We start from the raw sequence: 130,306 nt of genomic DNA on the forward strand, positions 1-130,306 counted from the left end.
GACTGTGGAAAAACTAAAATCTTCATGCATTGCTAATGGGAATGTAAATACAAACGATATAACCATTTTGGAAAACAGTTTGGAAGTTTCTTAAAAAGTTAAATCTAAATTTATCATATGGTTTTGCAATTCTGTTCTTAAGAATCCACCAAAGGAAAATTAGAACATATGCCCCACAGAGTTTTGTATGACAAAGCTCATAGATGCATTATTCATAATAACCAATAACTTTAAAAGAATCCAAATGTCCACTAACTGGGAAATGAACAAACAAAATGTGCTGTACCCATACAATGGAATACTATTCAGCAATAAAAAGGGAAAGAAATACTGACACATGCTACAACATGGTTGAACCTCAAGAACATTAGAAGCCAGTTGCAAAAGACTACACATTGTATGATTCCATTTATATGAAATACCAAGAAAGAGAAATTTACAGAAAAAAGCAGATCACTGATTGCCTGGAGCTGGTGGAGTATAAGTAGAGATTTATAACAAGCTTAAGATAAATTCAGGAGGTGGGGAAAACTAAAACTGTATTGAGGTGGTAGTTTTACACTCTATAAATTCATTAAAAATCACTGAATTATATACTAACAGTGGGTGAACTTTATGGTATATTTCAATAAAGCCATTAAAAAATACTAAATGAGCAAGGTTCTTCAACCTTGGTCTCACATTTGAATCACTTGGATAGTTTTAAGATATACTCATGTCTGGGGCCCATTGTCTGATATTCTGGTTTAATATTCTTAGGATCAGGGCATCAGGAATTTTTTAAAGCTTTTCAGGTAATTCAAATGTCCAGTCAATAGTTGAGAACTCCTACAATAAAGTTTGTTCTTCCTTGAAGCCTTAATATATGGTATTCCAACTCTCTATCAATTTATTTAACAATTTATTGAACATTCATTACATCCCAGGCACAGTGTTTGACACTGAGGAGACAGAAAATAAAGAAGACCTCATCTCTGTCTCCATGGACTAATGTACAAGAAAGAGGTACAATCCAATCATTATAACAGTATGATAAATTTTATAACAAAGGTAAGTACAATGTTAGTGGAAGTGCAAAGAAAAGAATAATCAATTCTGAACAATGAAAGAAAAGGTGAAATGAAAGAAAAGCTTAAGAGATAATGGTTCTTAATCCTGGAAGATTAAAAGGAAAGAAAATGGCAGGCAAAAATATACAAAGCATAGAGTATTGAAGGAAAAGCTGAAAAATTGGGGAAAGAAAAAAAAAACACTGAGAGAACCTATAAAGGAGGGCAAAGTGAAATTACAGAGCATATCATAAGCCATACAGTGGGAAGCCACTGAATGAAAGGCCTTTAGAAAGAGCACTCTACCAGCATAATAAATAATGAATTAGAAGATTTCCACTTCTGGTCAAGATGGAGCAACAAGAACCAAATACACACACGCATACACACACACACACCTGTAAAAAACAAAAACTGTACAAAATATATAAAACCATAGTTTTCAGGACAACAGAGATCAGGCAACAAAAGACAGGTATCCCTGAGAGAAGGGAAACAAATGAGATGAGCTCAATTATTGCAACAGCTACTGCCTTGAGAAGGTTCTAGTTCTTAGTGTAGGAACGAGTAACCCAGGTAGAGTCCAGCAGACTTCTGAGCTGAGGAGACGATGCCACGAGTCTGAGGAGAACAATGTGGATCAAGTTTACAGGCAAGAGTACTAGAGAGAAGAAACCTGCACAGAGAGAGAACTCGAAATCTACAGAGTGTCCTCTTAGGATTCCTGCTAAGTACTGACCAGTACATGCATATAGGAGACTAACTAAAGCTGGGAAGAAATCACCAGGAAGGATGAGAAAAAGGAATATTCAGTGCTCTCATATGGCTGGGAATATTGCCTATTCCCACCAGGTAGACTGGAAAAACTCTTGGGGAATTAGGTAGAGTACACAGGAGGTATCTTAGTAGTGGGGAATAATTAGCCTTAGACTAAACGCTGCTCTGACCTCACAAGAAAGACCCAAACAGATCAAACTGCTTTCCATAATATTAACTGTGTCATACAGCAGTGTTCAAGAATATATATAGGCATACAAAAATAGACAATACCCAACAAGGTAAAATTTACATTGTCTGGAATCCAATAAAAATCACCAGGCATTCAAAGAATTATGCAAATATGACCCATTCTGAGAAGATAAATCAGTTGATCAAAACTGACCAAGAACTGACACAACCATTATTGCAGACAAGGACATTTAAAACAGTTATAACTGTATTCTATATATTCAGAAAATTAAGATATAAAAAAAGACTCAAATTGAACTACTAGAGATGAAAACTACAATGTCTGAGATGAAGATACACTGGATGAGAGTAACACTGAATTAGAGATTTCAGGAGAAAAGATTAGTGAGCTTGCAGACATAGCAATGGAAACTCTCCAAAATGAAACACACAGAGAAAAAAATGATTTTAAAAACTGAAAATTGCATCGGTGAACTGTGGGGCCACTTCTAGTGACCTAGTATAACTGGAGTTTCCAAAAGGATGAAGGACAAAGAAAGAAAGATTTTAAAACTTTCACTTTTTATGAATTCCAAGAAAGAATTTTCCAAGAAAATTTTCCAAATTGTTAAATTTTCCAAGAAGTAAAACAAAAATGAAGCACAATAAATATAAATCATATTATACCAAGACACATCATAATCAAACTCCTCAAAACCTGTGACAATGACAAATCTTAAAAGCAACCAGAAAAAAAAAAGATACTTTACATATACACACAGAGAAACAGAGAAAAAGATTTTTTGTAAAAAACAAAGCAAGTGAGAAGATAGTAGAGCAACATTTTTAAGTACAGGAAAAAAGTATATGGTCAAAAAAACAGGAGAAAGGATAATCTTTTCAAAATTTGGGTACTCAAATGCAAAAAAATGAACTTTGATACATACTTCAAAATTAACTCAAAATGATCATAGATCTAAATGTAAAACCTAAAACTATAAAATGTGTAAAATCAGAAGATAAAATCTTTACATTCTTGTATAAGGAAAGATTTCTTAGAAATACCGAAAGCATGATCCATAAAAGAAAATATTGATAAAGTGGACTTCATCAAAATTAAAAAGTTCTGATCTTTAAAAGACAGCTTTAAGAGAATAAAAAGACAAGCCACAGACCAAGGGAAATTATTTACAAATTGTGTATTCAATAAAGAACATATATCCAGAATATATATTAAAAAAGTAAAACCTCATTGTTCAATAAGAAGATGACATACAACCAAATTTATAAAAGCCTTTAACAGATATTTCACCAAATGGCAAATAAGCACATGGAAAGATGCTCAATATCATTAGTCATTAGGGAAATGCAAATTAAAACAACAATAAGATACTACTACATACATATTATGCTACCTAAAATAAAAAGACTATTCCAAGTGTTTTCAAGGATGTGACAGAACTGGTAATCTTATGCAGATCTGGTTGGAATGCAAAATGGCACAACCACTTTGGAAAACAGTATGGCAGGTTTTTAAAAAATTTAAACATATATCTCCCATATGATTCAGCCATTCTACACCTAGATGTTCCCCCAGGAGAAATGAAAGCTTATGTCTATACAAAGACTTGTGCATGGACGCCCATAGCAGCTTTATTTGTAATGGCCAGAACTGAAACAAACTAAGTGAATACCACCAGGTGAATGAACAAAGTGTGGTACATCCATGAAGTAGAATACTACTCAGCAATAAAAAAGAACTATTTATAAACATAGCAACACAAAGAAGCCAGACAAGAAGAATGTGCATTGTGTGATCTCATTTACATAAAACCCTAGAAAATATAATGCCATAAAGCAGATCAGTAGCTGCCTGGAGATGGGGAAGAGATAACTGGAAGGAATAGAAGGTAAGAAAGGGTCATAAAAGGGCATGAGGAAATTTTTGAGGTGGTGGATGTTGCTCATTATCTTGATTATGGTGATGGTTTCACAAGAGTGAAAAAACTTGTCAAATTATACAGTATAAATATATGTAGTTTGTTGTATGGTAATTATACCTCTATAAAGCTGTTTTATAAAAGAATAATTAAGTAGAGAAGGCATCCAGAGTAGAGGCAGAGGACCATTTAAGAGGCTATTGCAATAGTCCAAGAAATGACTAGGCTGAAGAAGTTGAACAAAAGAGTTGCCTTGGGTGGGAAAAAGAGAGAACTTCATTATTTTGGAATAAACCAGTTTGATGCAGTGGACAGAAAAGTCCAGTCCCTGTGGCTTGGGAAACTGAATAGCCATTAACAAAAATGTGAAATACAGAATGGGAGGGCATTGACTGAGGTGAGGGTTGGAATATGAGTCCAATTTTGGGTGTGAATTCTGTGGATTTAATATCCCTGAGTATTTTTAGCCATACTTCCATACAGTTATCTAATTAGTTTTTCATTTGCCCTGAGTAATTTAGTATGCTTTTTTCCCATGATCTTCTCCTCCCTTTGTCTATCCTCCCTATCCATTTGAATTTAGATCTCAGAAAAGCAGAATAAAGAAATACAAAATGTATTGAAGCTTCAGATCCTTAATTAAGAACACTTACATCTTTATCTGTATTTAATAACTCATTTAAAAAATATCTATTGATTATGTACTTTGTGTCAGGTACTTATGAAACAATGAAGGAAAGATAGACTTGGTCCCTGTCCTGAGCGAACTTAGAATCTGGTGAAAAAAAAGAGATGTTAAAAGTTAGAGTGTCAAGTGTTATGATAAAGGAAGTACACAGGGTGCTCGCTGAGCATATAGCAAGGTTTTATAACCTGAAAGAAAATTTAGGAAAGGACTTCTTGTAAAACTAACATTTAATTTTAGTCCCAAGTGATGATCAGGAGTTGGCCCAGCTAAGAGAATGCATGAAGATGTTGCAGGAAACAGGAAGCATAAGTGCAAATGCCCTGGAGAAAAAAAGAGAATCTTGAAGAACTAAAAAAGTTTCACACAGAATACAATAGGGCAAGTGTGCTGGAAAGAGATGATTCTAAAACTTGAGGTCTCGAGGAGGGGGAAGGGTAAGCTGGGACGAAGTGAGAGAGTGGCATGGACATATATACACTACCAAATGTAAAATAGATAGCTAGTGGGACGCAGCTGCATAGCACAGGGAGATCAGTTCAGTGCTTTGTGACCACCTAGAGGGGTGAGATAGGGAGGGTGGGAGGGAGACGCAAGAGGGAGGGGTTATGGGGATATATGTGTATGTATAGCTGATTCACTTTATTATAAAGCAGAAACTAACACACCATTGTAAATCAATTAAACTCTAATAAATATGTTAAAAAAATAAAATAAAAAATAAAAAAAGTCAGACACCAGACTTTGTTAATAACTTTGAAATTCTTGAACAGTACATACTTGTTTCATTGATTAACTAGTTGTCCATTTTCAATTCCCTATTACATTTTTTAAAAAGCTAATATTTTAATTCATTGCATGTATTGATGAGAACTTTCCACCTTTCACACTTCTAAATGTTACAAAAGTCTATTGGGAAAAAGGCACAATTATAAATTCAAAGATATTAGCGTATAATGGCTTTCTTCTAGTCAGGTGTTAATCCAGGTTAAAATCAAGATGTGTTCCATTTCCTGGCTATTGTTAGCCAAATATACTTCCTTTTATCTAGGCCTTTAAAACCACTTTATAAATAACTGCATAATCCAGCTGAGAGGCCAGTCAGAGAAAATACAGAACAGTAAGCTACTCAAAGTTACTCAACAGAGAGAATTGTGTCTTGATGAGACACCAAGAGAGAGCAACCTGGCAATGTCTAAACCTGTAGCAAGCTGCTGATAGGTAGTACTCCAACAGGGAAATATTGATGAAGGAAAAAGGCAAATTTCCCAGAAAAAGAAGAATAACATAAGCAAAGACTCACTGCAAATATGCAGGTGTGTGTGTGTGTGTCTGGAAAGTTGAATATTATGGGAATGGTGTTGGAAATAAGGCTGAAAATATATTGTATAGGTCATAGGTCTCTGGATTCTAGGCTGAGATTTAAATTCTATTCTTCATGTAATTGGGTAACCACTGAAATTTTTGAAGGGAATTAACAAACTTCAAGTTTAATATACCATTGATTTAAGGTACATGATTATCATGTATCAACTTGCCAATTGTAGAACACTAATTGTAAGATATGTCACAATATCAGAGATTGTAAAATATGAAAAAAATGAAGTTTAGGACTGATTAAAATTGTTATCAACTGAAGAAGCCTGATAACTTTAGATATCTACTCTAAAGAAAAAAACTTGGTAAAATCTGCCTTTCATGTTTTAGATCCCTTTCTCTTAATAAATCAAAAGATTCTATGTCTTTGAAAAAATGAAAATACAGTTAATGTAAATAAAAATATTTGTAGCAGTATTTACTGGTGTTTGTAACTCAGGAGGTTAGAAGATGGGTTCAGTGAGGCCAAGGACTTCAGAATATGGGTTCAGTGAGGCCAAGGACTTCAGAATTATCTTAAGTAGGTCAGTTAGTCACCAAGAAAATCATTTTTGCTCAAGGCCACAGTCTATACTCCTCACTAGAAATCTATTTTGCAAATGAACACTACCTATCGCAAAAACACCAGACCAAGCAGAGTCACAAAATTATAGAATTGAAGAGTTAGGAAGGACCACAGAAGTTAAAAAGTTAAAATGCCCCCTGTGCATGTATCCCTTCTCACAGCCTGCCATTCAACTTCTACATTCTTTCCTGCTAAACTGTAACCCCCATGAGGACAGAGACTCTCTTTTCCACCATTATAGCCCCCTGAATGCTGTGGTCAGTAAATATTTTTGAGCAAGTGAATGGGTGTTCTTGGGGGGAAATTGTGTCACCTATATCCAGTAGTGCCCATTTTGTAGAAGAGATCAAATTGATAGATGTTCCTTTAAACTGCACTAAATTCACCTCTGGCACCTTCTGATAAATTCTGCCCCATCTTCCATATGTAAGCTTTGCAAATATTTGCAGGCAGCAACTTCTTCACCAAGCCACACTTCACCATTCCAACATTTGCCACATGTCATTGTTTCCAAGACTTTACTGTCCTCTATGTGAGCAACATTTGGTCATTTCTTTTTCTAAAACTTGTGACACTCAGAATGAAATATAATTCCTTCCAATTGTTGCCTAGCCAGCCCAGAATTCTCTGTGACTATATCTATGCAAGTTTTTCAATCTTTGGGAAAATAATATCAGATGACAAGATGATGCTGATGAGGTATCTTGCAGAGAACACAAGTAGGTAAAACAGTGAACTCCTCCCAGAAGGCTTAATTCATCTATTAAGGACACTTCTAGGGAATTCCCTGACTGTCCAGTGGTTAGGACTCTGAGCTTCCATTGCAGGGGGCACGGGTTCCATCCCTGGTCAGGAACTAAGATCCCACATGCTGCGACATGGCCAAAAAAAAGGACATCTCTATGAGGAGCTATGATGCTAAGAGATAGTGATTTATTATATTCCACAAGCGATTGCCCATAGTGAAAGATTTCTGGGAGTTTTCTTTTCTGAATAGACATTAAGTAAGCATTCATTAAACCTGGGAGGTTCAGTCTTCCAATTTGCATAGTGAATTGGAACCACAGTAGCCTTAATATGAATGGAGATATGGTAATTCAGTACCATGAAATGGGAAATGCATTTTAATTACCTCAGGGAATTTTTTTTTTTTTTTTTGGCAAACAAATTGCTTCTATTTTTATGACAATATTGGATCATGAACCCATTCACCTTAATGTTGAGTAATGAGGCCTATAAAGCAGGTCATAAAAATGCCTTGTTTGCAATGCTGTTTTTAGAAACTCCAATCTTATGGAAAAATCACTCTCATTATTAAAACTTGTGTAGTTCTTCAAGAATCCTAGAAATGAAAGGATTCCCATGAACTTAAGAAGATCCTTCTCACCTTAATTAAGGAATCAAAGGATTTGAAGACAATAGTAAGAATTATTTCTAAATTTACTTCAAATCTATATAAAACATACACTTCTTTGCTGGTAGCATAGAGTAGAATTTAATCTAGAAATGGCTGAAAATATTCTGAAAAGAGACATTGTAGGTACAATTAGGTAACAGTCTGAGACAATAGACCAATAATACTTTCAAGGAAAAATATTTTCTGTTGACTGATATTTCTGCTATTATATATATATATATATATATATATGATGATGAAAATCTCACCTTAGAAAATCAAAAGGTAACTTTTAAGAATAGTGAATGCAAATTAAGAGAAGACTAATAACATATTTTTACCCATTAGATTAGCACAAAATTTAAAGGCATAGCTAATGAGGATAAGTCATCCTCATGCTTTGTATGAGTTGCTACAAATTGGGGAAAATAGTCTGGAAACGTATATTAAAATTTAAAGTATGCATAATTCTGAACTAGCAATACTACTTTTGGGGACTCTGTCCTATTGTAATTAAAAATACACGTATTGGGAATTCCCTGGCCGTCCAGTGGTTAGGACTCAGCGCTTTCACTGCGGTGGCCTGGGTTCAATATCTGGTCGCCTGGTTGGGGAACTAAGATCCCTCAAGCCAAGGGCCAAAAAACAAACAAACAAACAAAGAACAAAACACACTTCTATCTAAGATAAATGGATAAAGGTGTATGTTGCACTGTTGCAACATTGTCTGTCAGTAAATGAAGAAAAAATTAAAAATAAAAATTTGAAAAAGCTAGAAATAACTTGAATGTCTATAATTACAGTTAATCAATAAAATATTATTTGACTATAAAAATTATGAATTAGATGTTGATGTTAATATTGGAGGGATGCCTTTGATTTAATAATAAGAAGTTACAGAGTAATATAAAGAATATAGTCTCTTTTCTGTGAAACCAATTTAAAAAAAAACATATTTCTGTGTTTGTAAAAGCATGGAGATTTTAATATTGATTGCTCAAGGTAGTGGCAGTACTAAGAGATGATTTAAAAGGGGGCTTTAGATCTCCATAATCTACATTAGTTCCCTCAAAAGCCATTCTACATAAAAATAAAAAGAAGTAAAAAGAGTGTGCTTGCTATTTGCACACAGCTCCAAGAAAATCACCTATTCCTTTCCCACCCTAAGCAAATCACCACACGTAAAAAATGTTATGTGGAAATTCTGAAGTCTTCTTAACTTCAGCAAGTAAAATGGAAAGGAGCTGGTTTTTTCATATACATCTTTAAAATTTTTTTTCAAGTTGTCATGTAATATATTTTTTTAACATCTTTATTGGAGTATAATTGCTTTACAATGTTGTATTAGTTTCTGCTGTATAACAAAGTGAATTAGCTATATGTATACATATATCCCCATATCTCCTCCCTCTTACATCTCTCTCTCACTGTCATGTAATATTTTTGAAACTTAAAACAATACTCTAAAAAAAGTTATGGTGGAACTATTTAGGAATTTATACCACTGTATGTTGGGTGGGAGGAGAGTGTCAGGGGGTGTTCAGGAAGAAAATTAGTTGTAATTACCAAAAGTAATAGAAGTGTTAGCTGTCTTTTCATTGGTTTGTTCAATTCATGTTCCTTCATTTTTTTCCCAGTATTTTTCCTTCTCTCCAAACTGTACCCAAAGTCTAGACATTGTTAGCTGTTAGGACTAGAAAGGGTCAGAGTGCTTCCTCAAATTATTCTATAGTCAATTCTTTCTCACCCTGTCTTTGAAGTGATAGCATTTGCTTCCAAGTTCACATACTATACTTTTTCAAACAAAGTTCCTGCTGCTAATATAGTGGCAAACTGGATTTAGGATTAGTCTTCCAGAATTTATGAGCTTGCACAAGCTATTGGTCTTTCATTCCCATGACCATTTCTCCTTATAACCAAAAGTGCCCACCATGGAACAAAGTTTTCTCTGTGCTTGTTACCTAAGAAAAGTTAGATAATTTAAGCTTCAACTCTCACACATGCAGAAAAATTAGGAGGTTTATACATACATAGTAGTTTGTGCATACCTCCATCATATCTATTATGTCATGTGTGTGCATGTGACTATATCCCCATAAATCTAAACTTCAATAAGGCAGGCACCATGTTTTTTATTTCATTATTTTCCAGTGTTTAGCAGAGTGCTTGACATAATAAGTACTAATAAATGTTTATTGGATAAATAAAAGTATAAACAAATGAATATTTAATGAATGCCTATTTAGTCCAAGAATACAGTTATTTACCTTTTGTGTAAAATATTAGTAGTAGTATTGCTCTGCATAACAGCCTTAGAAACTAAATGTGAGAATCATATAAGGTAACTAAAGTGAAAATAATTTGTATACAGCAAAGTATTATGGAAGTGAGAACTCCATTGAGAAGATTATTGAAATAGGCCACAAATCTACTACTAGGTAGACTTACAGTCTCAGAAACATAAAATTGAGGGTTCTCATTCTCAATTACACAGGTTAAAAAATAGAGTTTGGTGAATTCACTTTAATTCACTTTAAGTCTATATTGGCTGTATTCAAATTTTCTCTTGTTCCTTCATTTTGCTTTTGTACCATTCTAATCAGACACTTAAGATACATCTTCAGGGCTTCCCTGGTGGCGCAGTGGTTGAGAATCTGCCTGCTAATGCAGGGGACACGGGTTCGAGCCCTGGTCTGGGAAGATACCACATGCTGCGGAGCAACTAGGCCCTTGAGCCACAGCTACTGAGCCTGCGCGTCTGGAGCCTGTGATCCGCAACAAGAGAGGCCACGATAGTGAGAGGCCCATGCACCGCGATGAAGAGTGGCCCTCGCTTGCCGCAACTAGAGAAAGCCCTCGCACAGAAACGAAGATCCAATACAGTCAAAAATAAATACAAATAAATAAATTAATTTAAAAAAAAAGAAAAACTCATAGCTAACATCTTAAAAAAAAAAAAAAAAAGATACATATTCAATGGACCTCGAGGTTTCAAAATATTCAAAACCAAATATTTTAGAAGTATTTAAGTAGATAATAAATCATCTAAATATATTATTTATTATATTAAAATACATAAAGTGTTCAGTTAGTTTTTTTTCCCCCCAACTCTGATGGTAACTTCCCGTTTCTGAAAAATTATTTAACAGGACTTGCTTGGCATAGCAAAAAGGAAAGATATGTGTGTTCCAGCCACTGAGCAGGGCCTTGGCTGAGTCATTAACTCACCTAGGTGTGAACTTGGACCAGATCCTTCGTTTATCTTTTTTTAGTTTGCTCACTCTTTCTAAACCCAAAGGAGATAAACCATAGTATCCCTAAAGATTACTTTCTTCTCCTAACTTTTTATGATTTTATAGTTTAATTCTGTCACTTTCCAATTACAATTCTACTTCAGGTTGAAAAAAAAAAAAAAACCATAATCCTGCTTTCTCATGTTGGCAAGGCTTGTTTACATAAACCATCTTAAGAAACATTCATGTGATGGTCCTCACAAGCACAAAATAGAGTAGTTATTGATATCAATATATTCTTTGCATACATTAATCAAATTAATCTAATATTTGCCAAACTTTCACCTGACTTTGTTCAAACAAATACTAAAACACCTTGGAGAAATCATGCACATACACACACAATATAAGTATCATTTATGTGGTTCTACCCATCATTAGCTTTCCTCTTCCATCTGAAATCAAAACCTCTTTATGTACGTTGTTTTACTATAATATTCAGGAGTAAGATACCTTTTGGACATAAGAATGTGAGGGAAATTAGTCTGTTTTCAGCATCCAGTCTCTGAGCTAAGGATTTCCCACCACCCGCTGCTTTCTACACTTCAAAACTACTGCTCCAACTAGCTTTCCTGGGAGGAGAGGAGAAAACTGGAAGGGAGGGGAAGAAGGTTGGTGCGAGCAAGAGGCGGGATTGAGGAATGGGAGGCAAGAGGAGGCGTGGCCCAGCTCGACTGTCAAGATAAATACTGAGAACTGGGTGCTGGCTGTGGAGAGAGAACTCCGGAGGAAAGCCAGAGCTGAGCAGCACCGAGGACAGCGCCTGGCAGCGCCTGCGCCCTGCTCTTCTTCCTCCAGCAGCCCAGGATTTCTTCTTTACACGCACACACACACACCCTGAGGTTCTCACCCCACTTTCGCCCTGACATACTCACACACACATATTGCAGGCAGACACGCTCAGCTATACAATGGCAGAATCCCACCTGCAATCATCCCTGATCACAGCCTCACAGTTTTTCGAGATCTGGCTTCATTTCGACGCTGACGGTGATTACCTTCTCTCTTTTGAAGAACCTTGTCCATGCCCTTTCCCTCCCTTTCCCCTTCCTTGAAGCTCCTGATCTGATTATCCCTCATTTCTTTTCTTTACTTCTTCCCCCACCCCCTTAATCTTATCTCTCCATTTGGCGGCCAACCATTAACTTTAAAGTTTATGTATTGTTTCTATGTTATCCCAAAACCGTAAACTTTTATTCTCCAAGAATGGTACTCATAAAAAAGGGGGGGGGGATTGAGGGACCCTGCCCCCAAAGTTTCTACGGCTACACTCAGCATCCCAACCATCCTCCTTTGCCCTTAGTGGGTCTAAATGTTGACGCGCCGGGAGGGGAGCACTGCTGCGTCTGTATCCTTTGCGGGTTAATGAATATCGAGGCAAGAGAGAACCTCTCCGGTGGCCAGAAAGATAGCTGTTGTGGAAATTGAATGGGGAAGAAACTCAGAATGAGATGTCTGACACCTGGGTGCCTCTTTGTCTTTACAGGAAGTGGTTACCTGGAAGGAAAAGAGCTTCAGAACTTGATTCAGGAGCTCCAGCAGGCGCGGAAGAAGGCTGGATTGGTAGGTTGAAGTTTGCAAAGGAGTAAAAGGACCTTCGCCCTTAAATAAATAGATATTCTAGCATTCTCATAAAGAGCCAGAGAAATCAAACGGTTTCCAGGAATGTAAACATTTATTTACTGAGAAGGGGAGAAAGAGAGCCTTTCCAAATCGTGTAGGGAGAGGGAGAGACAGAGGGAGAGGGAGAGGGAGAGGGAGAAGGGGAGGGGGAAGGGGAGGGGGAAGGGGAAGGGGGAGAGGGGGAGAGAAAGGAGAGAGAGAGAGAAATTCCTTAAAGGGAAAAAACCTTACAGTATGAAATCAGAGCTTTTAAAATATGGATTCTATACTTGTACTCTCTTTAATAGTGTTTAAAAGGAAAGTGTGGGTGAGATCTTTTAGCAGATCACCACCTCTTCGATTGAGTTCAGTTAGGTAATTTTTAACTTCTCTTTAACAGCCTGTATGGGGGTAGAAATACATTTCTGCCCCTTGGTGGTCAGGAAACAAATCTGCAGATTATGGATCTCTTATTCTATTGCCAATTATTATTCTTGTAATGTTGATGTGGTTGGAGTGATGAAAAAATGTCCTGTCTTGACCTTCCTCTCTGGGGGAAAGTTGTACAACTTTGCAACATAACAATGAGCAAGAAATTTAGCAAAAAGGGGATTCATTTCTGTTGAGAAGGAGAAAACCAAAAGTTAGAGATGTAAAAAGTAATTTTAAGAACTTCACATATTTTAAACAAGCAAAGTGATACTCTAATGAGAAGCAATTAGTGGTGTTTTGAAAATAAGCTGTATTTGTAATTTAAGCCATTAGTTAGTTAAACAAATGACAATTTTTACTAATTATGAATGACTTCCTTTAGGCATAAATTAACCTGTTAAGAAGAGATATTGTCAGCATAAAAATAAAATATGCCCAGCTTTAAAACATAGATGAGATGATTACATAGAGGGAAATAGGTTAAGAATCTTAGTAATCTATTGGGGTTTATGTAAGACTGCATTTCAGAAGGCAGTGTTGGATTTGGGCTAGAGAGAAGTTACCAATCTTTGGTCTTTTTGACTATCGTTAGAGATTTTACATTATAGACTATACATATGTATATCTTTAGAGGAAAATATAGTTGTGTGTGAATCTTTTAGCAGATCACCACGTCTAGCATTGAGTTATATATATAATAGTATACATATATTATATATATATCTGTCCATACAATTTACTAATAGTTACCTTTTTGTTCTATCTAAATTGAAAATTGTGTGATACACATCTCTGTACAACATATTCAAAAGAATCCCAGAGAACACTAAAATGTATTATGATGCATTAAAAAACTATCAATTGCTAAAATCCAATGATTGAAATCAAATTGATTTAAAACCAAATAACACTCTGGGAATTGTTTTACCCAGATTTAATATTACATAAATTTGAAAGTATAATAGGATGAGATCAAATAAAATTGAAAATGTTTTATAAACTTTCTCCACTCCCTTCCCCCACCTTATACATTACCATGTAAATAAATTCATGCAATACTATCATTATAGCTCTATGTATCTTTGACTAATAAAACATTTTCTTCCACATTTAAAAATATAAATATTTAAAAATCTGGTTGGAAAATCTTACCTGCCATAAAATTTCTCATTAAAACCTTGAAAGATGCTTCCAGTAGCTAAATGATTATATTTTAATTGTTCTGGAAGTAATTTATTTTCATTTAGAAATTCAGATATTTAGAAACTCTATACATGTTTTCAGATACTTCTTTTCCTCTTCCCATTTTAATATTTATACTTTTTGTAAACAGTGACTTCATGTTAGAGTTTTAAAGATTTTAGATCTTAATTATTTTTTTCTACTGTCAATGTTCCGATTTTAGAATATTGGAAGCTGTAATTATTAGATTATTATCCAATAATACCAAATTTGAGCACAGGTACAGGACTATATCAAGTTGCTTAATACCTTGATTATTGAATACTTTGTGAATTATGTAATATAGGCTTTGAATAGTTAAAATCTAAATCCAGATATGGATTGAGAGGTTCATGTAGTAGACAAATATTTCACTACTGACCCCATTGTACTAAATCTACTTTTATATTTTTTCTTCTCTTTTTTTAGAACTTAAAGGTTGACCTTATAAACCCAGCTTCTTTGCATTTCTAGCAATAGGATAACAGATTTTGCTGTATTAATGGAAACATTGTTTGGCTTATCATATTAATAATGTGAAATTTCAAAAATTTCAATAATATTAACTATAAGTGAATATAACATTAATGAAATATAACAACACAGTCTACTTTCAGAGTTACCATTTTTCACTAAACATAGTTTTTAAGTTTGCATTTCTTTTTTATAAAGCTTTAATTTGTTATTATTATCATTATCATTATGTTTTACACTGTTTAAAACAAATTTGGACTAGAGGTATACACTGTTTTAAGTTTACTTTATACTTTTTTGTTACTTTAAGGAATGTGTAAAGAACATAACAGCTGATAGTCACACTATTGCCACTTTTACTTTCTTACAATTGTTGCTGTAATAAAATAAATAAACTTTAATAAATACAAGTTGAAATAATCCATATTGGAAGAGTTTTTTAAGTCTATATTAAATTGCTTAATTACTATTTGTTACCTCAGTTCTACTAAAGATATTTACTTTTAACCAAAGTAGGATTTTGTAACACTAGCAATAATAATATTCAGCCTCAATATAGCCATCAAATTATATCCCTAGAGCAAATGTGTGTGATAGATAATATCACTATCTTGTTAGTTATGATAAAAACTGAGACCTTAATTTACTTTTCCAAGGACACAGAATAGGACACTCATAAAGGCTGACCTATTTTACATAGGCTTCAGTTAATGTAAGAGGGCTATTTTAAATGGGCTATGTTGAAGACCCAAGGGTATAAATCCAACTTCCTGAATACTAGTTCTATGTTCAGGTTACTAGTTTACAGTTCAGAGCTCTCTAATCTGGCAATATGTGGAGAGATTATGTAAGCAATAGAATACATTGAAAGATACAAGTCAAATGAGATGAAAGCATTCACTTTTTCACTCTTAAACATGTCTTATGTACATAACTAAATGGGAGAGAGAACATCGTCTTGGAAAAAAAAATGGAAACAAGGAAACACTGGAAAACTGCTCCCTAAATTACTCTTGGAGTCAAAAATCTTAAGCATATACAGTCAGTGACCAAAATAAGGTCATCAGTATTGTCTGTCTCTAATGAAAGTGCAAATTGGTCAAGTTATTTTTTTTTAATCTGACACATATTTTTCTGATTTTTAATTTGTAAGCAAAGAATGTTTCTGACTACTTCCATGCTGGAAACATTCTTTGCTTACAATTGAGTTGCTCTTGAACATTCACATTATTTGCTTGTCTGAAAACACATATTTTTAACTTCCATGCATAAAACATGTTATAATAAGGAAAATATTATAGGGCAATTAGTGCAGCAATATAAAATAATCTTTCCTGAAGCAAGCAATGTTAAAGTACTTTCACAGTGATCATTATATTTAAATTCACTAAATGTTATGAACTGAATGATTCTGACTACATTCTCAAAGGATAACATATTCTGAAAACTAATAATAGAAGATAAATCATAGTGATTGATTCAGAAATAATAATAATAAGTCATTTGAAACCAGTAAAAACTGTGTATCACTTGTATCTTAATTTTCATGAAAATAGTTAATCAGTATGCATAATTCTGAATGGTTCTAATTCCAGTTTTTCTCTGCAACAAGGTATTAACACTATCACAAGCATACTGTTTGTTTGGGTTTTTTTAAAAAAAAAAAAACTTCTTACCTGCTTTTTTATAATTTTAGGAGTTATCACCTGAGATGAAAACTTTTGTGGATCAGTATGGGCAAAAAGATGATGGAAAAATAGGAATTGTAGAGGTAAGGAACTTATGCATTGTTCTCATATAGTTTTAATAAATGAGCTTTTTGGAGTTTTATTCAACTCAAACATGATATGGCAAGACCTGTTCCAAGAGGTTTATTTTACTTAAGTAACATATTATATTTTATTAAAAAATATAAAATCAAAAACTGCTCAGAAATGAAAGAAACCTAAGAATTTGCCTAATCCAAAGCTGAAATTTAATACATTAAGAAACTAAGACCTGGAGAAGTGAAATGATTTGCCTTTGACTATGTTATCTGTTTGCTGGCACTGGTGCAGTTAGAGGCTCAAGTCCCCAACTTCCGGATGAGTACTCATCCCATTACATTACCCAGATTCAGTTCAATAAAACACCAACCAAGTACATGGTTCGTTGGTATTTCTTATTGTTTAACAGTGTAGACTTTTCTGTTAGAATATAAAATAAAGTATTTGCAGTCCCTAAATGATATCATGGCAAAAAACTGCATGTAGGTTTCTGAAATTCCATTTTAGATTAGCAGTTGGCCTTATAAAAACATAAGAACTTAGTTAAAGTCAGTGAATATTATATGATGTGTTATAGGTACAGATTTCTTTTGAGTCTTTAAGAGTTAAAACTGTGGGTGTCAAATCTTATCTTTTGACAATGACTTTTCCTATTGAGGACAACTTTTTTTTTGTCTATGAATCAAGGAGGCAAAACTTTGACTATGCATTAATTCTTCAGCATTCTCAGATTTGTGAAACAGCTGTTGCTTCCCTTACTTCTACTTTTATAAAATCTAGTGTCTCAGCTACTTTCTTTATCTCTGCAACCCATTAGAGAAGTTGAGTGAACAACTTTGTCCAGAAAAATTAATAAGGTCATATTTTAAAATATACCAAATCACAGGCATAATTATGTTCTTTATATAATGTTCTTAATGTATTAGATTGTGAAGTATTTTGGCTGTCAACAACATTTAGTCATAATTTACCTTTGATTCAGAGAACTAACCTGGTTTTCAAATAATTGATCTTATAGGACACCTGTGATGTCAATGTGAAATACACTTATTTTTAAACAGCTACTTCAAATAGAGTTAAGGAAGAACATACTATTATTATCTTTGTAATTAAAATATTTCCCTGGAGTATACACTTTCCCCTTTGCCCATGTGTAACTCATTACTATATAAATAGATAAATTAATAGTAATGGGACTTATAGACTGACATAGAGGCCAACTAATCAAGATATGAATCATCAAGGATAAGAAAATAACTTTGAAATGAGCAGAAATGAGATGACATAAATCTAATTATTCAAAACTAGTGGAAATTCTAAAATCAGTGAAATTATAGATGTGGCTATTTCAGAGTTTGGCATACTTTATAATTCTAGCAGAGGAAAGACTGTCATCTTGTATTTAAAGTATTTCACCTTTAAGAACTCCAGTGGTCTCAGCTATTTATTTTAATTTCTTCAGTGATACTGGGTTGTAACAGTAGCACAAAAAGCATGGATCTGATTCACATGGATTCTACATTTTTAAAAGGATAAGAGGGATGAATCTGTTTTGAATCTATATTTTACTATGTATGATATGGTATAATCATTTATGAAGCATCATTTGAGGTCTAATTTGAATGGGAGGCTAGGAGTCACTAGCAGATGCATTTTCCTAGAGGTTTGATGCAAGAAATTTCCCCAGAAGTTTGACAAAAGAAACTGTTATAGGAAAGAAAAGATTTCTGTATGAGGAAAGATAGAGAGAAATAGGTAACAGAAGTGGATGAAGAAGTTAATGAAGACTGAAATGAAGACTTGAGGAACTTTTTATAGCAATAAGAGTAAGAAAAAGAATTTTCATTTATTTGTATACATTACACAATTTATAGAGTGTTTTCAAATATGTGATCTCATTTGATCCTCATTATAACAAAATAAAATAAATACAAATATAAAATGAGCATCTAATTTATAGTTGAGGAAAGCTGTGACTTCAACAGAATTTCAGCCATTTTCCTTTAAATTACTCAGCCTTTTTTTACAATTAATAATCCATACATTTTCTGCATTAAAAGAAAATATTTTCACGCTTCAGTTCATTGATTACTTATGGCAAGGCTTAAATTTAGCCTGGTTGAACAGGGATGCAGAAAGTATAGAGAAGTTATTTGACCAAACCGCTTGAAACATAATTTGGGAAGAATTTTCAGATCAGTGGAAGCAAAAAGAGTTTAAAGGTAGAGAAGTGAGACACATAAGAATTAATTAGAAAGTTTAAGTATTCCAGAACAGGGAACTTTTTGTCATATGGGACCTGTGGGAAAAACTAGCCAAGATTTCTCATTTTAAGGATAAAGAAACTGAAGCCCAGAAAGGTTGAATGATGTGTCCAAGATCCCACTGGCAGGGAGTGACAGAACATTTATAAAGGCCTATGTCTGACTCTGATTCCAGAATTCTTTTCATTAATCTGAGTTATCATCCAAGACACAGAAGGAAGTGGGGAGGGTGAGTACTTGGAGAAGTGAGAATGAGAGAATGGGAGAACAGGGAAGAGATTGCTGCTGTAGTTCATATGCATGTTGATTGTACTTAGCCTGGTTAAGCATAAGGGACAAGAAAAAGGAGAGGTTCTGAAAAAATCATTGTAAAAAAGGAATTGAAAGCTACAGATTACATGTACAAAATGGAGAAAGGGAGAGTGGGGAATGCCTGAATTTGTTATGTGCCCTCTAGTGTCACCAGAAAGTTGTATTAAATAAACCTCATCCTTTCTGTTTTCCAACTTATATATCACTTGCTAAGAAATACTATATATAACAAGGAATACAAATACACAAATCTCAGCCAGCTATGAAGGAATGGAAAAACCCAGGTTTTCCAAAATATATAATAATCTACTTACTCCCATCAACTCACATCAAGTACACCATCACTTTGGTGTTCAAAGGAAAAAGGGGTTAGATTTGCTTGTTTTGCCCACTTAGCAGGTGTACACATGGGCTCATCAAAATCTAATCAAAGTAAACCAAATGGTATTTAAGTGGCATTCTACTTTCCTGGTGGAAACAGGCCAAATTGACTTGGCTCTAATTGAAATGTGTCATTCAAAAGATCAGAAAATATAGTGGTTAATTTTCAAACTTCTGTTCTAATAAAGTTGACTGATACTTTCCAACAACATGCTTTTGCTACCTAGACATGTAAAAACATGTAAAAAGAAGGGTAATGTACAGATATGCTTTCTTGTGAACTTTTCAATTTTATGTCTCCAAAGAGATTTTAAAATTCACACAAATACAGTTCGGTAATAAAGAGATTGTTGATACAAACTCAAAACAGGAGCACTGAAATTCTGAGATAATTTAACAAATACCGTGACAGTCAAAATGTTCTAAATTTATTCAGACTAATAGCTCTATTGCAGAGAACACTGATTAAAATAGTCAGAGAGAGAGACTGAATGATTTAACAGATAATAGAAATTTCTTCTCTGGTGCTCACATTAAGTATAGATATTTCCTTTAGATGGATGTCAAATCTGCAAACTTTTCACCTGATCCCTTGGGAACTATGTGGGAAACTACCAACCTCTCCAGTCTATTGTGTCTATTTGTCTAGGTCAGTGCATCCACTGGAAAAATAGATCTATAAGCTATTTTAATCCTAAAACTATAATAACCTTCCCAGGGAAGCAGACACTTCTCTAGACTTTCCTTCTTTTCAGCCATAGTGGGATTTGAGCATGTGAGTTTAACCATAGTAAATGTGATTTTTTTTATAGCAGACTACTTTTCTACCTCAGAATTTGGGGAAATGACTGACAATAAAGTCTGATTTAAAACTTCGTTCTGGATAGATTTTTAAAAACAGTTTATTAAGAAAACTTTTTGACTGAAGATTTTAAGGGAGGGTGATGGTAAAAGGACAAGGTTTCAAAATCAAAAAAGTCAGACTGTCTGATTTCAAATGTGGCTCCAACTATAAGCTATGTGATAGCAGGCCATTTATCTTCTCTGAGTCTCTGTTTCCTTGGCTATGAACAGGGGTGACATATGAGTATCAACATCAAATGTGATAATACATGTCAAACAGATAAACTCTGGCACACTGTAAAAACTCAATAAATGTATTTGCTATTATTATTGAAAATAAAAGTATTTCATTGGAAAATCTACACCATTTTTCTGAATGTCAATCTTTTTCCCATTTTTATAACTTGTCAAATTCAAATTATTAAATTCCACTAGTCTTTAATTTGTACAAAAAGATCATTTGCCTTTCAAATTTCCAGGTTTCCTGGACTCACTTCTCATTGGCTAGAAAAATATTTCTTTGGTTCCCAAACCAAAAAAGTGAATGTTTTACTAATATGTGTTGAAGGAAGCTAACATGCACCAAGATTGTCTTCAAAAGTTATGCCTCATGTGTGCTTTAAAAGATATAGCTCAGTCACTTATATTTCTAGTAAAGTTACTTCATGTGTACTCTCCCAGCACCTAGCATGTTGCTTTGAAATTGTCTGAAAAAAACTTTTTTTGAAATTATCTGCCTCCCTGTAAAGTTCTTACTATCGGTGACTACGAATCCCCAGCATCCAGCACAGTGCCTAGTAGGTTCTGAATCATAGCCACATGAGTCATAGCAAGGGATTTCAACCTACTCCAAAACACAGGCAAGAGCTCCATTTTATGCCTAGGAATAGAAGAGAGATGGTAAAGATCCCTGTCATGGGACAGGTTGAGTTCCTTGGGGAGCATATCTGAGTTGAAGAAAAGCAATGAGGAAGTTTATTAGGAAGTGCTCTTGGGATCAATACCTGTGGAAGGTAAATGAAAAGAACAGGGCTGGGCAGAGGGAGACTTTGGACTGTGATATAGTCTCAACTTCAGTTTACCCTACAGCAGAGATGTCCCAAGTTTTCAGTGAGAGGGCTAGGTTTTATATCCCCATATGCATCAGTCATAGAATTCAGCTTCCTTGGGGAACATAACTCTCTTCAGCCCAGGTAATCTCCCAAAGAGACCTGGCAGTTGAGACCATAGCAACACTCCTAGCACCTAAAGAGAGCTCTGGATGTCATATCACAGTGACCACCCCAACCCCTATCCACAACTCAATAATAAGTTATTTGAATTATCTCCAAAGGAACTTTATTTCCATTTATTGGAAGCCTATGCTGACCCTAGATAGTCAATTGCCTTCATTCATTGGCTGAGTAAAATATTTACTGAAATTTTTGCAGGTGCCAGGCAAAGAAACAGTAATTAAGACACAGACCCTTTCCTCAACATGTATATAGACTGATAGGGAAGACAGGCAAGTAGAAATTTTTGCTTCCCCACTCTCAGTGACAAGCAACAAGTGACAAGCTTCATAAATGAAGCTTTGAGAGATTCTCCTGTGGCAGCTTATCTGCCTGCCACTTATTCCCTTGCTTTTCTCCACTCTCTTCTCCAACCCATAATAAAGTTTTGAGAGTTTATAAAAAAGCAGGCAGGCAGCCCAAGAACTAAGAAATCACCAATAATCTTGGAACAGGTAGTACTGGATACTACTATGGACAACAGTGACTTAGCAAAACAGAGACAAAAGCAGCCCTGCTTAACAACTTCTATAAAAGACCTCAGGTACTTTGTAGATATGGTCTTAGAGTCAACAGCTGGAGAGTTACTGCACCAGCTCTGAAATTTGAATATTAATTCATAAGAATTGTGAAACACACCTTGAAAAAGATGATTTTGGGAATTCCCTGGCCATCCAGTGGTTAGGATTAGGCGTTTGCACTGACAAGGACCCGGATTCAATCCCTGGTCTGGGAACTAAGATCCCACAAACCACATGGTGTAGCCAAAAAAACCCCACCAAAAAGTAAAAACAAAACAAAAAACACAAAAAAGATGATTTCTTAATGTTCACTAATAGCCACATCCTATCCACACATATTCATTGCCTCTTTCTTAGTGGCTGGTTTGTCTTATTACAATGTTTTATGTGTTTAAGACCCATTTCTAATGTCTGTAAAATAGGACAGCACTGTATTCAGTTTAACGTTAACAGTTCAATTAAATTAAAAGATTGACTATTTTGCATGTAGATATAATATGTATTTTCTTATAATTAAACCAACTAGGACCAAAATGGCATGGGCAAAGAGATATATATTCATACTACACATGAAAAGCAATTTTACCATCTCTATATTTGACATTCTAGAGACCTCTGTACTTTATGAAAGTTACATGAAGTTTAATTTTTGAATCAAAGATGGTTAAAATTTCCCTAATTTTACATGTGGTCGTTGCTTACTAGCTCATTCTTTTATTTTTTCTGTTTTTATATATTTGGTGGATTTTGATAAATAGAAGTTTTTAAGAAAAATTATTATTTTTGTTCAAAACAACACACAATAAATAGGAAAATCCAAGCAATATAGAAAATTGCAATCAAGATGGGAAAAAATGCTCACTACAAATCATATTAAGTAGGTATTTTTAATGAAGTAAAATTATCAACAAATTCCAAACATTTATGTCAGGCACCTAACATTGAGCACCACACTAAGTATTCAGAGGATGCAGGCAAAGAATAGTCTTTGCCCTCCTGAAGTGGATGGTCTATGGGGAGGTCCACCAAAAACTTACAAAGTGGTATCTGACAAATTACATACCAATAAATAGAGAGTTGGCATTGGCTATTTCCTGTTTCCTAAATAAATGCTTGCATTAATGCACAACCAAACTAGTGACCTTTGTTTCAAAATAAATAAGAAAATGTCTTCTGAGTCATACTAAACATCCTAATAAGATGTCTGGCCCTGTCTCTTAGTTTCATCCCATTATTAGTGCCTGTAAACTGAATGATTCTAAATTGAGATATTATTTCAAAGATCTAAAAACAAGATAAGTTAAAGGACATATTTTACAGGCATAAAGAAGCTGAGATTACTTGCCTATAAGGTAGAATGATACATTTTATATTAAATTTTATATTTTTTAATGGACCTAAAAGGACAACATTTTTTTGAAGTGTGAGAGTCTTTCCTATAATTTGGTAGAACTTTTGGCCTTTATGCTGACCTTAAGGTTAATCTAGACTGCAGATTCTTGGTCTAAAATCCAGAGATGAGGGTTCATGCCCGTAGTTCAGGGGATTCATCAGCTTCTGGAAATTAGATGAAATATAGTGTTGTAGGTTCATTCTTTAATGCTGAAGATGTAGTGATTCTAACAGATTCTCAAAGTCATTTTGAACCCAATACATTTAAGAGACACTGGTTTCTATTTCAACTCCTTATTTTAGTGATGAGCATGCTAAGTTCCAGAAATGGCTGAGGGAGTTGCTGGGGACCACAGCTAATTAGCAGCTGAGCCAGGAATAGAACCCATACCTTCAGTGAGGCCATCAATCCAGCTCCCTCCCTCCCTGCACACAATAGATAGATTATATTCATCTTAAAATGGGATCTGGAGTCCTTCTTTCCTAAAAAAAGTGAACATTGAAGTTACGAAATGAGATCTAAGGAGAAATGTCATAGGGTCACTAAATGGAGATCATCGAATAGAATTCAAGTCCTGGACTCAAGCAGCAGATGTTCTTTTAGCAGAAACCAAAAATTTGAGAACTGATATTCCCTATTACTGGTCAGTTTCCACTGTTCATTGTGAATTGTCTTTTCCATCTCTCTTTCCACTGTCTTACAATTGTCTTGAGTTTCTCTTCCTTTGCATCTCTTAATAAGCTTTCTCCTCAGACTTGGGAATGCATTTTTTCCTTCTATCCTTTCCACTGCATTCATATTTCTCATAGTTTCTTTTATTCTACATGAAATGTATGGCCCCGTGTGTGCCATTCTGTGTGCCCTGAGAGGAACAAGACCAGATCTGTGGCACAGAAAAGATGAAGGGGTCAAGCCACCAGGATGAGTCTGCTTGTATGTCTAGCAGATGAGAATTGGTCAAATAATCCCTATCTGAGCTTCCTATGCATGCTTGCTGTGGTCATCTACCAGACCAGAGAACCAGTCACTCAAGGACACCCAAGCACTGGAAAACACAATGGCACTTTGTAGGGACAAAGTATCAGAAAGGGAAAATCGATTATAATGTTTTTCCTTTCCTAGTTTTCTAGGTAATAAAACTATGTTAAGAAAAACTAAGAGCAGGAAATATGAGAGACTTGCTTTCAAGCTCCTTACAATAACTTTTTAAATCTTTTCTAGTTGGCTCATGTATTACCCACAGAAGAGAACTTCCTGCTGCTCTTCCGATGCCAGCAGCTGAAGTCCTGTGAGGAATTCATGAAGGTATAAGAAAGCTCTGTCACTGAGTGATGTTTTCAGAAAGCTACTTAAAATAGGAAAATGGTTGCTTTTTTTTTAATATATTTGGTTTTCCTTATCCAAAATAATTTACAGACATGGAGAAAATACGATACTGATCACAGTGGCTTCATAGAAACTGAGGAGCTTAAGGTAAGCAAGTAAAAACATGTAAGCTTTTTCCTGTCAAATATAATTATGAACTTTGTAGCTTTTTAAAAAACCTCCCACAAAAGAAACTAATGTTGAGCAATGGCACATTTTCACCCACTCTTCCAATTGTTAATAAAGAACCAGATCAAAAAAGAGACTTCAAGTACTTCTTGAAATTCTGTTCAGCAATGTAAAATTAGCATTTTCTGTGGTGTATACAAATTGTTATATGAGGTAGCTTATAGATAGATAGATAGATAGATAGATAGATAGATAGATAGATGATAGATAGATGATATACTAAGCCAAAGAAGTTGGTTATTTTCATTAAAATTTGGCATTTTATTTTATAAATGAAACAGCTATATAAAATAGATTTCTCTTTCAAGATAAATAATTATTGGACACCTACTGTATGCCAGGTGCTTTACACTCATTTAATCTTCGCGTGAGTTCTTTGAGATTAGTATTACCCCAGTGAGGAAAAATTTAAAAGAAGTTAAGTGATGTACTGAAGGCTACACAGAAATAAGACATAGAACAGTGATCTTTAAACTCGTCTGTTTCCAAGACCCCTAGCTTACTGTCTTTCAGTAACAGCAATAAAAACAAAGTCCTAATATAATCAAACTTCCGAAAAACTGCAACTTTGAAAATGAATTTATCAATTCATATCTCACAGATGTATATAGGAGCTGGTGGGGGAGGAAGAAGATATGAAGGAAAAGGCAAAGAGGTCTGAAATCAAGTCCTACCTCTAGACAAATCTCTATATCATTCTGCCTGATTTTTCTCATCTTTTAGGTGGGGGTAATAATACCTTCCTTTCAGATTTATTGTGAAGGTCAAGTAAGATGTTGCACGTGGAAGATTTTGTGAAATACAGGCACAGTATAAATTATATTATTCATGAACTCAATAATTTACTAGCCTTCAGAAATATAGAAACATCTTTCTCTCATTTCTTTAAATTGACCTCAATACTTCTCAGTCTGGAAGACTCTATTTTCTCTATCTTCATGGTATAGAGTGACTAAAAGGGAAGCAAATTAATAATTATTGAGCACCTACTATGTGGCAGGCATAGTACTAGATGCCTAAAATATATTTTAACATTTAATCCTCACAGAAAAGTTACAAGGGAGGTATTATAATTCCCATTATACAACAGAGAAACTGAAATTCAGAGAGATTAGATAATTTTTAAAGAGTACACAGCTGCCTGGGAAAAGAACCTGGTTTTGGACACAGAATATCTGATAATGATAATAATGTTTTTTTTCCCCACAAGGCCAAACATTTTCAAGCTTCAGTCATCAAGAGCTGCCTCTTCTGCTATTATGTAGGGAAACATGAATATCAAACACAGTTTCCTGGTCATAGTTTAACATGGTTTGAGTTACATATATTTGTACCACTGCAAAATTGTTAAAACATATTTAACTAAAAACACTTAACAGGGACTTCCCTGGCCCTCCAGTGGTTAAGAGTCCACACTTCCACTGCAGGGGGCACGGGTTCAATCTCTGGTAGGGGAACTAAGATCCCACATGCCTCGTGGCACGGCCAAAAAAATAATTTTTTAAAATTTCTTTAAAAATTTTTAAGAAAGGAAAATAATAGTAATAACATCTTAAAAAATAAAAACACTTAGAAATGTAAAGATTTTTCATGTGCAATCACCAAAAACAATGTCTTTCACAAATTTGCAACTCAGCAACCCACAAGGTTACCCACAAGGTGACAGTTAAACTATTGTGTTTTTATTCTATTGGACCAAAAAAAAATTCTTCTAAAAATCATTTCAAGTTCATAATGAAACTTTAGCTCATTTCCAATACTGGCCTTCTTTATTCTAAATTTTATTCTCAGAAGAGATTCTAAATAGAAGTACTCCTCTCTGGGGAATTTTGAAGATAAGTTGGCATTCTTTTTTAATGGATCTTTCAAGAAAGCTAATTTTAAGATCCGTAATAGAGTAAAACATTGCTTGCTCTCAGACACGACTTTGAATCTCAGCATCCCGAGGTTTCTCCCAGGCTATTTTTGTGACCACCATTTTAGTCTCTGATGAGGATTTTTAACCCAATTAGTCTCTGACAAAAGCCTCATATGGTTCAAAAGTAAAATTCATCCCCCAACAGATAACTTTGAATTTTCCATGCTTCACTTTGAATTTGAAGTGGAATGTTTGAAGTGAAATTAAATTTATCAAACCAAGAAAAAGGTCTCCTTCCTTGAAAATAATGAAGTTAAATCAGCCCAGCAGAGCTAGAAAATCTGGGAGGGAGATAAACAACTGCAAAACTGAAGAAACCCAATCCTTCAATAATTTCTGAACATAATACCTGCTCAGTTTTCCATAATTGCATTAATTCATTTTCTGAACAAATAAAGAAGTTGCAAATGAACAGCACTAGACAAAATGAAAGACTTTTATATTAAGTACTTACACTGTCATTTATATGGCAAGTTTTTTTAAAGCTTTAATTTATTTCTCTGTTAAAAAAAATTAAATTCACTCCTAAACTTCAACTGTCAAATTAATAATCATCTTTTTTCATCCTTCCCACATTAATCTCTACTTTGATGTGATTCATATATCCTTCAAAGATTAGGTAACATCTGCAGCCAACTGTTTTAGTTTGAACAGTCAGCTGAAACATTCTAACCAAGGTGCTTTGTACCGCATCAAGCCTAAAAGCCCTCTGGTGAAATGTACTTCATATTGGCTATAAACTGATGTGGAAATACAGCTTGTGAGGGCAGAAAATGCACTTGAAATTAAGGGTAGGTCTCCACCTTCTTTATTGATAATTGTTCACATATCTTACAAAGGTTTAAGGGGGTCCCTTGTGTTTCTTGTTTCTTGGAGAAGAGTTACATGAGATTTGTGAAGATACCATTAAGTAGAAATGCATCCATTGAGCTGGCTGGTTTTACAAGTTTTTACTCTGATTCCTACATGGTGCACAATCAAGATACTTCTTTAATTGAAATCATAAAAGCATAGCATAGCATAGCACAGACTGTGACAGATCAGTTTTCAGTCAAAGAGAACTGCTGGAACACCAAGAGTACCTCCCTTCTAAGCTCTTCCCATTACCCGGTTCTACCCTCAAAAAGAGACTTCCTTTGTATTCCTGGGGTGTTCCATTTCAAGGCAGGCTGAAATGAAAGCAGATTGTTTGTTATTGATGAAATTTATCTGACTTTTTTGTCTTAACAGAACTTTCTAAAGGACCTGCTGGAAAAAGCAAACAAGACTGTTGACGATACAAAACTAGCTGAGTATACAGACCTAATGGTAAGACTGATCTTGAAAAGACTACAGCCAAGAGCCTATGAAATATTACTGTGTTCTGGCTAATTCCCAAGTCTACACAGGATAAAATTAACAAGCCATGGTGTGGGTATCACATGCACATAGGTATCATTTCACTTGAAAAGTGAGATACCTAGGGATGCTTATACCTTGTAAGGCTGAATGCTACAATTGTATTGTAAGGCTGGCTTTAAGGCTTAGCATATGAGCATTTCCTTTCTTGTGGAGGTAGGTAATTTTCATCTATCAAAATATCACTTGTTTTTCTTACAAGCCAGTGTAATTGTATCACATATATATGTAAGTTACATTATAGATATATAAATTATATCACCAAAAACTCATTTATTATAGAGATTCTGAATCCATTTTTATCATGTCTTAGGAAATCATTGATTTTGTTAGAGTTTAAAGAAAACTTCTGGCTACTTTATTCATTGAGTGACTAAAAATAGATATTTCCTCCTTCTTTCTTTTGATTCCTGTTATTTGGGAATATTGTCTTGGTGCTTTGGGTGAGGAAATCCACATATACCCTGAGCTTGATGCTATGGTAAATAGTATAACCAAGAACTATTTTAGAATATTGACAATAGAGTGAAGAAAATTGCTTTACACATAAGCACTTAATGTTTGAAGAATGAATGAACAAATAAATTTATAAAGTCCCAGATAAAATAATACAATGCCCATGAAGTTAATTAACTTCCAAGTGGGTAAAGTTTGTTCATTTTGATTCACAGCATTAGGACTATGAGGAAAAAGCCTTTGCCAAACTGATTAAGCCATGGCCCAATATTTTGGCAACATTATTTTAATTGTTTAATTTTTGAAATTCAGAGTTTTAAATTATCCAGATCAGTACCTATATTTATACACACTTTAAGTACTATAAATGTACAGTGAATTCTTACCTCATTGATATAAATAAGTAACTTGTAAAACATAAGTCCCTATTATAACAATTATGCTATTTTAGACCAATAAAGGAGTTAGAATTTTCTCCTGAGAAATAATTTTATAAAGAGTTTGATCATGGGCTTCCCTGGTGGCGCAGTGGTTGAGAATCTGCCTGCCAATGCAGGGGACACGGGTTCGAGCCCTGGTCTGGGAGGATCCCACATGCCGCGGAGCAACTACGCCCGTGAGCCACAATTACTGAGCCTGCGCGTCTGGAGCCTGTGCTCCGCAACAAGAGAGGCCGCTACAGTGAGAGGCCCGCGCACCGTGATGAAGAGTGGCCCCCACTTGCCACAACTAGAGAAAGCCCTCGCACAGAAACGAAGACCCAACACAGCCATAAATGAATGAATAAATAAATGAATAAATAAAAAAAAATTAAAAAAAAAAAAAAAAAAAGAGTTTGATCATATTTGGTGTAACTGAGGTTTACTTTCAGCCTGTCAGCCTACTTTTATGTGGGGAAAAAAACCCCACTAGAACTTTACTATTGCCTTATTCATTATACAGTGATATTTATTATAAAGTGGGACTAATCTTTAGTTTCAAAACAATTAAAAAAGTTTTCACTGTAAGGAAGTGTCCTCTTTAATTCCTCATTACATCGCCACTTACCACAGCACTAACACACACGTGTCACAATGGGCAGATCTACACTCTGAATAACTTTTGAGAAATGGACAATAACCTACATTTATCAATTTTCTGTTTTGTGCCAGTATTAAAGGATGTCTACTTAAAGACTCCTTTCCAAGTAGAAATTTGAAGCAGCCTTTTTAAAACCACTCAGATGGGAGTTTTCCCCCTGTTGAATTGGCCTGGCCTATCTGGTTAAATGTCATAAACAAGCTCAAATCCAGGAAGCAGATTAATCAAGAACTAATTAAAATTTAAATATATTTGTAGGGAAATATTTCCCTGTGGACACTAAACTGTGTGATCTGGTGTCCAGTATCTTGGTAGACACTATGACAATTTAGAACTTTTATAGACAATGGACTATAAAATGTTGCATCAGTATCAGATCCTGAAAAAATCTACCTCCTACAAAGGATTCTTAGAACATCTCAAACCACAGAATGCCCTTCTTTTTTTCCCTAAAGAGACCTCACCAAACCTATATCCTTTATGATCACATTCCTTTCTTTAAAAACAAAAATAGTGCCACTTTTCCACATATTTTATATATTTTACTTTATATGTAGTCCTTCTATATAAAATATTAGAACAGTAGTTGCAACTTTCTAAAATGTGAATGCTTCCCAAATATGGGTAAGAATGTGTTTATACCTGGCTATGTCTTGGTATATGATGTGTATGTAAGTGCAATGGGGAGGTAAGGAGCTTTATTAAGTATCTAGTACTCAAGGCAAAATAAAACAATTCAAACTTACTCAAAAAATTTATTTTCTGAGGATTTATTCATATTACCTGCTTATTCTGATTTTACTCTTTGATACTCTAAAAGAGAGAAACAAATTAAATATTAATTTTCATACTATTATTTGGAAAGTTTCAGGATGTGCTATGTACTGCCAAACACCATCTCTCCCACATCTTGATACATATAAACACATATTTGCAAGAAAAATAAATGATTATGTTCCAGAAGCCTAGCCTAAGATCACTATTACTCTGACTATTCTATATTCTGATAAATTTTGGCAATTGACACAGGTCATAGAATAGAAATTTTGCACTGAAAGTTTAATAGATGCTAGTTTCTAGAATTCTGCTGTCTATATAGGTAATTGATAACTCAAACTGCTTTATTTTGAATTTCCTTCTCCTTAATGCAATAAACAATTCTTCAACAGCTACAGTAATGCATTCTATCTTTCAGCTGAAATTGTTTGATTCAAATAATGATGGGAAGCTGGAATTAACTGAGATGGCCAGGTGAGTTTAGGAACTATGCAAATATTATTATAAAAAGCTGATCCTTGTCAAAAATCTAATGTATTAATATAATGTTTTTCTCTCAAAAGGTTACTGCCAGTGCAGGAGAATTTTCTTCTTAAATTTCAGGTATTTCTCTTTTTCTCTACCATAAATAATATTTTTCTCGAAAGGTTAGAATGTGGGATATTTGCCAAGGGAAACACGATGGAATATAATGGTTGTATTTTAATTTTTGCTCTCTTCTCTATCATTTAGGGAGTCAAAATGTGTGGGAAAGAGTTCAATAAAGCTTTTGAGTTATATGATCAGGTAAAAAAATTTTCTTATCTATAATTTGATTCTTTAGAAGAATTTGGAAAATGCTCAGGAAGGGTTAACCTCAAACTCAAGGTTATATTAAAAGAAACATGAGCTATTAAAATTACTCAGCCAATTTATTCTTGTCATAGGAAATGAGTTATGTTATATCCCAAATTAGACAAATTTGATTCAAATCCCATGCTACAATTTATCTCCTGTAAGGCTTTGAATAAGATACCAAACTCCTCTGATCCTCAGTTTCCTCATTTGTAACCAAGAGATAATAATGCTCACTTTGCAGGGTAGAATGAGGATTAAGCTAGATGAAAATATCCAGCAGAATCCTCCCATGTAGTATATGGTAAGATCATGTGTGTGAGGAAAGGTTGTGTATGATGTCACTAGTTAACATGCTTTGTTTCTTCTAATTTCTCTACTCCTGGACCAAATCAGTCCTCTGCGGGCTCTAGTGCAGCCTTTCCACTGCCTGATGTGACATCAAGCCAGTAATATAGCTTCACCAAGCCTATGTCCTCACTCATATGAAAATATTTGTGATTAATTTCTTACTTCAACAGGAGGTGGTGATATTGTTAACATAAAGTGAAATATTAAATGTGAAATCACTTTGAAAATTTCAAAGCATTTTACAAATATAAGATGCTGAATGAGAGGGAATTCATATCTGTTTTGGAACTTTGGAGCAGTTAAAAATTTGAGGGTCTGACCTAAGAGGTTAGAATATCTGCCAAGTTTGCAGTAGGATGATTTTCTGAGGATTTCAGTTATTTCCAAATCACTACATTCTCCATTATTATGGATGAGTTTGCTTATATACTGTTTTATTACTCCTCCCTTAGGATGGCAATGGATACATAGATGAAAATGAACTGGATGCTTTACTGAAGGATCTATGTGAGAAGAATAAACAGGTAATCTAGTTACCTTGCCACACTTACTTCTTAAGCAGACTTGATGGATCCATCTAGAAGCAACCTCACATCCATTTTGGAGAATCTACTTTAAAAATTTATAGAGGAGCAGAAGTAGATTTCAGTTCTTAACCTGATTTTGTACTGGCCTGAATCAGTGTTTAACTGTGATAAATAGATTTCAAAAACAACCTTGTGATTTATCCACATTTGTATAAGAATTTAATCTAGCTCTTTTCTTGATGGATTGATGTAACAAGCAGTTTCGTCTCACATTTTATCACTTGACGGTGGTTAATTCACTTCCATGTTTAACTGGATTATAATACATTCTATGTCTTATATAGGATCTGGATATTAATAATATTCCAACATACAAGAAAAGCATAATGGCTTTATCGGATGGAGGGAAGCTGTACCGAACGGATCTTGCTCTTATTCTCTCTGCTGGGGACAACTAGAGTTGATGCCCATGACCACTTACTAGCGGTACATTGTATCTAAAAAATAACTGTGCACTATAAGGGAGTAGGCTGTATTTTGTTTTGTATCTGTAAATTTAACTGCATATAGATAATTATCCAGGATGTGTGGCACACTCTTTTCAGTTTGTTTCTATACTCTTTGTAATGTACATTTTTTGTACATTTGAAAAGGAAAATGTCTATGCTTAGGCCAGTCAATACATCCAATTAAAAAAAATAATCTAACATATTCTTGCTTCCATAAATATAGTTGGACAAGATTTCCCTAAAAATCCCACCAGGATTAATCTCTAAAATCCTAGTCTCTGATATGTAAATGCATATTTGTCACTGAATAGAAGAACTATACATAACAAGCCAAGCATTCTTATTTCAGACAATTGTAAGTTTGCCCCACAAAGTAGTTCTAAGCTGTGTTTCCAATTAGAAGAAATGTGCTTTTGCATCTAAAATACCAAAATATCAATCAATAGTTAGTTAACTGTGGCTCTGTGAGGTTAACAGTCTCACTAGGCAAGATTTAGTCAATTAATCAACAACACACCTATTGCTTGAATCCACACCAATCTATTGGTTCAAGTTGATTTGATGACAAGGAAAGGCAGCACCAGACGATGCATAAATCTGTTTTATTGTACATTTGTATTTCCAACGAGTCTACTGTCAAAGAGTATGACCTTAACCCATTTTCTAAACTGTTTTCATGTGTTGCAGACTATAATTATTCTAGTAAACTGCTGTTTTTATGTCATAGTCTATGTACTATCTGATTAAATTATATATATCAGGTATCCTGGTGTTTAGTTTGCATTCTTCCTGGATCTTCTTTTTATGTAGAACTGTTCATTTCCACCAAGGGTAACTGCTGCCTCTGAAATTTTTTTTTTTCTAGCTACAACAACTCTATTTTTACTACATAATTGAATTTTAATTTAAAATTCATAGCACCCTGATTGTTGAATGTTATATCATCAATAATTTTGTGTATTCTGTGAATTCTATGTTTCATGTTGAGATCAGCATTCAAAATAGTTCTATTTCTATCTGCGAATAGTTTCAAATGAGTTAAAAAGAACATCTCAAGAGAAATGCTAATGCAATCATTTATCTTATGTAGCAAGGGTGACTCTAAAACATTCTTTTGACCCACATCCAAGTCACAGTTTCATATATCTGTAGCTAGAGTATACTACACTGGTTATAGTTGACATGTTATGGTTGGTGATTTCTCATTTTTTGATGTGAAGCAGGGAACTATGAGAGATGTGTCTCTTTGAAATTTATAAAGTTACTGCCAAAGAGTTAATGGTTCTGGGTCACTTTGAATGTCCCCATTCTATAAATTCTGCACTGATTTTCTCAATTCATATAAATAACAAAAAAGTGAGGTATCTCTTTCCCCCAAGAATGAACAGAAAAGATTGCCAAAAAATAAAATTTCTCATATGATGGCAATAGTAGACTGGCTTTGCTTCTAGTGTGTAAATGGAAGCACTGACCTTAGGCTGAATTTAACTACTAAGAATAAATAAAAAGGAAAATAACTCTAATAATATTGTATATTTGTTTTCTTCCTCAAAAAGTCAGTGAATACGTAGCCCACGATCAATTCAGGGGAAATGTAGGTTACTGAAATTATTACAGCCTAGGAAATCTAAATAAATGTAAACCTGCCTGACTCAGTGCATTATTGGATGCCTCATTGAATTAATATGTGTCTCTGACATTAAGATTTACAAAGAAATCTCAAAAAATCCAAATATTTGTAGCTCTTTGCCCAACAGACATAATCAAATATTTCTGTATGAAAGATATTCTCCAGAGGAATAGGAAGAACATATAGAATTTTCCTACATTTCATCTGTAGGAAAACAACTATCCATTACAAAGTATACACTATAACTAGACCAGGTTTGGTACTCTTACAATAATAGCATGGAAAAAGAAAGAAAAGCAACAAGAAAAAGTCTGATAGGAGTATATCTGAGGGAACGTCCTAGAGTGCTCATAGTAATAATGGCTACGAATCCAGCACCTGGCCTATCATGGTGGACTTTAACTCCCGAGCACTACCAGGAAAAGAAATTCTTATAACTCAGCTAAATCAGTCACAGTTACATATAAGTGACAGGCCAGTCCCCTGGAGCAGAGAACAGAATGAAGAATGGAAGATGAATCTGAAAGGGCAAATGTAAGATAGCTCATATAATGCCTACCTCATATCACAAAATTCATTCCAAGTATATTATTAAACATAAATGGGAAGTATATGCAGACAACAACAAGAGAATATCTCTAATATCTCATGCATGGAAAAATTCCTTAACCAATTATGAAAAAACAGATTGAAAAATTGGACTCTATTAAAATTAAGAACTCTGTTCCCAAAAATATACTATTAAGAGAGTAAATTTGTTTGTAGTTTGAAAAAACAAACATCAGAGTGTGAGAAGATATTTATGTTGGCTCACAACCTTGAGAGTTCCCCAGGTGAAATCTGAAACTGGCCCCAGTACATGGAGGACAAGGAGAGACCTAAGAGTCAGACCACTCCAGATTGGTAGATGGCAGGTTTAATAAGCAAGGAAACCTATGTACAAGGTTTGGCTTGGGTGTAAAATGAGTAGATCTCTACACCTGCCCACCAGAATCTTAAAGTTTCTAGAGCCTTTAAACTGGGTTCAGTCATGAGTTCAATCCAGATGGTCTCAACAGCACCTTACTCACTCAAGGCTGCTTCCTTGAAATAGCTCTGGCTGTGGGAACAGTGGCTCAAATCTACATTCCAGAACGAGGGAGTGAGGAGCCTGGATTCAGCTCTTGGGTCAACCTGCAGTCACGTCCTCTCGAGACCTCCTCCAACAATTTATAACACTGACAGAGGTACATATCCAAAATATATAAACATTATTCCTAAAAATAATGTTTATATATAACACAACAGAAAATATATAAGAAAGTTGAATGGGCATTTCACAAATAAAAGGATATCTAAATATCCAAAATAAAAACTAATCAACTTTATTAGTAATCAAGAGAAATACAAATTAAAATAAATGAAATACTACCATGCACTCATCAGAGAGGCTAAAGTTAAAGAGATTTTTGAATGCTAAGTATTGATGAGGATGTGGCACAATGGAAATTTTTACACACTGCTTGATAGGAGGTTAAGTTGTGAAGACTTTGAAAAGCCATTTGGCGGTATCTACTAAATTTGAACATATGCACACTTCACAATCCCGCAATTTCACTTCTATGTTTTATCTTCACCAAAAAAAGAATGCTCACAGCAGCATTGTATTTGACATAGCCCAAACTAGAAACAACCCAAAGTCCACCAATAGCAGAACAAAATAAATTGTGGTATACTCATACAGTGGAATGTTATGTAACAATGAGAATGCATAAGCAATTGCTACACAGATAAAAGCCAGCAATAGAAGAATACATGTTGTGTAATTCTACTTAAACTTCAAAAGCAGCTTAGCTTAGAGGTTACAAGTCAAGATAGTGGTTAGTTTTAGGGAGAGAAAGGGAGTCATGATTGGGGACATCAGCGAGGCTTCTGGATTCCTGGTGATATTTTGTTTCTTACCTGGTTAGCGGTTATACAAGCGTATTCACTTTGTGAAAATTCATGATTTGAGTACTTTTAGAAATCATAGGTCACTTAAAAGTTTTTTAAAATTAATGGTGTGCAAATAGGGATATAGGGAAGCCTCTCTGAAGAACCCAGACATATAAAGATAAGGAAAAGTACATTCATAGGACAAATAAGCAGCCAGTGCAAAGGCCCTAGGTTGAACAATCCTAAGGAACAGAAAGAAAGCTGCTGTTACAGAGCCTGTGTGACGGGAGAGTGTGTATAAGGTAGAGCAGGCAAGATCACCTATGCTAGTGTTAAGGGGCCAAGATTTTATACTAAGCGCCATTTTTCTGTCTCCAAACCCAAGGATTATTTTACTGTACAGTTGAGAAATGTAAGACCTTAGAAGAAAATTAAAGGGATTGAGGTTGAGAATGAATTTATGAAAGTCTAATAAATATTTTTATGTTCAACTACAACAAAATAAAATTGATCAAGAACACCTCCCCCCAAAAAATTAATGGGCCTTTTTCCTTTGAAGAAGGATTTTGCAATACAACTATATCTCATAAAGACCCTATTATTGTCTCTTGGTTTAAATTATGATCCCAAGAAACTGGTCTAGTTGAGCAGAAGACATGAGCTTGACTAATTATATGACCCTGGCCAAGTCACAACTCCCTTGAGCCTCAGTTCCCTTAACTATAAAATGAAGGGGTTGAGAGTACTATCTTCTAAGACTTTTCCAGCTCTAAAATTCTATTATTCAAAGTCACTTAAATTCTCACTGCTTTAGTTTTTCACAAGAACAAAGTAACAATAGCTGTTACTCCTTACCTGAAACATTTCCTGGAGATGTCTTCATACATTAATTCTAAGATGAGTGATATTGTTACCAATAATCTTCACTTTAATTTTCTGAGTATTAACTCTTCTCTTAACGCATTAGAAGCAGGACTCTTAGAGAAGTTACTAAGTAGTGTGACAAAGTAATAATTCTTACGGTAAAACATTGATATGGTTACAGCCCAAAGGTGTTGTGTCATAAACTATAGTGACTATCCATCAATAATGTTTGTTTCTCTTTCAGACTTCCTAAGAAATTTTTCTTAGGAAGAAATTTCAATCAAACGATATTACCATGATCTCTTTTCTGGTCCTCCCTGCCATGCTTGCAAGCTTTGCTTCTTCATTCATCATTTGTAATAACATACAATAAAGAAGCAAACTCTAAGAGATGATTAATGGAAGAAAAATTTGTATACAAACTCAGACAAGTCAAAATTTTTATGATACCCCATTAAGAGGCAAAAAGACAAACAGGACATTCATTAAGTATAGAAAAGTATTATCACTAATGATTAAATAAATACATGTCTGAAGGAGCTATCAATTTTTACTTATGAAATTGGCAAATAGTTTGAAAGTGAAACTACCCCATGTTAGTAGGTATTTGTTGAAATTGGCACTAGCACACATAGCTCAGGGTTTTTTAAACCCATACAAATCTCAGGAATAGCAATTTGGAAATGTGTATCAAGGGTCTTTAAAAGCGTCATAACTTTGATTAATAATATTACTTCCAGGAATCTATCAGGAGAAAAACATTCCAAACTCTAAAAATGTTTTATGCATAAAGATATTCATCACAGTTTTACATATTATACTGAAAAAAAATTTTAAACTAATTCTAAGAATAAAAAAATCAAAGTATGATACATATAAACAATGAAATATAAAAAATCTTTTATTTATGAGAAATAGGATCTGACTTATCATATAATCTCAACTGTTAAAAAGAAGTAGGGAAGTTGAGAAAACATTGAGGAAAAAGCAATATTAATAAAGTTATAAAAATGTAAACACTGAATATAAATTTAACCAAAAATAGGGATATGGTTATATTGGTAGAATTAGTGGATGGGGAAGAATGTATATTCCAGAAAAAGAACAAACAAACAAAAAAAAACAAACCAAAATAATGGTTAAAAGAGCTGAAGATAGTTACATGGGAAGATAGCTTTGGAGCAGAGATTGCAGTAGTACTCTTCCCTATATAAATTATATAAACAAATTACTTTCATAAAAAATAAAAATTAAATGAAAAAAGGCAAAAGGTTGAAAATAAATATACCAAAGTATTAATAGAAGTTTTCTTTAGGAAGTTAGTTTTTAAATTTTTTATTCTTTTGTATTCTCACATTTTCTACAATAATCATGTCTTAAAAATCAAAGAGTAGAAAAACAGGAGGGCCTTGTCTTTCATTTGTGTGCTTTACATTTACATGGTGTTTTTAGTTGTTTCATCTCACTTAATCCTCATAACAACCCTGTGAAGCAGATATTATAATCCTGAATTTTATCATGAAGAAAATAAGAAGTGATGAAACTTACAAAAGGTAATTTATATAACTACTGGCACTTTTTTTTCCTACACCACAAGAAGTATTGATAATTTAAAAATAAAGAAGAAAGATGTAGATAGAAGAGAGGAAAACTATGGTTAGTGTTAATGGTAAAATGGAGACTGGGTATGGTACCCCAGTGAAAGGCAAAATTATTGGAAATGTCAAGGCCACTCATTCTAAACCATTTATGTACACAATTTAATGTAACTTATGCACAAAATTAACTGTCAATGTAATAAGGATTTGCCTATCAGGCTTACAGCATATAAATTCAAACAGGAAAACGAGATTCCTTTGCAGATCTATTCAGAGGAGGTAAAATAGAAGCTGGTCCCCTCTCTTGGTAATTCAGACAATGGGGAAAGTCAGTCTAGTGAGCATGTAATGAGTGATTCCTATGAAAGCAAAATACTCTTTTTTAATATAAACTCAAAATTATAACTATATACACTTGAGACTGTGGCTTTCTTATTATTTGATTCTTAGGATGACAAATTAGTCAAACCAAATATGGAATTAAATGAAATTATACATAAAAATATTTTATGAGCTTTGTTCATCTTCTCTACACGAGAATATATACTTTATTTTTTTTTTAGCATTTCCTATTCCAGTACACTGTATTTTTTTATAACAACAATTTATTAAAAAAAATTTTTTTTCTACTCTTTTTCAAAGTCTTTTCCCATTTAGGTTATTACAGAATATTGAGCAGAGCTCCCTGTGCTATACAGAAGGTCCCTTCTGGCTATCCATCCTAAATATCACAATGTGTACATGTCAATCTGAAACTCCCAGTCTATCCCTCCCCACCCCCCCCCACCCCCAGTAACCATAAATTCATAGAGAATATATACTTTAAAAGCTGAGATGGAATGCTATCTCCTAGGTGTCACTTTCTCTAAACTCTGGAGACAGATTGAATTACTTCCCCCTCCACACTTTAACACTGCTGGAATATTTATCACAATGAATCATAAATAATTATTTACAGGTCTATCTATCCTGCTAGATAATGAGTTTTAAGAGGGCAAAGGCTGTAGATTATTCATGTTTTATTCTCAGTACCAAATAAAATGTCTGGCTACAAAATAGGTCCTGGCAAGAACTTATTTGAATTAATACTGAGCTATCTAAAGAAGACAATTCATAAGGCCAATGAAAAGGAAATACACTGAAAAGACAGTCCATTAGATTTACCGTAAATCCTCTACTTTCTTTTAGGCACCATCACCAAAGACATGGTTTTAATATATAATTCAAATACTACTTTCACCATTAAGTTTCTCCTGATTTTTCCAGGCTACAAATATCTGTTCCTTTCTCTGCACTTCCAGTCTCATTTCACCTCTATCAAAAGCCTTCACTCACTTTCCTCTTTTTATTTTTAAAAAATTCTTTACAGGGACAATAGCCCATCTTATTTATATTTTAATATACAAGATCTACCTACCATTGGCCTAGCACATAATACAAGCTCAATGTTTGCTAAGTAACAATTTATTAGACTTGAAAATATTCAAAAGATTATAGACAGTTTGTATAATTTCCATTATAACCAAGATGAAGGCCAGAGTAGTCTTAGGAGCCTTTCGTCTTCCTGATGAGTCCTTCTATTGTGTCCCACTGCTCCCTGGTGACCTACCACAAAAAGAAAAAGTCAATTTAATGAGGTTCTTGTGTGTTTTTAAAGCTTAGTATCCTCACTGCCAACATTATATTATACTCACAAAATGGCATTACCTTCCTCAGACTGTTGAATTCCCCTGAAATAAGTACTTCCTCTCCACCATCAAATCTAATTACCTGAAAAATAATAACAAAAGCTGTGAAACTAACTTCTTTTAAAAAGTTTCCGAACCATTAGCCATTTCTCCCTCCTAACTGGATAGAATATCTCCTTGGCACTTTCAATCAAAGCCTAAATTTTAAGGACAAAACTGATGATTAAACCTAAATTGATTTACTCTTTTTAAAATCCTCTCTCCATCATTTCTACAATTTCAAATTCTACCCAATCTTAAAGTTCATCTTAGAGGCATGTCTACCAGAGTGATTTGCATTTAATAAAATTAATTTATCAATTAATCAATTGTGGAATCAATTCCATAAGCTAAACAAAATATATTAATATTTCTATATTATAAATAATATACTAAATACAGCTAATTAAATACTTTAAATCATATTTACATTCAACATCATCAGGATTGGTTCCACAATCCACCTGCCCACCCCAAATCCACCTCCCAAAAAAGTTCAGAGACAACAATGCTTACAGCTCCATTAATCCAAGAAGCATAATCACTACAAAGGAAAGCAGCAAGATTTGCAAGTTCTTCCACAGTTCCTAGCCGACCACAGGGAATTCTGTCAATAATTTCTTTCTCAAAAGCTCCAGTTGGGTCAAGACGGCTAAAGGCACCCTTAGGAATTAAGAAAATAATTAGGTTGCTTTTTTTTTTTTAATACAACCTATTTCCTACTTAAGAAACAAATTTCCAGTAAATGGAATGTTACTATGGCAGCCTGTTCATACCTTAGTACTTGTAAGCAACAGAGTTTTGCCAAATTCTTCCATATTCATTTTACCCAATATTGACCTTTAAAAAACCACTAGAAAGGACAGAAGGAAAAAGGAAAACCAGATTGGAGGGACTCCATGATTCTCCTCCAAGGTATTTCTAAATGGGCTTAGGAGATCAGCATGCTTCATTTCCAGAATGTTTCTGCAGTGATTCAGCCGAGTGGAGGACAGGCTATTGGTGCTCTAGCCAGGCGTCAGGGCTGTGCCACTGAGGTGGGAGACCCACGTTGAGGACACTGGTCCACAAGAGGCCTACCAGCTACACGTAATATCAAATGGGGAAAATCTCCCACAGATCTCCATCTCAAAACCAAGACCCAGCTCCACTCAATGACCAGCAAGCTACAGTGCTGGACACCCTATGCCAAACAACTAGCAAGACAGGAACACAGCCCCATCCATTAGCACAGAGGCTGCCTAAAATCATAATAAGGCCACAGACACCCCAAAACACACCACCAGACATGGACTTGCCCACCAGAAAGACAAGATCCAGCCTCATCCACCAAAACACAGGCACTAGTCCACTCCACCAGGAAGCCTGCAAAACCCACTGAACCAACCTTAGCCACTGGGGACAGACACCAAAAACAACGGAAGCTTTGAAACTGCAGCCTGTGAAAAGGAGACCCCAAACATAGGAAGTTAAGCAAAATAAGAAGACATAGAAACACACAGCAGATGAAGGATCAAGGCAAAAACCCACCAGACTTAACAAATGAAGAGGAAATAGGCAGTCTACCCGAAAAAGAATTCAGAACAATGATACTGAAGATGATCCAAAATCTTGGAAATAGAATGGAGAAAATACAAGAAACGTTTAACAAGGACGTAGAAGAACTAAAGAGCAAACTAACAGAGATGAACAACACAATAAATGAAATTAAAAATTCTCTAGAAGGGATCAATAGCAGAATAACTGAGGCAGAAGAATGGATAAGTGACCTGGAAGATAAAATAGTGTAAATAACTACTGCAGAGCAGAATAAAGAAAAAAGAATGAAAAGAATAGAGGATAGGCTCAGAGACCTCTGGGAAAACATTAAGCGCACCAACATTCGAATTATACAGGTCCCAGAAGATGAAGAGAAAAAGAAAGGGACTGAGAAAATATTTGAAGAGATTATAGTTGAAAACTTCCCTAATATGGGAAAGGAAATAGTTAATCAAGTCCAGGAAGCACAGAGAGTCCCATACAGGATAAATCCAAGGAGAAACACACCAAGACACATATTAATCAAACTAGCAAAAATTAAATACAAAGAACAAATATTAAAAGAAGCAAGGGAAAAGCAACAAGTAACACATAAGGGAATCCCCATAAGGTTAACACCTGAGCTTTCAGCAGAAACTCTGTAAGCCTGAAGGGAGTGGCAGGACATATTTAAAGTGATGAAAGAGGAAAACCTACAACCAAGATTACTCTACCCAGCAAGGATCTCATTCAGATTTGACAAAGAAATTAAAAGCTTTAGAGACAAGCAAAAGCTAAGAGAGTTCAGCACCACCAAACCAGCTTTAAAACAAACGCTAAAGGAACTTCTCTAGGCAGGAAACACAAGAGAAGGAAAAGACCTACAATAATAAACCCAAAACAATTAAGAAAATGGTAATAGGAACATACATATCAATAATTACCTTAAATGTAAATGGATTAAATGCTCCCACCAAAAGACATAGACTGGCTGAATGGATACAAAAACAAGACCCATATATATGCTGTCTACAAAAGACCCACTTCAGACATAGGGACACATACAGACTGAAAATGAGGGGATGGAAAAAGATATTCCATGCAAATGGAAATCAAAAGAAAGCTGGAGTAGCAATTCTCATATCAGACAAAATAGACTTTAAAATAAAGACTATTACAAGAGACAAATAAGGACACTACATAATGATCAAGGGGTCAATCCAAGAGGAAGGTATAACGATTGTAAATATTTATGCACCCAACATAGGAGCACCTCAATACATAAGGCAAATACTAACAGCCATAAAAGGGGAAATCGACAGTAACACAATCATAGTAGGGGACTTTAACACCCCACTTTCACCAATGGACAGATCATCCAAAAGGAAAATAAATAAGGAAACACAAGCTTTTAATGATACATCAAACAAGATGGACTTAGCTGATATTTAAAGGACATTCCATCCAAAAACAACAGAATACACATTCTTCTCAAGTGCTCATGGAACATTCTCCAGGATAGATCATATCTTCGGTCACAAATCAAGCCTTGGTAAATTTAAGATAATTGAAATCTTATCAAGTATCTTTTCCAACCACAATGCTATGAGACTAGATATCAGTTACACGAAAAAATCTCTAAGAAATACAAACAAATGGAGGTTAAACAACACAATACTTAATAACCAAGAGATCACTGAAGAAATCAAAGAGGAAATCAAAAAATACCTAGAAACAAATGACAATGAAAACACAATGACCCAAAACCTATGGGATGCAGCAAAAGCAGTTCTAAGAGGGAAGTTTATAGCCATACAAGCCTACCTTAAGAAACAAGAAACATCTCAAATAAACAACCTAACCTTACACCTAAAGCAATTAGAGAAAGAAGAACAAAAAAACCCCAAAGTTAGCAGAAGGAAAGAAATCATAAAGATCAGATCAGAAATAAATGAAAAAGAAATGAAGGAAATGATAGCAAAGATCAATAAAACTAAAAGCTGGTTCTTTGAGAAGATAAACAAAATTGATAAACCATTAGCTAGACTTATGCAGAGAAAAAGGGAGAAGACTCAAATCAATAGAATTAGAAATGAAAAAGGAGAAGTAACAATTGACACTGCAGAAATACAAAGGATCATGAGAGATTACTGCAAGCAACTCTATGCCAATAAAATGGACAACCTGGAAGAAACGGAAACATTCTTAGAAATGCACAACCTTCCGAAACTGAACCAGGAAGAAATAGAAAATATAAACAGACCAATCACAAGCACTGAAATTGAAACTGTGAATAAAAATCTTCCAACAAACAAAAGCCCAGGACCATATGGCTTCACAGGCGAATTCTAGCAAACATTTAGAGAAGAACTAACACCTATCCCTCTCAAGCTCTTTCAAAATTTAGCAGAGGGAGGAACACTCCCAAACTCATTATACGAGACCACCATCACTCTGATTCCAAAACCAGACAAAGATGTCACAAAGAAAGAAAACTACAGGCCAATATCACTGATGAACATAGATGCAAAAATCCTCAACAAAATACTAGCAAACAGAATCCAACAGCATATTAAAAGGATGATACATTATGATCAAGTGGGGTTTATCCCAGGAATGCAAGGATTCTTCAATATACGCAAATCACTCAATGTGATACACCGTATTAAAAAATTGAAGGAGAAAAACCATATGATCATCTCAATAGATGCAGAGAAAGCTTTCGACAAAATTCAACACCCATTTATGATAAAAACTCTCAAGAAAGTGGGCATAGAGGGGACTTTGTTCAACATAATATAGGCCATATATGACAAACCCACAGCCAACATCGTCCTCAATGGTGAAAAACTAAAACCATTTCCACTAAGATCAGGAACAAGACAAGGTTGCCCACTCTCACCACTATTATTCAACATAGTTTTGGAAGTTTTAGCCACAGCATTCAGAGAAGAAAAAGAAATAGAAGGAATCCAAATTGGAAAAGAAGTAAAGCTGTCACTGTTTGCAGATGACATGATACTATACATAGAGAATCCTAAAGATGCTACCAGAAAACTACTAGAGCTAATCAATTAATTTGGTAAAGTAGCAGGATACAAAATTAATGCACAGAAATCTCTTGCATGTCTATACACTAATGATGAAAAATCTGAAAGTGAAATTAAGAAAACACTCCCATTTACCATTGCAAAAAAAAGAATTAAATATCTAGGAGTAAACCTACCTAAGGAGACAAAAGACCTGTATGTAGAAAATTATAAGACACTGATGAAAGAAATTAAAGATGATTCAAACAGATGGAGAGATATACTATGTTCTTGGATTGGAAGAATCAACACTGTGAAAATGACTCTACTACCCAAAGCAATCTACAGATTCAATGCAATCCCTATGAAACTACCACTGGCATTTTTCACAGAAGTAGAACAAAAAATTTCACAATTTGTATGAAACAGAAAAGACCCTGAATAGCCAAAGCAATCTTGAGAAAGAAAAACAGAGCTGGAGGAATCAGGCTCCCTGACTTCAGACTATACTACAAAGCTACAGTAATCAAGACAGCATGGTACTGGCACAAAAACAGACATATAGATCAGTGGAACAGGATAGAAAGCCCAGAGATAAACCCACACACATATGGTCACCTTATCTTTGATAAAGGAGGCAAGAATATACAGTGGAGAAAAGACAGCCTCTTCAATAAGTGGTGCTGGGAAAACTGGACAGCTACATGTAAAAGAATGAAATTAGAGCACTCTCTAACACCATACACAAAAACAAACTCAAAATGGATTAAAGACCTAAATGTAAGGCCAGACACCATCAAACTCTTAGAGGAAAACAGGCAGAACACTCTATGACATAAATCACAGCAAGATCCTTTTTGACTCTCCTCCTAGAGAAATGGAAATAAAAACCAAAATAAACAAATGGGACCTAACAAAACTTAAAAGCTTTTGCACAGCAATGAAAACCATAAACAAGACGAAAAGACAACCCTCAGAATGGGAGAAAATATTTGCAAATGAAGCAACTGACAAAGGATTAATCTCTAAAACATACAAGCAAGTCATGCAGTTCAATATCAAAAAAACAGACAAGCCAATCCAAAAATGGGCAGGAGACCTAAATAGACATTTCTCCAAGGAAGATATACAGATTGCCAACAAACACATGAAAGAATGCTCAACATCACTAATCATTAGAGAAATGCAAATCAAAACTACAAAGAGATATCATCTCACACTGGTCAGAATGGCCACTATCAAAAAATCTAGAAACAATAAATGCTGGAGAGGGTGTGGAGAAAAGGGAACCCTCTTGCATTGTTGGTGGGAATGTAAATTGATACAGCCACTATGTAGAACAATATGGAGGTTCCTTAAAAAACTAAAAATAGAACTGCCATACGACCCAGCAATCCCACTACTGGGCATATACTCTGAGAAAACCATAATTCAAAGAGTCATGTACCAAAATCTTCATTGCAGCTCTATTTACAATAGCCAGGACGTGGAAGCAACCTAAGTGTCCATCAACTGATGAATGGATAAAGAAGATGTGGAACATATATACAATGGAATATTACTCAGCCATAAAAAGAAACAAAACTGAGTTATTTGTAGTGAGGTGGATGGACCTAGAGTTTGTCATACAGAGTGAAGTAAGTTAGAAAGAGAAAAACAAATACCGTATGCTAACACATATATATGGAATCAAAAAAAAAAATGGTCAGAAGAACCTAGGGGCAAGACAGGAATAACGATGCAGACCTACTAGAGAATGGACTTGAGGATACGGGGAGGAGGACGGGTAAGCTGGGACAAAGTGTGAGAGTGACATGGACATATACACACTACCAAACGTAAAATAGATAGCTAGTGGGAAGCAGCTGCATAGCACAGGTAGATCTGCTCAGTGCTTTGTGACCACCTAGAGGGGTGGGATAGGGAGGGTGGGATGGATGGAGATGCAAGAGGGAAGAGATATGGGGACATATGTATATGTATAACTGATTCACTTTGTTATAAAGCAGAAACTGACACACCATTGTAAAGCAATTATACTCTAATAATGATGGTAAAAAAAAAAAAAAACACTAGAAAATAAAACCTTTTTACCTTAGTTTCTTCATGTGTAAAATGAGGATGCCTGTCTTAGTTATCTCACAAAACTGTTGTCTGAGAAATGAGAAAATGTATATGAAAGTACTCTGAAATATGTACAAATTTAGTGTGGTGGAGGTAGGGCTGCTACTGTCATCTGATTTAGTAAACACAGGAAAATCACTCAAGTAGGAAATATTTAAGAGGAAATTCCTTTTCTTCTCCTTTCTCCTCATAATAATAGAAAAGGAAGAAAACAAGTATGTAGGAATATTAAATTCCAGTAGATTCCAGAGAGAGAAAAACCATAACTAAATTTGCCAAACAATTTCTGCCTTCTGTTAATGATAAAAAGGAGCAGACCAAGATAAAGTATGCATGCGCATTGATTAATAAAAATAATAGGCTTTTTCTCTACCAGTTCCTGGAAGTCTAGGTGACAACTCTCTTCAATAACACAGATATGAGACATAGCAAGCACACACAGGCTCCTTGTGAGCACTTCAGCTCTCCCTAGGCAGGTATGAAGCATCAAAGACAAAGGGTAGACAAAGGTCCCAATCCTGGTTCTATCAGCTCTTGCTAGAGAGTCTCTATACTTCAATTTTCTTTTAATCTCTTTAAAACTATATGCATGTTATTTGCATAAAACTTACACCTATATTGCTAGACTAAAAGCTCCTTGATGGCAAGCATCTGTCACAAATGTTTTTGTATCTTTCTTAGCACCTTTGCATACAGAAGGCACTCAGTAAATACATGTTAAATAAATAATAAAATGCCGATGATCTTTCCTAGATAGTGAGGTCCTAAAAAGAAGTTTCTATGACTATATATGATAGTGCTTAGCACAGTGTTATTCTGAATCATGTGTTTTAATATGTGCCTTTGAATTATTTTTCCATTAATTTTATTATTTTTTATTATAGAAGTGCCAACCAAATAAGATATTCAGTCAAGTTTCACTCACTCAGGTAGTTTTTCTTTCCATTTTCCACCCTTCAAACTGCTAAATAAATTAATACAACCATCTCCATGTTAATATTTAATACTCCAGAACCATCTACAAGCCAAATACTCCTTTGCATTATTTTCAGTTTATACAACAGAAGCAAGTTAGCAAATTGCACCTGGGCCTTCAAAGAAACATCCCAGTTGGGATTATAAATTCTTGCTTTACATGGAAACAAAAAGAAGTATGAGAGTAAAGTCATTTGGGGTAATGTGAGAGAAAGAGAACCTGTGAACCTTTTGAGCAACATCTGTAACAGCATTAGTGATAATTATGAGTTGCAATATCTGATTTCAGGTGAAATGCATGCCATCAGAAGGATTTTTAATCAGAGAGACATGGGAATTAGATGATGTGCATAACAGTGTTTGAAAGTGAAAAGGCACAGACATGAGTCAAAGAAAACGTTGCCTATGACGAGACCAAGCATATATGATAAATTTCTAAAGCATCTCTTAAATTTAAAATATAATTACATTTCCATGATTTTAAAAAAGGATGTCAAAGTAAGAACCTTTAAAATATAGTAAAAATTAAGAAATATAACACAATAACAGATCATTAAAGCAAATCAGACAAAATGCCAAAATTGAGGGCATAAAAGATCCCAGAAAGATTATGACACTGAAATAGACCTTATCAAGGAGTTGTATAGCTGCTGTATTCTTGCCCATCTCCTTATTTCTTATGTTGGATAATGGCAAAACCCTCTTCCCTTCCACCAGGGCTCCAAACTAAGGTATCACTGGAAAATCCTGCACACATCAGAATATATCTATCTATCTTTCACTCCTTAATCACTCAAAATGTGATCATAAGCAAACCAAAACTTACTTTGGTTTTTATAGGCCCCGGTTGAATCACGTTGAATCTCATTCCATATTTACCCCATTCAGCTGCAAGAGACCTAAAAATTAAAATAAACAACACAGATTCTAAAATATTAAACTATATATTAAAAATACTAATAACCAAGACTGCATGCTTATTAAATGCCAGAGACTACAACTCCAATAGGTAGGGACTATTATTATTCCCCCTGTTATAGACAAGGAAACTGAGGCACAGAGAAGTTAAATCATTTGCTCTGGGTCATATGGCTAGTGAGTCAACCTGTAGCAGTCTAGCTCTAGAGTTTGTGCCCTTAATCTCACTCTGCTGTACTATCTACCATTTACATTTTAGTGTCCTTAAGGACTATGCTAGATGACCTACCATTCACATTTTGAACAAAGTCCAATATCAATACACATTTTTAAAAAGGGTATCATTATTTAGCATAAGGAAGGAAGAGATTCACGTCTCTCCCCCACATTTTCTGGAGTTCAGTCCTGCAATTATAAAGTTCAATGTAACTTTACTCATAGTACATAAGATTACAATGTTTGCAACATTACAAGTGCCTTAATTGAGTAAGAGATGGATTACATAGATTTAAAATATTAACCATATCATGTTTAACTAGGCTTTAATACAATTGTTGAACTGATCTAAAAAGGAAATAAGAATCTAAAAGAATCTTGCTAAATGCCCCAAAGCAAAATAGAACACTAATAGCAAACATGAAACCTTGAAGAAGCAACCTGCTTTAAAAGCCTACTTGGGACTTCCCTGGTGGCACAGTGGTTAAGAATCTGCCTGCCAATGCAGGGGACATGGGTTCGAGCTCTGCTCCAGGAAGATCCCACATGCCGCAGAGCAACTAAGCCCATGCGACACAACTACTGAGCCTGAGCTCTAGACCCCGAGAGCCACAACTACTGAGCCTGAGTGCCACAACTACTGAAGCCCATGCGCCTAGAGCCCATGCTCCGCAACGAGAAGCCCCCACTCGCTGCAACAAGAGAAAGCCCGTGCGCAGCAACGAAGACGCAATGCAGCCAAAAATAAATTTAAAAAAAAAAGCTTACTTGATAGATATGTCTAACTTTTATTACCTAAACTTATTTTAGAAATTTATATTCATATGTATATTTGTGTGCATATACACTTAATCTACTTTCAAAAAATGATTTAACGTAACTTAAGGAATACATATAATGCAAATGAGGAAGATAAAATTACTTGAAAAGAAAGAAAACAAACAAAACAAGGATAAGGAAATATAAAGAATTCAAGAATGAAACTTATAACTAAATGTATTGTGATATTCCATATAATTATAATAGGCAGGTCAAAAACTTGTATCTACTCCTTCCATGATGCTATGCAAAAGGTAAGCCTAATCAGTTACACAATTCACACTGCCCATAACAAAAAAAGCAAGCTAATCTCTCAGGAAAAACACAATTGTTTCTGACAAAAAAATTTAATAAAACATTTCTTCCAAGAAAACGTATAAAAGGAAAATTGTGTAGTATAGTAATGCCTTTAAGACACTGTATCCTTGCAATAGATACAAAGGGATACGTTTTGTGTAATTATAAGATATCCATTAACATAAGCTTTATGTGATTATAAGATACCCACTAAGATAAGCATTAACATTAACAATGCTTTATAAAGCATTGTGCTCCAAGTACAGTCTGTTAATCTGATTAATCCACTGGTGCATTTTAGAGAAATGGGCTGCATCTCTTTCAGGCAAACCATACATAAAAACTGCTTTTCTGAGTGATACCTTTGACAGAGTCCAAGACCATACCTACCCTGGGTATGTACTTATAGTGCACCTACTAGATTGCTAGGGAAGCAGTAGCTGTGTGTCTTAACAGAATTACTGAGCTGAGCAGAGTTTACAGCATTCTGTGAAAAACTGGGCAAGCTATTAAGGAAACTGGCTTAAGAGGAAAAGCCATGCTATCTCTATTCATAGGTGCAACAGGTAAATTTGTTCTAGTGCTAGCTCTTTTAACCTAGTTTATATTCTCAGGATCTATTGTAACATGAGGAATCCACCTCACTGGCTCACTCTGCATGTTAAGATGCTAAGTACAATATACTCAATAATGTTAACCATTATTGTTTTTCAATCAACAGGTGTTTATTGTGAGCTTACTATATGCCAATACCCTCAAATAAAGAAAGGCAGCCCTGCTTTCAGGAGATAGTCCCTCTCTCAAGAGAGGTCACTTTAGTTGTATAATGAACTAGATACTACTATCCTGGAAATTGTGTAATATGTGCCAAGGCTACTTAAAGGAAGAAGTACCTATGCCTTCCTGAGTACATGGAAGGCTTCCCTCAGGAGGTGATAATTGAGCTGACACTTGAAGAAGGATTAGGAGTTTTTTGTGGGAGTAAGGGGGAACGGAGAAGAGGATGGGAGATATTAGAAGGTAGGGTGGAGAAAAGAAGACACAGCCCAGGCATATGGGCCAGTGTGAGTAAAGGACAAAGGCATAAACAACATGCAGTATTCAGGGACCTACAAGACCTTATCTGGTATGATTGTGTACTATAAAATATGAAAGAGGGCTGATGGGAACACAGGCTGGGGAGGAAGGTACACATTTATTGAGCATCTGTTATGTGCAATTCACTATGCAGTAAAACCAAAAAAGCAGCACAGAATCATAGTCTTTAAAAGACATGAAATTGAAACCTCTAACAAGAGTCAAAGATCTCGACAAAACAAATATTGTACAAATGGTGCCAAAATAGTCAAGTTCGAATCCCTTATTTCCAATACCATTTGACCTTAAAAAAAAAACCCCAAAACGGTAATTATCTCTATTCAAACTAAACTGCTGAGTAAAGTATGACTTCTTTGTATCTCAAACAAATGTGTATTAGTGGTTTAAATGTTAAAAAGAACCTTGAGACTACTCGAAAAAGAGAACAATTATGTAGTTTTGCAAGCACTGAGCACCAGCTATGTACCAGATCTTGCTGAGCAATGAGTATACAAAGATGAATAAGATATGCTTTCTTCTCCCACAGAACACACATTCTAGTGGGGAAGTCATATAGCTTTAATGATATGTTAAAAATAGTCTACAATGCCCTTCTCTGTGCCCCTTCATTTTAGAATCTACAACACTGGATGGCATTTATTAATGTGTTAGTCTTCTCACTAGATTGGAATAAACAAAGTTTTAAGGGTGCAAAAGAGTAGAGAATGGTTAATTCTCTTCTAGAGGAATGAAAGAAAATATCCCAGAGGAGATGATACAAGCGCCCTGAAGAGAGGCAAAATATCACAGCAAATTCCAACAACGGCATAACCCAGGCATAGAGATATGAAAATGCGTGGTGTGTTTAAGAAAATATAGAGCACAGGAATGATGGTGATTAAAAGCACAGGAATAATGGTAAAAGAATGCAAGTTCAGGTGAGAATGAGGACTGTTCTATTTCCATCACTATCATATCCCTTTATCCCATGTACACAAAAGATACACAATAAATATTTATCAAATAAGTCAATGAATAAAGAAAGGCCAGGGACAAGTCTGTTTAGAATACCATATTGAGTTTTGGCTTTTATTCCAAAGAGTAATAGAAAAATGATCTAAGGTTTTAGCTAGGCATTATAATAAGCAGATATACATTTTTAGTAAGGTGAGTCTGGTGGGAATGTGAATAAAAAATAAAGAGAAAAGAAACTGGTAGCAGAGAAACATATTATGGGGTTATTACAATAAGCAAGACAAGCAATGATAAGACCTTACATTACAACTAAGACAGTGGAAAAGGCCAGTGGGGAACAGATTCAAAAAGCAATCATATGCTGCTGAGAAAAGGCCAAAAGAGCTGACAAGTGGTCACTGTCTATGTTAGTTCTATTAATCGTGTATAGTAGGTACAATAAAAGGATGAAGGTATGTTTAAGAGAGGTCAGAGGGGGCACTAGTAAAGATACATGGATACAGTAGTCTGAGTTCCTATCAGCCCTTTTCTCATACTTTATAATACACAGTCATACTGGATAAGTAATTAAAATTAAATAAAATTTAGTTTCTCAGTCACAGTAGCCAGAATGCAAGGGTTCAATGGCCACATATAGCTATTTGATACTGCAGATTTACAGAACAGTTCGATCATTGCAGAAAATTCTATTGGACAGTGCTGCTGTAGACAAATAGGACCTATTCATGAAATAGAATGTCTCCTGGTGAATCCAAATTAGCCTTTGTTTTATTTTTCTCTGGAAAGAGACTAGAAAGCAGGAATTTAGTTACACAAGCTACCAAAGCACATTATTTATCTTCAGTGACAGGATTAACACAGTAGTACTCACTTGCTCATGGCCTCCACTCCTGCTTTGGCAGAAGCACTTGGTACTACAAAACCTGACCCAGTCTCAGCATAGATGGTTGTAATAGCAAGAAACGATGCTCCTGACATTTTAAAATGATACAGTAATTAACAATACAGCTAAATCAATTCACATCAGAAAAACATTATTTATAATAATGGGATCTAATTCAAGAGGGTATAACAAAAACTGAAAAATTTTTCAAAACTTCACTAATGCTAAATTAATGAAAGAGTAATCTAATAAAATTGCTACATCTTTGCTAGTAATCTTGCTGCCATTCAGTATGGTCCAGTCTGTGCTTAATTAAAATTCTATACCAGGTGAGTCAATACCAAGGCTCAAATCTCAAAGGTATGGCCCTATTATACCCTGCATAATCAACTGGACAGGATTTCCATTAACTAAGCACCCCTTTATAAGAATAAATCAGAACCAAAACTAAATTAGCAGGGACTTCTGCCTCCAGCATCATGGATTTGTCCTCCTCCTGTAAACACAAAGAAACTGTATCAAATATATGCTACCACTCTTTTCAGATACTGTTTAGCAGGCAGGGAAAGATGGCAATTCCTGAGAGAAGAAAAACAAATGAAATGAGCCCTAAGATCAGATTTTGCCTAAAGGTACTGTACATATACGATAGTATGTACTATATACTACATATATATACATACTATATACTCTATATTACATACTCTATATTATACTATATACATATGTCATATAGACTGTGGCACAAGGAGTAGGAAAATAGCCAAATAAGGCATTATCACTGAGTTGAGGAGACAGATCAGAGTTTAGAGAGACTGAGGAAGTTGCAGTTTGTGAGGAGAGTTCCCCCAAAGAGAAAAGTATGTAAAGATAGAGCCCCATAAATCTGCACAGTGTATCCTTGAGTCTCTGGCCAAACACCAAGCTGTACATGTTTAGGGTAAGATTCCATAAGGCGAGGCAAAGAACAACTGCCTGGGAACCATAAGCTGAACAATTCCCAGAGTACACATAGGGCTGGGAGATAAGTGAGTCTGAGCAGCTTTGTTGACTATCCAGGGCTTTCAGTGGAAAGTTCAGAAGGGCTGTGCATTAATAGGAGGGTTAAATTAGCCCAAAAGTAAAGTCTACCCGAGACTCACCCAAATAAAGCTTAAAAATGAACACTGAACTGATCAAGCTGGTCCACAAGTTTTTAATTCAAAGGGAAATTAAAATGCATACACATATGTGGACACCACACACACACACACACACACACAACAACAACAACATAAAATTCACAGCATGCAACCAAAAATTACTACACATAAAAAGACACAGAAACAACCAGGAGAAAAATCAGATAATAGAAAGACTCTCAGAAATGACACAGAAGATAGAATCAGCAGATGAAGACCTTTCAAATGATATTGTACACTGGACAGCTACATGTAAAAGAATAAGATTAGAACATTTCCTCACACCATATACAAAAATGAACTCAAAATGAATCAAAGACCTAAAAAGACCTAAAACCATAAAATTCCTAGGAGAGAATATAGGCAGAACACACTTTGACATAAACCACAGCAATATTTTTTTGGATGTGTCTCCTAAGACAAAAGAATAAAAGCAAAAATTAACAAATGGGAACTAATTAAACTTAAAAGCTTTTGTACAATGAAGAAAACCATGGATGAAATGTAAAAACCTACTGAATGGGAGAAAATACTGGCAAATAAGATGGTCAATAAGGGGTTAATATTCAAAATATGTAAACAGCTCATACAACTCAATATCAAAAAAACAAACAGCCCAATTAAAAAATGGGCAAAGACCTGAATAGACATATTTCCAAAGAAGATATACAGATGGCCAGCAGACACACGAAAATATGCTCAACAATGCTAATCATCAGAGACATGTAAATCAAAACCACAATGAGATATCACCTCACACATGTCAGAATGGCTATCACCAAAAAGTTTACAAATAACAAATGTTGGCGAGGATGTGCAGAAAAGGGAACCCTAGTACACTGTTGATGGGATTGTAAATTGAGGCATCCACTATGGAAAACAGTATGGAGAGTCCTCAGAAAACTAAAAATAGGGCTTCCCTGGTGGCGCAGTGGTTGAGAATCTGCCTGCTAATGCAGGGGACACGGGTTCGAGCCCTGGTCTGGGAGGATCCCACATGCCGCGGAGCAACTGGGCCCGTGAGCCACAACTGCTGAGCCTGCGCGTCTGGAGCCTGTGCCCCGCAACGGGAGGGGCTGCGATAGTGAGAGGCCCGCGCACCGCAATGAAGAGTGGTCCCTGAACCATGATGAAGAGTGGCCTCCGCTTGCCGCAACTAGAGAAGGCCCTCACACGAGACAAAGACCCAACACAGCTAAATAAATAAATAAACAAATAATGTAGCTATAAAAAAACAACTTTAAAAAAAAAAAAAAAAAAACCTAAAAATAGAACTACCATATGATCCAGCAATTCCACTGCTGGGTATGTATCTGAAGAAAAAGAATATACTGATTCAAAAAGATACATAGGGGCTTCCCTGGTGGCGCAGTGGTTGAGAGTCTGCCTGCTGATGCAGGGGACACGGGTTCGGGCCCTGGTCTGGGAGGATCACGCGTGCCGCGGAGCGGCTGGGCCCGTGAGCCACAACTGCTGGGCCTGCGCGTCTGGAGCCTGTGCTCCGCAGCAAGAGAGGCAGCGACGGTGAGAGGCCTGCGCACCGCGATGAAGAGTGGCCCCCACTTGCCGCAGCTAGAGGGAGCCCTCGCGCAGAAACGAAGACCCAACATAGCAATCAATCAATCAGTCAATAAATAAATCTTTAAAAAAAAAAAAAAGAGAAAGACATTTCTTAAAAAAAAAAAAAAAAAAGATACATACACCACAATGTTCATAGCAGCATTACTTACAATCGCCAAGATATGGAAGCAATCTAAGTGCCCATCAACAGATGAATGGATAAAGAAAATGTGGTATATATATACACAATGGAATATTACTCAGCCATAAAAAAGAATGAAATGTTGACATCTGCAACATGTGCATGGACCTAAAGAGTATTATGCTTAGGTAAATGCTGTATGTTATCACTTATACGTGGAATCTAAAAAATAAAATAAATGAATGTATATAACAAAATAGAAACAGACTCACGGATATAGAGAACAAACTAGTGGTTACCACTGAGAAGAGGAAAGGGGGGAGGGGTGAGATAGGGGTATCGGACTAAGAGACACAAACTACTATGTATAAAATAAGCAACAAGGATATATTGTACAGCACAGGAAAATACAGCCATTATTTTGTAATAACTTTAAATGGAGTATAATCTATAAAAATATTGAATCACTATGTTGTACACCTGAAACTAATATAATATTGTAAATCAACTATACTTCAATGTTTTTAAAAAAGACAGTAGAAAAAAGGATATTGTAAGTATGCTAAAGATTTCAAGGAAAACATGAGTATAATTAGAAATATAAAAAATAGAACCAAATAGAACTTCTAAAGCTAAAACATAAAATATCTGAAATGAAAAATTAAATAAATGGCCTCAGTTGCAGAAGAAAAGATCCATGCTCCTGAAGACACAGCAAATATCAACCATGCAAAATAAAGGACAAAGAGGGGATAAAAATTGAGGGAAAAAATAAAGGAGAGCCACAATGAGCTGTGGAAGTATCTAGCATGCTAACATATGTATAATTGGAGTCCCAGAAGAAAGAGACAGAAAAATCACTTGGGGAAATAAATACCGAAAATGTTTCATATTTGGTAAAAACTATAACCTGTAGAGGCAAGAAGCTAAACAAATCCCAAGCAGTATAAATACAAAGAAAACCATACCAGGGCATATCACAACCAATCACTCAAAGAGATATAGAGAAAACCGTAATAGCAACCAGAGGAGGAAAAAAATAAAGGAACAAAGATAAAAATATTCACTGACATTATTAGAAACAATGTTAACTAGAGAACAATGGAATGGTATCTTTAAGGTGCTGAAAGAAAAAAAAAACCTGTCAACCCTGAAGCCTTTGCACAGAGAAAATATCTTTCAAAAATGAAGGTGATACTTTCTGACAAAGAAAAGCTGAAAGAATTCACAGACAGCAGACCTGCACTACATGAAATATGGAAGAAAGTTCTTCAGATAAAATGAAAATGATATTAAATAGAAATTCAGATATTCAGATGAAATGATGGATGTCAGAAATGGTATTGAATAAATTTGTCAGTAAATATGTAACATTTTTTCTTGTTCTCTAAATTCCTTTTGAAAATAATTGACAGTATAAAACTATACGACAAACACAGTAATCAACATTGCCTGGGACATAGTGGGTTCTCAGTAAACTGACTGCATGAAAGTTTAAAATAATAATCTTTAGCTCCTGAAAAATCAGTGATTTTCTACTTCTTACTTAGCCACAACACTGAAAATACTGTAAGTTAATATTAGCAAATGAATCAAACTATATATATATAATTTATGAAACAGTAGATACTTCAAGAAATTTAAGACTACAAGTTTGAAGGACTACAAGGAAAATAATTTAAAGAATATTCAGATAAGTTTTTTTTCTCCTTGACTATTTTGTTTCTCTTTCCCTCCACACACTCCAGAGTAGAAACAAAACTTAGCACAACCCGGAAAACATTGGGAGTGGAAGAAGGGAAAGGAGCACCATTTTAAGGACATGAGAGATAAGAATAGTTATGTTAGGCATTATGGTAACTTTTTCTAATATATCAAGCTCAGTCTTTCAGATCTCTGAAAATTACTTTGTTTCCAAATTCACCCTGTGAAAGAAGAGGGATGTAGAACTTTAGTGTACACCATTACAGTACACTGACAACAGATGCTAACTGCATCATCTTACAACAAAATTATAAAAACTACTTTTAAAAGTGACAATTACTTATGTAATGCCAATGTTCCAATAGAATGTGCTCTATCTTCCCATTCAGATTTAACAGAAATGTTTCTTGAGGTGTGGGAAAGGAGGAGTTAAGCCATTATTATGTAATTGAGACACTGGAAATGAAAGCTATCGTCCTCTTCTCTTTCTCTCTAGATTTTAAGATGTGGGTAGCCCACTGCTTAGAATGAGATACTGCTGCTTTTAATTACCCGAGTGTAAAAAAGAGGCAAACGGGCTTCCCTGGTGGCGCAGTGGTTGAGAGTCTGCCTGCTGGTGCAGGGGACACGGGTTCGAGCCCTGGTCTGGGGGGATCCCACATGCCGCGGAGCGGCTGGGCCCGTGAGCCACAGCTGCTGAGCCTGCGCGTCTGGAGCCTGTGCCCCGCAGCGGGAGGGGCCGCGATAGTGAGAGGCCCGCGCACCGCGATGAAGAGCGGTCCCTGCACCGCGATGAAGAGTGGCCCCCGCTTGCCGTGGCTGGAGAAAGCCCTCGCACGAACCGAGGACCCAACACAGCCAAAAATAGAGAAATGAATAAATAAAGTAGCTATAAAATTAAAAAAAAAAGAGGCAAACATTTGAAATTGCACTGTTCCAATAGGATGAATGCTGCATAAACAATTAACAGCTGGATTTCAAAAAATGAACAGTGGTGCTAATAGCTCAAAGTAAAGAATTCCCAGATTCCCAGGGTCAGTCACAGATATATTTTTTCTTTTCATAGGAAGACTAATCATTTAAATTAGAATTACCTATGGAAGAGGTTTGTAAATGGCAAGTTTCTAACATCCCAGTGCTGACAACAAAAATAGAATCTATGTTAGCGAAGTTAAGAAAATACAGAAAGGGAGCAATAAATAAAATAAATATTATGCTAGCCCATCCTTAACTACTTCAAAATGGAAAAAAGTAGTAACAAAGAAACACTAAAAATCACACTATTAAAAAGGATAAAACAGGTAAGATTATGTGCCAGTTTCAAAAAAAGACTTAAAAGCTCTAAAATCTGGTTTAAATACAAATTTTGAAAATTAAAATAAAAAAATTTTAGTTCCAATGTCCAGTAGAGATGGAATACTGTAGTTTAAAGACACCTGACTCAAACACTGATTCTACTATTTACTAGCTCTATAACTGTGTGACCTTGGGCAAATCACTTCCCTGTTCTGGGCCTCAGATTTATTACTGTAAGAAGGAAAATAGGGAGTTTCCAGCAAATGTCATTACATTCTACAGATTATTCACTAATTAATCATTGTTATCGATTCTACCTATTACTCTTTTACCCTCATGCAAAAAGTCCCATTTTGAAAATGATAATATCCAGCTCTTTAACCACCATTTGTAACTTCAATTGATGTTAACTTTGACTTCCCAACTACTCTGCCATTTTCATTAAAATTTGACTCCTGGCCTTAAACCTACAAAAATATCTGTAACCACATCTCAAAGCAAACTTCTCTCAACAATCTGGAAGACTTCAACATTCAGGTGGACAAGATCATAAATCTTACAGCTCCATGACCTTCGGTGCTACCCCAATTTAGCCACAACTTGAACTTTGTCATCATTCCAAAATACTGACTGCAATGTGTTACTCTCTGTATTCTGTCCTTCCAGATCTTTCACATCCTCATACTACATGCGCTCTTTGAGACCTCATTATAAATTCTGGGTGCTTTATCTCCCATATTCTTTAGGCTTATAGTTCCCTCCTAGTCTAACTTTTCTATTTACAGCCTAGACTATTACATGAATCAGGCACTCAATTCCTAGCCACACACTCTCTCAAACATCCACCCTGCAGCTCTCAATACCAGAATGGGCTTCTCCACTCTTATAAGGAGGGAGTTTCAAAACTGTTCCAAACTGTGGGTAAATGCCATTGGAAAGATGCACCTACAATTTCACCAGGGCCCTCAACATCATTTATCAACTCTTTCAGTATCCAGAGTAAGCTTCTCCACCTATGTTTCTGATTCACATCTCCTGAGACTAGAACATTCCTTCATTGGTTCTCTCTTCTGTCTTTTTCAACACTTCTCCTCATTGGGCCCTCCCCTCAGTCATTAATCATGTTTCAATCTCCACTCTGAATATATCTCTTGTTAAGATCCTTCAGTTTATCTTTACCCAATTCCAGGGGGTAAAGTCCACACCCCTTAGCCTCATCTTTGCCTCTCCAGGCATTACATACTACATGTAAGTAAGCCTGAACTCCTTGTACTTCCTAAGCACACAGGTGAACTATTGTTTGCAGGTTTAACTCTTCTACTGTTATTGCCAGCAATTAATCTTCCTGACAATCATAACATGAAGAGAAAACTCTTCACTTCTCTTTTTGATGAAGGCACAGAGGACACTATCTCTCAGCCACTTTTTGATAAGAGCGTCTATTGAGTTTAAATCTAAAAGTCATCAACACTCTAAAAGTTATTCACAGGATGATCATATAACTTAAAAACAAATAGAATAACTCTTTTTAAAAGAATATTATCTACTAAGTGAAGACATCTCATTTGAACATTTAACATAAATACATCCTTCATGTAGGTTGAAACTTAAAAGTTTAATTACAATAAGTGGTATCACAGCTCCGGTTTTTCTAGTCTATTTTAACTATGGGACATAGGGACATAACCTCACATTCAGACACTTTATGGTCCCCTTGTAAAACAGGTGGTAAAAATACACTTATCTTGGAGGAATCTAACATTTTCTTTAATAGCTAATACTTATTGAGCAGTAGTCTGAGCCAGGCACTATTCTTAACACTTTACAGGCACTAGCTCACTTAATCATCACAGCAATCCTAGGAGGAAGGTTCTATCTTTATCTTCCTATTTACAAAAGAGACTGAGGCACAGAGAGGTAGTTTTCCCAAGTTCACACTACTAATAAGTGGTATCATCAGGACTAGAACCAGGCAGTTTGATCCAGAGCCTACACTCTTATAAAATTTCCTCTCGAAGAAATTTCCAGTTATATAGTTAAAAAGAAAAAAAAAGATTCCTTTCCAAAATTTCCAAATCACCTTACCTTTATATTATCTTCACAAAACATCAAAGTAAGGTACACAGTTGCTATAAGAAAATTTAATAAATGAGGTAGAAATGTTGTATCAAATTAGTAACTCTAGCAAAAAGTGATTTTAAAAGGATATTAACACTGCCTTAATAAATGCCAACTCATTACTAAGAATGTGTTTTTAAACATTCTTAAAATGCACCCACTGTTATAAGGAAGGCCTAGATGCAATACACAGAAATGTACCCATATGGTTCTTCTATACTTTAAAACCTAAACAGCATACAACTTGCACTCACACTACTGACAAATAAGAAAAGCCTCATCCTATGCCTGCTCTATTCTTCCTTCTTCTGAAACAAGGTGTATTTGCCTCCTTATCAGTTGATTTTGTCAAATGGCTCATCATCTTCTTTTCCCCTAACAGTAAAGCTGAAGGACATAATTGAAAGCAGTGTTAAACATGCCCTCAATTCGCCTTTTTTTTGTGGGTCTCACAAATGTTTCATTCCATAAACAAAGCATCACCTTTGTGCTTAGTGATGAGTTAGGAACTGGTGGGGAGAAGAATGGAGTAAGGGTGGAAAGGGTTTGCAGGTGGGGCAGAAGTATTGCATACTGATGAGTAATAGCATTTCCAATTTTGATAGATGAGAAAAGGAGACTTGCAACATGGAACAATAACAATGTGCGGCATGTTTTTAAATGCTAAAGTGTGTATTAGAGCTTTTGAATAGGACATCATTCATTGAGGTGTGGAACTAAAGCTGGGCATGACAATTCTATATGGCTTAAGGAAAAATGATTCTGTCAGAGTCTATGTAAAAGAGCAGCCAAACAAAGGGTGATTACAGAAGGACGAGAGGTTGGACAGGCTGAGGTTCACTGAATGATGAATGATGAGGGAAAAGTAACTGGCTGAGTTCAATATCAATGGATTGAAAATGAGAATGCTTTAAAATTTATTTCTGTGTTTACAGTTCACACATTGTGTCTAGAACAGCAAGATGGTTAAAAACCTTGTGTTTTCTGATAATTTGTTTTAACTCAATTGCAAGAATAGCATAAAGTATTTTACTAAGTTCAAAGCCTTCAACTGTTTCTTCATAGCTATTGATTAAAAGGATCTTTCCTTTTTTACTTTCTTCGGTTGGTGCATTATTTGCATTTACTCTTCTCTTCCTCTAGCACAAGGCCGCTGGTAAGATATTCTCAGGCTGCTGGTAAGATCATCTCAGGCATACTTCCAATGACACTGATCCTATCCATGATTTCCTTTACAGACATTTCTTAACTACTTTCTATTTCCCCTTCATTGTTCATGATTAATCTGACTAGAGAGTAACCTTTCACTCCTTGTCTTTCCCTGACACAGTCCATATGATTCAAGCTTCCTTGGGCTGCTTCTGACTATTCCGTACTCTTAGATACCCTGCATCTCTGAAAATTAATTCTACCTAATTCTTTAAATTATCTAAGCTACCATATGTTCATTCACATACATGAAGAAGCACATGAATATTTTTGAAGCAATTTATGTTTTTCACAAAACTTTTGTATCTAATACCTTGTTTGCTTACTAAATATTGGAGTAGTAGTTGATTATCCAATCTTTTTTACAGATGAGAAAGCTGAGTAGTGGTCAAAATATCAAGACTCATCATCTAAGTATCAGGTATAAACTAGGTGACAATGAGTTCAATTAAACTACTGTTCCTTCTTTTTTCCTACTGGACCACGTCTTTTTTTTTTATTTAATAAATTTATTTATTTTATTTAGTTATTTTTGGCTGCGTTGGGTCTTTATTGCGGTGAGTGGGCTTCTCATTGTGGTGGCTTCTCTTGTTGCAGAGCACGGGCTCTAGGCATGTGGGCTTCAGTAGTTGTGTCATGCGGGCTCAGTAGTTGTGGTTCGCAGGCTCAGTAGTTGTGGCCCCATGGTTCTAGAGCACAGGCTCAGTAATTGTGGCACACAGGCTTAGTTGCTCTGCGGCATGTGGGATCTTCCCGGACCAGGGATCGAACCCGTGTCCCCTGTATTGGCAGGCGGATTGTCAACCACTGCGCCACCAGGGAAGCCCTGGACCACTTCTGACAATAAAAAAAAATATGCCAATCATCAATTTTAACTTTAATTTTAATTTTAAGTGATAATTAACATTTCTTATTTAATAAACCATATTTTCTCATCTGTAAAAGTGTGAATTAAAAACATCTACCAATATATTAAAAAAGACTAATTCTGCCCCTCAGTTTCTACCCATAACTATAAACAGCACTTACCTTCCAGAGCCATTACAAGTATTAAATGAGCTCATAAATATTTAACACTTAGAACAAAACCTGATATAGAATAAGCACTTGATAAATGTTAGGTGTTTTAAAAACGTAAGAAGAAAGGAAGTAAGGAAGGAGGGGAGAGGGAGGGAAGGAGAGGGAGTGAGGGAGACAAGAAGGAAGAAAATTTAGTTAAAATTAGAGCATTTCCTTATAAATAATACTGTTCAGTATTCTAACATCTATTGCCTCTTATATCTGTATTTAATAATTATACAAGTTGTAGTAATCACTACAGATTTCTCATATGTGGTCTTATGTGGAAGAAATTCTAGCTTCCTGGTATAAAGAAATCTATGTGACTCAATGATCAAAGATAGTCCAAAATCAAGTAAAATATCTGGGTAGGCTGTCACATATTTTGTCAATTAATACACTCACACACACTAAAAAAGTAAAATTTAAGAAAAATTATTCTCTTTAAATAGAATCCAAACAAATATATTTTTTTAAAAAAACAATAGTGGATATGTGGTCAATATTCTTACTCAAATGTTAAGTAATTTAAAATTCTGAAAAACAACCAAGTGTGAAGAGTATCATACTATGTTGAACACTTATTTAATATGTCTTTCACAGTGGCACAAGAGGCATTTGTTGAATTTAGTTTAAATATAATACCAATTTCAAAAGACAGAGCTGTAACCAACACATCATCTATTGGCAAAGTAGAGCTGAAGACTGACAGAGTAGTAAGTGAGGCCTTAAGAAAACAAATCCAGGAGAAGTTCAAGATGGAGGAGGAGTAAGAAATGGAGATCACCTTCCTCCCCACAAATACATCAGAAATACATCTACATGTGGAACAACTCCTACAGAACACCTACTGAATGCTGGCAGAAGACCTCAGACTTCCCAAAAGGCAAAAACTCCCCATGTACCTGTTTCTTTCTTTCTTTCTTTCTTTTTTTCTCCCTTTTCTTCTGAGCCACGTGGCTGACAAGGTGTTGGTGCTCCGAGTGGGTGTCAGGCCTGTGCCTCTGAGGTGGGAGAGCCGAGTTCAGGACATTGGTCCAAAAGAGACCTCCTGGCTCCATGTAATATCAAAAGGCAAAAGCTCTCCCAGAGATCTTCATCTCAACACTAAGACCCAGCTCCACTCAACAACCAGCAAGCTCCAGTGCTGGACACCCTATGCCAGACAACTAGCAAGACAGAAACACAACCCCACCCATTAGCAGAGAGGCTGCCTAAAATCATAATAAGGTCACAGACACCCCAAAACACACCACCAGACACGGTCCTGCCCACCAGAAAGACAAGATCCAGCTTCATCCCCCAGAACACAGGCACTAGTGTCCCCTCCACCAGGAAGCCTACATAACCCACTGAACCAACCTCACCCACTGGGGGCAGATACCAAAAACAACGGAAACTATGAACCTGCAGCCTGTGAAAAGGAGACCCCAAACACAGGAAGTTAAGCAAAATGAGAAGACAGAGAAACACACAGCAGATGAAGGAGCAAGGTAAAAACCCACCAGACCAAACAAATGAAGAGGAAATAGGCAGTCTACCCGAAAAAGAATTCAGAGTAATGATAGTAAAGATGATCTAAAATCTTGGAAATAGAATGGAGAAAATACAAGGAACGTTTAACAAGGACCTAGAAGAACTAAAGAGCAAATAACAAGGATGAACAACAAAATAAATGAAAATAAAAATTCTCTAGAAGGACTCAATAGCAGCATAACTGAGGCAGAAGAACGGATAAGTGACCTGGAAGATAAAATAGTGGAAATAACTCCTGCAGAGCAGAATAAAGAAAAAAGAATGAAAAGAACTGAGGACAGTCTTAGAGATTTCTGGGAAAACATTAAACGTATGAATATTTGAATTATAGGGGTCCCAGAAGAAGAAGAGAAAAAGAAAGGGACTGAGAAAATATTTGAAGAGATTATAGTTGAAAACATCCCTAAAATAGGAAAGGAAATAAACAAGTCCAGGAAGCTCAGAGAGTCCCATACAGGATGAATCTAAGGAGAAACACGCCAAGACACATATTAATCAAACTAGCAAAAATTAAATAAAAAGAAAAAATATTAAAAACAGCAAGGGAAAAACAACAAATAACATACAAGGGAATCCCTGTAAGGTTAACAGCTGATCTTTCAGCAGAAACTCTGCAAGACACAGGGACTGGCAGGACATATTTAAAGTGATGAAAGAGAAAAACCTACAACCAAGATTACTCTACCCAGCAAAGTTCTCATTCAGATTCAGAATGAGAAATTAAAACTTTTGCAGATAAGCAAAAGCTAAGAGAATTCAGCACCACCAAACCAGCTTTATAACAAATGTTAAAGGAACTTCTCTAGGCAGGAAACACAAGAGAAGGAAAAGACTTACAATAACAAACCCAAAACAATTCAGAAAATGTTAATAGGAACATACATATCAATAACTACCTTAAATGTAAATGGATTAAATCCTCCAACCAAAAGACATAGACTGGCTGAATGGATACAATAACAAGACCTGTATATATGTTGTCTACAGGAGACCCACTTCAGACCTAGGGACACATACAGACTGAAAGTGAGGGGATGGAAAAAGAAATTCCATGCAAATGGAAGTCAAAAGAAAGCTGGAGTAGCAATTCTCATATCAGACAAAACAGACACTAAAATAAAGACTATTACAAGAGACAAAGAAGGACATTACATAATGATCAAGAGATCAATCCAAGAGAAGATATAACAATTGTAAATATTTATGCACCCAACATAGGATGCATAATGCAAATGCTAACAGCCAAAAAAGGGGAAATCAACAATAACAGAAACATAGTAAGGGACTTTAACACCCCACTTTCACCAATGGACAGATCATCCAAAATGAAAATAAGGAGACACAAGCTTTAAATGATACATTAAACAATATGGACATAATTAATACTTATAGGACTAAATTGATTTATTATAGGACATTCCATCCAGAAACAACAGAATACACACTCTTCTCAAGTGCTTATGGAACATTCTCCAGGAGAGACCATATCTTGGGTCACAAATCAAGCCTTGATAAATTTTAAAAAATTGAAATCGCATCAAGTATCTTTTCTGACCACAATGCAATGAGTCTAGATATCAATTAAGGGAAAAAATCTGTAAAAAATACAAACACATGGAGGCTAAACAATACACTATTTAGTAACTAAGACACCACTGAAGAAATCAAAGGGGAAATCAAAAAATACCTAGAAACAAATGACAATTAAAACATGATGACCCAAAACCTATAGGAGGTAGCAAATGCAGTTCTAAGAGGGAACTTTATAGCAGTACAATCCTACCTCAAGAAACAAAATAAATCTAAAATAAACAACCTAACCTTACACCTAAAGCAATTAGAGAAAGAAGAACAAAAAAAACCCAAAGTTAGCAGAAGGAAATAAATCATAAAGATCAGATCAGAAAGAAATGAAGGAAACAATAGCAAAGATCAATAAAACTAAAAGCTGGTTCTTTGAGAAGAAAAACAAAATTGATAAACCATTAGCCAGACTCATCAAGAGAAAAAGGGAGAAGACTCAAATCAATAGAATTAGAAATGAAAAAGGAGAAGTAACCACTGACACCTCAGAAATACAAAGGATCATGAGAGATTAGTACAAGCAAGTATATGCCAATAAAATGGACAACGTGGAAGAAATGGACAATTTCTAAGAAAAGCACAACCTTCCGAGACTGAACCAGGAAAAAAATTGAAAATATAAACAGACCAATCACAAGCACTGAAATTGTGACTGTGATTTAAAATCTTCCAACAAACAAAAGCCCAGGACCAGATGGCTTCACAGGCGAATTCTATCAAACATTTAGAGAAGAGCTAACACCTATCCTTCTCAAACTCTTCCAAAATATAGCAGAGGGAGGAACACTATCAAACTCATTCCACGAGGCCACCATCACTCTGATACCAAAACCAGACAAAAGATGTCACAAGGAAGGAAAACTACAGGCCAATATCACTGATGAACATAGATGCAAAAATCTTCAACAAAATACTAGCAAACGGAATCCAACAACACATTAAAAGGATCATACACCATGATCAAGTGGGGTATATCCCAGAAATGCAAGGATACTTCCATACACGCAAATCAATCAATGTGATATACCATATTAACAAGCTGAAGGAGAAAAACCATATGATCATCTCAATAGATGCAGAAAAAGGTTTCAACAGAATTCAACACCCATTTATGATAAAAACCCTCCAGAAAGTAGGCATAGAGGGAACTTACCTCAACATAATAAAGGCCATATATGACAAACCCACAGCCAACATCATTCTCAGTGGTGAAAAAGTGAAACCATTTCCACTAAGATCAGGAACAAGACAAGGATGTCCACTCCCACCACTATTATTCAACATAGTTTTGGAAGTGTTAGCCACAGCAATCAGAGAAGGAAAAGAAATAAAGGGAATCCAAATCAGAAAAGAAGTAAAGCTGTCACTGTCTGCAGATGACATGATACTATACATAGAGAATCCTAAAGATGCTACCAGAAAACTACTAGAGCTAATCAATGAATTTGGTAAAGTAGCAAGATACAAAATTAATGCACAGAAATCTCTTGCATTCCTATACACTAACGACGAAAAATCTGAAAGAGAAATTAAGGAAACATTCCCAATTACCACTGCAACAAAAAGAATAAAATACCTAGGAATAAACCCACCTAAGGAGACAAAAGACCTGTATGCAGAAAAGTATAAGACACTGATGAAAGAAATTAAAGATGATACAAACAGATGCAGAGATACACCATGTTCTTGGATTGGAAGAATCAACATTGTGAAAATGAGTATACTACCCAAAGCAATCTACAGATTCAATGCAATCCCTATCCAACTACCAATGGCATTTTTCACAGAACTAGAACAAAAAATTTCACAATTTGCATGGAAACACAAAAGGCCCCGAATAGCCAAGGCAATCTTGAGAAAGAAAAACAGAGCTGGAGGAATCAGGCTCCTGGACTTCAGACTATACTACAAAGCTACTACAAAGCTAGTAATTACTACAAAGCTAGTAATCAAGACAGCATGGTACTGGCACAAAAACAGAAATATAGATCAATGGAACAGGATAGAAAGCCCAGAGATAAACTCACAGAAATATGGTCACCTTATTTTTGATAAAGGAGGCAAGAATATACAATGGAAAAAAGAGAGCCTCTTCAATAAGTGGTGCTGGGAAAACTGGACAGCTACATGTAAAAGAATGAAATTAGAACACTCCCTAACACCATACACAAAAATAAACTCAAGATAGACTAAAGACCTAAATGTAAGGCCAGACACTATCAAACTCTTAGAGGAAAATATAGGCAGAACCCTCTATGACATAAATCACAGCAAGATCCTTTTTGACCCACCTCCTAGAGAAATCGCAATAAAAACAAAAGTAAACAAATGGGACCTAATGAAACTTAAAAGCTTTTGCACAGCAATGAAAACCATAAACAAGACGAAAAGACAACCTTCAGAATGGGAGAAAATATTTGCAAATGAAGCAACTGACAAAGGATTAATCTCCAAAATATACAAGCAGCTCATGCAGCTCAATTTCAAATAAACAAACAACCCAATCCAAAAACGGGCAGAAGACCTAAATAGACATTTCCCCAAAGAAGACATACAGATTGCCAACAAACACATGAAAGGATGCTCAACATCACTAATCATTAGAGAAACGCAAATCAAAACTACAATGAGGTATCACCTCACACCACTCAGAATGGCTATAATCAAAAAATCTACAAACAATAAATGCTGGAGAGGGTGTGGAGAAAAGGGAACCCTGTTGCACTGTTGGTGGGAATGTAAATTGATACAGCCACTATGGAGAACAGTATGGAGGTTCCTTATAAAATTAAAAATAGAAGTACCATACAACCCAGCAAGCCCACTACTGGGTATATACCGTGAGAAAACCAAAATTCAAAAAGAGTCATGTACCACAATGTTCACTGCAGCTCTGTTTACTATAGCCAGGACATGGAAGCAACCTAACTGTCCATCGACAGATGAGTAGATAAAGAAGATATGGCACATATATACAGTGGAATATTACTCAGCCATAAAAAGAAATGAAATTGAGTTATTTGTAGTAAGGTAGATGGACCTAGAGTCTGTCATACAGAGTGAAGTAAGTCAGAAAGAGAAAAAGAAATACCATATGCTAACACATATATACGGAACCAAAAAAAAAAAAAAAGGTTTTGAAGAACCTAAGGGCAGGACAGGAATAAGGACGCTGATGTGGAGAATGGACTTGAGGACACGGCAAGGGGGGAAGGGTAAGCTGGGACGAAGTGAGAGAGTGGCATGGACATATATATACTACCAAATGTAAAATAGATAGCTAGTGGGAAGCAGCTGCATAGCATAGGGAGATCAGCTCAGTGCTTTGTGACCACCTAGAGGGGTGGGAGGGAGATGCAAGAGGGAGGAGATATGGGGATACATGTATATGTATAGCTGATTCACTTTGTTATAAAGCAGAAACTAACACACCATTGTAAAGCAATTATATTCCAATAAAGATTAAAAAAAAAATTTTTTTTTGAGTTTTTTTAAACTCTACTCAAGTAGAGTTTAGCCCAGGAATGCAATGTTGGCTTTAAAATTCAAAAATTAATCAGTGTAATTCACCATATTAACAGGTTAAAAACATGGATATCTCAATAAATATAGAAAGAAGACTTGACAAATTCAATACCTATTCATGATTTTTAAAAAAGCAAAAACTGATATCAGGAGGAAATGTATTTGATTTGTTTTTGATATCAGGAACAAACAAGGACATTTGCTTTCACCACTGCTATTCAACATTGTACTAGAGGTCCCAGAGAGTAAAATAAGGCAAGAAAAGCAAGGGCACACAGACATGTTGGAAAGAAAGATATAAAAATCATCTTTTTTTTCCAGCAACATTATTAACAATATAGAAAATTTTAAGGAATGTATAGAAATGAATCCACTGTATTTCTAAATAGTAGAAGAAAACAGTTAGAAAATAGAATTTAGAAAATAATGCCCTTTTGCAATAGCATCAAAAAATATAAAATACCTTGGGAGAAATTTAACAAAACTGATACAATGTAAAGAGCAAAACACTGCTAACAGAAATCAAACTTTATAAAATGGAAAGACATATGCTAATGGATGGAAAGACTTGATATTGTCAAAATACCAAGTCTCCCCAATATAACCTGTAGATTTAAAACAAGCCTGGTTAAAATTCCAGGAGGCATTTTTTTAAATTGTTGAATTAATTATAAAATGTATATGAAAATTCTAAGGACATAGAATAGCAAAAACAACTTTGAAAAAGAAGAATGCTACCTGATTTAAAGTTAATATAAAGTTAAAGTAATCAATATATATGTAAAACATATAATATATAGTTTATAAAGCTAAGAAACAAAAATAATGATGGACATATAAATCAACTGAACAGAACAGAGATCTCAGAAATTGACCCACATATATCAATTGATTTTCGAAAAAAGTACCTAGGTATTTCAATAGGGAAAGGAAAATGCAAAAAATTAACCTTGACCATTATCTCATACCATATATAAACATTAACTCAAAATGGACCATGGACCTAAATATAAAAGTGAATACTATAAAAGTTCCAGAAGAAAACAATGGAGAAATTACTCATGGCTTTGGGTCAGGCAAAGATCTCCTAGATAGGGCTCAAAAAGCATAAGCCTTAGAAGAAAAATATCATAAGTTGGAAAATATCAAAATTAAAGACCTTTCCTCTCCAGAAAACGTTGTTAAGGACATGAAAGGCAAGTCATAGACTGGGAAACACATCTGCAAAACAGATCTGATAAGGGATTTGTATCAGAATACATAAAAATAACTTTTTTAATTCAATACCAAGAAGATAAATAACCCAATAAAAAATGGACAAAAGTTAGAACAGTCACTTGATCAAAGAATACATACGAATGATGAATAATCACATGAAAAGATGCTCAACCTCATTAGTCATTAGGAAAATGTAAGTTAACACCATAAATGAAGAACGACTACACAACCCTAGAGTGGATAAAATGTAATACGGTTGACCCTTGAACATGGGGTTGGGGCGTTAACACTCCATGCAACCAAAAATCCATGTATAATTATAGTCGTCCCTCTGTGTACTTGGTTCCTACATATCTGTGTTTTGGTATCCTAATTCAGCCAACCTCAGATCATGTAGTACTGTTGCATGAAAAATATTCGCATGTAAGTGGACCCGTACAGTTCAAACCTGTGTTGTTCAAGGGTCAACTGTATAACCAAGTGGGTGTTAGCAAGAGTGTGGTGCACCTACAACCTGTAAATTGCTACTGGGAACACAATGTGGTTAAAGCCAATTTGGAAAACCATTTGGCAGATTGATCAAAGTGAAAATTTCTTCTGTAATCAAAGACACCGCTATGGAAATCAGAAGACATGCCATAGACTAGGAGGAAATATTCTAAATACATACCATATCTGACAAAGTACTCAATCCAGATTCTATGAAGAATTTCTAGAAATCAGTAAGAAAAGGCAGAGCAAACTGGCAGAGTCAAAAGCTACCTTTATCTCTCCCCTTCAATCTACAAGCAGTAAAATACATCTAAAATACAACAGGTGCCTCTGCCCAACACACCAGGATGCCAGAGAATTCCACACATCTGTACTTCTAAAGGTGGGTGGACTGGAACACAAAGAGGAGATGGAACCAAGGGAACAGCGGAGGCAGTGCCTGCAATCCCATCAGCTGAGCCCAGAACCCCAGAAAAGCTGGTGATAGGAGGGGTCGCAGCCCACACAATGTTGACCTCCCAACCGCAGTGGTGCCCCCAGCCACAGGTAACTGGGTAGCAGCAGCAGTGGGGCCTGTGACTCTGTCCCTTTTTAGCCACTGAGGCATCCATAACCTTGGCCCCATACTCTCCCACCCAGTGGAGGAGTCCCTAAACTTTACAACGTCGGACAGATCAGAGGCAACCATGTGACCCCAGGTACCCTCTACCCTCACCTTCCCCCAGCATGGCAGAGCCTGTAAATCAGGGGATCCCATAACATGATAAAAAAGCCCACCATCCTAGTGTACCAGGCAGTAACACCAGCAAAACTGACAAAAGCAAGGTATCAATGACCCTGGAGGCACAAGAAGCAATAACAAGGGCATGGGGCCACAGAGGTGGTGGAGAGTGGAAGGTGCAGACTCTCAAATATCAATATAACCAAAGGCAGCACAGGTAAGAGGGGAAAAAAATGTGCTATAGTACCACCTACTGAAAAAGAAAAGCCTCTAATTTCTAATCTGTTGATTCATTAGAATCAAAAAGAAAGGAGTTCCCTACTTGAAATGTGCCAGCAAAGGAACACTGCATCAAGTACCATGAAGAAACACAGTAACACTGTACCACAAAAAGAAAATGACAATTCTCCAGAAATCAAACTTAAAGTCACAGAATACTGCAATCTAACTGATAGAGAATTCAAAATATCTTTCATGAAGAAAATCAACAAACTATAAGAAAACTAAGAAAGGCATGGGAATTCCCTGGTGGTCTAGTGGTTAGAACTCTGTGCTTTCATTGCCAAGGGCCCAGGTTCAATCCTTGGTCAGGGAACTAAGATCCCACAAACCATGTGGTGCAGCCAAAAAGATAAAAACAACAACAACTAAGAAAGGTACTTCAATGAGCACAGGAATAAAATTAATGATCAGAAGGAATACTTTACCAAAAATATTGAAACTTTAAACAAAAAGAACCAAACAAATTCTAGAGCTGAAGAACTCAGTAAATTAGATGAAGAATGCATTAGAAAGCACAGAAAATAGAGCAAACCATATGGAAGAGACAAGTAATGAGCTCAAAGGTAGAAATCTAGAAGTGATGCAAGTATAAGAAAAAAGAGAAAATATTTTTAAAAATGAGGAAATTCTACAAGAGCTATCTGACTCTTTTAGAAGGGAAACACTAGGGTAATGGGTATCCCAGCAAGAGGAGAGAGAAAGAAGGAAGCAGAGCATTTATTTAAAGAAATAAGGGACTTCCCTGGTGGTCCAGTGGTAAAGACTTTGCCTTCAAATGCAGAGTATGTGGCTCTGATCCCTGGTGGGGGAGCTAAGATCCCACATGCCTTGTGGCCAAAAAACCAAAACATAAAATAGGAGCAATATTGTAACAAGTTCAGTAAAGACTTTAAAAATGGTCCACATCAAAAGAATCAAAGAAAGAAAGAAAGAAGGAAGGAAGGAAGGAAGGAAGGAAAGAAAGAAAGAAAAAGAAAGAAAGAGAAAGAAAGGAAAGAAAGAGAGAGAGAGGGAGGGAGGGAGGGAGGGAGGGAGGGAGGGAGGAGAGGGAGGAAGAAAAGCTGATAACTTCCCAAACTTGGGGAAGGAACTGGATATACAAGTCCATGAAGCTAAGAGAACAGCTAATTACCTAAATGAAAGAAGACCTTCCCCAAGATACATTTTATTAAAATTGTCAAAAGTCAATGACAAAGAATTTTAAAGGCAGCCAGGGAAAAAAGAATGGTAACCTACAAAGGAATACCCGTGAGGCTATCAGCAGATTTCTCAACAGAAACTCTACAGGCCAGGAAGAAAAGGAAAGACACCCTCAAAGTCCTGAAAGATAAAAACTGTCACCAAAGAATATTCTATCCAGAAAAGTCATCATTAAGATATGAAGGAGAAATAAAGACTTTCTCAGACAAACAAAAGCTGAGGGGGTTCATCAACACTAGACCTGCCTTACAAAAAATGTTGAAGGCATCACTTCTACTAGAAACAAAAAGGCAAAAGTACAAAAAACATTGAGTAAGATGATAAATAGAAAAGACGTAATCGGAAAATTGCAACTCTTTATCAGAATAGGGTTTTTTTTTCAGTTTTATTGAGATAAAGTTGACATACAGCAAGCACTATATAAGTTTAAGGTGTACAACATAACAATCTTACATACATCATGAAATGATTACCACAATAAGTTTAGTGAACAATGATCACTTCATACAGATACAAAATAAAAGAAAGTTTTTTCCTTGTGATGAGAACACTTAGGATTTACTCTAACTTTCATATATAGCATACAGCAGTGTTAATTATATTAATCATGTTGTACATAACAAACTTACAGAACAGGTCTTTTAAACACTCTATTATTGCATAAAAGTTAAAAGGGGGACTTCCATGGTGGCGCAGTGGTTGAGAATCCGCCTGCCAATGCAGGGGACACAGGTTCAAACCCTGGTCCGGGAAGATCCCACATGCCGCAGAGCAACTAAGCCCTCGAGCCACAACTACTGAAGCCTGCATGCCTAGAGCCTGTGCTCCACAACAAGAGAAGCCACCACAATGAGAAGCCTGAACACCACAACAAAGAGTAGCCCCCACTCACCACAACTAGAGAAAGCCCACGTGCAGCAATAAAGACCCAAAGCAGCCAAAAATAAATAAATAAATAAATAGATTTTTTTTAAAGTTAAAAGGGAACAAAAGCAGAAAAATATAGCTACTTCAATTTGGTAACAAACTCACAACATAAAAAGGGGTAAGTTGCGACAACAAAAACACAAAAGTGAAGAGGTAAGGGATGGAACCCATATAGGTAAATAAAGATATGATGCTATCATCAGAAAAAGGACAATTTTCTCTATGAGACATTTTATACAAACCCCATGGAACCACAATACATAAATCTAGAGCAGAGACACAAAACATAAAAAAGAGGAAACTGAGTAAAATATCTAGAAAACCACCAAACCAAAAAAGCAGACAGAAACACAAAGAAAATGAAACAATGGAGATACAGAACAAGCAGAAAACAGGAGATAAAATGGCAGTCCTCATTTAACAATAATCACCCTAAATATAAATGGATTGAATTCACTAATCAAAAGACACAGAATTAGATGAATTAAAAAACAAGACCCAAATATACGCTGCCTCCAGGAGACTCATCTCAGCTCTAAAGACAAATGTAGGCTAAAAGTGAAGCAATAGAAGATAATACTCCAAGCAAATAGTAGCCAAAAGAAAGTGGGTATAGGGGAGTGATCAAGATGGCTCCGCCATCTTGTTTGGGAACAAACAAACAAAAAAAGATAGCAGAGGAGTAGGATTTGAAGCTCTACTCCTCCCACAAAAACACCAAAACACATGTACAAGTGGAGCGATTCACACAGAACATCTACTCAACGCTGGCAGAAAGTGGATATAGCTATACTTATATCAGACAAAATAGACATCAAATAGAAAAGGTAACAGACAAAAATGGAGAGTATATAATAATTAAGAGGACAATTTATCAAAAAGACATAGTGATTAATATATGTGCACCTAACATAGGAGTACCAAAATATATGAAACAATTATTAACAGACCTAAAGGAAGAAATTGACAGCAACACAATAATAGTAGGGGACTTTAACACTCCACTTACATTGATGGATAGATCATCCAGACAGAAAGTCAACAAGGAAACAGTGACCTTAAATGTGAGAGTATACCATATGAATTTGATAGATTTGTAAAGAACATTCCATCTAAATGTAGCAGAAAACACATTCTTCTCAAGTGCACATGGAATTTTCTCAAGGATAGACCATATGTTGAGACACGAAACAAGTCTCAAAAAATTTAAGAAATCTGAAATCATATCAAGCATCTTTTTCAACCACAATGGTATAACACTAGAAATCAACTACAAGAAGAAAGCTGGAAAAATCACGAATATGTGCAGAATGAACAACATGCTACTGAACAACTATTGGTTCAATAAAGAAACCAAAGGAGAAATCAAAAATTATCTGAAGACAAATGAAAATGGAAACACAACATACCAAAATTTATGGGATGCAGCAAAAGCAATACTAAGAGGGAAGTTTATGCTAATACAGGCCTACCACAAGAAACAAGAAAAATCTCAAATAAATAAACTTACACCTAAAGGAATTAGAAAGAGAAGAACAAAGCCCAAAGTCTGTAAAAGAAAGAATATAGGGCTTCCCTGGTGGCGCAGTGGCTGAGAGTCTGCCTGCCAATGCAGGGGACACGGGTTCGAGCCCTGGTCTGGGAAGATCCCACATGCCGCGGAGCAATTGGGCCCGTGAGCCACAACTACTGAGCCTGCGCCTCTGGAGCCTGTGCCCCGCAACGGGAGGGGCCGCGATAGTGAAAGGCCCGCGCACCGCGATGAAGAGCGGCCCCCGCACCGCGATGAAGAGTGGCCCCCGCTTGCCGCAACTAGAGAAAGCCCTCACACGAAAACTAAGAGACCCAACACAGTCATAAATAAATAAAAATAAAATAAAATAAAAAAAAAAGAAAGAATATAGTAAAGATGGAGCAGAAATAAATGAAATAGAGACTAAAAAGACAAAAGAACATATCAATAAAACTAAAATCTGTTTCTTCAAAAGGACAAACAAAATTGACAAAGCTTTAGCTAGACCCACAAGAAAAAGAGAGGGCTCTAATAAATAAAATCAGCAACAAAAGAGGAGAAATAACAAGAGACACAACAGAAATACAAAGAATTATAAAAACATATTATGAACAGCTATATGCCAACAAATCAGACAGCTGAGAAGAAACAGATAAATTCATAGAATCATACAACCTTCCAAGACTGAATCATGAAGAAACAGAACATCTGAATAGACTGATCACTAGTACAGAGATTGAAACAGTATTCAAAAACCTCCCAAAAAACAAAAGTAGAGGACCAGATGTCTTCACAGGTGAATTCTACCAAACATTTAATATCTATTAATACCTATTCTTCTAAAAAGCTTTCAAAAATTTGAAGAGGAGGGAACACTTCCTAACTCATTTCTATGAAGCCATCATCATCCTGACAACAACAAAAAAGAAAATTACAGGGGCATCCCTGGTGGTGCAGTGGTTAAGAATCCGCCTGCCACTGCAGGGGACATGGGTTCAAGCCCTGGTCCGGGAAGATCCCACATGCTGCAGAACAGCTAAGCCCATGCACCACAACTACTGAGCCTGTGCACTAGGGCCTGTGAGCCACAACTACTGAAGCCCGTGTGCCTAAGGCCCGTGCTCTGCAACAAGAGAAGCCACCGCAATGAGAAGCCCGCGCACCACAACAAAGAGTAGCCCCCACTCACCGCAACTAGAGAAAGCCTGCACATAGCAACGAAGACCCAACACAGCCAAAAATAAATAAATAAAATTAAAAGAAAAAAAAGAAAATTACAGGTCAATATTCCTGATGAAAACAGATCCAAAAATCCTCAATAAAATATTAGCAAACCAAATACAACAATACATTAAAAGGATCATACACCATGATCAAGTGCAATTTATCCCAGGGATACAAGGATGGTTCAAGATCACAAATCAATGTAATATGCCATATTAACAAAATGAAGGATAAAAAACATGATCATCTCAATCAGGTGCAGAAAAAGCTTTTGACAAAATTCAACATCCATTTATGATAAAAAAAAAAAAAAACTCTCCAGAAAGTGGACATAGAGGGAACATACCTCAGCATAATAAAGACCCAATATGACAAACCCACAACTAACATCATACTCAATGGTGAAAAGCTGAAAGCATTTCCTCTAAGGTCAGGAACAAGACAAGGATGCCCACCCTTGCCACTTTTATTCAGCATAATAGTGGAAGTCCTAGCCACAGCAATCAGAAAAGAAAAAGAAATAAAAGGAATCCAAATTGGAAAGGAAGAAGCAAAACTGTCACTGCTTGCAGATTATAAGATAAATAGAAAATCCTCAGAACACACCAAAAAATTACTCATCAATGAATTCGGTAAAGTTGCAGGATACAAAATTAATATACAGAAATCTGTTGCATCTCTGTACACTAACAACAAACTATCAGAAAGAGAAACTAAGGAAACAATCCTGTTTACCAGCACATCAAAAAGAGTAAATACCTAGGAATAAACCTATCTAAGGAAGTAAAAGACATGTACTCAGAAAACTGTGACACTAATGAAAGAAACTGAAGATGACACAAACAGATGGAAAGATATACCAGGTTATTGGATTGGAATGATTAATATTGTTAAGATGACCATACTACTCAACATCAAAAAAACAAACAACCTGATTTAAAAATGGGCAGAAGACCTGAATAGACATTTTTCCAAAGTGGACATGCAGATAGCCAACAGGCATGTGAAAAGATGCTCAACATCACTAATCATCAGGAAAATGCAAATCAAAACCACAATAACATAGTACCTCACACCTGTCAGGATGGCCATCATGAAAAAGAACACAAATAACACACGTTGACGAGGATGTGGAGAAAAGGGAACCCTTGTACATTGTTGGTGGGAATGTAAATTGGTGCAGTCACTGTGGAAAACAGTACAGAGGTCTCTCAAAAAAAAAAAAAAAATAGAACTACCATATGACCCAGCAACTTCACTCCTGGGTATACATCCAAAAAACACTAATTTGCAAAGATACATGCACTGCAATGTTCATTGTACTGGGCTGGCCAAAAAGTTCATTCTGGTTTTCCCCTAACATCTTACATTTATTTGTAAGTAGTATTATCTACAATTGTCAAGATACAGAAGCAACCTAAATATCCATCAACAGATGAATGGATTAAGAAGATGCGATATAAACAGGGCGGAGTCAAGATGGCAGAGTAGGAGGACACAGAGTTCACATGTCCTCACAACTAGGGCACCTACCAGATGCTGGTGGGGGACCTCAATACCCAAAGGGACGGGAGGAACCCCCGAGCAACAGGGTAGGACATGGTGGGGAACGAGGGGGGAGAAGTGGAGGTCAGATGGGACTGGCACGCCTGAGGGGTGGCTGGGGAAGGGGAGGGATTCCCACTCTTGGAGAGGCCCACAAACCATGAACGAACCAATGGGGACCGGGGTGGGGGGAGACCCTCAGGGGTTCAGAGGTTAGCATTTCCCCCACCCACTCAGGCCCTAGGGAGACTGCTGAGGTCCGGGGCCTGGTCCTCTGCCCTCCAGAGCCCCCTCTGGTGTATGGGTCATGGGAACATGGGAGGTAGGGGGGAGGAAGAGTAGAGGTGAGCTGGGAGGGACCCCCAGGGTTGGAGGATCCGGGGGGAACACAGCTAGCATTTCCCCCACCCACTCAAGCCCCTGGGAGCCAACTGGGGTCCTGAGCCTGGATCTCTGCCCTCTGAGGCCCCCTCCAGCCATGTGGGTTCTGTGGGTGTGGAAGACGGGGGAGGAAGAGTAGACATGAACAGGGAGGGACCCTCAGGATTGGAGAATCGGAGGGAACACAGCTAGCATTTCCCTGCCAGCTCCGACCTCATGGAAACTGCTGGGGTGCTGGGCCTGGCACTCCACCCTCCAAGGCTGGAGGTACCCCAAGGGCCCCTCGAGCCCCGCTGAGCCTAACCCCCGCCCCCAACCCCCAGGGCCTTCTCCAGCAGCATAGGTCCTGAACACAGGCTCTGCCTCAGCCTAAAGCCCGCCTCCAGCTAAGCCCCGCCCCAGCTAAGCTCTGCACCCCACATCCAAGGCCCTTTCCGGCCTTTTTTTTTTTTTTTTTTTGCTACTGGGGTTATGTTTTACCTTCTGGTTGCTGTTTCATTTATATTTTTAATTTTTCTAATATACCTGTTAGTTTTCAATTTTTATTTTCTTTTTTACTCCTTGTCATTGTTCTGCTCCTTTTTTTTTTTCTTGTCACACCACATCACTTGCAGAATCAGTTCATGGGCCAGGGGTCGGGACTGAGCTCCTGTGGAGGGAGCGCTGAGTCCGAACCTCTGGACTAACAAAGAACCTCAGACCCCAGTGAATATTAATTGGAGTGAGGTCTCCCAGAGGTCCTCATCTCGGCACCAAAACCTGGCTCTACCCAACTGCCTGCAATCTCCAGTGCTGGAAGTGTCAGGCCAAACAACCATTAAGACAGGAACACACTCCCACCCAACAAAAAAATAAGATGACAAAAAAATATGTTACAGACGAAGGAGCAAGGTAAAAACCTACAAGACCAAATAAATGAAGAGGAAATATGTAACCCACCTAAAAAGTAATTCAGAGTAATGATAGTAAAGATGATCCATAATCTTGGAAATAGAAGGGAGGCACAGATTGAGAAAATACAAGAAATGTTTAACAAGGACCTGGAAGAAATAAGGAACAAACAAACAGTGATGTACAGCACAATAAATAAAATGAAAACTACACTAGAAGGAATCAATAGCAGAATAACTGAGAAAGAAGAATGAATAAGTGAGCTGGAAGATAAAATGGTGGAAATAACTGCCGAGAGGCAGAATAAAGAAAAAAGAATGAAAAGAATTGAGGATAGTCTCAGAGACCTCTGGGACAACACTAAACACACCAACATTCAAATTATAGGGGTCCCAGAAGAGGAAGAGAAAGAGAAAGGGTCTGAGAAAATATTCAAAGAGAGTTGAAAACTTCCCTAACATGGGAAAGGAAATAGCCACCCAAGTCCAGGAAGAGCAGAGAGTTCCATACAGGATAAACCCAAGGAAAAACACACCAAGACACATATTAATCAAAATAACAAAAATTAAATTAAAAAAATATTAAAAGCAGCAAGGGAAAAGCAAAAAATAACATACAACAGAAACCCCATAAGGTTATCAGCTGATATTTCAGCAGAAACTCTGCAAGCCAGAAGGGAGTGGCAGGATATACTTGATGAAAGGGAAAAACCTACACCAAGATTACTCTACCCAGCAGGGATCTCATTCAGATTCGACAGAAAAATCAAAAGCTTTACACACAAGCAAAAGTTAAGAGAATTCAGCACCACAAAAACCAACCTTACAAAAAATGCTAAAGGAACTTCTGTAGGCGGGAAACACAAGAAAAGAAAAAGATCAACAAGAACAAACTCAAAACAATTAAGAAAATGGTAATGGGAACATATATATCGATAATTACCTTAAATATAAATAGATTAAATACTCCGACCAAAAGACATAGACTAGCTGAATGGATACAAAAGCAAGACCCATATGTATGCTGTCTACAAGAGACCCACTTCAGACCTAGGGACACATACAGACTGAAAGTGAGGGGATAGAAAAAGATATTCCACACAAATGGAAATTAAAAGAAAGCTGGAGTGGCAATACTCATATCAGATAAAATATAAAGACTGTTACAAGAGATAGGGAAGGACACTACATAATGGTCATGGGATCAATCCAAGAAGAAGATATAACAATTATAAATATATATGCACCCAACATAGGAGCACCTCAACATATAAGGCAAATGCTAACAGCCAGAAATTGATGTAACACAATACTAGTGGGGGACTTTAACACCCCACTTACACCAATGGACAGATCATCCAGACAGAAAATTAATAAAGAAACAAAAGCTTTAAGTGACACTATAGACCAGGTAGATTTAATGGATATTTATAGGACATTCCACCCAAAAGTGGAAGAATACACTTTCTCCTCAAGTGCACACGAAACATTCTCCAGGACAGATCACATCTTGGGTCTCAAATCAAGCCTTGGAAAATTTAAGGAAACTGAAATCGTATCAAGCATCTTTTCGAACCACAACGCTATGAGATCCTAAATGAATTACAGGGAAAAAAATGGAAAAAAACACAAACACATGGAGGCTAAATAGTACATTGCTAAATAACCAAGAGATCACTGAAGAAATAAAAAGAAAACAAAAAATACATAGAAACAAACAACAACGAAAACACAATGATCCAAAACCTATGGGATGCAGCAAAAGCAGTACTAAAAGGGAAATTTATAGCGATACAATCTCACCTTAAGGAACAAGAAAAATATCAAAAAAACAATGTAACCTTACACCTAAAGCAACTAGAGAAAGAAGAACAAAGAAAACCCGAAGTCAGTAGAAGGAAAGAAATCATAAAGACCAGAGAAGAAATAAATGAAATAGAAATGAAGAAAACAATACCAAAGATCACTAAAACTAAAAGTTGATTCTTGGAGAAGATAAACAAAATTGATAAACCTTTAGCCAGGCTCATGAAGAAAAAAAGGGAGAGGACTCAAATCAATAAAATAGAAATAAAAAAGGAGAAATTACAATTGAAACTGCAGAAATACAAAGGATCATAAGAAACTACTACAAGCAACTATATGCCAATAAATGGACAATCTGGAAGGAATGGTCAAATTCGTGGAAAGGTACAACTTTCCAAGATTGAACCAGGAAGAATTAGAAAATATAAAAGGAACAATCACAAGTAATGAAATTGAAACTGTAATTAACAATCTTCTAACAAACAAAAGTCAAGGACCAGATGGCTTCACAGGCGAATTCCATCAAACAATTAGAGAAAAGCTAACACCCATCCTTCTCAAACTCTTCCAAAAAACTGCAGAGTGAGGAACACTCCCAAATTCGTTCTACCAGGCCACCATCACCCTGATATTAAAACCAGACAAAGATATCACAAAAAAAGAAAATTACAGACCAATATCACTGATGAACATAGATACAAAAATCCTCAATGAAATACTTGCAAACAGAATCCAACAACACATTAAAAAGATCATATACTATGATCAAGTGGGATTTGTCCCAGGAATGCAAAGATTCTTCAATATATGCAAATCAATCAATGTGATGCACCATATTAACAAACTACAGAATAAAAGCCATATGATCATCTCAATAGATGCAGAAAAAGCTTTTGACAAAATTCAACACACATTTATGATAAAAACTCTCCAGAAAGGGGGCAGAGAGGGAACCTAACTCAACATAATAAAGGCCATATATGACAAACCCACAGGAAACATGATTCTCAATGGTGAAAAACTAAAAGCATTTCCTCTAAGATCAGTAACAAGACAAGGATGTCCACTCTCACCACTCTTATGCAATATAGTTTTGGAAGTCCTAGCCACAGCAATCAGAGAAGAAAAAGAAATAAAAGGACTCCAAATTGGAAGAGAAGAAGTAAAACTGTCACTGTTTGCAGATGACATGATACTACACATAGAAAATCCTGCAGAAGCCACCAGAAAACTACTAGAGCTAATCAATGAATTTGGTAAAGTTGCAGGATACAAAATTAATTCACAGAAATCTCTTGGCATTCTTATACACTAACAATGAAAGATCAGAAAGAGAAATAAAGGAAACAATCCCATTTATCATTGCAACAAAACTAATAAAATACCTAGGAATAAACCTAAGGAGGCAAAAGACCTGTACTCAGAAGACTATAAAACACTGATGAAAGAAATCAAAGATGACACAAACAGATGGAGAGATATACCATGTTCTTGGATTCGAAGAACCAATATTGTGAAAATGACTATATTACCCAAAGCAATCTACAGAGTCAATGCAATCCCTATCAAATTACCAATGGCATTCCTCACAGAATTAGAACAAAAAATTTTACAATTTATATGGAAACACAAAAGACCCCGAAGAGCCAAAGCAATCTTGAGAAAGAAAAACGGAGCTGGAGGAATCAGGCTCCCTGACTTCAGACTATACTACAAAGCTACAGTAATCAAGACAGTATGGTACTGGCACAAAAATAGAAATATAGCTCAATGGTACAGGATAAAAAGCCCAGAGATAAACCCACTCACCTATGGTCACCTAATCTATGACGAAGGAGGCAAGAATATACAATGGAGAAAAGACAGTTTCTTCAATAAGTGGTGCTGGGAAAACTGCACAGGTACATGTAAAAGAATGAAATTTGAACTCTCCCTAACACTATACACAAAAATAAACTCAAAATGGATTAAAGACCTAAATGTAAGACTGGACACTATAAAACTCTGATAGGAAAACATAGGAAAAACACTCTTTGACATAAACCACAGCAAGATCTTTTATGACCCACCTCCTAGAGTAATGAATGAATATAAAAACAAAAATAAACAAAGGGGACCTAATTAAACTTAAAATCTTTTGCACAGCAAAGGAAACTGTAAACAAGACGAAAAGACAACCCTCAGAATGGGAGAAAATATTTGCAAACGAAGCAATGGACAAAGGATTAATCTCCAAAATATACAAACAGCTCATGGAGCTCAATATCATAAAAACAAACAACCCAATCAAAAAAATGGGTGGAAGACCTAAATTTCATCTCTCAAAGAAGACATACAGATGGCCAAGAGACACATGAAAGGATGCTCAACATCACTGATTATTATAGAAATGCAAATCAAAACTACAGTGAGGTATCACCTCACACCAGTCAGAATGGCCACCATGAAAAAATCTACAAATAATAAATGCTGGAGAGGGTGTGGAGAAAAGGGAACCCTCTTGCACTCAGAATGTAAATTGATACAGCCACTGTGGAGAACAGTATGGAGGTTTCTTAAAAAACTAAAAATAGAATCACCATATGACCCAGCAATCCCACTACTGGGCATATACTGTGAGAAAACCATAAGTCAAAAGGACACATGTACCCCATGTTCATTGCAGCACTATTTACAATAGCCAGGACATGGAAACAACCTAAATCTCCAACAACAGATGAATGGATAAAGAAGATGTGGTACATGTGTATGATGGAGTATTACTCAGCCATAAAAAGGAACGAAATTGGGTCATTTGTAGAGATGTGGATGGATGTAGAGTCTGTCATACAGAGTGAAGTAAGTCAGAAAGAGAAAATCAAATATTGTATATTAACACATATTGTGGAATCTTGAAAAATGTTACAGATGAACCTACTTCCAGGGCAGGAATAGAGACACAGATGTAGAGAACAGACATGTGGACACAGTGGGGGGAAGGGGAGGGTGGGACGAATTGGGAGATTAGGATTCACATATATACACTACCACGTGTAAAATAGATAGCTAGTGGGAACCTGCTATAAAGCACAGGGAACTCAGCTCAGTGCTCTGTGATGACCTAGATGGGTGGGTTGGGGGGTGGAAGGGAGGTCCAAGAGGGAGGGCATATAGGTATACATGTAGCTGATTCACTTCATTGTACAGCAGAAACTAACACAACATTGTAAAGCAATTATACTCCAATAAAAAAAAAAGATGTTTTATATATATATATATACGTAAAATATATATGGAACATATATATATATATGTGTATATATGGAACACTATTCACCCATAAAAAAAGGAATGAAATTTGCCATTTGTAACAAGATGGATGGACTTGGAGGGTATTATGCTGAGTGAAATAAGTCAGAGAAAGACAAATACTGTATGTTATCACTTACATGGAAAATCTAAAAAATACAACAAACTAGTGAATATAACAAGAAAGAAACAGACTCACAGATATAGAGAACAAACTAGTGGTTACCAGTGGAGAGAGGGGGGTGGGGAGGGGCAATTTAGGGGAGACAATTAAGAGGTCCAAACTATTATGTATAAAATAAGCTATAAGGATATACTGTACAACACAGGGAATACAGACAATATTTTATAATAACTATAATGGAATGTAACTTTTAAAACTTGTAAATCTCTATATTGCACACCTGTAACATACAATATTATATATCAACTATACTTCAATTAAAAAAAAATATTTTGTGGAGACATTTGGTGAAATTTGAATATGAACTGGATAATAAAACATTGTGGAATTATTAGTTTTCTTAGGTAAAATAATGGTATGGTGTTACACAGAAGAATAAAATTTTTGTTCTTTTTTCAAGGATGTATGTGGAAACAGGTAACAGAAGCCAAAATAGACAAGTGGGACTACATCAAACTAAAAAGCTTCTGCACAGCAACAGAAACAATCAACAGAATAAAAAAGGCAACCTATAGCATGGGAGAAAATATCTGCAAATTACATATCTGGTAAGAGGTTAATATCCAAATTCTATAAGGAACTCCAACACCTCAACAGCGAAAAACAAATGGCCAGGTTAAAAAATAGGCAAAAGACTTGAATAGACATGTCTCTAAAGAAGATATACAGATGGCCAACAGGTACATGAAAAGGTGCTCTACTTCACTAATCATCAGGAAAATGCAAATCAAAACCACAATAAGATATCACCTCACACCTGTTAGGAAAGATATTATTTGAAAAAAAAAAAGATACATGTTGGCAAGGATATGGAGAAAATGGAAACCTTGTACACTGTTAATGGTGAATGTGCAACCATTGTGTAAATGTGAAATGGTGCAACCACTATGGAAAACAGTATGGAGGCTCCTCAAAAAATTAAAAATAAAACTACCTTTATGATCCAGCAATCTCACTTCTGGGTATATATCCAAAAGAACTGATATCAAGACCTGGAAATGGTATCTGCACTCCCATGTTCATTGCAGCATTATTCACAATAGCAAATATATGGAAACAACCCAAAGGCCCATCGACAGATAAAGAAAAAAAGAAAATTTGGTATACATATACAATGGAATATTATTAAGCCTTAATAGAAATTGTCATGTGCAACAACATGGATGAACCTGAAGGACATTATGCTAAGTGAAATAAGCCCATCACAGAAGGACAAATATTGCATGATTACACTTATATAAGGTATCTAAAGAGGTAAAACTCATAGAAGCAGAAGGTAGAATGGTGGCTGCCAGGGCCTGGTGGGAAGGGGAAATGGGGGTTGTTCAATGACTATAAAGTTTCAGTTATGCAAGGTGAATAAGTTCTAGATCTGCAAAATCTCTTTAGGTACAAAATCGTGCCTAAATTTAGCAATACTGTATTGTGCACTTAAAATGTTTTATTAGGATAGTAGTTCTCACATAAGTGCTCTTAACACACACACACACACAGAAGAAGGACATGAGAAACCTCACGGAGGTGATGGATATGTTTTATTACCTTGATTGGATGGTGGTTTCATGGGTATACACAAATGTATACATTAAATATGTACGGTTTTTATACATCAATTATACCTCAATAAAGTTAATTTTAAAACACCATATGATCATCTCAATAGAATAAGAAAAAGCATTTGAAAAGATTAAACACCCATTTATGATAAAACTCTCAATAAAGTTGGTATAGAAGGAACATACCGCAACACAATAAAGGCCATACATGACAAGCCCACAGCTAACATCATACTCAATGGGGAAAAACTGAAAACTATCCTTCTAAAATCAGGAACAAGGAAAGAATAACCACTCTTGTCACTCTTATTCAACATAGTATTGGAAGCCCCAGCCAGAGCAATTAGGCAAGAAAAAGAAATCAAAGGCATTTAAATTAGAAAGGAAGAAGAAAAATTGTCACTATTTGTGAATGATAAGATTTCATATATAGAAAACCCTAAAGACTCCCCCAAATAGTATTAGAAATAGTAAAGAAATACAGTAAAGTTGAAAGGTACAAAATCAACATAGAAAAAATCAGCTGTGTTTCTATACACCAACAGTGAGCTAGCAGAAAGACAAATTTAAAAAACAATCCCATTTACAATCACCAAAAAAAGAATAAAATATCTAGGAATAAATTTAACCAAGGAGGTAAAAGACTCATACACTGAAAACTATAAGACATTGTTGAAAGAAATTGAAGAAGACACAAATAAGTGAAAAGATATTCTGGGCTCATGGGTTGGAAGAATTAACTTTGTTAAAATGTCCTTATTACCTAAAGCAATCTATAGATTCAATGCAATCCTTATCAAATTCCCAAGGACTTTTTTCATGAAAATAGAACCAAAAAAATCTAAAATTTATATTGAACCACAAAATACAGCAAATAGCCAACACACTCCTGAGAACAGAGAACAAAGCTGGAGGTATCACACTCCCGATTTCAAACTAAATTACAAAGCTATAGTAATCAGAACAGCATGGAATGAAAGAAAAAGATACACAGATCAAAGGAAAAGAAAGTAGGGCCCAGAAATAATCCCATGTATATACAGACAATTAATATGTGACAAAGAAGCAAAGAACATACAATGGAGAGAGGATAATCTCTCCAGTACTTGGTGTTGGGAAAACTGGACAGCTACTGACAAAAAAATGAAACTAGACCACTATCTCACACCATACATAAAAATCAACTCAAAATGGATTAAAGATTGAATCTAAGACCTGAAACCACAAAATTCCTAGAAGAAAATAGGCAGTAAGCTCTTTAACATCAGTCTTAGCAATCTTTCTAGATATGTCTCCTCAGGCAAGGGAAACTAAAGCAAAAATAAACAAATGGGACTACATCAAACTAAAAAGCTTCTGCACAGCAAAGGAAACCATCAACAAAATGAAAATACAACCTATTGAATGGAAGAAGATACGTGCAAATGATACATTTGATAAGAGGTTAACATCCAAAATATATAAAGAACTCATACAGCTCAACAACAACAACAAAAAAACCATTTAAAAAATGGGCAGAGGAGCTGAATAAACATTTTTCCAAAGAAGACTTATAGATGGCCATCAGGCACATGAAAAGATGCTCAACATTGCTAATCATCAGGTAAATGTAAATCAAAACCACAATGAGATAGCACCTCATAACTGTCAGAATGGCTATCATCAAAAAGACCATAAATAACAGATGTTGGTGAGGATACAGAATAAAGGGAACCCTAGTAAACTGTTAGTGGGAATATAAACTGGTGTAGCCACTATGGAAAACAGTATAGAGAGTCCTGAAAAAATTAAGAATAGAACTACCATATTTTCCAGCTATCCCACTTCTGGGTATTTATCCAAAGAATACAGAATATATGTAACCCTGTGTTCATCATGGCATTATTTACAATAGTCAAGATATTAAAATAGCTAAGTGCCCATCAACAGTTGAATGGATAAAGATGTGATATACACACACACACACAGAGAAATACTACTCAGCCATAAAAAGATAAAATTTTCCCATTTGTGACAACACAGATGGACCTTGAGGGTATCATGCTAAGTGAAATAAGTCAGATGGAAAAAGACAAATACCATATGATATCACTCATATGTGGACTATAAAAAACAAACACACACACACAAACAAAATAAATGCAAAAACGAAACAAAAACACACACATAAATACAGAGAACAGAGTAGTGGTTACCAGGGGAAGGGGCAGGGAGGAATGGGTAAAGGGGATCAACTGTATGGTGATAGATGGAAACTAAATTTTTAGTGGTAAACACACTGTAGTGTATGTAGAAGTAGAAATACTGCACACTTGAAACATTTATATATGTTATAAACCAATGTTACTTCAATACAAAATAAATCTAGAATTTTTAAAATAATAAAAAGAGAAACAACTCAATAAAAATGGACTAAAAACATAGATAGTGAGGATTAAGTAGAAATTGGCAAGAGGGAACATTTGGAGGCAATAGAAATGTTCTATGTCTTGGTTTGGTAATGGCTACCTAAGTGTATAAATTTATAAAACAATCAAAATTCTGTATCAATTTATATATAGAAAATCTGTGGATTTCACTATATATAAATGTTTCCTCCCATTTAGCAAACTAAAAATAATACATACATTAGAGCTACATTATGCATTGATTTACCCTTTCTTTAATCTATCTGTATTTCAGTACACAATAATCCTGCATTTCATACTGATTCTATACTGGTACATGAAAATACTTTGTAAATTACAAAGCACTATTGTGGTATAAAGTGTTATTAATGCTACTTAAATAATAATGCTACTTTAAGAGGTTAAAATAACCTCTTAAGAGTTTCAAGAGGTAGGGGCTTCCCTGGTGGCGCAGTGGTTGAGAGTCTGCCTGCCAATGCAGGGGACACGGGTTCGAGCCCTGGTCTGGGAAGATCCCACGTGCCGCGGAGCGGCTGGGCCCGTGAGCCACAACTGCTGAGCCTGAGCGTCTGGAGCCTGTGCTCCGCAACGGGAGAGGCCGCGATAGTGAGAGGCCCGCACACCGCGATGAAGAGTGGCTCCCACTCGCCGCAACTGGAGAAGGCCCTCGCACAGAAACGAAGACCCAACACAGCCAAAAAAAAATAAACATAATAAATAAATAATAAATAAAAATTAAAAAAAAAAGAGTTTCAAGAGGTATCTCTTGCTTCTAGTGATCTCTAGGGTTTGAGGAAAAATTCAATATTTATCCTATCCATGTCCTTCATGACTAGACTCTTAAATAAAACTCTGTATTATTCTTTTAGTCTTTCCTCATTGCAAGTTCTCTCAATTCTTTAATAAAATTAGGTACTCTTTTCCACACTATTTACTAAAAATTTTAAATGTATACATGACATCCTAGTGATGAATGAACCTCAGCATGATAACTTCAAATCCTCCCCAGAAAGGATCAGCCATATATTCACTGACCTTTGTGGCTATAAGAGCACATTGGGCTAAGGTCTTTAGGAGTTTCCTAAATCTTTTATCTGTTCAAAATTGTTAGTTTTGCATCAGTGTTGCCTAGAAACATACTTTAACAGTGTCCCTCTAATTTTAGCTTCTCTGCCCCTGCTAAGGCCACAGTTCTCTTGATCTTCAGTCATCTGCTAGCCCCTCTCTGAGTGCACCTCATCACCAATTCCTATCCCCAGCAAGTGAGCATCTGGCTTCTAGTTGCTGGTGCCCTTATATTTTCTAGTCTGACTTCCCGGATATCTTACCTTGACCGCCTTCCTAGATACCAGACCACCTAACATACTTCTGATCACAGATTATTACAGATTGCCTGCTCCCTGAACTGACTTCCATATTTATCACTTTGACACACCTCAGAGGTCATTAGCACCTGAGTTCCTTGACTATCGCTCCAATACCAGAATAGACCCTGTGCATTGTACTCTCCACAGCTCACTAATAGAAGTCCTTAAAACCCTGTCAGGTTACAGCATCTATAACCAACAGGAATTTTGGAAGAAGAAAAACTGGCTCCATCTTTTAAGAAGTCTTAGCTAATGTATTTTTAATGAAGCCCATAGAATTTTAACCAATGTGATGAATAAAAATAGATCAAAGTCTATGTTAAAATGAATGACAATAATGAGAAAAGAAGGGAGAGTCAGAGAGAAATCAAGAGTAACACAGATGGGCAGAGGATGAAATAAAAGAGACAAGGCAGAGAAACACCAAGTGGTGAGAGAGACCAAGATGAAGAAAGAAACAGAAGCAAAAGTGAAGAGTTGACAGAGAGAGAGAAAGAGACAGACAGACATACAGAGAGAAACAAACAGAGAAATGAGTAAGAGGTATGGAGAGAGAAAATCAGACAGAGGCCAAGTGAGAAGAGATAGAAGGATCCTAGAACAGAGAAGAGAGAGAAGTCAGCCCACACTTCTCTGTCTCCCTTCCCAATCATCCACCCTTTTAAAAAAAATCAAAAAAAAATTATGTAAATTCCAAATTTCAATCATATCCACTTTGCTGTAATGGGAATGAGTGACCTGGGGTTTCAATTTCAATGAGTGCATGGAGAAAAGATGGAAGTTATTAGCACATGCATAGAAAAAAAGCTAGTGCCTCTCTAGCATCCTTCTGTCTGTTCCTACATCCTTTCTCAAGCTGATTTGAGAATTATCCACACTGTAAAGAAGAAGAAATTGAATCTAATAAGGCAAAGGCTTTGAACCAACAGAAGGAAACTGGTCAGCTCCATGCCATTCCCCTCAAGCCCCAGAGGACATCCTTCAAGGAACACAAGGATTCTTCCTCCTTGTCCTGGTTCAGAATACTCTCCAACGTCTCTGAGAAAATACCCCCATCCTTCAAGTCCCAACCACAACCTGCTCAGGGACAGTGTCTTAGTCACCTGTCATGTGGGCATGCAGCACAGGGCCTGGTACACAAAAATCAGTAAGTTTCTGTTAAATGAATAAATGTACACTGGTTCTAGACATATATGTATATACCCACATAAATACATTACAAATATATTCACTATTTATATTGTATGAACTTTTCTAAAGAAGTCTGTTCCTATAGTTCTAAACAAAAATGTTCTAGTACATTCTGAATCTACTCTCCTTCCAGTTTTCTCATTGATGTCATCATCATCTAAACTATCCACTCCAACTAAAAACTCTCTCACCTAATCAGTAAGGCCTATTGATCTTATCTTCTAAATATCTCCTAATTTATCCTCCATGCCATCTATCCTAACAAAAGGAAAATAAGACCCTCCTAAATGATCTCTCTAATCTTTTCTAGCCCCCACATTGTTCCCACTAACCTTTCTAATCAAGTCACATTCTTTATGAGACACCTTCAAGAAAAAGCCATAAGGAAATAATTCCCCATTTCCTCAAAATTAACATCAAATTCCCCATTTTGGTATTGGGAACTTTCCCAATTACACCCAACCCACCTCCCATAATCATCTCCCACTAATCTCCCTCCCCATCTGTAACCAGTCCCTAAACCCTTCTGCTTTTCCCACACCAAGCTTCTTCCCATGGACATTTACATTTCCTTTCCTTCCCCCTTCTCCATGTCTAGATCTTTGAAAATTCAGCTAAAATTGCATTCTGTTCCTCAACATGATAATCACCCCTAGGGAGAGTTAGTTATTTCTTTCTCTGAATTTCCAATGCACTTGAAACATAACATTTAATATAGCTTAGATCACAGCATATGGTAACTATTTAAGTATCTTTCTTCCCCACTAGATTATGAGTTGTACAAGAATAGACACTGTCATTGATGTATTTACATATCCCAGGGCTTAGCACAGACCTGCACAAGTAGGGATCCAATAAACATTTAAAGAATAAATATACATACCTTTCTGTGCTTTGATTAGTTGCTTTCCAATTTCTAGTGTCACAAAGGCTGTGCCATTTAGAACTATGTCAGTTATGGTCTTCCAAGCATTAGGAGACAGTCTTTCAGTGGGAGAAATAAAATTCCCTGCTGCATTGTTTATCACAATCTAATAAATGATTAAGGCAAGTTACAGAAACTTAGATGAGGAAGAATACTTTCCCTAAAGGGCTTTTATTTCTGAAACTTATAAATCCAAATAATATAATAAAGCTAAAGTTCACAGTCTGCTATGAAAAAATACCATGAGATTTGGTTCAGTTTTACCTTTTTTGAGCCTGTGAAAATTTCCTATTATTATTTACCAAATTTTAGAATTCTAATCCTCATCTCAAAATTAGGGTAGAGTCTATTATTAAAAATATAAATATAGATTAAGCATATCTACCATGTGACTATACTTTATTTCAAGAAATCTTCATTAAAATGCCTTTAATTTCTGGTATCATTTTGGCTTAATTTAGCTAATGAAATTCTTGGTTGATGACCTGCTTCTTCAATATCAATAAAGATTCCACTTATTATCGGTGGAATATTATTATTCCACCAATAATACAATATATTAATATATTAATATAATATATATACAATATATATTAATATATTATTGGTCTGTCTGAAAATATCTTTAACATAGAAAAGTGCTCTCTTTGAGACTACTGGAAGAAATGGTTTCTTCCCAATATGTGAACCAAACAAAAGCAAAATACCCATGCATATCTCAGGTCTTACAAGAAGAAATCCGGAGTTTTTTTGTAGGTTTTCTTGTTTGTATTATTCTCCTCCACTGACAGAGATAACCAAAAGTTATTTAAAAAAAGCAAAGAGCATGAATCATTTAAACTAGATATTGTGCTCTTGGATAACTGCTCTTATTTCATAATCTTATTAAATAACGTGAAATCAAGTTTGTTCTATATGATTGTAAGTGTATTTTTTAAGTACTCCTGAAAGGAAATGGTGTAGCAGTCCACCTAATCTATTCCCTGATTTAAACAGAGCTAGCTTTTTGCTAGCGATGGAAAATAGATGCTTCTTAACACAGCACTTGCTCACATCAATATTTTATTTCCTTAATATATCTTGGTAGGTGATATCAACATCAAAGGCCTCATACTTTCGCCTCATCACCATTACACTTACATCAGGATGTCCTATGACTTTGATCAGCTCTAACACAGTGCTTTGCACCATACCAGGATCCCTCACATCACACTGAATTGCATGAACCTGCAAAACAACAAAGAGAAAAAAAGAACCCTATTTTTTCAGACTTCCTAATCCATAAGCATGAGTAAATTACTTAAGCATGCTATAATTCCTAAATCTGATTTAAGTAACTGTTTTTAAGGTACCTTATTTCCAGTTTGAGAAGAAATTTGTTCTGCAGTTGCTTTCAGAGCATCAATTTTTCTAGAAATAAACACATCGTACTTTGCATGAGTTTTGAAATAACTTCATGTTATATTTTTCTTTTTAATTTAATAAATTAAAAAAGAGACTCTACAGCTTAATGACATGAATTTTTAAGACAATAGAAAAGCTATATCTATAAACAAGTTAGTTTGAATGCATTTATTTTCTAGAAGTTAAATTTAAGCAATTTTCATATATGTGACACTAGTTTTTTGAATTACTTCTAAGCCAGTTATTTTATATCTACTCATAGATTTTAAATTATTTCCTTAATTATATTCATTTCTATGTATTTCCTTGCCCAAGCCTGCTTTAGAAGGAAAATACATTCCTGGAATGATGTAAGCTTATGTTAAACTATAAAAAAACTATGTTATGTATAAAATCTACGTTAGTAGATTTTAGATCAAATTGATGGGTCTGGACAACTATATATAGTCAGAATCTTATGCTCTTGAGAGAAACACAAAAAAATAAACAATGTAAATTATGTACTGTTACAAAGAAAATAATATTTTAACACTCTTAAACACATTACAACATGAAAAAAAAAATGTTCTGGCCAATTTGCATTAAAGACAACATTTGAAAGAAATTCTTTTTGCCCCCTGTAAATTACATAGTGACTTGTCATTCAGGTTACTACTTAGCCTACTTAAAAATTGTACACTATTCAAAATTGGAAGAAGGGGTAGATTTTTTTGACCAGTCTCTAAACCTCTAGACTTACATAGTTATAAGGTACCGGGACATGCCTAAATAACAAATTCTTTCCACATGGTCTCACCCTCCCTACATTCATCACAACAGCTGTTTTGAAATATCTGCCCATCTTATAGAAAATGGAAGCATTATATCCATTATCCTGGTACAAGGTTAACTATCCACTGAATCAGTAATTTTAATCACTCTCACTGAAAACAAAGCAGCCTCAATATAGTACTTTTTAACTTCATATACAGAAAAAATTCAATCACTGAATTTGTGAAATATATATATCATCAGTTCCATAATCAATTATTTCTATCATCACAAATTATTTTTTTTTTAATTAATTAATTTATTTATTTATTTTGGCTGCATTGGGTCTTCATTGCTGTGCACGGACTTTCTCCAGTTGCAGCGAGCCGGGGCTACTCTTCGTTGTGGTGCACGGGCTTCTCATTGCTGTGGCTTCTCTGGTTGCAGAGCATGGGCTCTAGGTGCACGGGCTTCAGTAGTTGTGGCACACAGGCTTCAGTAGTTGTGGCTCGCGGGCTCTAGCGCACAGGCTCAGTAGTGTGGCACTCGGGCTTAGTTGCTCTGCGGCATGTGGGACCTTCCCAGACCAGGGTTCGAACCCGTGTCCCCTGCATTAGCAGGCGGATTCTTAACCACTGTGCCACAAGGGAAGCCCTATCATCACAAATTATAACTGACTTTTTCCAAGGAGATTTAGTTAAATAATCTAAAGGATATTTCATAGACGATTACGACGCAAATCAAACAGCTCTGGCAAATAGTGTTTTCAATATTGTGGCACAGAATTATTCATCAATAGACTCTTGCGAGGCAACTTGCTGAGACTGACTTACCGGCTGGCTATCACACACTGTGCACCCAGGCTGGACAGATGAGTTGTCATTCCTTTACCAAGGCCAGTACCTCCCCCAGTAATGAATGCTACTTTTCCTTGAAAACTATTTGGTGGTAGCATCACTTTTTGAAAGGGTGGAAAGAATTTAGACTGAAAATCTTCATTGTTTTGATATAATATTTTTGTTCCATACCTAAAAAACTAAAAGAAAAAAATGAATTAAAATTTGCATACTTGTATTCCCACAAAAGATATGAATTTTTTAAAACATACTCTTTAATATTAATCAAATTCTTGGATCAACACAAACTCACTGTAAACATATTGGTACTGTATTTAATCAATTTTTATTCTTTTTCTGTTGGAATGTTAAGTAACATAGTAGAGTGGTTAAAAGCATGGGCTTTGGAGCTAGACTACACAGGGCAGAATTTTCTCCCTAGTCATGTAACCTTCAGCAAGTTACTTAATCTCTTTTTGCCTCAGTTTCTTCTATAATTGGAGATAATAATAGAACCTTCCTCATAGGACATTATAAGGATTTCATGAGTTAATATGAATAATAAACCTAGAAAATTGTGTAGCACACAGAAAGCACTCTATAAATGCTAGCATTATTAGTTTACGTGTTTAGCTTAAATTTAACTTCAAAAAAACTTACATAAAGCATTTTTGTCTTTTAACAAGAAAAATTTGGATAAAAATCACATTCCATCTTGGAATCACTGAAGGAAATTATAAAAAGTCCTTTAAAAGATTTATTAAACCAAATGCCTCTTCCCATGTTGTCTTCTGGATAACAAATTTAGAACAGATAAAAATATTTGTTATATTTAAAATGGGGGGAAAAAATCAAACCATTTTCAACTGAAAAATATTTATACTGCCCTCTTATATTTTACAGCTTACTCTCATATTAATTGTCAAAATCACTGCTATTCTCTCACTTTTAATTATGAAAACAAACTTTTAAGTGTTAACCATAATAACAAACAATAAAGAGCTAATATTCATTAAGGTTTACCATTTATCAGGATTAGAAACTAATCTTCACCACTCCATGAGATAGGTATTATTTTTACCCCATTGTTCAGGAGGGGCCCAGAGACGTTAAGTATGTTGCCCAACTTGCAAAACCAAGATTATAACGACCTTGTATACTGCCTCTCTCTACTCACTGAGCTCCTACTGAGTTTAATGATCACATCAGTCGGGTATCTGATATTCCCCATCAGGTTATGGTTATAAGATTAAAACTCCAGAATCGATAATTTCCTGCTAGAGCACTCTTATAAGTTAAATGGGCTGCCATTAGTTGTTCTGAGATATCTAAAATTTACCCTAAGGAAATAGAAATGTACTCACTGATTTAGGATAAGGCTATTCATCAAATAGAAATTGAACAACAAAATGCTTATAATATGATGCTAAGAACCTAAGGATTAACCAAGATGGCGGAGTAGAAAGATGTGCTCTCACTCCCTCTTGTGAGAGCACCAGAATCACAACTGGCTGATGGACAATCATCGACAGGAAGACACTGGACTTCACCAAGGAGGATACCCCACATCCAAGGACAGAGGAGAAGCCAAAGTGAGACAGTAGGAGGGGCGCAATCAGAGTAAAATCAAATCCCATAACTGCTGGGTGGGTGACTCACAGACTGGCGAGCACTTATACCACAGAAGTCCACCCACTGGAGTGAAGGTTCTGAGCCCCACGTCAGGCTTCCCAACCTGAGGGTCCGGCAATGGGAGGAGGAATTCATAGAGAATCAGAGTCTGAAGCCTAGTGGGAATTGATTGCAGGACTTCGACAGGACTGGAGGAAACAGAGAACCCACTCTTGGAGGGCACACACAAAATAGTGTATGCATCGGGACCCAGGGGAAGGAGCAGTGACCCTGGGGGAGACTGAACCAGACATACCTGCTGGTGTTGGGGGGTCTCCTGCAGAGGCGGGGGCTGGCTCTGTTTCACCGTGGGGACAAGGACACTGGCAGCGGAGGTTCTGGGAAGTACTCCTTGGCGTGAGCCCTCCCAGAGTCTGCCATTAGCCCCACCAAAGAGCCCGGGTAGGCTCCTGTGTTGGGTTGCCTCGGACAAAACAACCAACAGGGAGGGAACCCAGCCCCACCCATCAACAGTCAAGTGGATTAAAGTTTTATGGAGCTCTGACCGCCACAGCAACAGTCAGCTCTACCCACCACCAGAGTCTCCCATCAAGCCTCTTAGATAGCCTCAACCACCAGAGGGCAGACAGCAGAAGCAAGAAAAACTACAATCCTGCAGCCTGTGGAACAAAAACCACATTTACAGAAAGACAGACAAAATGAAAAGGCAGAGGGCTATATACCAGATGAAGGAACAAGAAAAAACCCCAGAAAAACAACTAAATGAAGTGGAGATCGGCAACCTTCCAGAAAAAGAATTCAAAATAATGATAGTGAAGATGATCCAGGACCTCGGAATAAGAATGGAGGCAAAGATCGAGAAGATGCAAGAAATGATTAACAATGACCGAGAAGAATTAAAGAACAAACAAACAGAGATGACCAATACAATAACTGAAATGAAAACTACACTAGAAGGAATCAATAGTAGAATAACTGAGGCAGAAGAATGGATAAGTGACTTGGAAGACAGAATGGTTGAATTCACTGCTGCGGAACAGAATAAAGAAAAAAGAAAGAAAAGACATGAATACAGCCTAAGAGACCTCTGGGACAACATTAAATGCAACAACATTCGCATTATAGGGGTCCCAGAAGGAGAAGAGAGAGAGAAAGGACCAGAGAAAATATTTGAAGAAATTATAGTCGAAAACTTCCCTAACAAGGGAAAGGAAATAGCCACCCAAGTCCAGGAAGCGCAGAGAGCCCCATACAGGATAAACCCAAGGAGAAGCACAAGGAGACACATAGTAATCAAAGTGGCAAAAATTAAAGACAAAGAAAAATTATTGAAAGCAGCAAGGGAAAAAAAACAAATACCATACAAGGGAACTCCCATAAGGTTAACAGCTGATTTCTCAGCAGAAACTCTACAAGCCAGAAGGGAGTGGCATGATATACTTAAAGTGATGAAAGGGAAGAACCTACAACCAAGATTACTCTACCCGGCAAGGATCTCATTTAGATTTGATGGAGAAATCAAAAGCTTTACAGACAAGCAAAAGCTAAGAGAATTCAGCACCACCAAACCAGCTCTACAACAAATGCTAAAGGAACTTCTCTAAGTGGGAAACACAAGAGAAGAAAAGGTCCTACAAAAACAAACCCAAAACAATTAAGAAAATGGTCATAGGAACATATATATCGACAATTACCTTAAACGTGAATGGATTAAATGCTCCAGCCAAAAGACACAGGCTTGCTGAATGGATAAAAAAACAAGACCCATATATATGATATCTATAAGAGGCCCACTTTAGACCTAGGGACACATACAGACTGAAAGTGAGGGGATGGAAAAAGATATTCCATACAAATGGAAATCAAAAGAAAGCTGGAGTAGCTATATTCATATCAGATAAAATAGACTTTAAAATAAAGAATGTTACAACAGACAAGGAAGGACACTACATAATGATCCAGGGATCAATCCAAGAAGAAGATATAACAATTATAAATATATATGCACCCAACATAGGAGCACCTCAATACATAAGGCAACTGCTAACAGCTATAAAAGAGGAAATTGACAGTAACACAATAATAGTGGGGGACTTTAACACCTCCCTTACACCAATGGACAGATCATCCAAAATGAAAATAAATAAGGAAACAGAAACTTTAAATGACACAATAAACCAGATAGATTTAATTGATATTTATAGGACATTCCATCCAAAAACAGCAGATTACACGTTCTTCTCAAGTGCGCACGGAACATTCTCCAGGATAGATCACTTCTAGGGGCACAAATCAAGCCTCAGTAAATTTAAGAAAATTGAAATCATATCAAGCATCGTTTCTGACCACAACGCTATGAGATTAGAAATGACTTGCAGGGAAAAAAACGTAAAAAACACAAACACATGGAGGCTAAACAATACGTTACTAAATAACCAAGAGATCACTGAAGAAATCAAAGAGGAAATCAAAAAATACCTAGAGACAAATGACAATGAAAACACGACGACCCAAAATCTATGGGATGCAGCAAAAGCAATTCTAAGAGGGAAGTTTATAGCTATACAAGCCTGCCTAAAGAAACAAGAAAAATCTCAAGTAAACAATCTAACCTTACACCTAAAGAAACTAGAGAAAGAAGAACAAACAAAACCCAAAGTTACCAGAAGGAAAGAAATCATAAAGATCAAAGGGGAAATAAATGAAATAGAAACAAAGAAAACAATAGCAAAGAGCAATAAAACTAAAAGCTGGTTCTTTGAGAAGATAAACAAAATTGATAAGCCATTAGCCAGACTCATCAAGAAAAAGAGAGGACTCAAATCAATAAAATCAGAAATGGAAAAGGAGAAGTTACAGCAGACACCACAGAAATACAAAGCATCCTAAGAGACTACTACAAGCAACTTTATGCCAATAAAATGGACAACCTGGAAGAAATGGACAAATTCTTAGAAAGGTAAAACCTTCCAAGTCTGAACCAGGAAGAAGCAGAAAAATGAACAGACCAATCACAAGTAATGAAATTGAAACTGTGATTAAAAATCTTCCAACCAACAAAAGTCCAGGACCAGATGGCTTCACAGGTGAATTCTATCAAACATTTAGAGAAGAGCTAACACCTATCCTTCTCAAACTCTTCCAAAAAATTGCAGAGGAAGGAACACTCCCAAACTCATTCTATGAGGCCACCATCACCCTGATACCAAAACCAGACAAAGACACTACAAAAAAAGAAAATTATAGACCGATATCACTGATGAATATAGATGCAAAAATCCTCAACAAAATACTAGCAAACAGAATCCAACAACACTTAAAAGGATCATACACCACGATCAAGTGGGATTTATCCCAGGGATGCAAGGATTCTTCAATATATGCAAATCAATCAATGTGATACACCATATTAACAAATTGAAGAATAAAAACCATATGATCATCTCAATAGATGCAGAAAAAGCTTTTGACAAAATTCAACACCCATTTATGATAAAAACTCTCCAGAAAGGGGGCAGAGAGGGAACCTACCTCAACATAATAAAGGCCATATATGACAAACCCACAGCAAACATCATTCTCAGTGGTGAAAAACTGAGAGCATTTCCTCTAAGATCAGGAACAAGACAAGGATGTCCACTCTCACCACTATTATTCCACATAGTTTTGGAAGTCTTAGCCACAGCAATCAGAGAAGGAAAAGAAATAAAAGGAATACAAATTGGAAAAGAAGAAGTAAAACTCTCACTGTTTGCAGATGACATGATACTATACATAGAGAATTCTAAAGATGCCACCAGAAAACTACTACAGTGAATCAATGAATTCAGTAGAGTAGCAGCATACAAAATTAATGCACAGAAATCTCTTGCATTCCTACACACTAATGATGAAAAATCTGAAAGAGAAGTTAAGGAAGCACTCCCATTTACCATTGCAACAAAAAGAATAAAACACCTAGGAATAAAACTACCTAGGGAGACAAAAGACCTGTATGCAGAAAACTATAAGACACTGATGAAAGAAATTAAAGATGATACCAACAGATGGAGAGATATACCATGTTCTTGGACTGGAAGAATCAACATTGTGAAAATGACTATACTACCCAAAGCAATCTACAGATTCAATGCAATCCCTATCAAATTACCAATGGTATTTTTTTACGGAGCTAGAACAAATCATCTTAAAATTTGTATGGAGACACAAAAGACCCCGAATAGTCAAAGCAGTCTTGAGGGAAAAAAACGGAGCTGGAGGAATCAGCCTCCCTGACTTCAGACTGTACTACAAAGCTACAGTAATCAAGACAATATGGTACTGGCACAAAAACAGAAACATAGATCAATGGAACAAGATAGAAAGCCCAGAGGTAAACCCACGCACCTATGGTCAACTAATCTATGACAAAGAAGGCAAAGATAGACAATGGAGAAAAAACAGTCTCTTCAATAAGTGGTGCTGGGAAAACTGGACAGCTACATGTAAAAGAATGAAATTAGAATACTCCCTAACACCATACACAAAAATAAACTCAAAATGGATTAAAGACCTAAATGTAAGACTGGACACTATAAAACTCTTAGAGGAAAACATAGGAAGAACACTCTGACATAAATCACAGCAAGATCTTTTTTGATCCACCTCCTAGAGTAATGGAAATAAAAACAAAAATAAACAAATGGGACCTAATGAAACTTCAAAGCTTTTGCACAGCAAAGGAAACCATAAACAAGACCAAAAGACAACCCTCAGAATGGGAGAAAATATTTGCAAACGAATCAACAGACAAAGGATTAATCTCCAAAATATATAAACAGCTCATTCAGCTCAATATTAAAGAAACAAACACCCCAATCCAAAAATGGGCAGAAGACCTAAATAGACATTTCTCCAAAGAAGACATACAGACGGCCATGAAGCACATGAAAAGATGCTCAACATCACTAATTATTAGAGAAATGCAAATCAAAACTACAATGAGGTATCACCTCACACCAGTTAGAATGGGCATCATCAGAAAATCTACAAACAACAAATGCTGGAGAGGGTGTGGAGAAAAGGGAACCCTCTTGCACTGTTGGTGGGAATGTAAATTGATACAGCCACTATGGAGAACAATATGGAGGTTCCTTAAAAAACTAAAAATAGAATTACCATATGACCCAGCAATCCCACTACTGGGCATATACCCAGAAAAAACCATAATTCAAAAAGACACATGCACTCCAATGTTCATTGCAGCACTATTTACAATAGCCAGGTCATGGAAGCAATCTAAATGCCCATCAACAGACGAATGGATAAAGAAGATGTGGTACATATATACAATGGAATATTACTCTGCCATAAAAGGGAACGAAATTGAGTCATTTGTTGAGACGTGGATGGATCTAGAGACTGTCATACAGAGTGAAGTAAGTCAGAAAGAGAAAAACAAATATTGTATATTAACGCATGTATGTGGAACCTAGAAAAATGGTACAGATGAGCCAGTTTGCAGGGCAGAAATTGAGACACAGATGTAGAGAACAGACATATGGACACCAAGGGGGGAAAACTGCAGTGGGGTGGGGATGGTGGTGTGCTGAATTGGGCGATTGGGATTGACATGTATACACTGATGTGTATAAAACTGATGACTTGGGCTTCCCTGGTGGTGCAGTGGTTGAGAATCTGCCTGCCAATGCAGGGGACACGGGTTCGAGCCCTGGTCTGGGAAGATCCCACATGCCGCGGAGCAACTAAGCCCATGAGCCACAACTACTGAGCCTGCGCATCTGGAGCCTGTGCTCCGCAACAAGAGAGGCCGCGATAGTGAGAGGCCGGCGCACCACAATGACGAGTGGCCCCCGCTTGCCACAACTGGAGAAAGCCCTTGCACATAAACGAAGACCCAACACAGCAATAAATAAATAAATAAATAAATAAATAAATAAATAAGTTACAGATTTAAAAAAAATAAAATAAAATAAAATAAAACTGATGACTAATAAGAACCTGCAGTATAAAAAAACAAACAAACAAAACAACTAATACTAAACTTTCATTGGGTTATTTGTATGGAAATATGTTAATATAAATGTTTCAGACATTACATGAAATTTCTAAAAATCTTATATGTTCTGGTATAATGTTATAAGTCATAATCCTAGTTATTACTTTAAAAGGTATATCTCAGAAATAACTAATTTTCCTGTCAACTGTATTATTATGAACTTTCATCAAATCTTTAACCATGGTCATTTTTAAGTCTTTTGTCATTTACAGACAGTTCTGGGTGTACTCTGATGCTTTTGTAAATATGTTCCTATAAAAGGGTTTCATCTTCAAGAAATTCATGGAAAAGACTCTGACAAGTACAGGTTTCTGGTAACTGACTGTACTGCTGAACTGAATGAATAAGCATTTTCAGAACTCTAATGAAAAACTGATGAACTCATAAAAGTGCTAACAAAAGATCAAGATGAAAAAAAAAAATTAATTACATGGGACTGAGTGAACTGATGAGGATGAGTATAATTTTTGTGACTTTCTGTCTGAATTAAAAAAAAAAAAATCCCACAAGGACTCAGAGGCAAAGAATATACAAATCAATTTTCACTGCAAAGTAAAGGAGCTGTTACAGTGGAGGATTACTGGACTGAATGTCAATATTATGACATAGTATGAGTGTGTTTCATGTTTGGTAATTGCAATCATTGTTGCTTTTGTTGTGGTCATCCATGTACAATGCTTGGTGTCAGTCTATTTATCTCTTGTAAAAAAAAAAAAAAAAAAAAAATACCTAACCTAACTGCAGTTTCAACCTTCCTCAGAAATGTAATCTTAATCAGTTTGGAATTTTCTGCTCAGAATCAATGGGGTAATCTCTCAAATGGGACCTCTCCATCCCCCCGAAGAGGAAGAAGAGGCAATCTGCATAATAAAACCATCCACCCCCCCGCCCCCCCCAAAAAAATATGATGCTAAGTAAAAAAAGAAATATACAGGATGTTCTTAACTATAAATAAAAATATATACTAAGAAAAAAGACTAGAAGAAAATACCAACAGTTAGTAGTAGATTCAATATTTACCATGTGCCAGGTCTACAAAGGACTTTCAACAACCCTATAAGGTAAATTCTATTGTTACTCCCATTTTATAGATGAGAAAACTGAAGCACAGAAAGGTCAAGTAACTAATTTTTAAAGACAAATAGTAATAAGTAGTAAAGACTCAAATCGAAGATGTGTCTGACTTCAGAGTCCATTCATTACCTTTCACAGTTATTATGTATGTCTAGGTGATGGGATAATGGAAGTTTATTTGTTCTTTTTGTTAGTTTGATTGGTTCTTAGTAATTTCAAAACCTATTCAATAAATATGATTTGATTTTTTAACCAGGGGAAAAAGTTAGTGAAAGATAAAATTTGAAAACATGTATAAAATAATTGTTAAAGATAAATTTGCAAATCTGGTAATCCTCCATGCCGGTCATTATATTTCGTTTACCTTCATGTTGACAAAGCATTTTTTGGTATCCTTTTGCCAAAGCATGATAATCTAAGCAACTTACAATAATCTTTCTCTGCATAAATGGCAGTTTTACTTAAGGCTGCCACCAACTCCAGAACTATTACATTAAGATGATGAATCAGGAAATTTGAACAAGTAGGCTGGTGAGTTTATCATTACCTAGTAATAATGAAAAAATGTGTTCTAATTTCCCAAAAGCGCTAAAATGAATTTTTATTTATTTAGTATTGATTTGTATAGGGAATTTTACCTGGTACTTTATGAAAGATAAATTAAGCAAGATATTTGCATATAAACTTTCTTTTCTTATTATTTTAAAGCATTTTCTCAACCTCATAGAGGAAAGGTTATAAAGGTAAAAATAATCGCATTTGAAATAAAAATTCCTAATAAGTGTCTACAATGTAACAGGTTACAACATAGCATAACAAACCCTTGAAAAGGGTTTGTTCTGATTTGGGAATTTGCTTGTATGAAGAAGTATTAGAGATAAACATGATATTATGATTATAGTGTTAACTCATTTTATTTATCTTTAGCATGTTTTTACTGAGCATTTGCTATGCCCCAGACACTGTTCTAGGCAATGGCAATACAGCAGTGAGCAAAAAAGATACAATATTCTACCCTCAGAGAGATTATCTTTGGGGGGGAGGGAAGATAAATTAAGTGAAATATAAAGTATATTAAAAGCTAATATGTTGCTGATAAGATAAGGCATAGAATATGGGTAGAGTGTTGCTATTTTAAATAGAGTGGTCAGCAAAGGTCTCACCGAGGTGACATCTGAGCAAAGACCTAAAGGGAGTGAGGGGATGAGTTGCATGGTCCTTTCAGGCAGACGGAAAACTAAAAGCAAAGGCCCTGAGAAGGAAGCATGCCTAGCACATTAAGAAGAGTCAGAGGGCCAGTGTGGCTGAAGTAGAAGGAGGGAAGAGAAAGAGGGACAGGAGGTGAGGTCAATGAGGTAAAGGGGACTGGATCACACAGGCTGAGTCAATCACTACGTGGACTTACAATTATACTCAAGTCAAGTGGGAAACTCTCCAAAGTTTTGAGCAGCGGATTGACATGAGCTGCCTTAAGTTTTTAGAGAATTGTTCTGGCTACTAAGTTGAGAATGGAATGTAGGAGGCAAGACTGGAAGCAGGGAGAGTAAGTATAATGTTTTTATACCAGGTCAGGCAAGAGATGATGATTTAGACTGGATGCCATCATAGAAGGGGTAAGAAGTTAGCAAATAAAATTACTTGCAGATGGGAAGGTCCCAGAAAATGAGGATATAGTGAATTACTATTGTACCTAATATTGCCTGATCCAATTATTTCTTCTTGCCTCAAAGTCCAACCTCAGCACACACTGACCTATTTCACTAAAAGCAGACAAAGAGGTCTCTCCCTTTGATCAAGGCCATTTGGCGGGCAGAGCCTTTTCTACTTCTCTCACCTTCACCTCAATATCTCTGCTACTTTTTGCATTGCCTTTGTGTTTTGGAAAGAATAAGATTTAACTGTGAGCTAGAAGGAAATAGATATGAGTCAGACAAAAGGCATTAGTCTAAGTGAGAAATAATGAGGACAGCAGAAATCAAGACAGCATTTACCACACATATTTAACATGTTGATTAGCCTGAACTCAGAAGCCAACCAACTGGAAATGGTGAGCAAGAAGGGAAGAGCTGAAGATGACAGAGTTTTCTAGTTTAAATAGCTGCATGTGGAGTGATGCTGTTACTGAAATGACTGGGCTGACACGAAAAGATTCAAGGTGGAGAATTGAAGATAACCAGTTCTGTATTAGAAATGCTTCACCTGGGATGCCTGTGGACTATTCAGGTGGAGATATCTAATCTGCAGTTGGAAATACAATTTTGAAGCACAGAGAATAAAATAAATCAGGGCTAAAGGTAAACGGCAACATCATTTCACAAACTGTGAAAGCCTACAGTTCTATCACTGTTTTAGATGCAATGCAATGCAATGTGGGAGTTTCCCCATGCTGGAAGGGATCAAAGTATAGCTGTCCCCTTACTCTTCACTTACTTATATTTACGCAGGCATTTCTAATCTCAAAGTAAGTTATCATCTTAGGAAGAGAATATAGGACAGCTAAGATTGCTGATTATTTTCTACCTGGAATTTTCTTTAAAAACTAAGTGTTGCCAAACACCAATGAAATGCCTTCTAATATGAGCTCTAGGAAACCCTGGCTAACTTTAGAATTCCCCTCCTTTTTTGATGTGCTTTTTAATGACCTGTGGGGAATAATCTGACATCTAGATTTTTTTTAACATTACGAAGTTAGCTTTATAGTTTTGGAAGGGAGTTTGTTTTGAAATTTCTTCACATTAATATTTGAGCTCTGAGGTTACCATTCATCCATGTGAGTCCCTCCAGTGACTCCTTCACATCCTCTCTCTTCACCTAATATATTCCATCCCTCTCCAAGTCCCATGTATTTTACCTCCCCAGTCAGTATCTTTACTCTCCGTCCACTGCCTGACTTCAAAGGTCCCTATCTTCCATCATTCACAAATACTAAGGGCCTATGCTACATCATCCATTATGTGGTCTCTGTCCTCCAGTCTCCCTTTACCCCAACATATCTGCAATGCTGCACTCCAGAGTACTGCAAACCTGCTCATGGTACTTCTACCCTTAAGATCCTTCAGTGACTCCCTGCATAAAGTCCAGATTCCTTAGCTTCACCCAGCACAGCAAGTCATTATGACCTGGCTCTTGTCCATCTCTCCAGCCTCATCTCCCTCTGCTTTTCCCCCTTGAAATTTACACTCAAAAAAACAAAATATGCAGGGTTCCCCAAACACAAATTGTTTCTACCTCTCTACCTTTATACAAATTGATCCCCACCAAAAAAAACAACAACAACAACAAATTGATCCCCACCATCACTCAACATTCATCATTCAAGGCTGAGGCTTCCCTAACATTCCCGACAGAATTATTCTCACCGCCACCTCTATAACTTAATCAAATTATCTGTATACCAGCTTGGAAGTCCTAGAGGCCCTTTAACATGTTCAAGATATATCACTTACCCCTCTCTTCCCTCTGGCTCCCTCTCATAAATGCTCTCTCTCAGAGAGTAGCATTTCCCTTAGCTCAGGGGTCAAAAATAGAAATCTGGGCTTCATCTCACACCGCATACCCAAACCACTAAGTTCAGTTCATTTTAGTCCTAAATAGCTCCAACAACCACCCTTAGTTCAGACCCTTATCACTTTTACTTGCACTCTAGTATCCCCATCTCAAGTCTCACCTGATGATATTACTTTCCTGCTAACAATTCTGATGGTGCCATTCACCTCCTCAGCATGGCCCAATCTTCCTTCCTCACCCCCTACCACCAAACAATCACCAAGACCTCTCAATATATCTCTTAAATATCACCAGACTTCAAGTCTCTCATGTACTGCCATCCCTAAGTTGAAGCCACCATGGCCTCTCATCTGGAGAGAAGATTACCCAGGTTGCCTCCATTCTCACCCCTATTCCCAGGCCTTCAGGACAAAGCTGTCACTCCTTAATGCGGCTCACAGGCTGCTCCCTAGCCTGTCTCTCACCACCTGCCTCCTTACTTGCTACCTATAATCTAGTCTGGGCCTTCACATAGGCCACTCTCCTGCCTAGAACTTTCTTACTCTTACTCCTCCCCCTGACTGACTTCTACTAATCCTTCAGGTCCCAGCTTATATGTAAAACCCAAAAATTATACTCCTTAAAGTGATTTTTTTTAATTTATTTATTTTATTTATTTTATTTTTGGCTGCATTGGGTCTTCATTGCTGCACACGGGCTTTCTCTAATTGCGGCAAGTGGGATATACTCTTTGGTGCAGTGCACGGGCTTCTCATTGCGGTGGCTTCTCTTGTTGCAGAGCACGGGCTCTAGGTGAGTGGGCTTCAGTAGTTGTGGCTCACAGGCTCTAGAGCACAGGCTCAGTAGTTTTGGCGCACGGGCTTAGTTGCTCCGTGGCATGTGGGATCTTCCCGGACCAGGGCTCGAACCTGTGTTCCCTGCATTGGCAGGTGGATTCTTAACCACTGTGTCACCAGGGAAGCCCCTATACTCCTTAAAACTGTACACTTCTCCCACTGTGGATGGGAAATGTTTCTTCCCTAATCCTGATGTTTCATTTCCCTCCAGGAGGGGAGCTGAGTTAGTTTAACTCCAGGCTTCTTTTTGCCCCCTTAGTCACCCTGTCCCCCTGGAAATGGTTTATCTGACCATCAAATTTTGAGAGAATAATTGGGCATGAGAAGTCCTTCTTAAACCTTCTCCCTCTTGGGAGCTAGCTGCCCTCAGAAAGCAAATGTTCCTCCTCAGATGATAAGTCTGCCTAATTCAGGAAATCCAGTTAGCATTGGCTCTAATACCAAACTGTAACAAGTGATACTTTGGCCTCCATCTTTACTCTGGTTTTTCAGACGGGAGAAGAGGGATGCTATTTATTTGTACCCCCTCTAAGATCAAGAACACTCATCATAACACATACCATAATATACTATAATGTTACTAGATTCTTAAGCTTCCTGAGAGCAGGAATCAGCTCTTTTTCTCATGCTCATATCCCTAGTACAGTGCCTAACATATAGTAAATGCTCAATCTGCCATATAAATAAGTGAAGCCCACCATGCCCTGGTCCCCCAGAAACCTGTCCAGTCTCATCTCCATGAACTTCTCTCTGACTCCAATACTTTGCAAAGTCCACAATGCCAAAGCACCTGAATTTTTAAAAATAGGTCATGCTCCTTCACTTCTTGATACATGTTATTCCTTACATCTAGATTATCTTTGGGATCCTGTACACTGCAACTCCTTCAAAAGTGAGCTCTAGGAGCCCACCTCCTCCATGAAGCCTTCCCTGCCTCCTCTAGGCACACACTGCTTTGTTCATATATGCATTCTAATAAACATCTGCATTTTCACAGTCTGTTGATGTCTGGTGATGACCCACTAGAATATCATTTTTCAGACATATTCTGAATGAGGATCCAGTAAGAAATATGCCTTATACACAACACAGTACATGCATTCAGTCGTGTGACAGATATTCCATATTTACTCTGTGCTATGAACTACTCTAGACCTGGAGATACAGCAGTGAACAAATCAGATGAAAATCCTTGCCTCCAGGAAGCTTATATCTGAAATTCTGAGATGAGTAAAGAAAGATTTCTTAGGTTTTCTGGATAGAAAAATGAAACAGAGAAAAAAAAGAAAGAAAAGGAAAGGAAAGGAAAGAAAGGGGGGAGAGAGGGAGGGAGGGAGAGAGGAAAGAAAGAAAACTCAAAACACAAACAAGAGGATAAAAAAAACCAGCTGGCCTTACATTTCTTGACACTAATCAGCATCAGAAGACAATGAAACAATGTTGATGAAGTTCAGTGGGAAAAATAAATGTGATACATCCAAGCAAAATTATGCCTATCTACCCATCCTTTTACCAGCACAAACAGATGCCTGGAATGATGTTAGCCAAATGTTAACCCCAGTTATTTCTGGGTGGCCAGTTTGGGAACATGTGATACTTTGCTTGTTTTAATTTAACTATATTACTTGAATTCATATTGGCCAGGTATCATTTTTATAAAAATAGTAGTTATTACTCTTGATAAAAAAAAGGAAAAAGATAGCAATGTGCACCACAGATATCAAAGAATGAATTTATGAAAGAATAGTAAATTTAAAAAAAAAGTTTCACAAAGTAAACTTAACCTTACTACATTAGGTTTTCTACTCTATTCCACTTTATTTTCTACTCCATTCCACTTTATTTTTCTTAAACTCATTTTGTTCCACTAAATTATTTCAAGGTCCATTCATGAGTTATTATCCATAACTTGAAAAATACACATGAGGCTATTAGTTCAAGGACGGTAGAGATACTTTTCAAGTAAGGATCGCCAAAGAACGCCCAACACTTTGTAGGCACTTAATTAGCATTTCTTGATAAACTACTGAATGAGTGAATGTTTTCCTCATTAAAACTGAAAGCGGGACTTCCCTGGTGGCGCAGTGGTTAAGAATTGCCTGCCAAGGCAGGGGACACGGGTTTAAGCCCTGGTCCGGGAAGATCCCACGTGCCATGGAGCAACTAAGCCTGTGTGCCACAACTACTGAGCCTGTGCTCCAGAGCCCACGAGCCACAACTACTGAGCCCATATGCCACAATTACTGAAGCCCATGCGCCTAGAGCCTGTGCTCCGCAACAAGAGAAGCCACTGCAATGAGAAGCCCTCGCACCACAACGAAGACCCAACGCAGCCATAAATAAACAAATAAATAAATAAATTTATTTTTTAAAAAACTGAGAGCAAGTTTCATACCTTTTTTTAACTCTTGCATCCCCAGGGCAGGCACAGAGACAGTTCTCATTAAACGCTGCACTGAACTGAACCCTACTAGCTAACAGCACAATACAGCACTTCATAAATAGGATGTATGACAAATGAAACATTTCTCAGTTTCTTGGTAACTAAAATATTCAAATCAGGGGCTTTAACTGAAAAAACTTGTATTTGCTCACAGAAACATTATGCTGCCTGGAACAATCTCCCACTTAACAGATGTGAAGACTTTTCCTTTCCCAGTAATTCACACCCAAGCCTGCATGTGCCAGGAAGGAGAGAAACACCACCTATAAGGGCCTCTATTGCCTTCAAACCCCCATCCTCAAAACTTCCATTTTTCTTAAGCAAAGGAATTTCACAACTGTCAGATTACAGTTAATTTTTAAATGAGTTCATTTTCTCCCTCTCATGCTGTATTGTCTAATGGTGTCAGAAGAGATGGGATACGGTCTGCGTGACCTTATTACTACAATCCTAATGATTTGTGTTTTAAAAAAAAATTCTCTTAAGACTTCTTCTTTACAGAGCCATTGTAGGATTCAGATGAGAGAGTTCCTTAAGAAGGGGTCTGAAAATGTAGCTTTCTTTTACAATAACCTATAACCTAAATCTTTATAAGAGAAAACAGTATCAACAAAACCCTAGCCTTGAACAAATTTCACTTTTTAAAAGGTAGTTCTTTCTTACTTCAGAGACTCATTATACCATTTCCTTGTGTTCACATTTGGAATTTGTCCATGTTTTTCAAAAAAGAAAACCATGGCTGCCCATTCTAACTGAAAAACAGTTTTTTCACAGTTGGCAGATTAATTTTTCTACCTGGCTAAGGAAATTGTGAACCCTGGTTTAGTTTAGTTTAGCTAAGATTTTTTTTTTAATTTAGTTGGGGGAAGATGCTGTCATGGATATGACTTTTTTATTTTCCTTTCTCTTTCTTCCCCCCTCCAGCTGTCTTCTCTTGCACACTTTATTTTGATTATTGGTCTAGTGGAGAGATGTTGACAAAACAAAACAAAATTATGAGAGTGAAAGTGGTGGAAGCCAGCCTGAGATGCAGCTCGCCCAGCATTATCTCCAGGAAGGGAAGTTTTTTTATGTGAATATGTTTGTATTAATGTTTAACTGAACAATTAAGACTTGAAAGAATTCCTTCATTAAAAAAAAAACTACAGATAAGGCCAATGCTCCCTCCGGGCCCCACTCCCCACCCCGTCCCTCTCCCACTCCTCTAAAGGCCGGTGTGTACAGTGTCCTTCTGTCTTTCTGCTTACACACAACTTTGAAACTACTAGGAATGGGAACCAGTGAGAACCACGGCGTGCCCTCCCCAACCCCATCCCCACCCCAAACACAAACATATACCAGGATTTCCTTCGACAGCACCCCAAGGCGACCTTCCCACTTAATCCCAGTCCCCGGGTTCCCGCTCCTCGCGAGATTCCCCAGAAATCCCAGTCCTCTGTCCTCTCTCCGCGAGATACCCTGTCCTCGCTCCCAGCGCCCTGGTAACGCGAGTCCACGCTCTGCGCTTTGCTCCGCTAGCCCCCCGGACAGGGCGTTTGCGGAGAAAGCGCAGGGCCCTCGGCCCTTCCAGCGCCGCCTTACCCGCCAAGGACCGCGGCCCCAAGCAAAGAGAACACGGCCTAGCAGCGCCATGTAGAGCCTCCCAACATCTGGCCGGAAATGCAGGCGGCGCAGGGGGCGGGCCAGAAATCCGAGAGCTATGAGGGCTGGGCCGGGAGCGGGCGGGCCCTGGCAGCCGAGGCGTCTCGCGCCCTTCCACCCGGGTCTGAACCCCAGGGCGCTGCCTCGCTTGGTCTCTCCCACGCTTTTTCTTGCTGTCTTTCCCTTTGTTGTCCTGATTGTTTTTTATAGGGCTGGTAATGGCGGTTTATATGTCCTTGTGTTGGTGGACGAATTACTGTGCCAGAAAAGTTTTAAGACTGCAGAAACAAAAGGCATGTATACACTGCCGGACTGCTAATGTCTTTTCAGTAATTTATGTTTATTCCTGAAGTGCATGTTTAAGTCCAAGCTGAACCACACATCATCAGAATAATAATATATTTAAGACAGCCTCCATATTCCTAAGGGGAAGTGGCTGAAATCTAATAAAATTTGCAGATTCCGGGCAGCTTTGACTTTTCCAAGGACACATCGACTTTTATCTTATCGCCGAGAGACAGCGGGTCTCTGACCCTCCTGCTTTTGCTTTTTCTCTCTAAGGGATTAATAATATTCACTTCAGAATTAAGGGCAGATCTCTGGTTTATTATTCTTCATCTTAATGTAATGTACCTGTTGACATCCTGCATAAGCACAGGTCACATTTCTTCCTCACTTCTAAAATGTGAATATAATTCATACCTAACTCAAGATTATTGTTAAGATTAAAAGAGGATGCTTGTGAAGCCCTAACTTCAGACTGGTGACTGGTATGTGACATTGAGAGTTTACTAAGTGCCTTGCATTTTCTAAGTGCTGAGAAATTAAAAAAGCAGACCAGGATTGGACTTTGGGAACCTGGCCTGGCATTCACAGGTAGACCATGCTAATCTATTAGACGTAAACCATCTCACAGAATACCAACCTCAGACAAGTTTACTCTGAGATCAGAAGGTGAGACAAAGCAAGTCCACTTCACAATTTTGTCTAAACACAGACAAAAACAAGTTCCTGGTTGTCACCCACAAGTACCTGACAACCCAGCTCTTGGCCCAGATGAGTGGCTATTTCTTTACCAGTTGCAACTTTAACTTCATTTTAGTCTCCCCTCACTACAGGTAAGATTTATTGAGATCCTCCTTCATAGAATTGCCTGTGCTTTCTGACAGTATCCAATCCCTGCTTCCTTAGACCATCTCCCAAACCATCCAACCAAGTCCAAATACTATAATAGGTCCTTTCTGACACACTTTTTCAGAGACACTCCATGATATCCCATGGTGTGTGTCCTACCTTGATGCAAAAAATAAATAAACCCAACTGGTTCAACTGCAGATGTGTCCCTGGTGGTCTTTGGCTGGAGGGCATTGACAGTGCCCTTACAGTATTAACTCATTGTCTCAGTTTGGGTTCCTCCAAAGCAGAGCCTGAGAGGAGGATCCACTACAAGTGACTCACTGGGGAACTTTGGAATACCAGTAAGAAAGGGAGGCAGACAATACAGGGTGAGTTATCCAGTTAACTAACAATGTGGGCAGTTAGACCAATGCCACAGGGAAACTCTGGGAGAAGATGGAGAGCACATGCTGCTATGAAGTGAATATCTGTGTTCCCCCAAATTTCATATGTTGAAATCATGACCCCCAAAGCGATGGTATTACAATGAGAAGTCAGCAGTCTGCAAACCAGAAGGGGACTCTCTGTTGGCACACTGATCTTGGACTTCCAGCCTCCAGACCTGTGAGCAATACATTTCTGTTGTTCATAAACCACCCAGGCGATGGTATTTTGTTATAGCAGCATGAACGGACTAACACACATACCTCAGAGAAAGCCCACCTTCTCATGATCTTGAGAGTGAAGGAAAGGAACAGGACTCTAAGGATGACTAAGGTTGAATTTCCCACAATCATGGACGGATGGATGAGGACTAAGAATGGGACTTAAATAAAATAAAATGATATTACTTTCACTCCTGAATATGGGGTTGAAAATTCATATACACTGTACCTGTCTTGACACAAAAGAAACGATCATATTAAATTTTTTTAATTTTTAATTTTTCTTGAAATTGCAGGGCCTAAAAACACACCATGACTTCTGCCATCCTTCCTCATGGTTCAGCCTTAGCGTCTGCACCCCAGTTCCTCACACTTTCTCCCTCCCATCCCCATCCCACATACACACACATAAATACACTACCATCTTAGTGTGGCTGCCTCTGACCCCCAACATCAAGAGTCAGCTTCAATGTCATTTTCTCAGAAAGTTACCTTCACTTCTGGACTAGTTTAGGTCTCCCTGCTAGACTTGCATCCAAGTTTGGTGATATCTGATACTTACACACTTTTGGGAGCCTTCTTTAAGAAAAAAGAATACCAAATTAGGTACAAAAATGAATATTAATTTAGAATGTAAGAAGAAATTATAACAAATTACAAATGTCAAAAAAATCTGTAATATCACACATTTCATACAATCCAGAAAAGTAAGGTAATATGTTAAATTACTTAAATGCTTAATTACCATACCACTATTTACACTTTTCCCCTACATTTTTTTGGCTGCATTCTCTTTGATCGCCTCCTCATATATCAAAGATTTTGTAAGCACATTTTCTATAGAGGGAGTAGAAAGTTTGGGTGCTAAATCATGTGACCACACACATACACAGACTTGCTGTTTATAGGACTGCTGCAGATTTGTATCCTGTATAGGCAGAAATTCTGATAAATTCTATTGTGTCCAATTCCCATCACACACAAAAAAAGTATGGTGCATCATAATAGTAAATACTGTATTGCTGAATATTTCTGACAAAGGAAAACTTCCATTATGACTATGCATCCATGAAACCATATCCTCTGCTTACAATTTTACACAATTGATACTAACTTCTTATTCCATACACTTCAAACATTTCAAACTTTGCTTCTCCTTCAATCCCCATATTCTTCCAGGACTGGACACCATGGGACACATCTATATCTCAATACCACCTCTGGCCTAGACATGGATGTCACAAGGTACAGAGAAAGTATATTTCTGGAAGATAGTCCTATAGCAGTACAACTAAAATTTACTTATGCCTATACAGAAGAGACAACTAATCATAAAATATTTCTCATTTAGTCCAAGTCTAAGCTATCCCCAATTCAACTTCCTCTTAGCAAATCCCCCAACTGCTGGTGGTCACCCCAACATCGTCCAACAGGAGAGGAGGTTTGACAAAGAGAAGTGGAATGAAAAGTTATTTTAACCACAAATGTTAAGATATCTTGCAACTTTTACTAAAAAAAAAATGGCTCTGTGTCCTTGGAAGGATTGTGCAAGTGAGGGGACCTGAAGTTTACTAGCTTCAGGTAAATCCACCTTGTTCTACATTTTCATAGAGCCCTGAATTTCCCTTTTGTAGCTCTTGTCACAGTTGCAGTTTCATCTCTCTTTTGTGTATTAGAGGGGAGGTGTGGGGGTGAGTGTCTTTTTTATATACTATCTTTCTATCTCCCATATCTAGCAAATGACTGGTAGCATAGTGAGCCCTCAAGAAACAATTGTTGCATGAATTTGTAAGCACTGAGACTGTTGCCATTTCTAAAGCCAGTACCATAAATATAATATAGAGAACTGGTAGCATTGACAGTCACTACCAAGGAATAGACTGGGGGCATGAAAGAAAGAGACCTTTCCAAATGCAGTGAGTTATTTCAATTAGGCTGGAGCCATGGGGTTTGACTTCAATGACTGAGGATATATTATTAATGAAAGCTAATATCTCTCAACTTTTTTTCTTTGTCAAACTCTTCAGCATCCTGTGCACACATATCAGTAATCCTCATGAGCTTTCATGAGGTTGTCGACTGAAAAAAACAAAACAAAACAAAACACAAAACCTAAAAGTTGAGTATTATGCTTTATTTGGCAGACAAAACTGAGGACTTAAGCCAGGACACAGCCTCTCAGATAGCTCTGAGAGACTGCTCCAAAGGGGTAAGGGAGGAGCCAGGATATATAGGAGTTTTGCAACAAAGACCAGGTAGTAGTAACTTCAAAAGATTGCTGTTAATTAAAGAAAACCAGACATCTCAAGTTAAGGAATTTAGCACTTTTCTATGTATGGGAATATGCAAGAGTCTGGGCTCACTGAAATCATTCCTTTGATATGCGCCCTAACCAACCAGGGTCAGTATCCTGTTCTTTCCCATCCTGAGTCCTCTCAGGGTGCACCGTCAGGGGTGGCTACAGCAGCTGAGGGCTGGGCAGCGGGCAGCCTGTTTCCATCCTGAGTTCCCTCAGGGCTCACTGTAAGGGATGGCTGTAATGTGATGGCTTTATGGCTGTAACATCCTTTGTTTACTGATATGGCAGGCAACATTTTTCATTCACAGGTTTATACTATTATTATCCCCATTTGAAAAACTGAGGCACAGAACAATTAGGCAAACTTCTCAGCTAACAGTGATAGTATGTGAGCCCAGACCTGTCTGGCTCTGGGGCCCAGCTCGCAGCCATTGCTAGTAGGGTGTAAATATGGGAGTCAGACTGCTGAGGTTCAAGCCAAGCTACAGGTCTCACTAGATGCCTAATGTGTAGCAAGTTATGAACTCTGTTTGATTTTCTTATCTGTAAAGTACAGATAAGAAGAGTGTTTACTTTGTAAGGTTCTATACAGGTTTAAATGAAATAACGTATTTAAAGCACTGGCATATAGAAAAGAGCCAGTAAATACTCACTGTTACCATGCACATGGACAAAGGCAATTGTTAACCCAGGATTAAGGGGAAACCCCTGGCATCACTATATAATGATTTTTTCTTTTCCCATGCAATCACAGTCTCTTACTATTAAGCAAGTTCAACAAGATTATTACCCAGAAGATAAACTACTCCAAGGGAGGAAAAAAAAAGGGAAAAAACTTACAAAATTCCTGCTCAAGCATTATTGTCTAGAAATTACATTCAATGCTATTTAAACTTTTGTTAGAGAGTTTTACAAAAACCTAACATATAGTGTCCAAAATAAGTTTACCAAGTTCTGTTTGTACAAGATTATGCCTCACAGCTTCTGCTCAAGGGGAAGGGTTGAAGAGGGTAATCAGTCCCACTTAGTTTGGTACTGTAACGGGGATACAAATTAAAAATAATAGACAATTCTCCCTGTTGAAAATAAGGGGGAAAACTCTGTTATCTCCCTTTTTTTAGAGCATTTACTTTAGAAAACTTATAATTGTAAATTCTTTCTCTTTGAAATGTATGTAAATCTTTTTTATAAAGCTAAATAAACTTCTTAATAGCTTTACAATCCAGCGATGTCTTTCTCAGAGACCTGGGGGCCATTTCTTAGAAATGTAATTATCAAGAAAGAGAGTACCCCATCTCCTAGTTTCTGTGGGTAGGTTGGATCCTAACTTCGGAGGACCTCCAGCTCCAACTTGCAAAATTATCTCCTGTCATAAAGATATGAGAAGTTTACTTTTCCTTTGGATAAAGCCAATTAGTTAACACAGATGGTCACTCCAATTACCACGTAAATTTAGGATGAACAATATGTGACAAACAGTGCTATCAAGTCCTCCTTACTTGAAGACCAGTAATTGTTTATCTTGAGAACATGCATGGGATGGGTTATATCTGCTTGGCTACTGGTGAAATAAAATTAATATTTTATGGCAAGGCAAGAAAAATTTAAACATAAAATTTTTATCTGCCCATATGAGCCTCCTCCCTCCCCTTTAATGTGTATTGTGTATCTGCATTAACCAGACCTCCTTAGGAGATAACATTCCATCTTTTTTTTTTTAACCATATATATTTTTTTAAGTATTTATTTATTTGTTTATTTTTAGCTGCATTGGGTCTTAGTTGCAGCTGGCAGACTCTTCGTTGCAACACACAGGCTTCTCTCTAGTTGTGGCACGTGGGCTCAGTAGTTGCAGCACATGGGCTCTCTAGTTGTGGTGCATGGGCTCTAGAGCAGCGGTCCCCAACTTTTTTGGCACCAGGGACTGGTTTCATAGAAGACAATTTTTCCACAGATTTGGGGGGATGGATCAGGCAGTAACGGGAGCGATGGGGTGAATGGTTCAGGCGGTAATGCAAGCAATGCGGAGCGACACATGAAGCAATGAAGCTTTGCTCACTTGCCCACTGCTCATCTCCTGATGTGCAGCCTGCTTCCTAATAGCCCATGGACTGGTAGCAGTCCACAGCCCGGGGGTTGGGGACCCCTGCTCTAGAGCAAGTGGGCTTAGTTGCCCCACGGCATGTAGAATCCTAGTTCCCCAACCAGGGATCAAACCCACGTCCCCTACATTGGAAGACGGGTTCTTAACCACTGGACCACCAGGGAATCCCCAACATTCCTTCTCAATCTTGTAAAGGGTCAGGATGATCTGCTACTCAATAACTCCTCAGGAGATAACCTTCCTTCTTAATCTTGTAAGGGGTTATGTTGGCCCACTACTTGTTTTGTACATTTAGATCTGGATTGTGTAAATGGTCAATAAGTAATTTGACATATAACCCTTTGTCTCAAAAACTTATATAACTGTGCTTTGATCTCTAATGGGTAGAATAGTCCTCGGAGCTATTTGAAAGACTGTCTCCTGGGTTATAATCCTCAGGTTGGCTCAAATAAAATTCTCCCTTTCTTTCTTAGATCAACTATTGATTAGTTTTTTCATTGACATATGCATGGTATGGTTGGCAGGATATCAGAGATACCCACCAGAGGGTACCTGGAGTCTACCCCAAACTGTCACTTGGTACCAACATAGGCCCATTGAGCCCCACCAGCTTCTCAGTACTCCTCAGGTGTTCTGGTGAGTTCTCCTGATATCTGGATCTCATTGCTTTTAAGTGATGATTCTAAATTTTTATTTGAGCGGTTTTTACTTAAGACTTGGAATCTTAAGGGGCACCAGTGCATTTCTTAGGCAGGAACCTAGGGTGATCTGGGTAGGAGATTCAGGGAAACACAGGTGGCTGGGTTTTTTAAATTTGGCTTAAATTGACAAAAAAAAATTGATATATGTTCAGAACAAAACTTTTGTTAGTGGTATGAAAGATTGAATCATTCAGCTCTGAAGAACAAGGGGCATTTGCTCCTTCCAGCCACAAGGTGTTCTTAGGTGACTAGGAATGTAGTGGAAGTATCTGAGGATCAATCCTCATGATGTGCAGTGAGGTCCCCACATAGAACCATACTATAATCATTAAGTAAATACTGCTTTTCCAGAGATGCACGAGATAAGGACTGATCATCCAGTGCTCCAAGCACCCACAGTGGTTTCAGACTGTCAGAGGGAGAAACTGAGACATGTAAAAGAGTTGAACCAACCCAAAGACAACTTCTTGGGAAGCTAGACTCAGAAGAAGCACACATCCAATCTACCACACTGTCCTCAGAAAGTTGTTCAGATCAGATCTAATATCTGAATTAGATTACCAAATTATTAATGTAAAATTGTTTCTCAAAGGCCAAACAGTTCCTGGGAAGATAGCCACCCAGGGGGATACCAGCTGGGTTTATGTATACTTGCAAGTACTTACTTATTTGGGTATTAAAGGAAATCCCACACAGAAATGGTCAAGATAGGGTTCTTTAGGCACACCAAAACTGAACTTTGTGTGCAAAGTTAAAGAAAGCCAGTGGAAGGTAAGTTCTTACCATGGCAACCAGTCTGCTGGATCTCTGTCTGCAGGATCTACTGGAAACAAGAGTGGTAATAGTTTTTCTCTTTTCTAAAATTAGAATAGCAGGAGAAAATATGTGTAGGGCTAGCTCCTTGGATTCTTTGAATTGGAAAGACTTCTAAACTGTTAACATTTTAGAGACTTCTCATCTTAAAACATTGTACTTATTTTAATTGGTGTGCAGAAGCCTCAAAAGGTTTCAAAATTCCAAAGTGGCCTCATTGAAGGATTTGTTGTAGAAGGCTAATGAAAGATTGATATAAAATGTACCTAAAACAAAAGACTTCAAGACTGATGTAATTGCTGTTCCCCTCTGTCCCCCTTTATTTGAGTACTCATTCTAGTAATCCTCTGAATTGCCTTTCCACTATGAAGAGACTATTGAATGGTTACCTTTAAGAATGGGACCACCTGAGGCTCTAGGTGAGTCTCTTCAGATCAAAGGCCAAACTGAGGGCCATAGTTAAAGAAGTTTTTAAACCCAGGGAGAATCCTCAAATGTTTTTGTAAATGGATTACCAAGAGGGGAAGCTACCAGTCTAACAGAACCATAGCTAATGTTGAGGGCCTGATTGGATTTCTTTTTCTCCTTTGGCCTTCTCCCCTAAGCTAAAGGAGGGAAAGGAAAACAACCCAACATAGCTGAAAAAGTATGTCAGCCCTTCGATATCATTTAAGTGGCCACTCAATCCTTTGAAGAATTAAAAACAGCTGTCCTTGTTTTTTAAGTCTAGTCTTTACAGGACCATATGTGTGTCTCCAGAAACAATCCAAAGCCCACCAATCCTTTTAGTACTCCACAAACCTCCCCTATTTATCTTAAGTGGCTTGTAAGTATTGAAAAAATAAACTCTGGCTTTAAGGGAACAAAATTTCCTCCTAAGGGGAATTTGCATTTCCCCTCTTATGCCTTTGAGATATAAAGGCATATATCTGGTCTTCTCTAAGAACTCTTATGTAAGCCATCTTTTTAAAATGCAAATTTCAAGAAGGTATCTCTTAAGGAAAGAAAAATACAAAAGGGAGATAGTTAATTTGGAACTTGACTTGTCAAGAACAAATACAAATCTTAAGTGTCTTCTCAATAAATAATAGTAAAAAGGATTTAGCCATCTAAACAAATGACCTTGATTTGTTCCATCTGCCAGAAACCCAATTTGAATCCAATCTCTTTTGTAACTGATGGGTTTTATATTATTGTACCTGATTCATGGCTGAAATTTTGTTATAAGAACTATGGGGTCTCTGTGTCTGTGTGTTTGTATGTATCTACATAGGTGTGTTTTAGATATATGGTATTGCTAAAATTAATTTATGAAAGAACTCTATTTACTTGGGTGAAAGGAAATTAAGTGCTTATATAAAAACTCAGAAATATAAAAGAAACTAACCCAAATGAATTTCAGTATCACATGATCTAAGATTAACTTTAATGAATGAAAACAAGTTTAAGTCTGTTGTTTTAATTAATATAGACGTGTCTTCAGAGTCATCAACATTAAGTGTAATATCAATACTTTTATGGTACCTAGGTTTACTACAAGTCAAATAAGTTATCATTCTTGTTGCAAAATTTGTCAGCAAGAACATTAACTTGATATGATGAAACTTTAAAGTACATTAAATATAAGTGAGGTAAGAGTTTTTTAGGTGAACTCTAGGAATAATGATGTTTAGGACTGTCTACTTAAAATAGTTTCTCCAGATTTTTTGGTAACTTGAAACTGCTAAATTAAGTTAAATTATGGGAATTCATTGAATATCCAGATCATTTCAAATAATGTACTGGAACTTTAATTGCTAAACAAGTCTAAGTTTACATACTTTTGTCTTCTTATTAGAGAAAAACTAAAGATATTTGGGTTCTTTAGATATGTTTTGTACCTCACTGAGGAAAGAAATTAGGTTATAAAATATGTTCCTAAGTTTGCCAATCAGGAAGTGCTGGTATGACAAACAAACAGTTCATAATTACTTGCCTGTTAGTTTGAGACACTAAGGTTTTAAAGTTAAGGATTCTAATTAAAATATGTAATTAAAACTACTAAAAATTAACAAGGAAAACATCTTTGTATGCAAGGAAAAAGAAGGCATAAGGATTGGAAATGAGTTTTCTTAAGGGAAAGGTAAGTAATTTTGTCCTAAAGCTGGTTATTTCTAAATGGGAAAGGAAATAAGGGACAAATTAATATGGATATAGAAAGTTGTAGAAGGTTTGTGAGAAAGCAAATGAAAGAATCTTTAGAAAAGAATTCTATGTCAGGATTTGCTAACATTAGAATAAATTTAATTGAGTAAATTAATTTTAATATTAAAGGTTAGATGGTGTAAAATCTGAACTTGGTTTTCTCTCTGTTAAGAGGACAAAGTTTTCTTAGGATACTAATCTGCTTTTGATAACAGATTGTAAAAGTTTCTTTACCTTTTAAGTAATCTGTTAAAACTTTCTGTATTTTAGAGAGAAAAGATTATGTTTCAGTGGACATTAAGTTCTAGTGTGGTTTAAAAAGAAGTTCTAGTGTTGTTGTCTTTGAAGTTATTTGTATTTACTGCATAAGACTCACTTCTCAAATGGCTCCTTATTGCTATGTTACATTATTGTAAAGTTTGTTTCTGAAGCTTATCACAGTAATCTATATTTGGATGAGGATCAGATGCCCCATGACCAGGAGATTATGCATACTGAAAAAAACATCAGATAAATGATTCTTTACAGCCCTGTTGGAAGGGACCATATCAGGCCTCTTATTCTCCTGAATGAACTGCAACTCCTGTTTCTGACACCTGACTAAATTAAGACCAGCACTATCAGACAAGAACAAGAAGATGACATCTGAAGTAGACAGCTGACTCAAGATGCTAAGCCAGACCTGTATTACTTTAGTAAACTTTTGTTTATGAACCAAATGTATTTCTTCCTTGGGCTCAAGGTCACCTACAGGTAGGTGGAAACAGCTCCTGCCAAGCTGCCTTTAATGTGAGCACTCTGTATTCAATCAGTTTTCCAACAGTATGACCATTTGGTTACAATATTTGTTCCATCGCTTGGAATAGAAGATGTCATTAATCACATAGAGGCTTTAACAAAATTTACTCAGCAAGCTTTGAATAATAGTAATCAAGCCATTAGCTTGCTCAATTCAGAAGTCTCCATGAAGATCAGAATCACATGGTCCTCAATATTCTAACTGCTTCCCAAGGAGGAGCTTGTGCTGTAATACATACTGAATGTTGTGCTTTTATACCTGATGAGTCTTTTATTGTAACTCATCTTATGACACATATGAAAAATCATATTGCCACTCTGAATGATCCTTTTCCCAGTTTAGGGGAAATACTAAGAAAATGGTTTGGTTTAAGAGGGTCTTGGCTTAAACCTTTACTAAATGACATTGTTACTTATACTGTCAATTTGATTACAGTTTGTGTAACTCATAAAGCGATAATTTTTTGCCTTTCACATTATGCATCACCTACTCCTCCTAAGAATGATATATAAACAACTTGAAACTATAGTTCTCTATAAATTAATGAACATGCACGATGCACATGCAAGATAAAATTGGTGTAAATCCCATTGGACAACTTGGAATTGTCATTAGTTCTTACTAGTACAACCCCTAAAAGGAAAAATAGAACCAGGCTATTAAGACCTGACATCAAGGGACATGATGGACCCAGGGCAGGTAAGCAACCACCCTGTCATTGAGGTACCAAATATTTGGTCACCCAATGCTTTCTCTCAAAAGATTAATGATCAAAAGGGGGAAACTGATGAAATAAAATTCATTTTATGACAGGACAAAAATTTAATCATAATTTTTTTCCCACCTATTTGGGCCTCCTCTATTCCCCTTAGTGTGTATTGTGCATCTGCATTAACCAGACCTCCTTAGGAGACAACCATCCTTCTTAATCCTGTAAAGGTCATAATGACCAACTACTTGCTTTGTACATGCAGTCTGGATTGTGTAAACAGTCAATACAACATTGGATGTGTAACCCTTTGTCTCAAAAATTTATATAACTGTTCTTTGACCTCTAATGTGTGGAACAGTCCTCAGAGCTTTCTGAAAGACTGTCTCCCAGGTTATAATTCTCAGGTTGGTTCAAATAAAATTTCCCATTTCTTTCTTAGTTCAGCTATTGATTAAATTTTTGTCAGCGCTATATAGAAGGGTGAGATTTCTTTCTGTCTTTGCAATCTCTTTAGCAGATCACCTGTAATTCCAGTTTATGCTTATTCAATAATAAAGCTGTTCCCTTTCTCTTCTATCTTTGTGGAGAGGTTTTCTGGGGTAGCAGGAGATTTTGTTTTTAATCATGCCCTGCCCCCCAGCAACAAACCACTCAGTGAGCAAAACCAACAATGCCCAGTGCCACATAGTCACACCAGGCTTGGGTCTGGACTGTGGGGTACTAAAGAACCATGACTTCCAGAAATGGCCAGAGGGTTGTTTAGTATTGTCTTGAAGAAGGATTAGAGTGACTAAGAAGTCCTGGCTTTTATCTCACTACTGGAGAATAGCAGATGTCCTGCTTACTTTAGGTGAGAGGTACTGAACATGGGACCTGTAACATCCTTAAAGTTATATGTCTGAGGCTGAGAAAAAGAAGCAACAGTTGATAATGTTCCTCCTTCTAGTTTCTGATCCAGTGTTCACTTCCCAGGCTGCACTACACAGAGATTGCTCAAGGGTAGACCTCCAAGGACTTGGTCCAGGTTGCAGCTGAAGGGATCCAAAGAGAGCTGCACTGAGAAGCAGAAGTTTGTTCTTGTCATGACTATGCTGCACACTGGCTTTCTGCTACTGTGCAAATAAATTTTTATCAGCTTTATTTTCCTCATCCATGAAACTGGGGTGTTGGTATAAATTATCTCTAAAATCACTTGTAGTTCTAAAAACCTGTGATTTTACAAATAAATGAGATTTGGTAGAATTATTATAGACCATCTGGTATGGTACTACGAAAGTCATTGTTAAGTGCTGTTAACATAAAGTAATTGATAAGATATGACTTTCTTTAGAATAGTAGCTCTTATGTATTCTAGTATTTACATACTTCATCTAATTTACACGTTTTAGATGATTATTAAGCTTCAGATTTTTAAAGTGCTTTGCAATCATTTAGGGTGACTTGAGTGACTTCTGGAAGTAAAGCTAACCCATGCTTCCATTACATAGACTTATTTGTTCTCATTCTGTAAAGTCAAGTCATACACTTTGCAATTTGGGATCTTGCATTCTTTTAACTTCCAATTTTTTAACAAATAAATTCTGGTCAAACAGCCAATTTGATAATTGTAATCCAGTAGATTAATTCATTAAGTCTACTAATAATGCATAGATTAACATATATACTATTATACTCCCATGTAAAGACAAAGCAATTTAGTCACATAGAAATTAAATTGTTTATTCTCAAAAAATATAAAATCATTATAGTAGAATAATTCTAGTAAAGTAGAATTAGGGTTGGGCTACAAAAATAGAACTCATTGTTCTTTATTATCAGATAATCCTCAGAATCATAAAGATACACCTTGAGTCAACACTGTTTCTCCACATGCTTCTTATTCCCCCACACCCCACCTATCTTCACAGTTCCAATATAAGTAAAGGTTGGAAAGAGGGATATTCAATGAGATATTCAAAAGACATCAATGAGCAGTTAAGTTCAACAAACACTTATGTGCCTGTTTGTGACCATCACTATGGTAAATATTAGAGATATAAAAATGATTTGTACAGTAGGGATTCAAAAATGACTTAGACACAGCCCCTACCCTTAAGGAACTAGAAAGGAAGGAAAGAAAAGGAAACTAATATTTGTTTAACATCTACCATGCATACTACAGTATCTCATTTAATGCTAACAATAATACTTCAACATAGCTAGTATTTAATCCCACTTATATGTCAGAGGAGACTGAGCTACCTTAGTTAGTTTATGAATTTGCATTCATTTCATATTTTCAAAAATAGGCAGATTTTATCCAGAAGCTTCAGTCTAGAATGTTGCTGTATGATTGACTCATGACTGAGGGGTTGTTAGGGCTCATAGAAAAGTAAGCTATAGAGCTGAAAGTGAGAGTTGAAAGCTCGGAGAGTAAAAGTTATTCTGAGAGCTATTCTCAGTACTGAGAGATGAGCTAAGAGCAAAAGTAGTTCAAGCTCAGATCCTGGTGTCTATCCTGCATATGATGGAGGATAGAAGGATACAGATAACCTGGGTAAAGTGGAGGGCTCAAGTGGCTGGATACCTGGAAGAAGCTAAACAGCAGGTGTAATGGGAGTGAACATATAAGAGTGAGAAGACCAAGCAGCTCCAGTCAGAAAGTTGGATATCAAAGGTGGAGAAGATTCTGGTGATATAAAGAGCTAAAACTGACCTTCAAAGGGGTAGTATGTGCAAAGCAGAAATGAAAGTCACAGGAGCTGAAAGTCAAAGAAATGTGAGCCTAGTTGGTAGAATATGTTGTCCAGGTGTGTCTTACAATTAGTTGAGAATGACAGGAGGAGTTGGGATGGAGAAGAAAACTCTCACATAGATGGCAATGTCCTCAATGAATATGGGCAAATGACATGGACATACTTGCAGTTAGTAACAATAAAGGGGTATAGAGGATGGGTAGTCATATGAAATAATCCTGACCTAGAAGAGATTTTGCAAGGCAGGGAAGATGAATATCTTAAAATAGAAGTGAAAGTTTAGAGGGAAATAGTAACTCTATTGGCCAATAAATATGGTGCATGTCAGTGGGAGAGGTATTGGAATGACTATCCTAGAACTCATGGAAGGAAGCTGTGAACTAGGGAGAGAGCCATGTTTCATTTAAGGCAAGATGTAGAGGGAATTTTCCATGAAGACTTTAAAGATCTAATAGGGTTTGTTTATAACAGAACAGAGCTAAGAGGAGATGCCAGCAAACTACACGAAGCAAGGAGCATGGAACAATGAGCAGACCAATTTGCTACCAATGTTAAATTCTACCCTCATTGTGTCCCATCTTTTTAATATTTCTCAACTCTGATTAACAGACATGTATTGTTGCCAAGCAACAGTTAAGTTTTCCTTAATCATTCTGAGACTACTCAATCTGTCCTCCTGGTAATCAGACATAAACAGGACAAAGTTATAGCAAAAGCCATCTGGGGAAGGACTTGCCCTGAAAAGGGAAAAAGTGACTTTATAGTGATGGAGCTGCAGGACCTCACCAACATGTACCAGCAGGAACAAGAAGAGTGCTTATGAGACTGTATTCTGAGAATGCTAAACAAGGAGCAGATGGAAAATAAATTTGGACAAGGGAGAGTTTATTGATTTGGCAGCACTCTCCAGGGAGAGAGGATTTAATACTATCAAGGACCCTAGGAAATATGACTATATCATTCTTCCATGATGGCTCTTAGAAGCTTGAAGAAAGTGGTGGCCCACACTAAGAGAAGTAGAAATGGCAGAATTGTCATGGCAGGTGGAAGATGTAAGGAGCAAAATGCTCAGAGAAGTAGGCATGCTAGTATTCCAATACAGATGCTCTATTTATCAAAATGACTAGGAATTCTCTGGTGAGAGGGGCACCAGCATCACTGAGAAGCTCAGTGGTGGCTCTCCTCATAGGTCATGGGTAATGATAAAAGATGTTGTTACAGAACTGGGTTCACATATAAGCAACAAGGCTAACAGAATCCTGAAACAATAGAAGCCAGGTGGCAGCACTTAACCTTCAGAAAGGTACCACTACACGTATCCAAATGAGTGGCAAAATAGGAGTGACAGTCAGAGATCCTGACCTCTGAAGATGATTAATAGAATATGGCATCCCTAGGGGGAAAGATAGAGGTTAGCTAACAAGGGCATGCTCAATCTATACAATAACAAGAAATCAAGGATGGGTGACATAAGGCTGAGAGCAGCAGTCTCAATAAAAAGTCAGTCTCTTACCCAGTTTTCTAACTTGAGCCAGTTTACCAATCCAGAACCCATTTACTGAAGGAGAGGCAGGATTGTCAGGAGGAAGCACCCTGTAACACCTTGGTGAGAATATATGATAGTGATTTCTCCGTCCATGCCCACCCCACCCTCAGTCCTTCCTCAAAAGGACCTGTGGCCATTCCCTCGGGAAACCATACACTGAGGAAGAGGGAATGCTCAAACATTTTGAGGACTGTTGGACACAATCATTATTGATACCCAGGAACACAAAGAATTATTATGGCCTGCAGTTAGAGGTAGATAGGAGCCAGATAATAAATGTAATTTTTGCCCAGGTGTGGAAGAAGTACGTCCACTGAGCACAGGGACCTATCTGGTGGTCATTTCCACAGTTCCCAAATATATAATTGAAAAGGACATATTTGGTAGTTAGTAAAGCACCCACATTAGTACAGTTCTTTGGCCTATGGAATAAGAGCTATCGAAGTGGGAAAGGCCAATGGAGAGCCTCTGAAATTGCACAGGCAAGATAGTAAATAAGAAACAATATAGAAATTTCCAGTTGTGATGTATAACATAACTATAGCTAACAATACTGTTTTGTATATTTGAAAGTTTGTATGTGTGTGAAGTATGGGGTCAGTCTTCATTTCTTTTGTAGTGTTAACTAATATCCCTAGGACCATTTACTGAAAAAAGAAGAACTTTCTTCCATTGCTCTGTAATATCACTTTTGAAAAAGCAAATTACATATGCAGAT

At 36.5% G+C, this 130,306-nt stretch overlaps 2 protein-coding genes across 3 annotated transcripts; one reads left to right on the plus strand and one right to left on the minus strand.

The window, feature by feature from the left end:
- Positions 1-11,970: 11,970 nt before the first annotated feature.
- On the plus strand, positions 11,971-33,711 carry CALB1 (calbindin 1). The gene is made up of 11 exons (XM_028166493.2): positions 11,971-12,243; positions 12,740-12,816; positions 16,679-16,753; positions 24,955-25,038; positions 25,150-25,206; positions 28,436-28,513; positions 31,335-31,390; positions 31,480-31,519; positions 31,649-31,702; positions 32,554-32,625; positions 32,973-33,711. The coding sequence occupies exons 1-11, from the start codon at positions 12,165-12,167 to the stop codon at positions 33,084-33,086; spliced, it is 786 nt and encodes a 261-aa protein (XP_028022294.2). The 5' UTR covers positions 11,971-12,164; the 3' UTR covers positions 33,087-33,711.
- A 6,878-nt stretch (positions 33,712-40,589) lies between these two features.
- DECR1 (2,4-dienoyl-CoA reductase 1) lies at positions 40,590-113,943 on the minus strand. Of its 2 annotated transcripts, none has more exons than XM_007182120.3 (10): positions 113,855-113,943; positions 96,721-96,923; positions 95,086-95,143; positions 94,874-94,960; positions 93,692-93,839; positions 53,690-53,789; positions 49,343-49,415; positions 41,387-41,533; positions 40,851-40,913; positions 40,590-40,748 (listed from the first exon to the last, which is right to left on the minus strand). In XM_007182120.3, exons 1-10 carry the CDS (start codon positions 113,903-113,905, stop codon positions 40,689-40,691), a joined length of 990 nt encoding a protein of 329 aa, XP_007182182.2. In that variant the 5' UTR covers positions 113,906-113,943; the 3' UTR covers positions 40,590-40,688. The 2 variants fall into 2 exon arrangements, with proteins under 2 accessions (XP_007182182.2, XP_007182181.2); XM_007182119.2 differs by having other exon boundaries at positions 40,838-40,913.
- Between the last annotated feature and the right edge of the window lie 16,363 nt (positions 113,944-130,306).

The sequence above is a fragment of the Balaenoptera acutorostrata genome, chromosome 17, assembly GCF_949987535.1.
Source record: "Balaenoptera acutorostrata chromosome 17, mBalAcu1.1, whole genome shotgun sequence".
In the NCBI taxonomy this organism is placed as follows: domain Eukaryota; kingdom Metazoa; phylum Chordata; class Mammalia; order Artiodactyla; family Balaenopteridae; genus Balaenoptera; species Balaenoptera acutorostrata.

Excerpts from the sequence above, each read along its gene's own strand:
- DECR1 (XM_007182119.2), bottom strand. The coding sequence starts at position 113,905 with ATGGCGCTGCTAGGCCGTGTTCTCTTTGCTTGGGGCCGCGGTCCTTGG. Across the intron at positions 41,534-49,342 it reads CGGGGCCTATAAAAACCAAA|GGTGCCTTTAGCCGTCTTGA; the intron begins GTAAGTTTTGGT and ends TTAATTCCTAAG. Across the intron at positions 40,914-41,386 it reads CTTCTTGGATTAATGGAGCT|GTAATTAGATTTGATGGTGG; the intron begins GTAAGCATTGTT and ends ATTATTTTTCAG.
- CALB1 (XM_028166493.2), top strand. The coding sequence starts at position 12,165 with ATGGCAGAATCCCACCTGCAATCATCCCTGATCACAGCCTCACAGTTT. Across the intron at positions 12,817-16,678 it reads CGCGGAAGAAGGCTGGATTG|GAGTTATCACCTGAGATGAA; the intron begins GTAGGTTGAAGT and ends TTATAATTTTAG. Across the intron at positions 16,754-24,954 it reads GAAAAATAGGAATTGTAGAG|TTGGCTCATGTATTACCCAC; the intron begins GTAAGGAACTTA and ends AATCTTTTCTAG.